At 37.2% G+C, this 122,261-nt stretch overlaps 2 protein-coding genes and 1 non-coding gene across 3 annotated transcripts; all 3 read right to left on the bottom strand.

The window, feature by feature from the left end:
- Positions 1 to 45,848: 45,848 nt before the first annotated feature.
- On the bottom strand, positions 45,849 to 45,954 carry LOC141440584 (U6 spliceosomal RNA). The gene has a single exon (XR_012452726.1). It is a non-coding gene; the product is annotated as a U6 spliceosomal RNA (small nuclear RNA).
- A 1,771-nt stretch (positions 45,955 to 47,725) lies between these two features.
- LOC141440360 (cell adhesion molecule Dscam2-like) lies at positions 47,726 to 109,906 on the bottom strand. The gene is made up of 32 exons (XM_074104868.1): positions 109,750 to 109,906; positions 99,892 to 99,967; positions 91,352 to 91,380; positions 91,198 to 91,283; positions 89,440 to 89,531; positions 85,697 to 85,848; positions 84,869 to 84,959; positions 84,073 to 84,478; positions 81,686 to 81,821; positions 80,725 to 80,844; positions 78,510 to 78,686; positions 77,480 to 77,624; positions 76,107 to 76,255; positions 74,743 to 74,908; positions 73,829 to 73,965; positions 73,038 to 73,190; positions 72,614 to 72,704; positions 72,221 to 72,303; positions 68,162 to 68,296; positions 67,382 to 67,534; positions 66,642 to 66,771; positions 65,695 to 65,879; positions 64,238 to 64,417; positions 63,034 to 63,231; positions 61,123 to 61,323; positions 60,568 to 60,728; positions 59,627 to 59,819; positions 57,972 to 58,086; positions 57,261 to 57,415; positions 56,285 to 56,398; positions 49,384 to 49,461; positions 47,726 to 48,946 (listed from the first exon to the last, which is right to left on the bottom strand). The coding sequence occupies exons 1-32, from the start codon at positions 109,793 to 109,795 to the stop codon at positions 48,918 to 48,920; spliced, it is 4,362 nt and encodes a 1,453-aa protein (XP_073960969.1). The 5' UTR covers positions 109,796 to 109,906; the 3' UTR covers positions 47,726 to 48,917.
- Positions 109,907 to 116,169: 6,263 nt separating this feature from the next.
- LOC141440427 (defense protein 3-like) lies at positions 116,170 to 118,841 on the bottom strand. The gene is made up of 3 exons (XM_074104951.1): positions 118,584 to 118,841; positions 117,562 to 117,750; positions 116,170 to 116,484 (listed from the first exon to the last, which is right to left on the bottom strand). Exons 1-3 carry the CDS (start codon positions 118,754 to 118,756, stop codon positions 116,283 to 116,285), a joined length of 564 nt encoding a protein of 187 aa, XP_073961052.1. The 5' UTR covers positions 118,757 to 118,841; the 3' UTR covers positions 116,170 to 116,282.
- Between the last annotated feature and the right edge of the window lie 3,420 nt (positions 118,842 to 122,261).

Raw genomic sequence — 122,261 nt, 5'->3', positions numbered from 1 at the left:
ATTCGATGCTTGTATTTCTACTTAAGGTAGGTCTGGTTAGGTTACGAGGACGAGCGAAGCGAGGAGGAGTGTTGTTAGGTAGAACTGCGACCGTCAGCGTCAGTGCCAAAACCGAAAATTATGTTAGGTCACCAAAAATGCATTTATTAGGTGATCGATAAAATCATGCCCATTTCAAAATATTTTGTATATAATGCTAACACACTTTGCTATTGTATGTACCTACGTTGTACGGTCACCTGCATATCTGCTATTGCAGAGCGTGCAAAAAAATCTGAACCGGCCCTAGAAATAGAGTCGTGTTAGATATTTACGCACTCTTTGTTGTGGCAGATATTGGTGCTGGTGACTGTACATTGAGACGTTGTATGGAATGATGTATCAGTATCAGGTTGTTTTTATTTAGGTAAGTACTTTATAAAAAGATAAGCCGACCGACGTTAAAAACGTCGACTGCAAGTGACGCGAAGTGTGAGTGATTGCCTTTGGGTTGCCGAAGGACTGTTTATGGCCCATGAGAGGAAAGGGAAATTAAATATTAAATTAAATAGTTTAAACCTGAGGCTTTGCCTGTGTGGAAAATTAAATAAAAAATACCGGCTTCCTGCTTCTAAGCAAACTATACGTAGTGTAGGGTTATTTTTAAACCCCGACGAAAAAAGAGGGGTGTTTGGCACCAATTTTTTAAGATGCAGCTTTTTAAGTGAAGGCGAGTTTCCTTGCGGTGCTTCTTAGCTGTGTTTGATTAAAAAAAGGTTTAGCCGTTTTTATTTCATATTGTAATTTGAAATAATAAGGGAATTTAGTGGTAGAAAGAATTTTGAACTATTTCAAGCTGGTAAGGCTACGAAGGAAATTTAGCACAGGTATTTTTTTAAGCAAAGTTGAAGACTTCGATGTAATTTTGAGGAATTCCGACGGGATTTTTTGCGAAATGCCAGAATTACAATTGTAATGCCATTTCTAATGGTTAACGCGAGCAAAACCGCGTGTTTTACTGAGCATTGCCAGTATTTCATAAATAAAATATAGTCGTGTCTAATGCAGTGCTTTTATTTATTGTACCCTGATGTATGTTAGGTATTAGCGTCACTCTCATACATAATAAACGTAACGAAACGCGCGCTGAAGAATTAATCCCATTAAAACATAAATGTGAAATGAGAGCCAAGTTCAATATCATGATATCATGATATATTATGCCTTGGTTGTTGACTTCAACGACAAAAGAAGTGAGATCTAAATGAATGCCAAGTTCAATGGGCAGTCGTGAAATTTATTTATAACAACTTAAAATGTAATTACGTCTTATAACTTAGGGTAATATATTAAAGTCTGGCTTGGCTAGTTCTCATATAAGAATTATTATTAAGTACCTACTAAAACAGTCATGGAAGAGCCCTATGTTCAATGGCTAGTTTCTACGAGCAAGCCAAATTTTCGGAAGAATAAAAAAAGAACGTACAGCTTTACAACTTGCGAAGGCTAGAATATAATTCTAATATGAATACTAGCCAAGTCAGACCTTAGGTTTCAATATATTATCCTAAGTTATAAGACGAAATTATATTTTAAGTTCTTATAAAATATTTAATGTTGTTATAAATAAATTTCAGGACTGCTCATTGAACTTGGCACCCATTTAGATCTCACTTATTTTGACGTTGAAGTCAACAACCAAGGCATATATAAAAATATTGAACTTGGCTCTAATTTCACATTTGTTTTGATGGGATATCACCGTCTATCCCACTAGTCCCATTGAGTTGTCCCATTCATTACTTTTCGTACAGAAATTATTAGTAGGTACTAAAAATAATAAAATGAATACCAAATATTCCACTCGTTGTACATATTCACGTGGAGACCTTAAAATCCACATAAAGACCGGCTTTCATCAAATTTGATTACTGATTCTTACGTTACAGGCACTATCGGTGTGTTCCTTCCTTAAAAGTTAAAATAAACAATTATTTGACAAATTATAATAAAATGATAAAAATTTACTAGTTTCTGATTTATTACTTTTTATTCACCCTACTACCAATCTGGATGCCAAATTTGAACTTTCTATGTCATCTAGAACTGGGTTAGAATTTTGATCTATAGGTGAGTCAGTGATAAAAATGACGATTTTTGGACGTTAATATCAAAAATAATGTAGGTATGAGGTGTGTTTATGAAAATTGAAGTTCATAATGTATCTCGCAAGCCTCAATATATAAGCCAAATTTGACATGTTTATGTGAAATTGTTTTCGAGTTATGAGGGAGTCAAAAGTGGCGCCAAATAGTTCGGGTAAAATTACACACGGTGCTGCTCGCCAGTTCTGTTAGCTTGAACTTGGCTTGACACGCTGCCGCGTGTCTAGATCCATTGAAGAAATTAAAGGACTAAGCTAACATGGATTTTATACGAACTTGGAAGGCTTCGCCTTAAGCTTAAGTAAGCGTTCAAAACGACGGAAGAGCGAGTTATTAAAAAAAAGTGTTATTTTTAACAACTGACGAAAAAAAACCAGACTGACTTAAAAAATAAACTAAATGAATTTCTTTGCTCACCCGCGATCTTATGATAGCTAAGTTTATGCAAAATATGCGTGTTCATGCAGTTCCTCCACCTCCAAACTCTACGTCCACACTGTAAAAACATACACAAATCACATTAACCAATCTATCACCACCACCACACTAAACTGACGCGTTTCGAACTCAACTCAACCAGAGCAACACAATCGTACACAATGCTACCAGATGTTAGACTTATAAACCACAACAACTGTTCTAATTTGTCATTTTAACGAAAAATATAGGTGGGTACTTAGGGAACCCACCTATATTTTTTCTCAAACAAAACAAAACTACCCACAAAATATTAATAAATTTTAATCGTCATATAACTACCTTGAATTTTTGTTTATTTACTGTAAGGCGTGTTTTAAGGTGTGTATGAACCTCCGCAAAGTAACGCCTAATTCAGTAAATGAATTAAAAAAAATATCTAGTGCTCTAGAACTCTTTTAAATATTTTAAAGTAAAGTGGCTGTTGTGGTGTGTGTTTAAGAGCTTAAGTGCCGACAAACTGCTCTGTAGTTTGGCACAACAAATGTAAATTAAAAATGTAACTCTTAGGAAATATAAACTATTACATCTAGGTATCTATCTATCTTTGTGTCTTCTGAAAACCAGCACTGGACTACTTGTTCAGCACATGCTGAAACTACCGGTGACACTCACTTGTATTAAAAAAAATCCGGATAACACACGTCTGAAATCGAGTTCAGCTCGACATGTTTCGGGCTAATTCGTAGCCCTTCTTCCCGGAGCAACGAGACTCGGCGGCTGCTGCAACGCGCACTGCGCGCCACCGCTCTCTGTCTCGTTGAGAATCTCAACTTGAGATGCGATACTCCGGGAAGAAGGGTTACGTATTAGCCCGAAACATGTCAAGCTAAATTCAATTTAAGACGTTAGTTATCCGATTCTGTTAAATAAGTAAATGCAGGTGGTGAGTTACTGGATATTGTTCTATTTATATTTGTGGCAATAAAGCATATTCTTATTCTTACACCGTATTTTTAACCCCCACAAAAAGAGGGGCGTTACAAGTTTGACCGCTATGTGTTTCTGTCTGTCTGTGGCACCGTAGCTCTTAAACGGGTGAAGCGATTTGAATGCAGTTTTTTTAATTGAAAGCAAGTTTTCTAGCGAAAGTTCTTAGACATGTTTTATCAAAATCGGTTTAGCCACCTTTGAGATATCAAACTTTGAAGTTACAAAGGGGTTTTCCAACTTTTTGTTCGTTAGGTTATCCTAGAAACAAACGCAAGTTTGCGTCTCCCCTTATCCCAGCCGTTGCCTTTGGGTTCCGTAGGAATGTTAATCAGGAATTTGTGTAATTAAATTTTGACTCTGTTACGAGCGTGTTTTGGAACGGCCCACATAGTTGCGCCGATAAATAGAAGTTCGCTGAAATATTGCTAGTGGGGTTATGTTTTTGAGACATCCTTGTATTAAATTTAGTATACGCTATGTGGAACAACAGAACATAGTGGGGCTTGTACAATCAGCCAAATATGTGGTCTACAACCCTAAAGTTGATATACGTTATGTCAATCCAATTTATGGAAAGTGTAAACTGTAAACAAACCGATTTCATTAAAATTCTTGTATTTATAAAACACAAATTTATCTATAATTCGTCTAGACGTCTAATCACTTTTTCACCAAAATTCACTTGATTTCAATATTTAATTTTCATTTGAAAAATCTTTGTCTAAAACTGGCGTTATTTCTTGAATTAAACTCGTGTATAATCTGTAGTAGCATAGACTAGCGTAGGGAAGTTTCCTGTGAAATCATCATAATCATGTCAGCAGAAAGACGTCCAATGCTGGATATGAACATAATAGCCGTAGGCTGGCATAGGTGTTCACTGTGAAATGCTCTCATAAAACTACGTGGATATATTGGTCTACAAAATAATGTAGGCTATTCAAATCGTAGCCAAGTTGCAAGTTGGAGGCAGCCCTACAAGTAACTAAGGTGAACTGAGTCTCAGTCGGGTTGCCAACTTTATGTCATAGCTAATATTTCAGCGAGTTTACATTTTCTTTTCTTATAATGAGAGGGAGCAGGCAGCAGGCAAACGAACATGCAGGTTATTTGATGGGAAATGATCATCACTGCCCAAGAAACTACTGCTACTCTACGAACTACTCAAAGAAGAAGAAAGAGAACTAGGAACTGCTCAAGGAGAGTCATTGGTCTATTGCCGGCCTTTTAAGAAAGTATAAGCCCTTTTATTGAAAGCCCCGATGTAGTAGTTGACCGGAAACGCTACTGAAGGAAGTTGACTCATCAAAATGCGTGTTTTTTTGTTTTTGGTAGCAGAGCATTTGCCCAACAAACTCTGGGATAATTATTAAAATAGATAGATACTCCCGTACGATCATGCTTCTCCAAACGATCTCGAATGGAAAGGCGATCGTACAATTAAATAAATACACAAATCAAATTACCGCAGCGACAAGGTTTAATGATACACACATCTTGTGCAACTTTTTTCTTATGTCTTTCGCGTATTTTTCATCTTGATTATGTAATCATGTGCATATGTACAACACAAAATACGTGTCCTTGTGCTGTTGTTATTTCAAAGTATTCTTCCGACTTCCGACAACGAAGAAAAGCTTCTTCCGACTAAGTTGCTCTGTAGTCCCTGGACGTAACTTAATAATACAGCGAGCACACTGCGCACGCAAGGCTCGCCTTTTAGGCCTCTTGTTCCGTTGTAACTCTGTTTTGCATTGAAGCATATACATCTATATAAAATGAATTTACACTACATAATAAACAATCTAGAAATGTACTTTATTTTCATAGGACAATTTTTAAGGTAAGCAATGGACGGCTTTGTTCTCTACAGAAATAAAAAGAATTACATTAAAATTATTCCTATGTTGGATTATTTTGAAAAAAATGACTATGTTTGGAAAAATTAAAAGTTTTACGGCTTGTTTTATTTCTGAAAGGAACTTCAATATTTGTCAAACTTAGGGGCTGTTTTACCATCCATTGATTAGCGTTAATCGACGGTTAAATGTGATGCCGTCTCCGTCTATTCGAACAAAACAAATAGAGACGGCATCACACCTAACCGCCATTTAACACTAATCAATGGATGGTGAAACAGCCCCTTAATAAATAAAGTGTATTTAACTAGAATTTAAGAAGAGCGTAAATGAGTCAGTCAGCCATTCACAACTTATATTTTCAAAGATTTATAAGTACTGCGATATTATGCTGACCAAAAAAAAAAACAACTATTTTCATGTCTTCTGCTCGTCCTAAAAAATAAATGATGAATGATTTCTATCGATTGACTAGACTAGACAAGGGGCTGTTTCACCATCCATTGATTAGTGTTAATTGACGGTTAAATGTGATGCCGTCTCCGTCTATTCGAACAAAACAAATAAAGACGGCATCACATTTAACCGTCAGTTAACACTAATCAATGGATGGTGAAACAGCCCCTACATCATCCATTCTTATAAGTAATTCTTCAATAAGGCCTTTATTACAAACGCATACGGTCTACTCCCTGCATAAATCATTGTAAACCAAATATTAGAGCTAGCAGAACGTACTGGCCAGTGCGAATTCGAAATTTGACTCATAAATAACGATCGCCGGGAACAGATGTATTGAATCGTTTGAATTCGATGTCTTTTTCGCAATTCCAATTCCAAAAAGCCGACGACAAAATGCGTGCTGGCCACATTAGTATTTTTTATTGCCTATCACATTCGAAATTTGAAAAATATTACAAATTCGTTTGAGGTCAAATACAATGTGAGAGAGGAGGGCAGGAATTAGGCGAAGAACATTTTTGAATCAGCACAGTATGTTCATATCTATTAGTACGACATCAAACAAGCCAAAACAAGATAAAAACACATTAAAGAAGCAATAACTGTAATCATTTATACATGTAAGTAGCTAACATGCTAAACACTACATTATCATATTATTTTTAACATTTACTTAGAGATATTTGAACATCCATATTATAAATACAAGTACACTCCGTGAGCTCTTAAAAAAAACCTTCGGATTTTAGAAGCATTCTTCGGGTATTGCGATGACACGCGATCGTGACATGCGGTTCGTTCTGTTATCTACTTGCAAAACTTTTCAATGTTACCGTAAAAGAAAGAAAGAAAGAAAGAAAATACATTTAGTCACAACACAAGACACAACAATAGTATTAAGTACAAATAGACAACATGTAGGAAAGTATTGTCATTGCGGTTGTGATAGGACACTGGCTCAGCATAATGCTGAAGCGTTTATAATAAACACCCCAGCGCTGATTTTCAGCCAGCACCGTTGGTGACCTCGGACCGCTACAAAGATATACTACACAGTTATTACTTACATAAGACTACATAAATAGATAATTTGTAAACATGAAACATTATTTATTTTATGGCTTTTGAAAGACAAAGTAAAAAGGTAAAAAGTTATGTAAAGAATAACGATCAGTACAAAATAAACCTTACTGTAATACTATTACGCTTATTTATCTTTTTATAATTTTAATAAAAATATGACTTTTACAAACAAACCTTCAAAAATCCTCCGCAATCGAAAAAAAGTTCTATAAAGCAAACAATACAAAATTCCTAACTGTTCGGGTAACCAAATTCTATAAATAATTTCGCAAGGGTTTCTTTAACTCGTCACAAAACTCGATAAAAGTAATCTATTCATGCCATTGACATATTTACCCTTTTATGAGAGGCTATTGATACGATCGGTCCGTTTGCGACCCTTTTAATGGCACAAAATGGCTGCCAGGGTTATTTTTATTTCTGATTTTATCGCGAGCCGAAAACTTTGTGTTTGAGATGTCTCCAAGTGATATTGCTTCGCGAAAATGCGTAAAATTCTACTACAATGTATAGACAATCGTCACTACTTTGAAAAATCGTATTTAAGATCAATATGTCAACAAAATTGAACTTTTACATAATGTCCATAAAGTTCACTCAGAAAATTATCTATTTTGAGGTACGAGTTTTTTAGGTTTCCGTAGCCAAATTGGCAAAAACGGAACCCTTATAGTTTCGCCTAGTACTTCGCACCCTTCCAATAATGTATCTATTTTATCAGCTAATAGAATATTCTTATTCTTATGATTTGGAATCGTTCAGAAATTAGAGAGGTTTTGTAATACTAAACAATTCATATTGAAAAGAAGTTGACCAATGCCAGCATTTAAAGTCTGCCGATTAAATAGTGTAGTAAACTTTAGGAGCAAAATGTAAGGCAAAATTAATCCGGCATCCGGTCCTTAATTAACCCGGGTCCCGGGTCGGTCGCAATTCACCTGGGTCCTTCAAATCCTGGGTGGGTATTTTTTCCGCCCGTCAAAGTGACTGTGGGTCACACCGACGTCAAATTCGCTGCCTTTTTATTGGCCTAATCTGCTTAGGATTATGGATGCTTCATTTCAAAATTATACGAAGTAACGGCTAAAAATTATTTTTCTCAAAAAATTCCGTAAAAGTCTACATTATTCCTTACATATCAGAAGGCTAAGTGCATAGTTTATGATCAGCGAGAAGTTAAAAAGTTAAAAAATGTTAAAAAGATTGCAGGCGCATTGTCGAGTAGGTAATCGGAGAAAGAAATTACCTATTGGAATAAAATTAAATGTCATAAAATTTTGTTGAGAAAAGGTCTATTCTAATTTATTTATTTTTTCTTCTTCCTTTTCTCATACTCAGCCAGCAATTGCCTACTTCCAGGCCACGACAATAATCTACTATTAAATGTCAGTTCTTAAATTACAAAGTATATTTTTATATTTGTGTAACATAATTAAATTAAGTATTATTCAATTTCAAAGACTTATCCTAATGCCCTATTGTCTAAGACATTGGAAAACACAATCGTTTTCATCTCTTTCTACCTGAGATAGGACGAGGATATAAAGAGATATTGAAAACGATTTCGGGTGCCTGCGCGATGGACAATATGGCCTCTGACCTTGAGTTTAATATTTTCTTAGTACCAAAGCATGGTTCGCTGTACTATTTTACGACATATCAAATAAAATCAAAGAATCTGTTGAACGTCACTTTTTTTTATTTTATTCGACTATAGACTATAGAAGCCGTGGTGGCCTAGTGGTTTGACTTATCGCCTCTCAAGCAGAGGGTCGTGGGTTCAAACCCCGGCTCGCACCTCTGAGTTTTTCGAAATTCATGTGCGGAATTACATTTGAAATTTACATCGTGAGGAAACCTGCACAAACCTGCGAAGCAATTCAATGGTGTGTGTGAAGTTCCCAATCCGCACTGGACCCGCGTGGGAACTATGGCCCAAGCCCTCTTGTTCTGAGAGGAGGCCTGTGCCCAGCAGTGGGACGTATATAGGCTGGGATGATATAGATTTAACAATACTCTCTAACCCTGCTACTGCGTGCGGGGTGAAAAAGGCCGCGACATTGTAACGCGAGCCCAAGGTGAGGTGTATCCGATTTACTGGCCCACCCAATCGAGCGGGATAACTGTGCGCGGGAATAAAACATGAGACTGAGATGTTACATATTCTGCGATGAATAATTTCATCTTCCCACACAGGGTTTTATTGGCCGGATGACAGCAGGACAAAAGGGTACATGATTTGTAGCACGCGTGTATTGGATGCGGAATTGACTTGTGTCTTGCCGAACGTTGAGAAATGCGGATAAATGTAGCCATTTTTAACAGGTAATGTGAAAAAGTACCGAGTTATTGTCTCTTCTCGGGGCTGTAATTTGGCATCGCATTTATTTTTAGTGTGTTTTATATTTATAAAAAAAATACATTTATTTATTCAAAATTTCAGTTTGTACCTTAAGCTATAGCCAAACGTGCGCAAGCTTATAAACTTAGTTCTTACTGTATTAAGACTAACTTACAATAGCTCTACTTATACTTAATTATATTTACTTACCAATGTAATCAAGTTATTGAGATCTCAGGCATCTGGCCTTCTGCCACACTCGCTCAATCTGACATCAGTCGCCCTACACAGTGCTCGCAAACAGCATCTATAATATAATACAGAAATATATAAAATGTGATTTTTTCATATTCCAAAAACAAACGTAATTAGTTACATTTCATTTTATGAACTTGTGTATAAGTTTTGTAGGAAACTTGGTATGCGGGCCACATGCCCAGTATCATTTTCATCTCAAACGTACCCATTAAAGAGATACCGTTACGCCAAACCTACGGGCATAGGGGATCCCTTAACTCGTTCGACCCCAATGAATGCCTTTATTATCAGCCTTGGTATCAAAAAAATCAAAGATAAGGGTTTTTTTTTTATAAATTGGTGAATTTACGAAAATATAAGAATCTACTTCTTCGACGAATTATGGATTATATTTTATTATGAAAATATAGAAAAAACAGTGGCGTGGTGTGAAAATTTTGAGTAAGCAATTCGGAGCCAAAAAACACAACAGCGGCGATTGAAACGGACAAATAAAGGCGAAATTAGGCAACCCGTCGGGAATCAAGTTGCTACGGGGCCACGCCGCTGATAAAAGCAGATCATTTTTTGGCGAAGAGAAAAAAATATTCTGTTAAAAATTGGAGTTATAGTGATTTCCTAAAAAATATGTATTACTGGCGCTACAATTAAATCTTTCTCTGTATAATCCTGAATTTAGAACCTTTATAACTCTGTTATAGTAAAGGTAGCTCAAGGTTTTGTCATAAAATCCGATATTAGATAAAATATCAATTCAACAAGTGATCAGTCGAGAAAATATTTAAAGTATGCGAGTTATTTCAATGGATTGTTCGACGATTTATTTCTGGCACGGTCAAATTCAGTAAATTTAACGAAAGCTAAAGCGATTTTTTTTTATATAACCTTGAAATTTATATTTGTTGATAGGAATTTAGTTAATATGCTTAATTGCTGTGAGAAAATACATAAATATTTTTTAGCCAGTTACACTTAATTGCCAAATTTTGCTGATTTTATAGAATTTCGTTCAAATTAGTTAAACATAGTTATTGTAAAAATAATAGTTAAAACGAAAGTTCCTACACTAAAAAAAATCTTGAAAGTGTTGAAAATTTATTTGGATATGTTTTTCCTAATTCATGGACCAACATAATATTAATTAGGTACTGCTAAATCACAAATCAATTTAACATTTCTCAACTTCTGCTAGTATCTTTTACGAAATCTTAATAATGACCAATTTCTATTGGTACGGAATCCTTCGTATGTAAGCCTGACTCGCGCTTGGCCAGTTTCCTGCTGTACAGATTCTAAGCCGAACCGGAGCGAGGAAGATTTAGTGCCGGACCTAATGTACAGTCGGCTCTGGATTACTTTAACCACGGTTGAGGGAACAAAAACATGAAAATAAGGTAACGTAGTACTTCGTATTCTTACCATGAATCTGTACCTATTGAACTGGATGATGCAAGTATACGGATGTTAATTCATCGTCATCATCACCATCCCAGCCTATAAACGTGCTGGGCACAGGCCTCCTCTCAGAATGTGAGGGGTGTTACCTTAAATAAATGAAAACCAGAAAATAGTTTCCTCAGAATCGTGAGTAGAATCGATTACGCTATGTTTTAAATCAGGTTGTGTTTGTGTTTTTAAATCCCTTTTTTGATGTGCCCAGTCTAAAAGTCACGAATGCGATGTGCGCCAATTAAATGTTTTAGCGAGTTTGCATAATTTTTTAGATAATTTAATGCTGGACATTTTGCTGTGAGTTTGATTCTTCTAAAAACGTCGAATCGCAACCGACAAATACAAATTATGAGTTTAGGGTTAGAAACCAAGCAAAATTACGGCAAAAACTGAAAACACAGTAACTGTAAAAGATCCCTTTTAGGGATAAGTTCGCCTTTGCATTATTTTTGTGTTTTATGTACAATAAAGTGTTTACATCATATATAGGTACATACATAATTGTAGTAGGTACACAGAGAAGTTAATGTGAGACGAGCTATTTTTCGAACATGGAACGTCCATTTGCTCCTAGAGGAAGGACTAACATTAGACCGAAACATGTCGAGTTAAACTCGATTAAAGACGTTAGTTTCATGTTTAAAGAAACAACTGCGTTTGAAACACTAGAAAATGTTACAAGTTCAGTCGATTTGATGACTTGTCTTTCGTAGCAACTACATCTCCGTAGCACCCTGTACGCCGTAGCATTATTTCGTAGGAAAATATCACTCAATAGGATCTTAAGCACATTGTTTACCTCCCTAGTTATATGGCTATATACTATCTCACGATAAAAGCAATGTGATGGATGAGACATCAATAATTTCACAAAATTATCTGCACTACCATTTATAGGAATTTGAACTGTAACTTAATGTGATACAGTCGTAAGACGGCTTAAGTTTAAAGTGGTAAAATACGGGGTGATGCCAAAGCGATAATGGATTGTGTTACGGCGCAGGATTATACTTTTCATACTTTTTCATACTTTGTATGTAATTTTGCTATTAGTTTTAGTAGGCGTTATCTCTTAGACATCGCTTTTATAAGTCTACCGGCTTCATTGTTATTATTGCCACTTTAAGCTTTAAGACGCTTTTGTAAATCTATCGATTAAAGCTGTTATTAAAGTTAATTTGAGTTTTTAATCAAAGCTCCACTATGTATCAAATACATAAATTGGTGGACCATGAGGGGAGCAATTAAAATTCAATAAATTCGCGAAACTAGCAAAATCGTATCATCGTTCCGGCTTCGTCACAAGGCGCGTATGCAGTAAAGGCCTGAAGACTGGATCCCTGGAAAGATTAGGCGGAGTAAAACTCATCTGGACATCGTCGAGGCTCGGGGCATGGTATAGCTAATGTACCAACTCGCGCAGTGCAGTCTACAAGATAAGTGCTCATCCTTTGTTCTTTCCGTCCAAAGTCCATACCCATCCTCTCTTTGTCAAAATTGCAAACAATTTTCTTTGAAAGGTTAAAAAGACAATTTAAATGGAGTAGATATTGCTCCACTTGCGCAAATTGTTCAGATTAATCAGCTAAAATTAAGAATAGTAGTTAACTTTGGTGTAATACGAGTACATACCTACCTACATACTTAATTATAACATCTTCGAATATCTCAAATAATTGGTGGCCCATGTTTAATACTTACCGTAATTAAGTTACAAAATCTATTTCAACAATAAATTTCTTACGCTATTAATATTAGGTAGGTACATCGTATTTACTTACGTACGATTATTATATTGTATATTTTGTTGATATACATATTACCTACAGACATTAAACAGTAAATTTTCCATTGTAGTTCTGGTGTCCGATGATAGCGGATAATTCACTTCGCTGTAGTAACATATTCGGCTGACGATTTCCAGGTTCATACCTAACATCGCCCGGCCGGCGCAGGCGACCCGTTACGTAACAAGTTGTTTACGAGTTAGAGGCGGCGATCAGCTGTGAGTGCGATTGCGCAACCGCTTGCCCTGCGGCCATTGAGGAGCGTGAGAATACCAATTTTATATTTTGCTTTAATTCAAATCTGATTGTATTTTAAAAATGTCCAAATCTATAGATAAGCCTACAAATGATGCTTCGCAGGAGAAATTAAGTAATTTAATGACATCGAGAAGCTCAATTAAGGGGCAAATCACTAAATTTAAAAACTATTTGCATGCAATAAACGCGCTCAGTGAAATTTCAAATGTTGTTCTTGCGGAGTTAACTCTAAAATTAAGTAAGTTTGAAGGCTTATCATTAAAGTTTGATGAGTTGCAAAGTGATATTGAGATTCTGTGCCCTGAAAGATTATCGGCAGAGCTTGATGAGCGCGATGCAATTGAGCATACTATTGTTGTTAACATAGCGATGGCTAAAACTATAATCGACAAACATAATATATTCGAAGCCGAGCGACGCAATTCGGTCGTCGCCGAGACTCACTGCTCTCACGATCATCTGGATCCAGGGTTCAAGTTACCTCAGATTCAAATCTCCAAATTTGATGGTGCTTATTTCCGCTGGCTTGAGTTTCGCGACACCTTCGAAAGCTTAATTCACAATAATGACCGTATAAAACCTATAAATAAATTTCACTATCTTATCTCCTACTTGGAAGGGGATGCGGCCCGTATCATAGCCAATCTTGAGGTGTCTTCGGTTAACTACTCAAAGGCCTGGCAGCTTCTCGGGGACCGCTATGACAACAAACGTTTGTTAATCAATCACCATCTGAATTCTTTGTTCAACATACAAGCGCATACCCGAGAATCGGAGAGATCTTTACGATACTTGGTTGATCACGTGACTAAAAATTTACGTGCCTTAGCTAGCTTAGGCCAGCCGACCGATAAGTGGGACATTTTGATAATTTTCATGTTATCGTCTAAATTAGACAGTCGCACTCTTTTGAAGTGGGAAGAATTTCGGAACACGCTTGATGATGTACCGACTCTGGATCAATTTTATAAATATTTGATTGATCGCGCAGACGTTTTGGAGGCTATTAACCGCAATAAAAATGATAATAATGCTACGAAATTTCAATCGTCGACACCACGGCCAGCGCAACCGGCAACCTATAACAACAATAACAAACACGAGCGAACCAATTACACAAAATCATTCGCAAGTGTTAATCAAAAAGCAAATAAGAGTTCCAATTCGACTATTTCCAAAAATGGCAAGGCTTTGACATCGGTGTGCATTATATGTGGTGACAATCACAAGGTGTTTGATTGTCCCAAGTTTTTAAATAAAACTATCCAGGAAAGGTTAGCCGACGTAGCGAATTACAAACTGTGCGCTAATTGCCTTAGACAAGGTCACCCGGTGAGCGAGTGTCGCGGCGGCCCGTGCCGAGAGTGTAGGCAAAAACATAACAGTTTACTGCATGAGCCGGCGCAGTCTGTTGTAAATAATTCAGCTATGGTCAGTTCGAGCGCGTCTGCGGTTAACTTTTCTAAATTAGATTCAAATCACGTACTTCTATCCACAGCAATTATCGAAGTATCGAACCCCAATACAAAGCAAAGAGAAAGGGTCCGCGCGCTTTTAGACTGCGGCAGCGAATCCTCCTTCATTACAAGTTCCTTAAAGGAAAGACTATCATTAAAGTCAAACCCTATTGATTGTCTAAAGGTCATAGGGATAGGCAACAATTGCAATAATAATATAATCGAAAGTTGTACTACTCAATTAAATTCACTGAATGAAACATTCAAAGTTACCTTATCGTGCTTTGTACTGAAGGAGCTAACAAGTAGCATACCTAGATATCCGATTAATATCGAGGGTTTAAATATCCCTAAACATTTACCACTTGCTGATCCTCATTTTAATCAGCCAGCTTCAATAGAAATTTTAATTGGAGCAGATATCTTCTGGGACATCCTGGGCAGCGAACAATACTCACTGGGTCCCAAAAATCCTAAATTGCGATACACACGGCTAGGTTGGATAATATCTGGACAAATTAATTGTCTAAATAAAACGCGTAAAATTCATTGTAATCATGCTGTTGTGTCTAAGGTGCAAGAAAATAACATTGAAAACATTTTAACTAAATTTTGGGAGATCGAACAGATCCCCAATATTAAGCCCGCTTTAAGCCAAAGGGAGCAAGAATGTGAGAAGCATTTCTTGGCTCATACTGCTCGGTTGAGTACTGGTAGGTTTGAGGTCAAACTGCCTTTAATTGAATCACCTAAATGTCTCGGGGATTCATACAATATAGCACGAAAGCGTTTCTTGAACTTAGAACGAAAATTCAAGCGCAGCCCGGCCTTGAAATCCGATTATGCGAAGTTCATACACGAGTATGCCGATCTAGGGCATCTCAGTGAATCAGCCATTGTTAAACCAAGTCCAGGTTATTTTTTATGTCACCATGCTGTACTTAAAAACAGCGAATCCACCTCGCTCCGAGTGGTATTCGACGGCTCAGCTGCCTCTTCTTCCGGAATCTCTTTAAATGATATCCTGATGGTTGGCCCTAATGTGCAGGACTCCCTATTCTCAATTCTAGTAAGAGCTAGGCAATATAAATTCATCTTATCCGGCGATATCGAAAAGATGTATCGCCAGGTTCAAGTCAAAAATGAGGATCGTGATTTGCAACTCATAATCTGGAGAGAGGATGAGTCCAAGCCGCTTAGAACGTTACGGTTAAACACCCTCACTTACGGTACCGCGAGCGCGAGCTACTTGAGCACGCGCTGCCTCTCGCAGCTAGGGGAAGAGCACGATGATCTCCTCATTAAAACAATCATACAAAAGGATTTTTATGTGGATGATCTTATTACGGGTTCAAATGATGAAAACGAGCTTAGATACATACAAAAATCAGTCTCGGAGGCTTTGAGGGCAGGATGCTTTAATTTGCGTAAATATAAAAGTAATTTACCTACACTGTTCGAAAACTCATCAATAAATACACGCGAAAATCTGACTATCAGCGAGTCCTCGAGTACGCTCGGACTGGGGTGGAGTCCAGTTCATGATTCTCTTAATTTTCTGGTAAAAAATCCCCCCCTAATGATAAAATAACTAAAAGGTTTATCATGTCCAATTCTTTTAAAATTTTCGACCCGTTGGGTTTATTAAGTCCTTGTATAATACAGCCTAAAATGCTCCTACAGAAATTGTGGCAGGAAAAGCTTGACTGGGATGAGCCCGTCCCAAAGGTCATAAAGGAAGAATGGGAAAAGTTCACTCATAATTTACCATTTATTCAAGGGTTAAACATAAACAGGCCAGTGTTGTGCGATTCACCGAAATCGATAGAAATGCATGTTTTCAGTGATGCGTCCCAGGCCGCGTATGGTGCTTGCGTTTACATGAAGTCAGTAACACAGAACCATCATGTCACTGTGAGGCTATTGTGCGCTAAGTCTAAGGTGTCACCTTTGAAGCCCACGACGATGCCGCGCCTGGAGCTGTGTGCGGCGCTGCTGGCCGCCCGGCTGGGCCGCGCCGTCCTTGACTCGCTGCGGTACAAACCTGATCGCGTAGTTCACTGGTCCGACTCCACTATAGTACTGGCCTGGCTGAAAAATAACACTGCACAATTAAAATCATTTGTAGCAAATCGTGTAAACGAAATAATAGAGAATACAAAGCCATCATCATGGCGGTACGTACCCACTGCCGAAAATCCGGCTGACCTAGTTTCGCGCGGCGTCGACGCCGGTCGCCTAATGGCGTTGAGGCTGTGGTGGTCCGGACCTAAATTCTTGACTAAACATGAAAATGATTGGCCTATATTAAATCAAAATAATATTATCGACTTACCGGAAATAAAATCGAACACTATAACGATTGCTGAACAATTTATTAACTTTGAAAAATATTCTTCATTAAATAGGATTCAACGTGCATTTGCCTACGTAAATAGGTTTATATTTAATTGTAAAAATTCTAAAAATAAGCGCCTAGGTAACTTAACCGTGGAAGAGTTGACTGAATCGTTCAATAAGCTTTGCATAATTGCTCAGATCGAGTCATTTACTAATGAGTATGGCACTCTAATAAAAAATAAAGCACTGAGTCCCAAATGTAAAATATTGTCTCTTTCGCCGTTTGTTCATGAAAAATTGATCCGAGTCGGTGGCAGAATCGATGCGTCAAGTTACTCATACGAAAAGAAGCATCCCATTTTACTTCACGCGTCACACCGGCTAACCAAGCTCATATTTTTACATGAGCATTTAAAAAACATGCACGCGCCACCTCAGTTACTGCTATCTATAGTTAAGGAGCGAGTGTGGCCCGTCAGCGGGCGGCGGCTCGCGCGGCGCACGGTCGACACCTGCACGCGCTGTAGGCGGGTGAGCGGCAAAACTCTGTGCCCCATAATGGGCAATCTCCCAGCCCAGAGAATTAACCCAGATTTCCCATTTATCAGTGTAGGTTTGGACTTTGCTGGCCCATTTCACATTCTAAATCGTAAAGGTCGTGGCAGCAAATTAATAAAATGCTACCTTTGCTTATTTGTTTGTTTGCGATATAAATGCGTTCACCTTGAGGCCGTGAGTGATTTAACAAAAAACGCATTTATAATGACGCTTAGAAGGTTTATAGCGCGCAGAGGCAAGCCAGTGGAAGTCTTTTGTGATAACGGAAGAAATTTTGTCGCCGCTTCCAAAGAGTTGGGACAGTTTTTAAAGGCTAACCAGGAGACTCTGTCTGACTTTGCTACTCAGGAAACTATAAAGTTTGTATTCTCACCAAGTCGCGCGGCGCATTTCGGTGGAATATGGGAAAGTGGCATAAAATCGGCCAAGCATCATCTAAAACGTGTGATGGGCAATAGCCATGTAACATTTGAAGAGCTTTTGACTTTGTTTGCGCAAGTGGAGGCGATACTTAACAGTCGCCCATTGTGCCCTCTGTCATCATCCCCTGACGACCTCCTCTCCCTCTCCCCAGGGCACTTCTTAATCGGAAGACCTCTCACTGCGCTGCCCGCACCAGCATTTGCGAGCCACAATGAGAATACCCTGCAGAGGTACGCGCGCATAGAGAAGATGTGTCAACATTTTTGGCAAAGATGGCAGAAGGAATATATATCGGAACTACAACAAAGGACCAAATGGAGAACCAACAAGGCCAAGCTGAACGTCGGCGACTTGGTTCTCATCCACGAGGACAACGTGCCCCCTCTGTGTTGGCGACTCGGACGTGTGACGCGATTGTTCCCGGGACCCGATGGCGTGGCCAGGGTCGCAGACGTGACCACGACCAGAGGATGCGTACGACGACCACTAGTGCGCCTCAGCCCACTACCAACTGCTGAAGATCTTCAAGGTTGAAAGGATGTTCCTTTCAACGAGGCGGGAAGATGTTACGGCGCAGGATTATACTTTTCATACTTTTTCATACTTTGTATGTAATTTTGCTATTAGTTTTAGTAGGCGTTATCTCTTAGACATCGCTTTTATAAGTCTACCGGCTTCATTGTTATTATTGCCACTTTAAGCTTTAAGACGCTTTTGTAAATCTATCGATTAAAGCTGTTATTAAAGTTAATTTGAGTTTTTAATCAAAGCTCCACTATGTATCAAATACAGATGCGTCAAAGTGAAAGATTTCAGGAGATCTGCGAAGTTTGCGCGGTATTTGTAAGTGGAATGAACTTTGGATCAACCCCAAGGGCCTGATTGATGTGACAAAGGTTTAAACGTTCATTAATGACATAACATAAGATCGGGAATCGGCTAAGTAATGTTGGCGAGGACGAACCGGAAGACGAAGCGTTAGAAGGCCTCCCGCTCGTCATGAGAGTCGCGGGCAACCGGTGGATGCAAGGGGCGAGTTGTGCATTGTGGCGTTCTATGGTCTATGATCCGAACTAGAAAAGATCTTCACCGGTCTGATAATAGAATGAAATGTATTTTATAATAAATTTAGTATATTAGAAAGTATATTAGAAATGGATTTGCAAAAAAAATCCTGGACAGGCTATTTTTAGTTATTAAAAAAAAAAGATTAATAAGTGTTTGTCGCATCATCGAGATAATAAGAAAATGTTATTAGAATAATTGCATATCAAAAGAGTAAGCCTATAATGCCTGTAATGTGACATGCAATAAACAATTTTGAATTTTTGAATTTTGTAAGAGTAAAGAGTAGAGTAGAGTGTAAGAGTATTCTTCATATTTTTTTGTTTAATTGACAAAATAATTAACGTGTTCAGTATTTTCTGATAGACTAACTGACAGATTACTTAATTAGGATTTTAGGAACACTAGCTTGTAAAATCCTTAGGATAATCTGACCTAAGTTTTAGAACTAAATTTGTACTAAAATTTCAAGATTAACGTTCCCAATCATGCACAAGTTTCTGAACGAACACGGTACATACGAAAGCTAAATATATACACGTCGAATCCATGTAAAATGCTGTGAAGAGTAACTGGTATAAATACTAGTTATTAGATACGTTGTACTTGACGAAATAAAAAAAAATATACAAAAATGAGCAACATAATGCTTCTTGGATGCGTGCCAGCTGTTAAACAGAGCTCAAGTTGGTAATACTTTTTTTTTAGTTATCGTACCCGATGGCTAGGCCAGTTTTTCATTTCAAATCAACGTTTAAGATTTTGTATTGTATACTTATATAGACTTTCCTGTCCATTAACTCGTATATTATTATATGACTCATGAAAGCTTTTTTGAATACAATATTCACTTACCACATTTACCAGCCGGTGGACACCACTAATCTCAAAGAGAATGTCAACGACAACAGTGACACAGTACTCTAGTGTACAAACTGACTAATATTTTTCCCCGTTCCAAATATCACAAGTATTTTTCCCATTCTAAATACTCGTGCATGCCGTTGCATGCAATCGCATGAAACAAGCAAACCAACATCGCTGGGAGCCGGCAACTGCACGCAAACATTTCTGCTCTACAAACATTTGCTTGCATTTTAGAATGCGCCCGTCGAAAGTCACATGTTCCACATTTCTATCTGTATTAATCTAAGGTTGGGAACAGCCTGTATGTGTGACTTGTAGTAATTACTTGTGGAAGCTTGTCGTTCTAAAGTTGAGAATAAGAACAAGCTTTATGCAAAAATCAAAAATTGTTGTTGAAATTAAATGAAATTAAATATTTACTTTGCTTTCATCATTATCATTGTCCACTGTTGGACATAGGCCTCTTCAATTGATCTCCAGTTTCCTCGGTAGGCAGCGATCTGTATCCACCGTAGCTTTAATCACATCATCTGTCCATCTCGTTAAAAATTGCATAAATTCTCCGGGGTATAAAAAACTCTTCAAAGATTAAGTCGGGGGCCATAGTTAGTAATGAAACAAATACATAGTTAACTCAAGCCTATAGGTTGAGTTACTGTAATGTTAAGTTAATGTCAAACTTGTGTCATCCTCTACTTATACAACTCATAATATCAACAATTCGCACAAAGCGTTCTCGCTCTTATTTTATTATCTGGACGGCTGAGGAGTGGAATACCCTGCCTGCGTCTGTGTTCCCTGATCGCTACAATCTGGCCGTCTTCAAATCTAGGGTGAATGGGCATTTATTGGGCAAGCGTGCTCCATCTTAGTGCCAATCTTTGCTTACAATCAGACGTGTAAAAAAAAGGATACAAATATCTACAAGTGAAGTATTAACGCACCATTTAAAATCGCTGTGTCCTAAGAATCACCAATTTTCAACCATACATCTTAAGCTCCAAGTAAAAATTTCATTGTAAAATAAAAAAGGTACTGACCTAAAGCTCGCTTTCCAATTTGTCAGGTCCATGGGGAAAAGATTCCTATTTGCGAGTTGCGAAATAGCAACCGCGAAAACGAAATGGTTCAGTACGAACTGAAGGTATATAAAGAATATCAACTCTGCGGAAATATTCATAAGTTTTAAACTACGGTAGGCTTATGCCACAGAGTGTTAGTTCGCGGAGTCTCTTGAAGAGATTCGTGGAAAAACCAAAGTAAGCGGCAAAACCCTGCAAAACCCAAAGAATTTATTTGACAATTTAATATTTGTTTTACAAATCAAAGTTTGTTAATTCCTTCGATAGAACAAACATTTTTTAAGCTGCCTTCACATACTCGTATAATAAGGCTGCCTATTGCTTACCTTGTAATTTTTTCTCTGTGTATCTGTTTTCTGTATCGCTTACTATGTCTGGTGTACAATAAAGAGTCTTTGTATTGTATTGTAATACATGATTAGATAGAGAAAGATTTACTTGCATGTGATGTTGCATCCAAGTCGCGCTATACTTGCCGACCAGAGAAAAGCATTTTAGAAAGAAACAGATTCATAGATTTTTCAAAAAATCATCTTGAATCCAATTTTCAACCGAACTTATCTTTCTCTTCGCTAAACATTGTCTGTATATTTTATATATATTCTTAACAATATATAGGGGCTCTTGTTCTAAGAGGAGGCCTGTGCCCAGCATTGGGACGTTATAGGCTGGGATGATATAGGGTATGGTAAATTAAATAGTTGTCAAACACCATCGCAACATCTAGATATAACCTTATATATGGCTCATTGTTCGAATACAGCTTTGTGCATAAGATGATACGGAAATTCAGAGGAGAAACTTTTGCCCAACAGCGGGACAGCATGGCGCTATTAATAATTAAGTAATGATGCCAGTTTGAACTGCACTAAACACACTGCCTTCACAAAGGATCCAATTTTCCGATTTGCAGCCGTTCGGATCCGATCCGTGGCCGATTCGTTCGTCAGTTGATTTAAGCGAGCAAACACGCAGAGCAAACATCGTCGCGCAATCAGCGAGTGTTGCTAAATGTTTATTTATTTCTAGTTAATTGGATCAGCCGAGCTAGCTGGGAATCAATACGGGAAGTGCTTAGGTAATAGGGATATCGGGAAAGCTAGTCTAGGATTATACAAACCCTTTTTAGTGTGAGCCGATCTTTTGCTGAGTTTTTGGGTAGGTAAGGCGTAAGGTAAGCTAAGGATAATATGTGAAATGAAAAATAAATATGGTATAATATTCCAATTTCGTATACCTATACGGGGTTGAGTTACTCGTTACCCGTCGATATGCAACATTGATAGTTATATTTATTGAATTGTTATTTATTGAGTATCAAACTGATGTGGATGTTTAAAGTAGCCATGCATGAAGACATTATTTAAACAAGAATGAGACTAAGGCTGCGTTGCCACCAAAGATGTGCGTGGATGCGTTGTGAGAGATCTGTTTTTATGAACCAATCGAAACGCTCCATTTACCTATCCTCGCCTAGCGCAGTTCTAATGGAAACAGCTCAATAGAGCGAGGTTTTGGCATATACAAAACAATGGAAGAATGTGTGCGAGGAATGTGTTGCTAGGAATGTATTGCGAGGGATGTGTTGCGAGGAATGTATTGCGAGGATGTGTTGCGAGGGATGTGTTGCGAGGGATGTGTTACGAGGATGTGTTGCGAGGGATGTGTTACGAGGAGATGTTGCTAAGAATGTATTGCGAGGGATGTTTTACGAGGAATGTGTTGCGAGGAATATATTGCGAAGGATGTGTTACGAGGAATGTCTTCATCATCATCATCATGTCAGCCGAAAGACGTCCACTGCTGGACATAGGCCTCCCCCAAAGGAATGTCTTGCGAGGGATGTATTGCGAGGGATGTGTTGCGAGGAATGTGTTGCGAGGAATGTGTTGCGAGGAATGTGTTGCGAAGTGCTCATTCATTAGCAGCGGCCAGTGCGGCATGCACTCTGCTCCTGCCTCACCGCACCTCGCTCGCTTATCTACTCTACTACGCTGCACTACGCTACGCATCCTTGCAATGCTCAGCGCTACCTCGCACATCTCTGGTGGAAACAGTCACAACGTTCCATGTCCACGCTACACAATCTTGGCATCGCTAAAAGCTACCTTGCACACTTCTTATTCAACGATCATAAAACCGTTCTATTAGAAGGTCGTACAAGTTTTCGGTGCGTCTGTTCAAGTGTAGCTATGAGTAGAAGGGTTGTTAAAATTTGTTTTTTCAAAGTGTTTTCTGTTAGAAAAGTTTTTGAATACGAATGGGCGAACTTTGAGGGCTTCTGAAGTAAATTATGAGGTTTATGCATAGAAATGAAGCGTCGAGAGCATTCAGTTTTTTGCAGACTCTTTTAGAGTATATTCGGAGGCCTTTTTACTATTTTTTTAACGTTTTGGCTGGAATTGAATTTTTCGTTCAAAGGGACAGTTTATCAAATGAATAAGTATGTATATAAGAATAAGAATGGTTTATTAGCTGATAAAATAGAAACATTGACTTAATATACACATGTATGCCTACCAGCCAAAATGGCCGCCACTCAGCTATGTGTCGCGAAAAGATCTGAAGAAGATTTCGCGACGCTGATTTTAAGTGACGCCACTTTACGAATTCAGTACTCATTACAAAACGAGGATACATTGTGTTAACTCTTTATTATAGTACACAAATAGTAACGAACGCAGTTTAAAAACGTTGAGATAAATGTAACAAAAACGGATTTATTCCTTTTAGAAAAGAAAAAAAGGAGAAAAAAGAAGAAGAGTAAAAGTAAGTAAGTTTTAAGGTGTGTTTAATCAATTTTAATAATATACGAGTACAGCACACTAAAATACAATGACTTATTTTATTATTGAACCCTATTATTGAATATTAATATACTCTTAGTGCCTAACCGTACCTAAGTAATAAAAAAAACAGTGGTAAGAGAAAAAATCCCAACAAAATAGTCGGCGTGATCGCTTCCGAGCGATCTTTTCCAGACAACCTCATTTTTTTTATACAACTATTGAGTAAAATTTTACGTGATTACATTTTTTTACTGCGTGTCATTATGCAATTAAATTAAATTACTTTCTTTAATTTTCTTACCTCGTTTTAAGGTTATTTCCTTCTTAAATCAGCTGGAGACATGAAAAATCACTTACCTACTTAGCGCAAAGTATGTAGGTCAGAAGTTAATAGATTAATGGGATCCGGAAACCGACTAATTAGCGCCAACAATTTTCGAAGAACGCTACTAATGGTATTCGACTTTAAACCGTCTTCTCACTCACTTCACTTGAAGAAGGTTTCTGTAAAATAATTCCTTCTATAAAAAATACTGGCTGTTAAGGTAAAAATAAAGTCGTGGTGACTCAGCGCTTTGGTCTGTGGCTTCACAAAAAATAAAACCTGGGGTATTCCTGGGAGAGTTTTTCCGGAGCGGTACAACTTAGGGATCTTTAGAAAACGAGCTTATCAGTCTCTCGTAGGGCCGGCAACGCACCTGTGATACCCCTCGTGTTGACAGGTGTCCATGGGCGGCAGTGATTGCTTCCCATCAGGTAACCCGCATGCTCGTTTTCCCCCTCTTATATGTAAAAAGTATATATCGCAAAATGAGTAAATAATGTAAATTTATAGCATATATGTATATAATGATATGAGCGGTTTTGTTTGATCAACGCCTTAGATTGATGAGGAGAGTGGTCTGGTGACCGGTACTTAGGACCTACCGGATTATTTTTTAGCTTTTAGTAAATTATCAATTTTATTATACCTTAATGAAACCTTAAATACGTTAAACAGTTAATAAACATTTGTTCGTTTTTAAAGAATATAAAAGTATATCACGAATTGGAGTAGACACATTAACTTATATATTAAGAACAGTTCTATCCGACCACATTTTTAATTTTGATTCAATTTTTATGGAATAATCGAGAAAACCAACTCAGCAGGTATAAACGCTCTTAAGTTCGATGATGATTTTTAAATAACTAGGAGTAGGAGAGGATCGAGCCGTGAAGAAAACGTATTTTCTGGGACGACCCCGTGGACTTAGGCCGGTTGGTCGTCCCTTTTGAATCTTATGGTTGAAGGCTAACATTGGGTCATTGCATTGCTAGTAAATAAGTAAGGAATAGGAAACCACTAGTAACGCCTCGAATCTCTCCTAATTTATTAAGAAAAAGGTCAGTTGGAGGCGTTTGGGAGCGCCAGGTCCGGCTCAAATTAATTAACCGCTAAAAGTTTCCCTCCAGCAGTGCCAGTGTTGGATTGTTGCGCATACTACCTAATTGGGACAGGCAGACTTTATAGGGTTAGTAATTGATTTGATCAAGACGAACTAAAAGCATCGCAAAAACCGCTCCAAGTTAACCGCTTTGCTTAGTTTTTGGGCTAGCACGCGTCTAAAATTACGAAAACTTAGTTCAATCTCCTGTTAAGATATGCGGGGCCATTTACTTACGGGTTTTTCCATGAGTGCCTATTTACCAGGAAAACCGTAGAATTCAAAATTGGAATTTAAAATTCATGAAGTTTGATAGTGATAGCTCGAGGAATGCTTATTCAAGATGTTTTACAGTGATATGGAATGAAAACACAAACGTAAAAAATCATTAAGGAACTTTAAGGGATTGTTTAATCAAACTTGCCCAATTATCTGCTGAAAAATTCGAGATTCACTTCAAAAGTTTTTATTTAACTTCAGAATGACAGACTGACACAGAATGTCAGAGAAAAAGCCGTAGTGGTCTAGTGGTTTGACCTATCGCCTCTGAAGCAGAGGGTCGTGGGTTCAAACGCCAGCTCACGCCACTGAGTTTTTCGAAATTCATATTTGAAATTTACCACGAGCTTTACGGTGAAGGAAACATCGTGAGGAAACCTCTACAAACTTGAATTGAATGTCTACCGCTCTGATATTCGCAATCGCATTCACTATCTCTTTCTATCCTCGTCTTATACCGTGTAACAGAAAGAAGTGGTGAAAACGATTGTTTTTTTTATTCGACTGGATGGCAAACGAGCACCTGGGTCTCCTGATGGTAAGAGATCACCACCGCCCATAAACATCTGCAACACCATGGGTATTGCAGATGCGTTGCCAACCTAGAGGCCTAAGATGGAATACATCAAGTGCCAGTAATTTCACCGGCTGTCTTACTTTCCACGCCGAAACACAACAGTGCAAGCACTGCTGCTTCACGGCAGGATTAGCGAGCACGATGGTGGTAGCAATCCGGGTGGACCTTGCACAAGGTCCTACCACCTACAAAATTGTGATTGTGATTGTGATTCCAACTGCTTTAGACAATAAGGTCGCTGGTCCAATTGACCTGAAATTTGGCTCACGTATGTATAATAATATATTCAACAGTAAATAATAATAACCTAACCAACAAAAACTTGGAATACCCCTGATATTGTAACTTCAAAGTTTAATATCTCAAAAACGGCTATACCGCTTTTGATGAAACATGTCTAAGAACCGTCGCTAGAAAACCTGCTTTCAAATAAAAAACCGCATTCAAATTGGTTCACCCGTTTTAGAGCTACAATGCCACAGGCAGACACACAGAAATATAGACACTGGCGGCCAAACTTATAACACCCCTGTTTTTGCGTCGGGTGTTGAAAAAATAACCATTTACAGTTTGATAACACAATGCCGTAAGACAATTAAGTCGCGATATATTGAAGATCCTAAAAAATAAAAAAATAAAACTGAGTCTATTGTAATTATGTTCAATGTTGATTTAAAGAGAAAGTTTGAGAGAGTGTATCGTTAACGTTTACTTTTTACGTGTACTTTTTTTAACGCTTGCATTAAACTTCCGAAAAATATCTTTTTGTATTTTTTATTAAAATTCCAATATTTTTGTGACTTTTACGGTCATCCCGTAAAACCCATATCGAAAATACAAACTGAAATATAGATGCATAGAAAATCCAGAAAAGTAAGACCAGCGCTGGGAATCGAACCCAGGTCCTCGGCATTCCCAGAACTCGATTCCCAGCGCTGGTCTTATTTTTCTGATTTTTCTATGCATCTATATTTCAGTTTGTATTTTAAAAATACAGAATTTTCAAAGAACTATCCCCTTTTTTCGGGCCCCATCTCAACTTGGGAAAGATGTCACCCCGTTTTAATTTTAAAATTCGATAAATTCAGTGAACAGCCTCAGTGAGCAGAGATGAATATTTTTAAACCGAAGATAAGACGAAAGAATTTAACTTTTCAGGAGCTGAATAGAAACCCTATTTTTGTTTCCTTAGGTAGTGTATTTAAAATTAAAGCAACACCAAGGCTGAAACAATTTTTTTTTTAGAAAAAAAACTGTCATAAAAATCAGACTGCTTGTGGTACTTTTTAATAAATTATGCAGGGTCTTACTTAAATGAATCGATGATAAAATCACTTTTTTATCGTTACTATTAATAATAATAGTAAGATACAATGTTCCAATAACATTGCACATTTATATCTTATTGATATTATAAATGCTAAAGTTTGTGATTAGTATGCGGTTATGTGTGAGTGTGTGTATGGATGAGTGTAACAAGTGTGTGTTTCTTATTCCTTCACGGTCGGACGCATTTCATTGAAATTTAGTATATTGATAGCTGGAGATCTGAAATAACACATAAGCTACTTTTTATCCCGATATTCCTGCGGGATTAGAATAAAATCTCAAAAATTCAGCCTTGCAATGTTTGTGAATTTAGTAAAATCCCCGAATTTCAGGTCAACTGCCGAATCTGATGGTTTACTGCAGATAAAGTCTAGTTCGTAATAAGTTTTTGTTAAAAATTTCAGTTTTAATACAAGCCTTTTTGCTGACTGTACTTTTTGTTGACTGTACTTGCATTGTCAAATTTCGATACCAAAGTCGATGCCACTTTTTAGGACATCCGTCCTCCAGAGACTATCCTAGCTGAACCACCAAGATAACACTACCACATAAGCATGTCAAACTGTGTTGCCAAATTTCAAGTCAACCCGACCACTGGAAGTGGGTCAAATTCAACTTGCAAGATTTGACCCGCACATTCATACCGACATACATACAATGCAAGTTAAATAAAAGCTTGGAAAATAGCAATATATGTTTAACTCCGGCATTAAGTTATCAAATAGTTTCCTAAAAACTGTATAAAACTTGTCTTCATCTCTCTCACCAGCTCCCTGGCTGGACTTAGCAAATTATCTCCATTCAGGCGCGGGTCCACAATACGCTATTGTTGGCCGCTACAGCAATAATAGCGCGTGCGCTGAATGAAGCAACATTGGCTTCCTTGGACTCAAGAACAAAGGGGTAAAAACTGGCTTTCGGCGCCTCAGTTTTGTAGGCATAATGAAAGTTCAAGTCTAGAAATTGTTTTGTTATGGGTTTGCAGTTTATAGTTTTTTATAAGCGTGATGACTATGTGTTGCTATGGACTAGGGTTGTAGCGGAATTTCGCCTCCACCTTCGCTTCCGGCTTCGCCTCCGCCTCCGCATCCACCTCTACATGCGCTTTAGTATTTTTTTAACGGAGTCGTTAAAGCGTACCTACTCGTGACAGAGTGGTCGTGGTGATTGGAGTAGTGAACCTTTATTACTAAATTTTCTTGAGAAAATGGTCTAACCGCAAAGACTTTTTGAAAAGTGTAACTTGCCCCTTCTTCATTTCTATTAGTTACTAATGATTTAGTTACTAGTTTTAGTAGTGTTATTGTTCCGTATGATTTTATAGGCACATTTTTGTTGATATGGTAGAAGATTTTGTTACACTTTCAAGTCAATTTTGTTAACAAGCATTCGGCTAAACAAAAACAAATTTTTAAATATGGGCAAAGAACACAAAGTAAAAATGCCAATACGATGTAGCATTCGTGGATAATTCGAAGAATTTCATTTGTAACGAACAGCTAGTTGAAAAGTTTTAACGAGTACCAGCACAAAGAAATAAATTTACATAGCAATCTCAAGCTAAGTTTAGCCTTCATGCCTAGATAATAAAGAAGCTTTTTCCACTAAACAAACATGATTTAATAAGCAAAGCGTCCGATAATGATATACTTAAATAAGATGTTTTTAGATCGCTTGGGATTTTTGTCTTTTGTTAAGTTACTAGTCTATAGATATAGCGGATTTGCTCTCGTCAACAACTCAATCTAGTATAATATTGATATTGGACTCAAATTCTATCGTAACATACATCGCCACATTATAGCTTCGTTCGTAATTACTTATTTTTTCATTGCACTTGCTCGTCAATTATGTTATTCCATGCCTGTAGGTATACTAAAGGACAATGGCCTACATTGTTCCCGCGGGAGTAATGGATTAAGATACTTACGTATGTTTTATTGAATCCCATCCAGAATATTAAAAAAGGCATCTTATTCAGAGGCGGACATGCATGCATTATGTTTTCTTTTCTTTTTGTTTGGACAAACACTGCAAAAGTCAAATATGTAATTTTCTAATAATTTATTGAACCAGGCGTTACTTTGCGGAGGTCAATAAACTGAAACAAAGCAAATAGAGTTGTCATTAATTGTGGCGTTCTATGGGGAAGACCTTTGTTCAACAGTGGACGTCTTCTGGCTGATGATGGCAATAAAACATTTAAATTAATATAAGCTCTATTGCAAGTTTAAACAAAAGCAGTCCATTATTTTAAAACAAAAAATAGGTTTTTCTCAATCATGACATAAAAATATTTACATTGTGTTACAAAATATAATAGGCTGAGAAGTATCGCGCTGCAGGCGCTGGGGCTCGCCTGCCTGCGCGCGGTCACTCTAGCGGCCTGCAAAGAGATTTCATACAACTTTGCAACCCGCTGGCCGGCAATGCGACCGTCTTTTGTTTCAACGCGCGCTCTGCGACACGGCCTGCGCCCACCGCCAGCACCACTCGCCCCGCAGCCGCCGCGCCAGCAGCCAGCGCGACACCCGCGCACACAACAGGGCGACCAGACTAGCGTCCTGCCAACTTGATTACTTGTTTTTTTCATTTATTTCATGCCATGTTTGAGAAAAGCACTATACAAGCCTCGGCCGGAATGTGGGGTTGCCGGCCTCGCATCCCTATCTAGTCTATATCTGCTTGGTCGGCAACCCCCTACTTCCCGGCCTCTACAGTAATGTACTATTTTTAACTGCTGTACTTACTGTAATATTACAATTCTATATAACCGTTGACCCTTTACTGTCGTTGTTATACATAATGCATGAAGTGTTACTTCCTTATTCATAATGTTAATACGGATTTCTACATAGCAACACTGGTTTAAAAAATACATCACGAAACCTAATAATCCCCTAAAACGTCTGCTTTAGCTATCCGCGGCTTATTTTATAATTCATGGCAACATTTTAGACGGGTTTGCACGTCATGCGTGATCCCCTGGTTGAATTCATTAAACAGAGTGCGTTCATTTTGAAGCTGATTAATGCAAAAGTGGTTGTTAAATGAATTCCTACACAAGTGGGGTTGCAATGTGAAATATCGTAAGTATATCGCCAGTAATGGCTTATATATTTAGATATAGATAGGCCGTAGGGCCTTTATACGTCTCAGCGCTGAGCACAGGCCTCAAGTACGTATGGGAGGGTTTATCTTATCATACCGGGTGTGGCCTGTAATATGAGCAAATTATTAAAACATAGATCATACTCGTCAAACTAAACAACATTAATTCAGCGACATTTAAAAATAATTCGTTTTTTAATTTTTATTAAACTTTTAAGTTTATTCGAAGAAGCAATGTAACGCAAAATGCTTGATGTTTGTAGCGTGACAGGCGATGTCAGTTGTGTTCTAGGATGGCGTACATTGATAGCAGTATTTAATTTGTATGAAAGGAAGATTAAAAGGAGGAAGGAAAATTAAAAAACTCTATTATTTTTAAAAGTCGATGAACTAATGTTGTTCAGTTTGACGAGGACGATCTATGTTTTAATTTTTTGCTCGTATTACAGGCCACACCCGGTATTTTAATCCTAGGGGTATTTAGTTCCGTGGCCTATCCGAACGCTCCAATTATGTGTCGAAATTGTCTTTTGCTAGTTTAATTTGCTATTCAGAGTGCATGTGAAAGTGATTATTAACACGTTTACTGCGAAGGATGGCGAAAAAAACCCAAGCTTGATCTCAAGCCTGTGCACATTCTAGCCTGTGGAAATCCGAGAGACAACCCACTCGTCTACGGTGGCAAAGATTTTTGTGGAGCACGTGTGATCATTGTCAGTGAGAGAGGCGAAAATGTGGCTTCGACTTTGGAAGGAAATGACACACGATGATATTTATCGTCTTCATCATCATCGTCTTAGCCGCAAGAAGTCCTTTTGGACATAAGCTTCCCCCATAGACCTCCGAGTAGCATCGGTTGGAAGCAGCCTGCATCTACCATGAACCCTTGGCTTTAACCAGGTTATCCGTCGATCTCGTTGGTGGATGTCTTACGCTGCACTTGTCGATCCGCGGTCCGCCCCAACGGCCATAAGTTCTCCGTGTCAAAATTATCGGAATATGTTTTGGTGAGAATCGGTAAGGAGGTAGTTTTTTTTTCCAGAGTACCTGTAGCATAATATGTTTTTGTATGATTCTATCTCTGTTGTTTCTCCAATAAAGTAAATTTTTACTAAAATAAAATGGATTTTCCATTGCCACCTCAATGAGCTAATTTGCTTGGCTATGTTGGTGACCCTGATTCTTCTATGTATCTCCTCATTTCTGATTCGATCCCGTAGAGAAACCCCGAGCTTAGCTCTCTCCATAGCTGAACAACTCTGAGCCTATTTAAAAGGCCTATAAGACGATGATATTTATATTCCACTTATTATCCACTTATTATTTATTAGTTCGCCTTTGTACTATTTTTGTTTTGTTGTTTTCTTTTTGTATTATTTTGTGTTTTGTGGTTTTATGTACAATAAAGTATTTATATACATACATAATTAGCTAAATAGACACAGAGAAAAAAAGTTCAAAACGTATTATTTTAATGAAACTCAATTGTTGCTAGATAAAATGGAAAATTAATTTCAGAGTAAAGTTAAAATCAGATTCATTTGTTCCGACAAAGCGATGGAGCGAAATGAAAAATAAGTCGTCCTCTAGTTTAATTTCTCTGCTGATAGAGAATAGAGAAAAAAACGTTTAAAAATAATTTAATTGCTGTACCAGTGAAGTTTTTTAATAGAAAAAGTTGATTTGGTTTGCTACATTTCTGATAAAATCTTAGCGGTACTTAACTATTAAAACGTGTTTATATTTAAGTATAAGATAAGCTGAGTTATGCATGCGTTGCAGACACTTTGAGAGAAATAGTAAAAAGAAGAAAAAAAAGACATTTATGGTAATGGCTTCATCCAAACGTTTTTTACACGTTTTCGCCCGATTTTAGTATTAACATTTGACGGTGGCGCGGGCGCTTTTGCTGGCTAGTCTAACCTGGCTGTTTTTTACCAATACTTTATTCAATTCCGTTTTTCAATGTGCTAGAAACCAATATCGCGCCACTATAACGTTATTCATCGTATCAAGCACAGAAAAGCGCATCGCCAAAAGCCTCATGAAAACCTAATCGCTGTGTGTTCACACGAATCTCATACCGAGCGTGCAGGGCTGGCCAAGAGTGGCGACTAGCTATAGGAACGGTTTTACCTTATATGTTCCCCACATTATCATTTTATCGATTATTCAGTTCATCGAATGGTTAAATGAAGTATTTTTAAATCGCTGTTTATTAAATTGCGTGAAATATTATTTAATAATTTGTTTATTCTGCAAAACTTCATGTCATCCTTTTTTTTAATCTTGTGAGTATAAATGATGTTTCATAAAAAATTAAGACTTTCTAGGTGGTATAAAAAACCGTCACGCCGTGTTATAAAAAGTCGCATGGTGTGACGTCACGCGGAACTTTAACTGGCTATAATCTTCATAATTTTTACAAGCTTTTATTTAGTTTCACCTGTCCCGTTGTCTGTCTGTCTGTCTGAAATCAAATCTTGCAAGTTGAATTAGACCAACTTCCAGCAGTGGGATTGACTTGAAATTTGGTATACTTATGTAAATTGCGTGACAATACAATAATCTTGTAGTGACATCCTGGTAGTCCGGCCAGGAACGTCTCCGCAAGACGGAAATTTTCAACGGTTAATGGCATCGACTTGAAATTTGGTATGCAAATGTAGTTGGGGTGACAATACAAGTACGAGTACTGTTAGGCAGACTTGACACCCCACACTTCAGTCTACTCGTGACCACGGCCACTGCAATGTTGCCGAAACGTCGAGGTAAATATGAGTGAAAATCATAAAAGTTTAAAACGTTATAATACAAGTACAGTCAACAAAAAGTACAGTCAGAAAAAAAAATTGTATTAAAAATGCAATTTTTACCAAAAACTTATTTGTTTAATTGACAAAAGAAAAAACACGTGTCCCATCTCTATCATCATCTCAGCCGTAGGACGTCCACTGTTGGACTTAGGCCTCACCCATAGACCTCCAGTTGCTTCGTTTGGCAGCGGCCTGCATCCGCCGTGAACCCGTGACTTTAACCAGGTCATCCGTCCATCTCGCTGGTGGACGTCCTACGCTGCGCTTGCCGATCCGCAGTCTCCATTCGAGAACTTTTCGGCCCCAACGGCCATCTGTTCTCCATGCTATATGGCTGCCCATTCATATGCTATATATGTTGAAGTAACGTGTCCCTATCCTGCTAATCTAACTGACGGAATCCATACTAATATTATAAACGCGAAAATGTGTGTTTGTATGTTTGTCCGTCTTTTACGTCGAAACGGAGCGACGGATCGACGTGATTTTTGGCAAAGATATAGTTTATGGGCCAGAGAGTGACATAGGCTACTTTTTACCCCGGAAAAATGCACAGTTCCCGAGGGAACAGCGCGCGATAACCGAATTCCACGCAAGCGAAGAAAAGCTAGTATAATAATATATTTTATAAGACACCAGCATGTTTGTCACGCCAAAACTTCCAATGTATCTAGTTAAACATTAACCGTTTCACTACTCTGGCAACCCTAAGTCTACGGCAATTTTCACCACCATGCATTATTCAGTTTCATTACTCCCAGGCTACTTCAACAATAAATCGAACGAACCTTTATCCAAGTTATTTTTCTTTTGCCCCGCGTTACTTCTTTTACCCCTTTTTGTAGTTCATCCCGTTAGTTAACGAAATTTGAATATAATTTTTAACTGTAAACTTTGTAGTACCGCGATTGATTTATTTTCCGTTTAACAAAGTGAATTTTAACTCAGTGTTTTCATAAAAAATATGATTTATAATGAAAAAGCTTTTTCACATAAGTAATTTAAAAGTAGGTAGGTATGCCAAGCTTCAACTTAGTGGTAGTACCTAAATGGATCTTTTAACTTATAGAGAGAGAGTGAGAGAGAGTAAAAAGTAACATTTTTTTTTAACCTCATGTAATGACTTATAAATAAATGAATAAATAAATAAATAATTCACCCGAAGTGCATTATGCAAAACGAATGCAGCCAACCATATTTTGCTGTAATATGCCACAAAAAGATTTTAATTACGGTTGTCGGTTCTTCAACAGTGAACAGCCCATTGCCACTTCAACTTGTTAATTCTCTGAGCCAAGTCGATCACCGCGTCTCGGCAAACGTAGTGTAGGACGCCCTCCAGCCAGGTGGAGTGACGATCTGCAAAAGGCTGCTGGTAGAAGCTGGATGCGTCGAGCTGAGGAGAAGGCGTAATGACGCTGGCGGCCTGTGTCCAACAGTGAACTGCTATAGGCTGATGATACTGATGATGATGATTGAACATATTGTATTTACTTTCTTTTATCAATTAAACAAGAAATGATGAAGATGTACGTACGGTCAAGTGTAAAAATATGAACTTATTCAAAGTTTCAAGAATAAGTACCACAGACTTTGCAGGTGGTAGGACCTTGTGCAAGGTCCGCCCGGATTGCTACCACCATCTTGCTCGCGAATCCTGCCGTGAAGCAGCAGTGCTTGCACTGTTGTGTTTCGGCGTGGAGAGCAAGACAGCCGGTGAAATTACTGGCACTTGAGGTATCCCATCTTAGGCCTCTAGGTTGGGAACGCATCTGCAATCCCCCTGGTGTTGCAGGTGTCTATGGGCGGTGGTGATCTCTTACCATCAGGAGACCCACTTGCTCGTTTGCCATCCAGTTGAATAAAAAAAAAAAACTCTTATTCCGACGCAATAAGGGCGTAGTAACATATTTTTGAGTGGTTCGAATAGATACTTATTTCTGCACTTGACTGTACTGACTGTACATACATATAGCTAGTTAAAGTTTCGCGTGACGTTACGCCGTGTGACACTTTTTAGCACGACGAAAGACGTGTCCAATACTTTTTGATACTCTAACCCCCTGTTTCACTATCGATTGATAATATTTATCTGCCGCATAAATGTGATGCCGTCTCTGTTTGTTTTGTTCGAATAGACGGAGACGGCATCGCATTTATCCGTTAATTAAAATTGATCAATGGGTGGTGAAACAGCCCCTAAGTGACGGACGAATTTGAATTTTTAGGACACCAGCTCATTCCGCTTTCGTAATATGTATTTGCTCGATTATATTTTGTCATGGACGAAAATTAGTAGATTGTACAACAAGAGCATAAAACGAGCCATTTTACCCAAGACGTTCATATTGCCACCCGAGCCGGTAGGGCGCAGGGGGATAGACACGTCGAGGGGAAAATGGGTTTAACGCTCGAGTTTTACATTCTGCTTTTCACTCCAATTGCAAGGAGATAAAATAGCAACAGTGGAAACCATTGTTCATTTACTATGTATCTTTTATTTTTCATGCATTACTATATTATTATAAATTTTTATTTTTATTGATTTATTATGATTGTTTTTTTTATTATATAAATTAAAAATTATAAAAAAAATGTGTAAGTAGAAACTTTTTTGTTTGTGGCTGTTGACACCTGATTACCTTGGTCTTAGACGAAGATTTTGCTTTATGCACTAGAGTATAAAAAGTCAGTTTATGTCGCCTAGCATGAGAAGTGAAAAAAGATTTTGTCACTTTAAGACAAAAAGCCTTAGCATCGGATTGTCCTACCATTTCGGTTTTATTATTGTTCTCTTTCATTTCGTAGTAACTTAACTTGGACGTTTAATAAAAACCGGAGCTTTAAAATACACAATCTTTTAATAACCTTTGTAGAACACAACGCGTTTTAAGAAGACGTCTGCGAAAAAGGAAAATCCATCGTTCAATAGAAATGGCCAGTAGAGCCATTAAGGTAATCCTCTTAGTAAGACTACCAAGTTAAAATCTAACTTGGGATACCTTCTCGTTGTTCCCAATTCCTTGCTGCTTCTGTACCAGATAAGATGTAAGCATTTCTAGACTAGTCAGCTATGTACATCGAATAGTTTATCCTATTCGTTGGGTTGCGGGTTTTCTATGGTTTCTTATTAAGGTGAAGTAGATGGAGTTAATGCGAAAAGGTGGAAGCTACATTAAATAATTGGGCTATAATTTCGAGAATTAAAAACGTTTGCGAGCTTTGGTGCGTCGGCACTTTGCATTGGTCTTTACAACGGTTAAGTGAAACTGGGATGGAATCACTTTAAAATGTAATGTCAAGTTGAATTTCTGAATTTTAACAGGTTACAAACTAGCCGGTAGCTGTTTGTCTCTGTTGCTAAGTATCACTCACTATCAAATTTGAATTATTTTTATTACCGATTGTTGTTTTTTTTTTGTTTACCAAAAACAGACTAGCACGGACGCGTACAAAAAGATTTGTAAGTATGAAATATACTGTTCTCTACTTAATATTATAAATGCGAAAGTGTGTGTGATTGTGTGTATGTTTGTCCGTCTTTCACGTCGAAACGGAGCGACGGATCGACGTGATTTTTGGCATAGAGATAGTTTATGGGCCAGAGAGTGACATATGCTACTTTTTATCCCGGGAAAATGCACAGTTCCCGGGGGAACAGCGCGCGATAACCGAATTCCACGCGGGCGAAGCCGCGGGCAAAAGCTAGTATTAAATATACAGTACATTTGGATTGATTGCACTTACTTACAATTCGGTAATGAACCGTCACTGTATATGCCAAATGGGTTCTCAATTAGTAATCCCTGGGATGGCAGTATCGGCGTGGAGCTAATGTAATGTAGATCGATTCACAAGAGCTGGCACGAAGGGATTAAGCGAAAGTAATGCACTTAGATATTTTTGTAGGAATATGACATAGGCATGACATTTTCATATTTGTGTGAATATTCAAACAGGTAACACACGTATACTTTCGATCTACTCATTTAATCCATTCGTGTTAGCTCTTGTAAATCGATCTGTACTCTCATCAATAAGATCGCCCTAGACGCCTACAGCAGTATGCTGGTTGCCATGGCGGTAGTTTCAAAAGACCGCGAAACTGCGGTGAATAAAAACACCTATTCCTTGCTTAAGCAGTGAGAGTGAGAAGTGAGGTGGTGAGGTAATAAGTTTGTTCAGAATGGTTCAGCCGAAACGCTGTCTTGAAACTTTTTTGCATTTGGGGTGTATGTTTAAAGAAAGAAAGAAAGTAACATTTTCAATTATCATGCTTTATAGTTCGTTTTAACTGGATCTATAAAATGGCTTTGCTCTAGAAAGTCGTCTAAGACCGGTAAAAATGTCAACAGCCAAAAACAAAAATGTTTTTTTTTTTTTTTAATAATTTTTATGTTAACAATTTAATCAATTAAATTAAAAATATAATTTTAAATAATGTAATAAAAACATAAAAATTTAACAACTACTGCTCTACTGTTGCTATTTCATTTCCTCGCAATCTAAGTGAAAAGCAGAGTGGCTCGGGTGGCTTTATGAAAGTATTGGGTAAAATCCATTTTGTTTTATGCTCTTGTTGCACAATCTAATATTATTGTCCATGTAAAAGAACCATAAGTTAATAAATAAACAAGTACATTCATCCCCCCCTAAGAGTTTAAGCTAGCTAGGTATGGTGTTGTAAAATCAATGATGTTAAGTTTATTATCGCTTAAGTTTCAGCTCAGGCAAGTTTCTGGTCAGCTCCGATAGGAAACGTAATTTATCATCTGGTTTTAAACAAAATAATTTGCAGCAGCTGCGTTATTCCTTCAGCCATTTACGGCATGTAGCGTAAAGGAAGCTAATTCCAAGTCTCGGTGATAGCTTCATTTTTGCGTTTAGATTTCAAAAGAGGGGTGTTATAAATTGGAATCCAATGTCTCTAACGGCTCTCAAACGTATGGACAGATTTCAATGCGGTTTTTTTTTAAGTGAAAACGAGTCTCGTTGCGGTGGTTCTTAGCTATATTTTATTAAAATCATTTAAGCAGTTTGAAAAAGTTAGGTTATTTATTAAACTAGCATAACTTTATTGAATAAGGCTTTGCTTTGCGGAGGTCCATATTAATGAATTATTATAACTTACAGCGTGGAGGTGGAAGAGCTACACGAATATAAAATATACAGTGTGTCAAAGTAACGTATTTCTGTAACTTAGGCCGTCTTGCAGGAAAAAATAAATCTAGATTTAGTAGTTAAACCTGGCTTAAGATTGACAGTTCCATATATTTTGACACTACTAAACTGAGGTTAACACTAACTCGAGATTTATGTGTTTCTAGTAAGTAGCCATTAACCATAACAATAATTTAATAATTAAACTAAAATTCAGACTGTTAACTTTATAACAACATTATAATTGCCAGCAATGTACAGCAAAGTACTCGTAAATTAACAAGTAAGTGTAAATGACAGCTGACAGATATTTTGATTGATTATTACTTGTCAATTTACTTTGCTGTACATTGCTGGCAATTATAATTTAGTTAGAAAGTTAACAAAGTCTGAGTGTTAGTTTCTTAATTAAATTAATGTCATAGTTAAGTTACAGAAATACTTTACTTACCTCCCTTAAAAAAAGCCGGTAACACACTGTATGTTGCATAGACGAAGCAATCATAAGGCCGCGGGTGAGCAAAGTTATAGCATAAGTTTATTACTTATTACCAAGATGTCCTAGCTTTACCATAGCAGTGAGTGGATGGGCACCTTTTCGCTTTTTGTGCACGGCGACCGCTGCCACATAAATCTTGTCAGTGCTTGCGTTCTTCACCGCCTAACGAAGCTGGCTCTATGCTTGGAAGCAGGAAGTCTGAAAGCCTGGAGGACGCTTAATGTCTTCTATGATTCCGTAACAATATGAATAGAATCACTTTGTTGTCGTTCTACCGATCTGTCTAAAAATATTATACCTGGCTATTATGACCCATATTTTCATTCGTGGAAGTATAAAGTTAAAATTAATATGAAATGATATAGTAGATTGTTCAACAAGGGACTAAAACAAGCCATAATGACATGAGATGATTAACCAGAGCCACCCGAGCAGAGCGAGGGTGGCTATAGTTCGAGTGGCATTATGGTTATTTAATCTCGTGTTAAACACTCTCTACTTTTGACTTTGAATGCGAGGAAAAAAAACAATGTTTTGTTCAAAATTACAATATTACATTTTAAAAACGCACGCTCGACTAATGGACAGGCCATCTGTTCAAAATTCAAATAGCAAAAAAAATTTTTGCGCGGTTTTTTCTTTTCTTTTATTGTTTATGAAGTGACGCTTTAAAAGCTTGCATATTTAGCCAACAGTTTCAAAATTGAAAACTAATTGGACTATGCACATAATAAAATAAATTAATCCTTAAGATAATTGAATAGATTCATATTCGTAATCATATCATTAATTGTGGTTCACGAAATTAAATCGTGTTTTTTTATATTTTTACAGTTGTCATGTCATTTTGAGGTTATTTCCACGCCTAAAAATCCTCCATTGACAAACACCGTGTTGGCTGTTTAGGGGTCTCCAAGATAAATAAAAAAAAAAATACTTTAATCCCTAGAGAATAAAAAGGAGCTTTAGTCCCGATAGGCAGAGACTAAAGTAACATTTTAAGAGCATGAGAAGTGAAAAGGTTATATACGTTATGTATACACAATTATGTCAAATGATGAACGTTGGTTATTAATAAAGCAGTTTTAATAACGTACGGATTTTATTCGTTTGATCATATTAGTTATGTCTTGGTTGCATTTTGACTCTCTAATATATTATAGTTTCGACATTGTGTCTGATCATACTTAATTGATTATTTATAACTGCATTACTTTATTTCTTATGGTATTAGTTATCGTTATAATTGTTAAGTACGTTAATCTTTGTAGATAACTGTAACTCAATAAATAATAGAGCGCTTTGTTTTTACGGCAAGTCTCTGTTGTAAAACAAATACAAGTAAAAAATATTATAATCATCAGCCGAAAGGCGTCCACTGTTGAACAAACACCCACTTAGGGGTTAAACTTAAAACACCCCCTTTTATGCGTCTGGGTATAAAAACTAGGTTAAAAACTGTGCCAAGAACTTCCGTTTATTTCTAAGGCCGTGAATACACATGCCTGTAGCTCGTACGTTTTCATATAAGCTTGCACGCTTGTGTCATATTTGTATGAAGATTGCCGTACACGCGCCAGCTACTTGTACGAAAATGTGCGAGCTACAGGCACGTGTATTTCTAGCCTAAAAGCAAATGGTTAAATATAACCGCAGTAGCGCTAAATGGAATCTATCGGGAATGTGAAGAGCTCACCATGTAGCTGAGTGAAATTTTAATGTGATTAAAGGCAAACTTCACAGGATGTGTGTGGTGCAAATCATGACATATTTGCGGTTGGAATAAGAATAACCCTATTGCTAAAGACGATGTCGTAGGTTGACAAATCTTCGTTATGTTGATGATATTGTTCTCTCCCCTACATGTGAAAGAACTGGAGAAAGTGCTACGTGAACTTAACACGGCAAGTTTTGAGGTTCGACTTATAATGATCCGGTTGAAGTCTCTGTTGATGACAAATAGTCATCTAACGAATAGTAATGATAGATAGGTTTTGGCAAGATTTTGCGAATAATAAAGACAGGGGAAGAGAATTATGTAGGGCTTTGCTTGGCGGTGGAACACTTATTAGGCTAATAAAAAAACTTTAAAATGTATTTTGGTCATTATGGCCGACTATATTTGATGTAGTTATTTTCGATAAGTAGATAAAGATTGGGTGTTATTTTTACTTCTTACTGATTTTACCGTCTACAATTTTTTTTATCACTTCCCGTGAAAATTATGTACCTAATTTTATAACTAAAACCATCCTATGTCCTTCCCAAGATTTTAAAATATCTTGGTACCAAGTTTGATTTAAATCGGCTGATAATACTTTCTCATTTATACAATTATAGTAAAGATAAATCGATGCACAACACCATAAAATATCATCATCATCATCAGCCAGAAGACGTCCACTGCTGAACAAAGGCCTGCCCCTTAGAACGCCACAATGAACGACAACTCGCCACTTGCATCCACCGGTTACCCACAATTCTCATGATGTCATCAGTCCACCTAGTGGGAGGAATATAATTCTTTTAACATCATCATCTTTTGACTTAAGCCACCCCAAAAACAGGAATAGGTAAAATTGAAAACGAGTCGGATGGAAATTTTATTCAATGGGGAATAAATTGTTAGTTTTAACTGAAATTTACGGTCTGACCCAGGTTTATTTATTTATGAAGTTTAAGGGATGATTTAGGGTGGCGTGCGTGCGGGCAATCTCCTCTGAGTTATGACTCAACTAGCAGAAAATTATAGATTGAAAAAACTCCAGGGGATGAAATACACAGGGCAATCTAGATAGGGCTCCGTAGACGAAAGGGGAATAAGTTTTTTTCCGACTTTACTTTTTCTTACTTAACTTTTTTTTTAATTTATTTATTTAATTATATTAGACTAGCTTTTGCCCGCGGCTCCGCCCGCGTGGTATTCGGTTATCGTGCGCTGTTCCCTCGGGAACTGTGCATTTTTCCGGGATAAAAAGTAGCGTATGTCACTCTCGGGCCCATAAACTATCTCTATGCGAAAAAAGACGGACAAACACACAAACATACAAACACACTTTCGCATTTATAATATTAGTATGGATTTCCACATTCTTTTACATTTCTTAGCCACTATTAAAAACCTATAGCAGGTTTATGCAATACTTGCATCGTTATCCAAAATATGTAGCTATAATGTATACCACATTCCAAGTCGATCAGACCACATAAATATATATACAATATGTACCTATGTATCTACTAACTAAAAAGTCAGGTTAAATAAGTAAAAATAAAATATTGTATGAATCTTTGTTTATTTTCTCTTATGATTATAATGTACATTGTAATAAGTTGAAGTTAAAGCAAATCCATTGTAAATTAGTATTTCAGGAGCATATATAAACAGTATTAAAGTAGTGTAAAGGAATTAAAATTAAAGTAAAAGAGAGAAAAAAAAAACTTGAAATTTGCTTTAATTTCAAACGTTAGACAGTAAGGTATTTGGCTTAAAATACTATGTTTAAAACTAGGACATGTAAGGTTAGTGAAATATAAATATACAAGGTGTTTTTATATGTATATTTCAGAGGGCATGTAAGGTGATAATTAATAGGAACGTATGGGTGCGAAAGAGACAGAATGCGTGAGTTTATTTGATGTATGACAGAGAGGTATGCACGCACAGTGAGCTCGAGCGATGAATGAAAGGGAAGATTAATCTATTATAGGAGTAACGTAGTGTGTAGGAAAGAGACGAATGGTATTGTAATAAAGCATTATGGCGGAATCTGAGTTTCAATCCTTACAGATGGAACCTTTACAGTTTCAACAATTCTGCCTGTCTGTGTATCCTTGGCTTGGCTTAGTGACTTTTAGTAATACAAAGCTGTATTTTGGCAAGTATAGGTATGTAATAATCATACTTACATGACATTGCCGTAGAAAGTAAAAATAAATAAAATAGGGTACTTACCGTTTCTACACGAAAAGAGGTGATGTATTTTTTCGTCTACTTCATGGCGCTGGATTAGAGATTATTTTTAAAATATTGCAGGTTTCCGAAAATCATTTTTCACCATCCTCTCATTCTGAGAAGAGGCCTATGCCCAGCATCGATTCCGTTGATTAATTAGGTTAACGAGATTTGTACCTGCAATAAACCGTTATATTCGGATATTGGTCTGACCCCCTTGGCGCTGCTCCAAAATGAAACTATCGGAAATTTCGTTACCAAAACTCATGTTTATTACTACACAATACTACTGAAATTGTCAACGCTTATCGGTGAGTTTCCGGGATGAGGGCCTGGAGATCTGTAATACAGGTTCCTACCTAGTTCAGACTCTAGTCCCTCACAAAAGTTACAAGTATTTAACTAAAACTATACATTATATTGTTGTTATAACTATATTGCTTTTTTTCCGGACAGACTGTTGCTGTTGCCTCAGACGGCTTTTATAGCTTACCGGAGAGAGGGCGAGCTGATAGACGGGCCGCTCAGCAAGTGGTATAACTATTGCTGTAAGTACCTATGTACTTTTGTAAGGAGAAAATAAATGATTATTATTATTACCTACAATTTACAAGGCCGTCTATAGAGACGTGTATAGACACATAACATTTGATATAATTTCAAAGGACATAACAACATTTGATATAATTTGAAAAGATAGGAGCTTTACAGAATTTTTTTATAAAATAAACCCAACCTAACCTAACCCAAAGTATATCAAATTGAATTAATAACAATTTTATTTTTTATTTATTAATTCAAAATAAAGACAACAAATTGTCCAAGAGTTAGTAGTACAGTAAACATTAGAAATAAATTTGGTTTTTAAGATAAATTATATTATATCAAATGTAAATTATATCAATTGTTGCATTTTATATCAATTGTTGTTATATACTTCGTTACGCACCGGTCTCTATCGTCCTCTCTACGAAGGAGATTTTAAGACCAAAATTCATTCTCATCCCAGCCTTTATACATCTCACTGGTGGGCACAGGACTCCTCTCAGAATGAAAGGCTTGGGTCGTAGTTCCCATGCGGGACCGGCGTGAATTAAAAACTTCACACGCACCATAGAATTGCTTCGGACGTTGTACGGATTTGTTCAAGATGTTTTTCTACACCGTGGTAAATTTACAAAGGAGTTTCGATCATGCATTTCGAAAAATTTAGAGTTGCATGCCCGGATTTGAACCCACGATTCTAATATATTATTTTTATCTAATACTTGTGACTGAAATTATTCCTCAGGTTTTCAGTTATTTGATTGATATTGCATATGACTCCTTAGACATGGAAGTTGATCAATCAATCAGTTTATGTCTTTCAAAAATGTTGCTCTTTTATAAAAACCGTGATAAAAACTATCACTGACTCCTACACTAGGCAAGGCTTGTGGGGCTATTGCGTAAGTTTCTAGCGCTCGCGATCGCAATCAAATGTCAGTTTTTGTATGCGAAATCTGTCATTTGATTGCGATCACGAGCGTCAGAAACGTTAGGCAAGACGGCCTCTGTTCTGTAGGTAAACAATTTGTATGTGGGTTACCAAATTAAATGTGAGATTAAATGTGAATCATATTGCGATCATTCCCTAATTGAAAGAAACAAGAATAGATACTTGGAACATTTTATTATTTTCTCACGTACATACAAGTCAGTAACAAAAAAACTATTTCCATTCAGAACTACATTTTCAGAGTTACAGAAACAGATCTCTAAATTGACATTTCGAAAACCACATGGAACTCTGTCGTAATGTAAAATGATCCAATTTTTATACGAAGGTCATGCTAAATTCAATGGCAGTTGATTTGACAGAGGTGCAAGTGGAAGCCGATTGTCGATTTGAGTGTGTTTTTAGTACAAGTCGTTTATTTTTTCCATTTTAATACAGGCCTTATTTTTTTCTGACGAGAACACGGTAAAAAGCAGAAATATAAAGTTGGACTGGAGGCTGAATGCAGATCCTAGCTCCTCTGATGCATACTTACCAAGTAACTATCCCGAGCAATTTTAATACACGAATAAATTTGAGCTCGTATTTTTTTTCAGAAGTTGAAAAATATACCTGGAAAAAATGAAAAATAAAAAAATCTCGTTTATTTACTTTTTTTTCATCTCAAGTCTGAGACCCATTTGGGACTCAAATCGACAACTAGCTTAATACGCATTTGACACGAACGTTTTGGCGTTTAATCTTATTCTACATAGTTGAAACATCAGTCTTTCAATAAAGATAATTTAAGTAAATATAAACATTCTATGTTCATATTATTGAGATCAACACTATTAACTAACTAGCATTAATATTTTATTACATTACATAATGTCAACTGAGATAAAATGAACTCAAAACGTATGTTAAATAGATATTGAAACATATTTTATGTAAACATATTATTCTAAAACTTCAATTTCAAGTACCTATTCTACGAATTTTAACGTTTTGCGCAGATAGTAATACAGTTACAATAAATAAATAATAAAATCGTTTATTTCAGATCTCAAAGAATGCGTAGTTTTGTTAGTATACATTGACATCCTATAAACTATGTTAGTGATGAATTTAAATAATGATAATAATTTAATCTATTAAATATAATAATTAATATCAAAATTAATATCAAATACAGTTATTGTTGCAATATTTTCCGAGATACAAGAATAGATTTTTAAATACAAATAAAAAAAAAACTATTTCAATTGCAATTTAATTGTCACTGAGATGCTTTGGTTACTATGTACATTCTTTCTTTCTAAGTACTTTAGCTCTGTTAGTAAGAGATTAAGGGGCTGCTTCACCATCCATTGATTAATGTTAACTGGCGGTTAGGTGTAATGCCGTCACTATTTGTTTTGTTCGAATAGGCGGAGACGGCATCAGATTCAACCGTCGGTTAACGCGTATCAATGGATGGTGAAACAGCCCCTAAATGAAATTGCTGATAGTGTCAACATTTAAAAAACACATTGTCCAATACATTTGATTGGGAACGGTTTATTTTATCGTATTGTTTTCTCAATTCAATTCACCTTACTGTCTTGTCATCCTTGCGCGGGGCCATGCTAATCTTCTCTGTATCGTTCCAATTTTAGTATATGTAGGTACTGCCGAAGCAAGTACACTGTAGTCTAGTCTAGTTTAGTTGTCTTAAATAGTTTTTAAAATAAAATCACAAAGTAAAACTTCATTCTTATATTCACATCAGTATTAAGCTTGTTAAGTTGAGGAGTCGTGGCTGACTGAGTGGTAGAAACCAATCTTTTTCAGTCATTTGAATTCGTCTCTTTTCTATAGCACTTCATGCACTTTTCAAACATTGTCCAAAAGTATCAAAAATAAATATTACAGAATTTGTGCCAGAATTGTGTTAGTCTACACTAAGTTGTTAAGTTGTATCCTTTAACTCTTATTTAAGTGACATTTTGATAGGGATCTTATAGTGCCAGCAATGACGTGGAATGAACTTATTATTAGGCATCTTGGAGAGTGAGGGAAGCGTATTTAGTTAATTCGGATACAATAATGAGTGTTAGTGTGTTTTAACTTTGCCAGATTTGTCATCATTGACGTCATATAATAGTATTTTATGCAACTGTGTCGTAATAGGGGTCCTTAAAGCACGAGTGATAATAGGGTCACATGAGTGTTTTAAGGCCTAATTACGTAAAGTTGCATACCATATTTTATCTATATCCATATATTAAATCTTTTATCATGTGTTCAAGAACCATTGAAATGACCTGCATTAACGAGAACTAGGTAGGTATGTCTGCCCCACGAGCTGCGCCTGCTGCGCGCGCGACGATGTGTCGCTGAACGTGGTCGCGACGCGCTTGTGCTGTAATGATGTATGAAATCTCATTACGATACAGATTTCTGTATCGTAATGACCATTACGATACAGCCGTGTTCATAATAGAATCCAATGTCGTAATGCTGGTCATTACCTATGGTTTTTGAACGCATAATTGTGGACTTACTATATGGGTGTAGATAAAAAAATTAAAGCAACTCAATGGGAATCGAGTTGTTACCTAGCCTTTACCACTGATAGTCACATACAAGACTGTGAGGTGAATTTATTTAGTCATTGTTGAGTTTTGAAGATACAAGTTAAGCCCGGTGTCGCGAATAATCGCGATTAAGAATTATTGGTGAGTTCCTTAAACGATTTCTGAACGCAACTTTAATAACTGGTAACACTAAGGTGTGACGCAGGGGTCTTAAGATAGAATTGGACGGGTGAGGATTGAATGTGAGACACGAACGGTTGTAATGAAAGGAAAAATGGTTTATAATTATTAGAATCAAGTGTTGGTTTGTACGAGGCAGATGGTTAAGTATCCCCTAACTTGGTATGTATTGGTTTGTGTGAAGCAGATGGTTAAGTTCCCCCCTAACTTGGTGAGTGTTTGTAAAGTGTAACAACTGAGTAACGAGTAGAAATACTCGTACTAATATTGAGATATAGATGAAAAGAACATTGCATTTCTATGGAGGTAAGGGGGTTCTTTGGGGAAGGCGGAGGAACCATGGGGCCCTCGGGCCCCGGTCTGTGTCTTGCTCATGGCAACAGGTGTACCCGTCTAATGAGAGGATCCTACCACCATGTGGCTCTCGGGTGCATTTGTGGTGCTAGTAGCGTTACACAGATATCTTAAAGTTAAAGTAATATGCTTGAGCATAATTGTACATCACTATATCTCTTTATTATCATCCATGAGACTTTGTCGGACATGAGAATTGACATAATTGCGAATCCAGGCTGACCATAGAGATATAAAGTTCATATTCGTGCCGACACCCGGTTCACATTTATCTGTCATGTTATGTCAATGCTCTTTGTCTCTCACTATGCTTGTGATGCGACCAACACAAGCCGTCTCCCTCTCAACACACTGCATCAGATAAACGTGAATGCAACCATATAAAATGTATGAAACTGAAACCGTTCTGATACGTCACGACACAACACGACAGATAATTGTGAACCGGGCTTTATTATGTGTTGATAAATTTGTTATTCAGTTAGACTCAAGGCTTGGATACCGGTTTAATTTCCAAACCGTTATCATGTTCTTGGCGCAAAACCTTTTCATTTTGGTTTCGTTCGCGAAACCGTTATTTTTAAACCGGTTTTTAAGGGAACATTTCCATAAAGTCCTTGTCAGATTAACCGGTTTAGAACAATAAAAACCGGTTTATTTAGGTTATAGTCAAGTTCTTAAAAACGTTGGCGATCTTATGAAAGTTCGGAGTTAAACCGGTATTTACCGCTATTTTATAAACCGGTTCCGAGCCTTGGTTAGACATATCTTTTACCTTATTGTTAAATTGAATAACCGAAATGTCATCTGTCTTTTATGGGTCAAAGGCCTCATTGTCAAAAGCATTTAAGTGACATTGGTTTCCACCGCCTCTTTCTGTCATACGGTAAAGGATGAGAGCAGAAAGAGACGGTATATGGTCGCGAGTGCCCACACGTCAGACAATACGGCCTCTGAGGTCTATCAGTCCAGGTGCGATAAGCAATAAGGCCTTAGGTCTCTTGAAGCCTGAGGACATTGACAGCTTTAATTCACGATGACATTAGACATTAGCTACGGGAGTAAATATCGGGACTTCATTAAAGTTAATCACAGCTTACATCCCGTAGTGAAATCTGACGACAGTGAGGGTAGTTTCATGAGTGAAAAATCAGTTAAATTGTCAGGAAAAATTGGACATATGTATTTTTTTTTGTCAATCAAACAAAAAATCACAAAAATTAAGCGCGTCAAAGGGGAGCCGTGACGTCACACCGTGCATAAAAATTTATCTTCTGGCATATAACTGGCTATTATCTTCATAATGTTTTGTTTAATTGACCAAAGAAAAAAATACGTGTCCAATATTTTACGGGTAATTTAACTGACGAACTAATTACAATTCTTAGGGGGCTGTTTCACCACCCACTGAATAATTTTATTTGACGGATAAATTTAATCAATAGATGGTGAAATAAGGGGTTAGGCAATAAGTCCATTGTATTATTAAGCTAAGGACCTTGCATTCTATTCCATAACAATTCAGTGCTTTTGTTGTTATCTATGATGAGGCGTCCGGCAGTGTCCTGAAATAAGTTAAAAATTAATACATTAATTAATTAAAAAAACACAAAAAAAAATAGTTCTGAAAATTATGGCAAAGTCAAACAAAAGGTTAAATAGGTATGTTTTTTGCTGAAATTACAAATGTAAAATTAGCATCTGGGTAAATTCTGCAGCTTTCGGCTAAGATAGGTACCTATATCGCCCATTATCATTCATCTGTGCACCAGTCGAATTACTCTTCCCCATACTAGCCACACGGTAATTAGACTGAGTGCACAGGTGAATGAGAATCCCTGTTTCTGTCCCAGATCGGTGTACTCGATCTAATTACCTTGTCACTTTTCAGGAAAAAAAGGGCCACGGTAATGAGCTTGGTGTATAAGGATAAATGCGATCTGTTTACTAAGTAGGCACGCCTCAATCTCTTTGCACTCATAATAATAAAAAATGGGCTTACTTCTTGGAACTGCTGTCATGGTGGCTTTGGAGGTACTATCACTGTCATCAGACTCTGATCTGGTCTGGAAACTGGTTTCTGCGGATGAAAATTATCGTGTCACATTTTCTTTTCACTTTTTATTTAGGTATTAAGTAAATAAAAAAAAGGAAAAATTTCGCAAACTGTTACGAACAAAATATTATACATTGGTTTATTATTTAAAAATAAAACAAATAGTTTTAAGTAATAAATTACCTCATAAGATAATAGATAAAAAATATTTAGTTAAAATTACTAGTACTAAAATGTCAGAATTTGTATTTTGTTGTAAATAAAAATGAAATAAATTACTTATTATTAAGTAGCATTTAGGTACCTATATGGTCCAAAATATTAATATTGTGTAGGTACACATTATTCTTAATGTGCGGGGTCGATTTGACCGATATTTCTTACTGCGAAAACCTATTTATTTTTATCTTTTTAATACGTACTATTTATATTGTCAACTTACATGCAGCATACCATAGCACGAATCTTTCTCAATTACAATGGTACCCAACCCCCGCCAGCAAAAAGGTTAATTGTTCTAACAAAACGATCAATCAATTAATAGACCCCCGGGATCCCCGCGACGGATTAATTAAACCGAAGCTCTAGTTTAGACGAAAAACTTAGTTAAATGGAAGAAGTCATTAATTTTATCTTTTAATTAATCAAGATTAATAGGCTGTATTAAATTTAAGGGGCTCAAGCCGATTAATGTTAATGTAAAACACGATGGAAATGTTTTATGAGGTAATAATGAAAAGTGTAATATTTTGGTAATAAATTAAGTTTTAGCTAAGATGAAACGGTAAATGTTATTTTTTAAATAATTAAGCAATGCTCACACTCAATTATGCTCACAACACAATGTTATGAAAATAAGGGTTCTCTGTCTTTTCGCCGAATTATTATTTCCATGTTTCTTACGTTAAAGTGTTTAATTTCCCAACTCATGATCTTCTTTTGAACCATATTTTTCGGAACTTTCATAAAATAAACCCAAGCTTACCTACTGTGTTCTATAAAACTATATTACAAGATAATACCTATACTGAGAAAAAAAAGTGGTTTCGGAGTAAATTGATAATTGGGAAATAAAACAGTTAGCAAATTTAAGATTTGGGAAAAATAATTCTACTAAAAGGCCGACCAAAAATACTGAAAATAAGTAATAGAAAAAAAATAGAAAACTTTGTTGTCTAAAAGTCAATTTAACTTTTATGTGAAATGATAATAATATTATTGAAAAGTAACAATACAACACTCAACGTTTTTAGCAATTTTACTTAAATATATTGTGATTAGAATCTATTTAAACTCATTTTATCAAACTTTACGCAACATTTGCGTAAGAGGGGACAGAAGAGGAGAGTGGCGTGGGTTACAATGTGAGCGTGGCAAACATCGTAAGAAAAAACGATCGAGATTTTTTTGACTTACTTATACAACGTTGCATATAATACATTTTTTACGACTTAGGTAGTTAGTGTTAAACTTTATTAAAAACTATGGCAAACACATATAAGAAGTTAACAACAATAAATGAATGGGAAATAACAACAACGAAAAGAGCTCAAATTTTAATTACCATCTTCAATTTGTAAATGAAAACTTTGAAATAAAAAGTTGATTTAATTAACATAAAGTCCGGTCCAGAGCTCTGCCAAGTCCCAGAGGAAACAGGCGGAGATAAATCTTGTCGAATGTCCCGATGTTTCTTTTAAGAATACTTATTCTGGGTACGACAGGTTTATAATATTAATTTATTCAAAAAACCAAGGTAGCCTAGGTAGACTACGGCAAGCAGAGTATCGTGGGTTCAAATACACGGTTCGCACCTCTAACTTTTTCAGAATTCTTAAGTAGGTATTTCATCCAAAAGAATGAAGTGTATCAACTTTACAGAGAAGGAAAATATCGCGAGGGAAAGCACTTCATTAACTTGAGCTTAATAGATTTTTTGTGAACCTTACGCTTCCACATTATGATGACGGAGTAAAAAATAAACTAAAAGAATGGTTACTAACCAAATGTTTCTACAACCTAAAGTTTCTGTGAAAATTACAAATAGTTTATTAAATTTTAAATTACGTTTAAGTTAATTAAGTTTACTTTTTACTTACTTAAAATTTACTAATATTGCACGTCCAAAATGGATAAACTGTTTGGCGCTATTTAAACTATAACATCTTATAATTGTACACAGTTGTTGACAATAAATTACTCTCATTCTGAATTATTCTTATTCAAGAGTTTAAGGCAACAATAGCACGATTGTACAGTTATAGGCATCAACCTTCTTAATTAAGGTTCCTTGTCATCATCATCATATCAGCCGTAGGACGTCCACTGTTGGACAACCACGGTTGCTTCGGTTGGAAGCGACCTGCATCCACCATGAACAGGCTTTAACCAGGTCATGCGTCCATCTCGTTGGTGGTTGGTGGTTGGTAGTAAGCTCGTTGAAGTGGCAATGGGCAGGCCATAATAGCACGGAGAACAGATGGCCGTTGGGGTTGAAAAGTTCTTGAATGGAGATCGCGGATCGGCAAGCGCAGTATAGGAGGTTCCTGTTACACTATGATAATGATAAAGTTCTGCAGCATTTCTGCTAGAATACTGTTTTAGCTGACTCAGGGCTGTACGGCCAGAGTGAGCAATGCACATCGCAACTGGAATGGAATCGACTGTGACTTCGAATTCGAAAGTTTTTGTTGTGATTTTGTTTTCGAAGCCATGTTAGATAACCATGTACATACTACTGTTATATAAATGGGCAATCATGTACAGTCAAGGAAACTGAATCATGTACTACAGTGGAACCTTTTCATGGTCAATTTCACTATGATTCCTTTGGCAGATGTATGAGGATGTCCACGTGACATTGACATTAGTAACAATAGTTCCACTCTGATACGTGATTAAGTTTACTCGAAACAAGGAATACTTTATCATTCGAGCGACATAGCACTTGAAACATATTATAATTTGGAATAATGTAAAATTGTTTATTGCATGTCATATTGCAAGTTCAGATAGAATTAACAATAAGTATAGTAACATTTTACGCCCTGCGGCATCCAGTGGCGTGGAGTGAATATTTTTGGTTAGACAACCCGCGGAGAATGAAGACATATCTAACTCATGTAAAGCATGAGTTAGATATGTCTTTGGATACGACACCTTGGCAGTTAGTGACAAGTAAATTTAGGCAACCCAGCGGGAATCGAGTTGTTACGACACCACACAAATTATAGACACAGCTTTTTTAGAAAAAAAAAATTGTGATACGGGCAAAATTGAACAATGGCATAGTCATAGTAAAAAAGTAGGCAATATTGTTAGGTATTGTTACCACGACGAGTGCCCGCATAACAATTATCAACTTTAACATTAAGCCGCTACTGCAATTACGCAAATCGTACCGTCGTCAAAAAGGATCCAACTAAATTACCCCGTCATAAAACTCGCCCAGAACTTCATCATTGTCAACATGTTTGGGACAACAACGCCCAACTTTCACTCATCAGCCCAAAATATTATAATAATCTACTTAACCAACTCAAAATTTAATTACGGGCCCTGAAGTATAAAATTCAATTAAGACATCTTCGTTTCGAATGCCGGTTTTCGGTCCGCTATAAATTGAGACTGTCTCATATTTCAGCGCGACATGGCAATACTAGTGAATGCTGAGGCGGTGTTTTGTGATGTAAATGAAAATGGAAGAGACTCAGACGTGGATATTTATTATGCGTAGACGACAGTCGCATTGAATGAACATTGTCATTAGATAACCCAGATAGCGAGACAAACATTAGCTAAGCTCAACTCAAAATAAGTATGTTTTCTACATTTATTTTTTCTTTATATTCTATATTATACGTTTTTCTGTGTACGGCTCAAAATTAGTAGAAATAAGAAATAAGTCAGAAATATTTATTTCAAAACTAACATAACGAATAGGTAAAAGTAGGGATTCATAAATATCTAAATATAATGTTATGAAAAAGAAATCCGCTCAGCATTCTGGGCCACAGAAGGTAACCCGACGCTGATATTATCCAGACCATAGTTGGTATGTAATATGATAAAAAAAAACAAAAAGAACTAAAACTAAAACAAATTGTATAAACCAGACCCCTTACGCAAAGTTTCGAACATGCTGGCAGCGTTCCCTGTTTGAATTGCTAAGTTAATTTTTTGTCCAAGGAAGCTGCCGAAACATTTACGTGCACTTGCAGGCTTTTTAATCTAGGTTAAAGTGGTCTTAAGTCCTGTCAGATCCATACAAGAACTGTCAGTTTAAGCCTTAAATCGAGGTTTAGAAAAGCCTACAAGACATCCTTAAAGTTTAATTTGTCCCCTAGCCACTTCCATTTCCCGAATATCCGCACTGAGCTAGAGTGACAACGTTGCGTTCGGGACTCCATTGTCAGACTCGCTGGCTCGACCAATCCGGAAACGAACAGCAACTGCGGCAGATGGCTTCTGCCTATCACATTGATTTGCGTGCGCTGCGTCATACATACTGATGCGACGGTTCCGCATGGATTATGATTTGTTGCACGGATGAAATTGAGTTTGGATCATTGTCTATTTGTCAGTGAATTATAGGGGTGTCATTTTAGTGCTGTTGTAGCTTTATAAGCGTGAGAACGGAATGTATCAAAGTATGATGAGAAAGATGACGTACCTACTTTGAGTGAGAAGATGAACGTTCAACAACTCCCCAACAAAATTGGTGAAATTAATGCCTATATATGTCCCACTGCTGGGAACAAGCCTCCTCTAAGATTGAGAGGGCTTGGGTCGTTGTTCCCACGCAAGCCCAGTAGGTACCATCAGCCAAATATGTAGTCTACCACCCTAAAGTTGATAATCGTTTGCATGCCATAAAACAATAATGCCAATGGACGTGTATTACGGGTATTACTGTATTACGTGTATTATTCATTCGATAGGAATTTGTGTAAAAATTGATAGACCACTTATTAGGCTGATGGTATGTATTGCGAACTTCTCCATCACCATTAAATTGCTTCGCAGTTTGTGCAGGTTCCTCTCTTAATGTTTTCCAATTTGGAATGTAACTTCGTACATGAATTTCGAAAAATCGAACATGCGGTTCCGGATTTGAACCCACGCCCTATCCTTTGCTTAAGAAGTGGTATGTCACCACTAGGCCTTTACGTCTTACCCCGTCCGTCCGTCCTTAAATCTATCCATAGTACTGTAGGAACTAGGCTGTATACCGCTGGCAGGTGGTAAAACTGACCACCTGGCAGGTTAGATTGACTTGTTTTGTATAAGGATAGGATTTTTTATACAGTACCTACTCTGTGCAAAATTTTAAGTACCAATGCCTTCTAGTTTGGGTTGTGCTTTGTTAATAATATAGAATTGTGTATTCAAATGATCGTAATTATATTCACACACCTAAATGCAAAATGTAAATGCGGTTAAGTAATAAATAGGCCCTCCGTCGTTTATGAATTTTGCTTGCTCAGTGAACGCCGTAATAAAGTAGATTTTGCGTCACGTTAATAGATGGGGCTTGGGATATTAGAACGTCGTATTTGAGTTAAAAATTAATGCATAGATTTACTGATTGACTGATTTTTGAGAAGTTACTGGAAGAATTATAGCATGAATTTGAAAAAATTGGCATTTTAATATTGTCCGCGATTTAATTATGGTTCGATACCTATATCTTTTGGTACATTGATAAGATCCTGCACACATTTTTCTTAGTGTGATAGTTAATAATTATGTTAAACAGATACGACATGAGAATTGCGATAATTATGCTGCATTTCACTTATTTTTTTATATTAGTTTTGAAAACCTGTGGTCTGTAAGATATTTGTAACTATGTATTTGTATGATTGTTTGTCAGGTCTGCTTCACAGGCATGACTTTTACGAACTGGAAGATGCAGCGTTGGCTTGTCTGTCAGTGGATGGATCGACATCACGAGAATTTCAAGCCAACAGTGGATGCGGGATGGTAAGTTCTCGTTAAGTGTAGCGTTCTAATAGGGAAGTTTTTATTTAAAAGTGGAGGGAAACAATAATGTACAACTCGTAATGTACGCGCAATAATGTACGACATGATAATCCGAAGCATTATTGCTTCCGATTATCATGCTCGCGCATTATCAGGGCGTACAAAATATTGCGCGCGCTATAATGTACATAGTGATAATGTACGACGTGATAATTTGAATTCAATCGATTCGAATGAATAGACATTTTTCACCGCGGATCGAGCGAGCGCAGCGAGCGAGATCGATATAGTCGGAGCAGAAACGACCCGGCCGGGTTAGGTTAGGTTAGGCCGGTTTCGTTAGGTCAATGGAAATCGTAAGGCATGATAATCGGATGACATTTTCGGATTTCACGTCGTACATTAATTGCGCGTAATCCCTGCTAGTTCGGATAATGCGTGATAATTCGTGCATAAGCACGGATTATCAGGCCGTGCATTATTTAAGCGTGCATAATGCTTCGGATTGTCACGTCGTACATTAATTGCGCGTACATTATTGGTTCCCTGCTAGTTCGGTACGGGGTGATAATGCGCGACATGATAATTCGTGCACATAAGCACGGATTATCAGGCCGTGCATTATTTAAGCGTGCATTAAAAAGTCGTACATTAACTACATCCAAAGTGGAGTCTTCTTCCTTTTCTTTAGATAAAACTCACTCGTCGTGATTGACCCCAATGAATGAATTTGAAAACTGAAAATGAGGCCAAAACTGTATCTCACTGGTTCAGTTACATCCAACATCCGAAAATACAGACGATGGGAGCGAATTTCATTCCTTAGCAATTCTCACTATGAAAGATGAAGTACTATACTCACCGGTGTCGAAACGCGGCCGGCTGGGCAGTCGGTTCGGCAAGTCTTGGTTCTCCACGTGGTCGAAGGTTCGGAAGCCCAATGCAAACTCCGCGTACGGGCTAATCTCGAACATCTCTGTACGGAAACAATAACAATGAAGTCAGAGATTACAGTAGACTGTGATGTTGCTCATTAAAGGTAGGTAAACAAAGTCTACATCACGTAACACACATACATATATATTTAGGCTAAGTTCAGTTGAACGCGCGGTGACGAGCGGCTGGCTCGGCGCGCGGTTTGAGATTGTAACAAATCAATGCTGTTGTTCACTCGTACATGATGGTCACGCGCGTTCATCTGAACTTAGCCTTAATGTGATTCAATTTGATGTGTGTTAATGTGATCAATTTTATGTGAAGATAATACGTTGTATTTTGTAAATGTAAGGTAAACGTACGAGTCCTCGTTACTATCCCAATAGTTGGCACCTTTAATCTTATTTCATGAGCAATAGAGATGACGGCAAGGTGTCGTCTATTAGGTATTAGCGTGTCGAGTACTTGCACGTTTACTTTAGGTATTTTTTGCTTTTATTTTTGTCTGTCATACAATATATAGGGTGGAACCTAACGATGATCCTTTACTTAAATAGGTGATAGGATTGCTTCAACTGAACAACTTTCTCCAAGGAATAAAGGTCGAAAAACGATTTTTTTTTCGCCTTTCCATAGTAAGTCGGTCAGCTAACCAATACATTTTGTATGGGAGTCTGAATTTTTTTTTCGTTTTTCGACCTATAATCCTTGGGGAAAGTTGTTCAGTTCAAGCAACACTATCACCTGTTTAAGTAAAAGATCATCGTTAGGTTCCATACTGTACCTATAATACTTTGTGTAAATTTTTCGTGTTTGTGCTTTTTACTGGTGTTATGCTTTGCTTTTAGTGAGTCTAATGAATACATTGCATATCGAAAGTCACTGAGTCCGTGAGTACTTACCATTCTTACTAGTCTTCCTATTGTGCACAGGCGAGGTGTAAATACGCGGCGTCTGCGCATACCGCTCCTTGTGCTCCGAATGTGACGTCACGCTCTCGTTGCGGGATTTTACGTCTTCGGCGATGGAGTGGCGGTATTGGGAGGAGAAACTTTGCCTGTATGGAATGTGCAATATTGTAACTGATTGCCTATTCCATCTCTGATAAGTTATAATGTTTTGAACTTTCGGGATTTTCACTGTTAACTTTTACAATATTTAAATTGGGACTAAATCTACTCGTGACCACGGCCACTGCAATGTGGAAGAAACGTCGAGGTAATTATTGCTCGTTACGTTAAGCATGGTAAGTCCTGGGCGTTGTAATATTATTTGTTAGGTTTATGGTATTTTATATATACTCACGTACTCTAGATATGAGTAATGCGACTTGTAAACTGCCTAAAAGTATGACAATGTACCTTTCTTAAGCTAGTGAAGCTAGCTACGGTTGCGGCCAAATAACGAACCTCATATTACAACACTCAGGACTTATTATGCTCAGCGGAACGAGTAATAATTATCTCGACGTTTCGGTCAAATTGCAGTGGTCGTGGTCTACTCGTGTTCAATTAATTATTTATCGTTTCGTTATGCGTGATAAGTCCCGGGTGTTGTAATAGTTATGAGGGAAAATCACAATAGTTTAAGACCAAATAAACTACGGCACTCACCGTCTTCTAAAAAGTATGCAGATAAAGGCCAAAATGCAGACGACGAGGAGAATGGAGCTGCAGATGATTACCAGCATATTCAGGTCGAACAATTCTGATGGAGGTCCAATTTCCTCTGCAACAAATCCATTTTTTTCACTATCATTTATTTATTTATTTCTCAATAATTACTCCATTACAGTTAAAACGCCAATGCGCTGTAAAATACAAATTAATCAAAAATAAAAAAAAGATGCAAAAATGTCAAAAATAAAAATTATTTTGTTATCAACATTAAAATAATATTATTGTTAATAGCACTAATACCGGTACACACGATATAATACCTTGCAACTAACTGAATCCGATAGGGTTGGTCCTGCTATGGTTTCCTTAAATCTTTAATACAAATATATTTTTCTCAGGATTTAAAACTATCTCCATTCCATATATCATCACGATAAGTTCAGTAGGTACTTTAAGCATGCAAGCATAACAAACAAACAATCGAACATTATTATATCTTATACATACGAGTAAAATTACGTAACAACTCCAGAACATTTCGACCGGTTCCTACTAACAAAGTCAGATATGAAAAATTTACATTTCTTAACAACGGTCATTTGAACATTGCTTCACTTCTAATAAGAATTTTGGCGACTTTTTTCACTCAAGCTTGTGTGTTGAATTTGCAAATTTATTGTGAGTGAATTTTGCAAATTTATTGTAAGTGACGTTTTTATTGCAAGTGAATTTTGATTCGCTACATTAACTTCTAATGTCTCGACTTCTGTATCTACAAATCAAAGTCTTGAAACAATTTAAGTAGATACATCGGCTGCTATTAACTCCGGATACGAACTTCCAAGCTTGCTTTAAGCACTTTGAAACTAAGTAAAGTCCTCAATCCTAAAAGATTAAATGTCAAACGTTACGACTTAAATGATATCGATGAAAAGGCTGCGCTTGTCAGATTTCTAATTAAAGTTTAAAGGGAAATTATTGGTATATTCTACTTTGGAAGATTGAATAGCTCTGTATAATTATGTTTAAGTTCAAAGGTTCGGTGGTTAATTTGGATTTACTCAGAATTCGGTAGTTGAGGACCGTTTACTGACAAACTTTGTTGAAGTCAATTACCTATCTAAAATTTCGTTGAACATATGATGAATACTGGGATAAGTTACTCCCAATAATAATATGAATTTTAACATCTTTATATTCTTACACAGTGGCTTTGTGATTAAAAGATAGGATAGACATAGATGCATCGTTAGGTCTTGAGATGTTAAACTTTATTTGGTAGATTTCTACCGAAGTGGGTTAACTGTTCTAACAGATTTTACCTGTACCGCACCCACAGGCATGCGCCCGCGAAGTGCACCCCCGTCATCTAGTATTAGGCCCTTATGACAAAATGAATAGGGGAAGAATAGGTAGTATCTGGCAGTAAAATTTAATTAAAAAGCTCTTTGCTTGCATCTAAGACAATTTCCAGGACACACTCTCAGTAAATATACGGTAAATTAACTGCAAATGCTCTACCACTACCTGTTGCCAACTTGACAGATCTTCGTTACATAAAAAAGTAGGTTCTTCCTGTTTATTGATAAGGATATCTACAAAGCCACTCAATGATGCTAATAAAACTTTGCGTATTTTATATAGCTTACCTCCTTCAATGGTCTTCGTAGGGTAAGTATAAATGGTTGCTGCAACGCCAGCATCGTTAGTCGCAGTCACTCTCAGCTGGTACCAGTGTGCGGGAGTGAGAGATCCGACCGCGTATGACGTGGGCATGGCACGAAGCGGAGGCGCTTGGTACAAGCCTTCGTAGAAGCTCCAGCCAAGGTTCAGATCTATGGGCTGGGGAAAACAGTATTTTTCACCTAACACTAAAACAGCTATTTAAAAAAAATGGCTTCTTTAAATCAGTCCTTACCAAATAATATACCAGAAAAAGTACCTAATTAAGAAATAACATAGTAACGGCATGTTATAGCAACGAAGAATTAATTAGTAAGCAAACTTATGATATGGATGATGAAATGTGACATGATTGCACAATAAATTATTTAAAAAAATAGTTGTCAATACTTTCCAATACTAGTTCAAAACAATTGTTAAATATCATGTTAATGTAATGTAAACTCTTTATTATAAAAAATAAGTAAACAAACACGATTGACAAACAATGAGATATATGTACAAAGGGGAACTTATCCCTTTAAGGGATCTCTACTAGTGAAACCTTTGAGTGGATGAGAGGAGCATTCAGTCAGGGACAGACAAAAAGTGAGTAAGTGAGTGAGTGATATTATTATGTAATTTAAGATTTCAATAACATAAATATAGATTAACCCTATCAATAAAATTTTAATCCTTTATTTTCTGACACATTTGTTTAAAATAGAAACGATAATTTAGATACGTTCCCAATTGTACGATTGTCACAATGTCGATGTGGATGACATTGCTTTAAGAAGTTACTGCTCTATTTTTGACCTTGTGCCACAGCCACACATTAGCGTCAGCAAAAGCTACTTGATGTCATCATAGCCACCATCTTCCCAGTCCCTATGTGTATGTAGATGACATTGCTTCAAGTACTTACTGCTCTATTCTCCGCTCTGTGCCACATATTAGCACCAAGCGACCGGTATTCAACGTCCCACTTGGTGATGTCACAGCCACCGTCGTCCCAGCCGCTTAGCTGGATGTAGATGTGAGTGGCGTTGCTCCAGAGCCAGTCAGTGGAGGGGGGTGGAACTGGTGCTGGGAGAAAGGCGGTTATAATTAATCATCATCAGCTGGAGACGTCCATTGCTGAACGAAGGTCTCCCCCTTAGAACGCCACAATGAACGACAACAGAATATGATTGATAAATTAGTATGGCATATTGAATCTGGTAAGTAGACTAGGGGCTCGGCTGGAAGTTAAAAACGATGTTAATCTATTTTTAGATAAGTGCATCGTTTTTCCGTACTCATCACATGCATTGACACGTTGTAGGGTACGAGGAAGAGTTTTTTGTTCATTTAGTTTTGACAGTGACCTTCTATGAATTATTGAAATAATAGATATACACACTTGCGTGTATACAGTACCTGTGAATAAATAAACTACATAATATGATTTATTTATCTATAAAGTTTTTTGTATCCTTACCTCCACCTAAAGTATTAACATCAGTTTGTGCTGGTATAGAAGTTCCAACACTGTCAGTAGCAGTAACCCTCACAGAGTATTTGGTGCCACACTTCAGGCCAACCAGCGTGTGTTGCTGAACTCCTGGTAGGCGGGTCTCACGAGCCACTGGCCAGGCCTCCTGCCAGGGCCCATCACCTTCTTTCCAGGTTAAGTTGTAGGCTGTGGATGGAAAGTGGATGAAAGTTATGCCATACTGGTGGTTGCAGTGTGGAGTTCACTTGATGTGATAAACAATGTGTATGAGTCTAAGAGATCGGTGTCTTGTAATGAGCTTAACGACATCATATTACGCGGACGTCAATCTCAAACAAAGGTTTTAATGTTAAAATTGTTGTCAACTAAACAAATAGCTGATAACTATTACAACACTCGGGACTTATCACGCTTGACGAAATGAGTAATAATTATCTCGACGTTGCGGCCACTGCAATGCGGTCGAGGTAATTATTACACGTTTCGTTATTCGTGATAAGTCCCGGCCGTTATAATAGTTATGATATTTTATGAGCTAATGGGTTTAAGTGTTTCTTAAAGATGTAATCACAAGATCTTGATGTGTTTTTTTTTTATTCAACTGGATGGCAAACGAGCAAGTGGGTCTCCTGATGATAAGAGATCACCACCGCCCATAGACACTTGCAACACCAGGGGGATTGCAGATGCGTTGCCAACCTAGAGGCCTAAGATGGGATACCTCAAGTGCCAGTAATTTCACCGGCTGTCTTACTCTCCACGCCGAAACACAACAGTGCAAGCACTGCTGTTTAACGGCAGGATTAGCGAGCAAGTTAAAAAAAATATTATATTTAGTACCAAATTAGCGAATTGAAACATATTACATTTTAAGACAGCTACCTAGAGCTATTTTTACGTGAACGATTTATAAATGTTTAGGTACTTAGGTACAGTCGAACAAGAAAATAACGAAATGAAACTGTGCTGTTGAAATTTTATGGCGTCTCTTGTGAGCAACTTTTTATTTTCCAAATAAGTTAAATGAAAATGATGTTTTCTGATGCTTCCATTGAGAAACAAAATAATGAGAAAAACTTCACAATGAAAATTGTTGACACGAGTTAAAAAGATTTTATTACCGATTTTGCGACAGGTGAAGTTGAATAAAAGCTTATAAAAACAAGCTTTTGGACGAAGTTAGGAGGAGTACCTGTCTTTATTGTGACGCTTAAAAGTTTTCTTTTACGACGAGACGCTTACGAACTTCCTGATACTAATTTTCATAAAATGTTAAACTCAGCTTTAAGTATTTTTGTTATAATAGGATTGCTTTAAATGATAGCTAAAATAAAACATTACAAACAAATAAGAAATAAAAAAAACATCAGAGAAACCACACATTGTTTTAGTTTGTTCTAAAATACCGAAATATATGCCAATTTTGCTTCTAGGGGAATCTTTGCCCAAAAGGCAACTTTGTAATAAAATCTATTAAGGTGCTGAAATTTTGGGAAATGGACACACTATTATTCTTTTAAGGGGAAAATAAATATGGAATGTAGTTATATGAAATGAATGAAATTTCTTTCTAACTTAACTCGGTAGCTTGTCGCAACTTGTCAAATGCAGTGCATGTTTTTGCGATTAAATTCTTGTGCTTACTAAAATGTAAGTAACACTTAACAAGATAACCAAAAGTAAGTTTGAACTATTTTCCTATAATAAAACATGAATTTTAGAATATTAGATCCAATATTTGATAATAGAAAGCCTAATAAATTGAAAGTTGTGACTGTGGGCAATGTTGTCCCGTAATGTTTGGATCTGTGCACTTCAACATTGCCCACCATGTTGGGTTTTTAACTAACTTCGTTTGCAAATACACTGTCTGCTTGTAGCTGCGAGAGCACTTACTTATCCCATAAGACAGCGAATCGTTGCTATACGCTCTCACTTCATCCCACTGCACTACAAGGGAGTCCTTGTACGGAGTGGCCCTCAAGCTTGGAGGGTCTGGCAGAGGCAGAACCTTTACGTGGTAGACCACAGAATCAGAGCCGTAAAGGTTCTTGGCTAAGCAGGTGTAGTTTCCACTTAGTGCTTGGTCAATACCTGTGAAAAACAAGGTAATACAACATTGTGCCGGATATCAATTATGCTATAGTCATATCGTTGAAAAAGTTCACGATCATTTGCTATGGGAAATAAACTTCTACACTATTCTGAATTCCTAATTTCTTTGAAAATGTATCTTATTGATCGGTGCAGATATAGTTTTAATGACTATTGTGTGTTGTGTCAATAATTATAGATAATTATTTTTTTATGCTATGTCATTATAGTCCTACTTGCAACATCGTATTGATAAAATTGTTGTGTTGTGACTTACTTACTTTATATTTTATGCCAAATAAACTGAAAGGAAAAGGGACTGAAAGAAAGAATAATGTTTTATTGTATTCTTAGGTAAGACTACTGAATTGTACCTATTCTCAGTAGTCTTTTTAAGTATCTACAATTTCTTTTTATTTATTTCAACAAGTTTCATTCTCAAACTCAATCATCTAACTCTTGGTCCATGTTTCCATCATTTATTTACGTCAACGCTAATCTTGAGGATGACAGATTTTATAGGAATTTTTAATCAAACTATCCCGTTTCATAAAAGCCACCCGGTCTTACTGAACCCAAAACTTTTCCCTTTAATTGAATTATAATTTTTCCCCTTTTCGCTTATGTACGTTTAGTATAATAATCGTCATTTATTTATTTTATTACATTTCACAGCATAACATTTAAACCAAAGCACTGTGAAATTCAGATACAAGTTACACAAAGAATACACATAGAAACAAAATAACAGGTAGATTACCTACTTTAGTTAGTATTTCACAGAAGAAGACCGTACATCCATCTTCTCGCAGAACTTCAAACATTCATCACACACTTCTAACCATCTACTTGCAAACAAATCACAGCTAGGGGTAAATTCGAGAAGCGAGTTTATCTGGTGCAAAGCTCGAACCAGAGGAGATTTTCTGCGAGATACTGTTCGCGCTGCCAGCGCCGCTAATAAATGGCGACAGCGTGCCATGTCTTGAGTGCAACGTCTACTTACTCTTTATCAGCAAACTATCGTCCCTGTTCCTCGTGAACCGCGGATGGTGCGTGATGATATTCTGATTGTGATACCACACAGTCCTCGGAGGTGGGGCTCCAACACTACGGCACTCCAAGAGGAGGGAGTTGCGTACGGCTACTGACACTTCACCTCCCAGTGACGCCACACCTGCTACAACTGTTGGGAAAAGGTTATCATCATTATCACCATCATCATCATCATTATTATCATCATCATCATCAACAATGGGAAAAGGTGTTGTTTTAAATGCAAATCGGACCCTCACACGAAGTGTTCCTTATATTGACTCTGCTACTGATTGACGGTGAAAAATGAAAAAATCGTAATAATCATATCATCTGACTATGTACGTCTCTAATGGAAAAAGACTCTTCTCAAACTGGGGGGCCTGCAGAGTTTCACATACGTCATTGAATTGTTTCGTAGGTAAATGCACTTGGAATGTCTTAGTTGTATGAAGCTTAAAACAGTTGTTTATATTGCGAATTTTTTTAGACTGTAGCTCCAACGGATTTGCTCTAAAACCTGTGTGACAGGCAACCAACGCATAAATGAGTGACGGTAATATAGGAACGGAACGAAACTAAAAATCGAATCTGAAGTTCCTTGACAGATATCTTTGTTACAACATTTAGTAGCTTATAAAGGTAGTGACTTTAGTCTGCGTGTCTACTGTGTTACCTTTAAGTTAAGGCTCGTATCATCTAATTGGCAAAGTAACAATTAAAACTTGCAAGTCGTCACTTTTGGTAATTGACACGAACTTCACCAATTAGTGTTTCGTTTCCTAAGTCCCAGAAATTCCCAGAAAGTTAACAAGTCTTCAGCCGTAATGATTAAACTTCAGAATTGGCGCAAGTAGTTAACAAGTGTCATATGTTGTTTTGAAATTCAGGTGTTCCAAATTAATATTAAGTAGTACTCTTACGTGAACAGCGAGTCTTTGCGTTCCTAGGTTTCCAATGTATTCTAATAATATTCTCTAAGGAATGATACTGGAAACATGATAGGATCAAACCAAGTCAATAAATATATACAATAAACATTTGATTTTTATGTTGGAGTGCCACTAACCCACATTTACACGACGAATGAACTATGAGTAAGTTCTGTAAAAAAAAAAAATTTGTTGACTGTACTTTTTGATGACTATACTTCGATTGTCTTCCAAACTACATTTTCGTACCGAATTTGAAGTCGATACCATTAACCGTTAAGGTCTTCCATCACTACCAGATTAACTTACTATCACCGGATTTGCCAAATTTCAAGTCCACTCAGACCACTGAAACTGGGCCAAAATGGACTTGTAAGATTTGACCCAGTAAACAGGGCAAGTTAAATAAATGCTTAAAACAAATGAAAGAATCTCACTAATTAGAGCAATAAGGCACTAGCCCAGTAGTTCTCACTAAACTCTTTCTTCTTCTTACCTCTTTGTGAAGGAGTGTTAGTAACTCTTCTACTCTCAGGCCCTTCGCCGACGGCTGTGCTAGCTGTCACCCAGACGTCGTACTGTCGTCCTTCGGTCAGACCTTTCAGTTCCATCGTCTGAGTTTTCTCATAAGCGTCCGTGGTAGGCTGGGAGTCTATCCGGTAGGACTGAGGTCCGTCGTTGCTGAAAAAAGAAATCCAAGTTAGACATTATCCCCAGAAGAGAACCCCAATATATCGTGACACATAGCTGTGTGGCAGCCATTTTGGCTGGTTGTTCGGTTCATCGCTGCGCGCGCATAATTGTACAGCAACAGCTCCTTACAACAGCAATTGAATCAGCTTAAAAATAACCAACGTTGTTCTTTAACATAATTAGTTCTTATTGCGACTAAACTTCAATATATTAAATTTAATACAATCTTGCTTTTATTTCAGCAAACTGGTCGACATTTCTAGACAGGCATCTGAGACGTCTGGCAAACGATTTGGTAGGCTTCTTCTCTAAATTTCAACGATTAAAAAGCAGTCCTGCGTGTGTAGGCACCGGTATTTAAGAGTTAAAAAATTACAGTAGGGATTTCGTAAAACGGTAGTCTATAACGATATTTTTCCCATATATTAATGATCACTTCAAATTTTATTTGTAAAAATATAACAACAGAAAGTTATTACTCAGTTCTTTTCTCGTATGGTAGGTGCTCTAAAATTGGTGATCATTTAAAAAATAATCTTATAATTATTAAACATTATCGCCGTCTTCAATATAAAACTTATAAAGAAACATATTAACTAAAAAACTGGGGGTGTAAATGGAAAAAAACACCATTGATAGTTGAGCATATTAGATCTCCTTATCTGTCATAAAATTTTACCACCTGAATTCCGATGTCTGACATGATAGTGATAGTGACAATTGATGAACACGATCAAACAACATTATTACCTGGCCGTTGGCTTGCAATATATCGTATAATGAAGTAATCTTCCATTCGGTTGGTTTGGCTTCTTCCAACTGACCAATAGAGTGTTAGAAGATTGTGATAACAACTTGATTTCAGCGGGAGCGTCCGGCACTAAAGAAACACACATTTAGTAATGTATTTATTAAAAGCTTTTAAAAATAGATGTTTCTAACTATCACCAGGTAAGCTCTTATTCTGTAGAGACTGCTCTACTGTGATGGTAATCATGTAAGATAACAGACTGTGTCAAGATGAGCATCATATTTAATTAAAATTTGAAAAAGATTAACTGTATCCAGTACAATGAACTTTAAATTTAAAGTTTTGTAACAAAAAAATAAAAATTTGAGCAGTGAGTAGGTACAGTAAATTTTCGCTTACAAGTTTATGAACTCGACTGTACCAATTTAAAATTACTTATTTTAGCTTGACACCTCCACTCGTTCCTGAGAATAACAACCTTGAATGATAAACAAACAGACACACAGACAGATGGTCGGAAAGACAAAAAATTTATCATATAAAAGGTCCGCTATTACATTTTGATGTACAGAAACCCGAACTAAGAAAACTTACAAAGTAGCAAGCAACTATAAAAGTAACATTATCCCTATTGCCTGCAGAACTTGTTAAATATTGTCTTCCCGCAACTTTCCTCTAGATTATTCCTCGCTCGATACATTGACAATAGCGAAGTTTCATAAAACAATTTGGAACTTACCGTCCTGCAGAGTTGCGCACACAATAGGAAAGGAGAAGGGTCCGAGACCGTAGTTAGAGAACCCGGCAACTTTTATTGTGTAGTTGGTGAACTTGAAAAGGCTTTGCAGTCGGAGTTCCGTCACTAGGGAAGTCGCGTTGTGCCACTGCCAACCTGATGATTTACATAATGTTCGGATGTTACATAGAACATGCGAAGTTTATTCAAATTTCGTGGACATTTTGGAATATCAATGAATGAACAATTACATTGCTCACCCTCGACCTTACGATAGTTACGTTTATGCAATAAATGTGTTAATGCAGCTGCTCCTCCACCTCTCTACACTGTAAGAATACGCACGAAATCACACAAACCCAACTATGACCACTACATTACTTTGACGCGTTTCCAACTCAACCTCAGTGCCTGATTCAATGAATTATTTATTTAACTTGTTTAAAGATTCCTGTAGCTACTGTACGTTGTGTGAACGATTTCACTCAGGTTAATTTCTTGAACTAATTTAAATTATTCCCTAAAAGGATGCTTGTTAATGCTTCATAGACTGTTTCATTGAATTGTTAATTTCATTGTTTGATGTTCATGTGAAGAGAAAACGAGTTTGTAAAATATGGGCGGCGTAGGACAGATCCTTTTGCCATTCTTTGGGAGAGGCATACGTCCAGCACTGGACATGTTTCAGCTGTCGATGATCATGATGAGAACAATATTCATGATGATATTGATGATGCTGATGGTGAAAATGATAATGACGATAAATGTTTCATTGTGCCTTACCTTGTGCTGCATATAGCACGGTGTAGCCGATCAGTGCTCCGGCTTGTTTGTGGGGTGGTATTGGTTGCCAGCTGACTCGTAGCGCTGATGATGTGACCCCACTGCATTCTACCGACGTTGGGCCTTCTTCAGGTGCTGTTTAGGGTGAAAAATGGATATGGATAAAAATAACCCTTTGTTAGTGTTTTGAAGCTATCGTGTTGGATGTTACTCCACTCAATGTCGATATTAGTGAAATGTAATAAATAGCATATAACGCATAGACTTGGCAATGTAAACTTCGTTCTGGCAGTTCTGATAATCAGTCCAGCAAGCTGTAATGTAAATGAAAATGGAATAACGATAAGTCCACAAATACGTGATCAACATTGAAAACCCTTACAAAGATAAGGGCAAAATAACAGAAGAGGAACTTGTACCATTCCTCATTAATATCCGCGTTGAGGTAAATGACAGTGATGATCATTTTTAGGGTTTGAATTTGGGTCAAATTTTGAGTTAATTATAATCAATACTTTTAAGACTTTACTTTCTGAGAGGAGGCCTGTGCCCTGCAGTGGGACATATATAGGCTGAGATGATGATGAATACTTTTAAGAATAAATCCATGGTGTTACATTTAATTTGATTTTGCGCAAGAAACGAATGTTTGGGCGCTCGTGTTGGGCGCTCGTGTGTGCCACATTTGTGACAGTTTTTTTTTATCTGTGAAATGTATAATTATTACTAATATCGCTGCTATTTGCCGCCATTTCATGCTACCAAGATTTACTGGACCTACTTTAATCACATCACTCAAAATTACCATTCAAAAGTGGTGAAAACTTGATTTAGATTTCGTGGGAATTAAAAAATAGCCTTATTTTATTTCCAAGATCCCGCCAGGTATCTCATCATTTCACTGTGAAAGACATTTGATTCTGTAAAAATCTATCATCTATTTTTATCATGACTGCTGTTTCTAGATAAAGTTAAGTGTATTGGCTTCAAACGTCCAACTTAGTCTAAATTTAATGAAAAATACTAAAGTTAACGTCAGCAAAGAAAGGGATTAAGCGGTATTGTGTTAACTTAGTGGTTAGGTTACAAGATTCAACCGCAGTTGCCGAAGTATCAGTGGAAATCAGCCCTGTACTGTAGTAACTTAATATATTTAAGAATGTTGTAGTCTAGCTGTAAAATCATAGAACTTTTGTCTGAGGATAAGAATCAGTTTTACTTTAATATTTGCGGTATCAACCAAAGGTATTCTATTCATAAATATTTTTGTAAAAGTCTGATTTTAATATTTCAAGAAAACGCAATGATTTATTTCCAAACAAAAAGAGTATGTATTTAATCAAAAACAAAAAACCGGCCAAGAGCGTGTCGGACACGCCCAAAATAGGGTTCCGTAGCCATTACGGAAAAATTAAGTTTTCAAAGGATTTTATTTTATACGGAATCTTCCAAGTTTAGGTATATTTTATACCTTCGGCTGCTATTTACTCTTAAACTACTAATAATTCTCAAGCAAACTTAGCCATTATAGTTTTCCTTGAAAGTTTGATATACTTACTACCATCCTGAATTTTTCCAAATTTTCCACCCATCCACTTTAAAGTTAAATATTTCGCAAAAAATCGATGAATCGAAAAATCGTCTTAGCAAACCCCTAATGGTTTTAAAATACCTATCCAACGATACCCCACACTATAGGGTTGGATGAGAAAAAAAAAACACCCACTTTACGTCTATGGGAGGTATTCTAAAAAAATATTCAGTTTTTTATTGTACCATTTTGTTGGCACAGTTTACATATTATATATCCGTGCAAAATTACAGCTTTCTAGCATTGATAGTCCCTGAGCAAAGCCGTGGACGGACGGACGGGACAGACAGACAGACAGATAAATGACAATGTCGTCATTTTAGGCGTTAAATCAAAACTTCAGAAGTAGCGAATACCAAAATATTTCAGAAAATTTTAAACCCAATAAGCATCATAAAGAGGAGAACGTTTTTTTTGTTAGAGTAAATATTTTTCAACGCAAAGACGATGAAAATGGTCCACAAACATTTGCTCAGCGACCGAAACACTTCGAAAGAATAAACCGACCCCAAACCCTTATAATTACGTTTCCGAACAAATTAACATAGAGATTGAGAACTTCGGAAGAAATAATAAAACAAAAGTCATTTCATTACACGCGTACAAAGTTTTGAAACTAGAACGTTAACTTAAATGATTTAAATGTCTGAAGCAACGGCCTGAAGCCATGTTTACTTTTTGTTCACAACAATACCCTATATTTATCGTACTTGAGAACTCTGGAACTTTCTAACAAATTTGTGATGGTGATTGTAAGATAAATAAAGGAAGTTTTAAATTATTTTTTCAGTAATTTTCCATTTTTCATTAGTTGTACTTGTGACGATTCAGGTGATACAAAACCGTTTACTGAAGCAACGAAGATTGGAAATTTTCATAGTAAATTAAAATATAATTATATTAAATGTTGTTATGGATATTAAATGTTACTTGTAATAGTTTTGATATTGCAATACGCAATCAAACCAAAAATGTATTTTGAAGTGAATATCATAGAATTATTATTACTTAGTAACCTTTTAATTATTTTAAAGTTTCTGCTGAAATAGTTACCTAAGTATTAATATTAATAAAATATGCGCAACACAATGCGCACGCAAAAATGCACAAAACGTACACGTAATTAATATTTATTCAAATTTTGTAAGACGTACAAAATGATCACTCAAAAAATTAATTCCACTCGAATCAACTCAAAAAACCGGCAAGGTGAGAAGCAATTATAAAAGCAATAAGAAACTTTCGAGCGGTAATTTTAATGACGACAATAAAGCTTTACGAGGGGAGTTCGCAAAGTGGGCTCTTTGTTAATTCGACCATTACAATTGTTACGTATAACAATTGTTAGGTGTAACGATTGTAACAAAGTAACAAAGTTCTTTGGGAGCGATCAAATCGCGGAGATTATGTAAGGGTTCGCGTCCTATTCGCATTAAATTACCGCAATCGGGATATTGGTGACCTTTATGAGCACAGTAATGCTTGACTGGGGTTAGATTTGATATCAGAGCCGTTTGCAATATCATATAAACATATTCTACTGGGTTTTACACCGGCTTGGTGCGCGTAAACCATTAAGTCTGACAGGTGAATAAAAATTTCGGAATATTACTTAATTCTCGAAGGATCCTAAAATTGTGTTATGCTCTTCATGTAGTTACACTATATTTTGGAATTTTACACGCAATTAAACAGATATCCTGATATTTATATAGCAAATTTCATACAAATCCGTTCAGCCCTTTTAGGGCAACAGAATAACAAATAAACACGTAATGTGTGTGAACACAAACGTAGGCATTTACATTATTAGTAGGATCCTACGAATAAATAATATAGGATCGCATATAACGACTAAGTAGAATATGAAACAAAAGAAGGCATATTCGTAGTTATTCAACCGCTTTCAATCAAACGTAACTACGAGACATTGAGTATATAAATGAAAAAGTAAACGAAAAATTTGAAAAATACTAAGCAACACATGAAATGGTTTCTGATTCGCTTATAAGTAATGAAACCTTTGAAATATTAAGAAAAGGAGAAACAAATCCCATTAAGTGACTCAGCGAATCAGACAGTCAATTCAATCATTTGCGTCTGCGGTTTCAGGTCAAAGGTTCGACGCGATTGGTGGCTTTATTTAATAACTATGATTAGGTCTAGTTTTATTTTCAACATCAAATACCTAACATTAGACAGTATATAAATTAAAATTTTAATTTACGGATTTACAACTTATTTGAGTTGAGTTACAGGGCGACTTAAATATGTTTGGCGGCCAACACAAACAATTCAATTCGCGTTTACACTACAAATAGATGTTTTTATCGAATAAACATCAACATTCACCACATTGGACAATATCGATTTTGTATCAATTTTAAGCTTTCAAAGTAGTTAGTCAGAATTTGGTAACGGTCAGAAATCAGTATTTTTCCAATTAATTATTTGCCCATATTACTCACCTCCCTCTCTAGTATCTTGAAACAAAGGAATTGAAAATGGTCCAGTCCCCGCGCCATTAAAAGCAGCCACTGATACTGCATACCTAAAAATATCAAGTTTTAGACACAGAGTTATATTAACAAGAATGTACCGAGAATAAAATAGCAATAGAAATGTCATCGTGTCTTCTGCCTTCTACAATAGATGGCTGTACTTCGTTGGCTGTGAACGGGCACAAGTTCTTTGGAATCTCATAGGTTTTAGTACATTACGATACTCACGAATGAAACATTATCCTTTTTGAACCAATACTTTTTGCCTTCGCGACACTTCTATTCCTTTTATTATTTATTAATTTTGTGTTGATTACAAATTGTGTCAGATATTAAAGTTTTTTCTTACTCCTCACTTACCTTACTCCTTTAAGAAGACCACTAATTATAGTTTCTTGCTTGGAGTAAAGCGATGCTGTTTTGATGATCTTGTCACTGGGCTCTTGACTTTCTGTAGAAAATTTCAAAATAGTTTCATTGAGACTCAAAATTGCACAAAAACTTTTATTTAACTACAATATTACTAGCTACTTTTAATGCAATGGACAGGAGAATCAGTGCATTGACCCTTAACTTTTCGACACGACTTCCCACCATAGCCAGTAGAGATTTTTCTTTAGAGAGTTTGCAGAGAGAACATTTTGCTCTTACTGTTTTCTGTGATAAGCGTTAACAAGTTAGTCCTTTCGAGGAAAATACGAAATAATATACGAAAATTCTTGATTTACGAGAGAAGCTATTATGAGTCTCATGAAAGGACCAATATCAAGTAGGTGACAGTTACCTTTGATTCCACTGATCTGCGGCACGGCTCTGAGTCTATATCCAAGGATGAGACCATTATGCGCATCAGCTGGTGGAGGCAACCATCGCACTCGGATTTCCCCGGGAGCGTCAGTCTGTTCCAACTGTACCGCCAGTGGTGGTGATCTTGGCGCTGAAAAAAAAATACACATACAGGATGTTTACAATGATAATGATATATTTTAATTAAGGTTACAAGTCATATTAAATATATTGACCTGGATAACTCACGTCTTAAATCGAGTTTAGCCCTACATGTTTCGGGCTAATCCGTAGCCCTTCGTCTTCGGAGCAACGCGACTCGGCGGCTGCTGCAACACGCCGCCGCTCTGCTCGCGCGACTACCCGACGAAACTGACACCGGCACACAACTACCCGCGTTTTCATCATTATTTTCATTACAACTGTCAAATGTAGGGTAGCACACAACACTGACAACAGTGCGCGTGTCCGAAGATGAAGGGCTACGGATTAGCCCGAAACACGTAAGTTATTCGGGTCAATATATTTAATATGAATGAGTCTCACGGTAGTTTCATGTTCGAGGTTCCAAGTCACTGTCCGCCAGTGCCCGTGCAGCGCTGGCTTGTAGTCTTAAAAAACTGTTAAAACGATGCCAATAACAAATCAGCGCTAGCTCCGTCTAAAGCTAGCTTTACCATTATTATCATTGTTAGCATCCACTGTTAAATAAAGTTTTTCGTAACTTTTGTAAGTACTTCAGTAGTTGACGGTCACCACAAAAAGTTGGGAGCTGTAAATTTCAGTTACCTTCCTCAGTAGTAGTAAACCGAACTGGTGGTGAGAAGACACTCAAATCGGCTTGGTTGCCACCAGCCACTCTGGCCGTATAACCAGTTGACGGCTGTAGATCTTCTATTTCTACTGTGTGTCGGATTTCATCTAATCTGGGGGCAGATATATTATCATCCATCACATAGCGTACTTTTCTCCTCTTTCTTTTTCATTTCATTTATGGTTTTCATTGAAGTATAGTTTTTATGTCGAAATCATTTTGACATGTTCTATGATGTAAAAATAAAAGCAATTAATTGTTAGAGTGGACAAATGTAGTTTTGTAAATCCCGATGCAGTTGGAGTATTGAGATAAAAAGCAGCTAATATGCTACTCAAAATGATACAGCTGTGTGTATAACATCTCATTACTTCATCCAAAATTAATTACCATAATTACTAACTATATTTGTTTTTAGCGAGCAAACTGTTTTCGGCTCAATTTTTGCCGTTCGTTTGTTTATATGTATAATTTATTAATAACTGGTGGCAGCTTCATTGGTTTATGTGAATCGTAACTATGCTTAGGTTTAAGAATAATGTAGGTACCGTTTGTATCCAAATAAACATTAAATCCCCCTAAATTTACCCAGCTGTTTTAGAACGAAAAATGCGCACAATCGAATGTCTATACAAAATATCGCAATTAGAACATTAATAGGTTATTAGTGTAGTGTAATTTTCATATGTTTTATGTATGTCGGCGGGCGGCCGATCGTTAAAATCCGCCAGATCACGAAATTCCAAGGCACATCATGAAATGGCACCATTTCATGAATTGGCTAAGGGATATTGTCCGGCTTTATCCGGACGCCTGGCAACCCTACACATGGGGGAGGCCTATCTGCAATAGTGGACGTCCTACGGCTGATATGATGATGATGAGTTACCTAGAAACATTCAGCTGTCTAGCCGTACTCCACGTCAATCTTTGACTATTGGTTATCTGCACAGTGTAGTATTGTGCCAGCGACCGTGCCATATCTCGCCACGACAACTTAACAGAGCGGCTTTTTATCGAGTCTATCGATAAATCCGTCGGCGGTGAAGGCGGTTCTGAAAGAGATTTAAACTCAGTTAATGGATAAAGTTAACATCTTGATTACGACAATCGGAAGAATTGGGTAATTGAATACTTGAAGTTAACCAACTGAATTCCTGACCCATTGAGAAACTTTTACACAAAAAATGATAATTGAAAAAATCCAATTGAAAAGGGAAAATAAGTCTAATACGAGTAGTCTAGAACTCTGTTAATTAAGTTAAAATTTAATAATCGGGACCCAAGAATGGGAAATTTATGCTGGTAACCATTTTGGATGGGTTTCGACTTTTGAATTTTACGAGTAGTTATCTTCTTAACAGAGTTCACATATTTTTTAAAGTCAGTACTATAAAAAAAACTCGTACCTCAAAATAGATAATTTTTCTGAGTGAACTTTAAGAACATTGATTCAAGGTTCAAATTTTGTTGACATATTGATTTTAGATTATTATTTTCAAATTAGTGACGACATTCTACTTGTCTATTCTTTTTAGTTTTCAAGGTTTTTTGTGTTTTTTTTCTCTGTGTTTTTTTTTAGGTTATAAATAAAATAAATGTCTTTATTTCTTTCGAATATAAGAAAAAAAATCATAAAATATTGGCATTAAACCAAAAGAAGATAGATGAAGATTTTGAGAGTAGCAAACGTGAATTAAAATGAGTTGGTTCGTTTTTTGGAATTCTGGTTTACAGTAGTTGTCATCCATTTTTGTTTTTAAATGTGAATTTCTAATTCACTGTCGTTACTTTTAACATTCAGTAATAATACGCAGAATGTGTAATTTCGTTCTCGTCTCATTCATCATTCAAAAATTCAATAAACATGTCGATTGCACAGTTGAGTTCTCAAATATCTTACGCAGTCAAACAATATTCAAGAATCATATTTAGAAAAATAATTAATGGTAGGTTCCTACTGTAAACTACTTTTACACAAAGTCGATTATTCCAAATTTAAGGTAGACTTTACAACTATGTAACAACGTTCGATTTTAAGAATCCAGAAGAAAGTGAGTTTTAGTTTAATGTGGACCAAGTCATAAAGAATACGCCTGTGCTTTATGGTAGGGTCCAACTGTTAACTACTGTAATATGGAACAAATCACAAAGAATACGCCTGTGCTATGAACTGCACTTCGTTGTTTTAATACCATTAGTGTCTTCTTGCAGAGATACCTTAGCCAACGAAATATAAAAATATATGCTTACCTAAAATGTTAAGATATACGCTATAGATATCAGCTCCGAAAGGGTTACCCGCCCTGCACTGGTACAAGGCCCCGTCACTAGTCTCCGTTTGCAACAGTTCCAGTACGCTCGTCATGCCTTCATCAGTTTTAGCTTCTGATATTTTCACTCTAAAATTATTCTTTGTTAAAAATTACATTTTTAATACAATATTTTTGACTATATTTTTTGTTCACCGCACTTGTATTGCCATCCAAACTACATTTGCATACCAAATTTCAAGTCGATGCCATTAACCGTTGAGGAGTTCCCTCCTGCGAGACAATCCTGGCTTAACCACCAGGATGTCACTACCAGATTTACATAAGACTGATGATGGATGTTATTCAAGTCACCGACCACTTACAATTAAATTTAACTTGCAAGATTTGACCGCCACGTGCGCGCGCACATACATACATACATTGCAAGTTAAATAAAAGCTTGTGATTAAAACAAGTATCTTGTAGTATACCTTGAGTGATACAATTAAACAATACCTACCTTAACAAGTTCGTATGTGACATTCGGTAGAACTTTGTTGCAGTCAGCATTTGCCACATTTATAAAAAAAAACTAGATAAAGGCAGCACAGGCTCACTGCAGCATGGTTCTACCTAGTGTCACGTGCAAAGTTGTTAAGGTATAATTAACATTAAAAAACGAATCTTTAAAATTCGCATAAAACGTTTTCGCTCGGCCTTCATTATCTGGTCAGCTAAGGAGTGGAATGCTCTGCCAGCTTCTGCGTTCCCTGGTCGCTACAATCTGGCCGTCTTCAAATCTAGGGTATGGGCATCGGGCAAGCGCGCTCCATCTTTGTCCACATCTTAGCTTACTAGCAGGCGTGACTGTGGTCAAACACTTTTAATAAAAAAAAAAATCTTTTCACTTCTCATGCTCGTAAAGTTCGTTTTTATGCTGTATCTAGGCGACATAAAATGACTTTTTATGCTCTAGTGCATAAAATAAAATCTTTGTCTAATACAGCTCAAGACCAAAACAAAAAAGATTCTATATATTTTTTAATTTTTTTTATTTATTTATATAAATCTAAAAATCAATCAAATCAGTCAAAATAAATCAGTAAAATTAAAATAATGGAATTATTATAATAATGCATAAAAAATAAAAGGTAGGTACATAGAAAGTGAATCATTGTTTCCACTGTTGCTATTTCATTTCCTCGCCATCGAAGTGAAAAGCAGAGTGTAAAACTCTGGCATTAAACCCATTTTCCCCTCGACGTGTCTATCCACCCTTGCCGTACCGGCTCGGGTGGATATATGAACGCCTCGGGTAAAATGGCTCATTTTATGCTCTAGTTGTACAATCTACTATTAAATCTTTATTACCTTTGAGTTAAGGGGTTAATCGGCTTTTCATTCCTGGTCCACATGATCCTTATAGGATCGTCACCCTTTGCTAGGCATTCTATAGTGACGTGCTGACCAAGTTTCGCAGTCATATTTCTAACTACAATATCAAACGTGACTGGCTCTGTAACAAAAAAAAGTCACAGATACACCCCAATATTATCCATAAAAATAAAAAAAATAAAAACATATCACGCTGTTGTGTATTTGCATGAAGAAAAATTAATAAATATGCCTTGCATACATCGTGTATGATGTAAGAAAAGTTTACTGAGATTTTCATATGATTCTTCACTTGTACTATAGGTAGTCATTCACGACCTAATGGATTATTGTGCCTACTTAAATTATTGCTTTGTAATAAATGTTATATTGACATGTTGAATAAATTGCTAGGACATTTAATAATAATAATAATATTTTAGAAATCTAATACCCAATACTAATATTTGCATGCTAGAACTGGCTAAGTGTGTGCTAATTAACACTTAGATTAAGACCATTGTAATCCACACTTAAAGCGAATAAATGAATAATTAAGAATATATGTAGGTAAGTATGTCATTGAATTTTAACCCTAAGGGCCCTCGCCCGCGGCGACTTTTTGTAGCGATGCTGTCTCGCGTTTTACTTGTAAAAGCTAATAAGGCGGACACATGTCGCCGGTACGGTGCCGTCTACGGTGTCACGGCGCGCTTGGTATACGGCGCCGCGCCGTGACACCGTAGACGGCACCGTGGCGACATGTGTCCAGGCCCTTACGCGCTGCGCAGCATCGCGAGTGTATCGATGCAACAGCCCGACGGTTTCGGACGACATCGTGGAGAGAACGGAGGGAGGGTGTGAAGGGAGGGAGGTTGAACCGCGACAGAAGCGCGTTTGCATCGCGACTGAATCGTGGTTATGTGGGCGAGGACACACAGCTAGCGACCTCATCCGACTGTACCTATGAAACGCGCGACAGCATCGCTACGAAAAGTGGCCGTGGGCAGATATTAAATGTACTTACTATTAACAGATATCCATAAAGTCTTGCTAAGCGCTTCGCCCACACCGTTTTCAACGTGGCACGTGTAGACTCCTGCATCAGACAGCGCCACGGTATCGAATATAAGAGACCCGTTGGACAAGCTAAGGACACCGCCTCCTGCTATTTCCAAAACAGGTCGCCACGCTTCGGAGACCACTGCAAAACAAAATTAAAAATATTCATAGATAAAAGATTTTCAACTAACTATTTACTTACAACTATCCTTAACTTAAACTTAACGAGAAAATAGTTATTTGTGTCACAAGGGAGCAACATGGTGTATTTACGGCGAGGGCGTAAATTGAATCCAGAATGTAGCGAAGGATTCTACAATAGAATCCTGAGCGTAGCGAGGGATTCTAAAGTAGAATCTTGAGCGTAATGAGGGATTCAAGTGTTAACGCCCAAGATGAAAATAATTTTGCTCCCGAGTGGCTCATACAACTTTACACACCGAGCATTAAGAAACTTGAAAAAAATATTCTAAATATTATTATCGAACAAAATAGAAAATGGCGTGGCTTTACAATTATTATTTTCAAAAAATAATATTTGCAATAAAACACTTAGAAAAGCCTTAAACAGAAAAGTTGCACTTTGCTCCCTCTCGCCAGGGAGGAAAAGTTACTTTTCTGAAGGAGAGGTGTGAAAGTATATTATGAGCAGCTCCCTTAGGCAGGGTACAGATACTTGCTACTCGTAACACTTTGTAAGGAAATCGCCAGCTGTTCGGTCCCTTATGACGTTTAGTAACTTACTTGTTTTTTTTTTGTGAGGGATGTACAGTCAAGGGCAAAATATCGACACGGCCAAAGTTGCAAAAATATGTATACACGGCCTTAATGTTAAGTGCATAAAGTCGTGTATACATATTTTTGTAACTTTGGCCGATATCTTTGCCCTTGACTGTACCTACAGGGGCAAAATGTCTAAACGGACTAAGTTCTAGTTTATTTTATTTATTTATTTATTTATTGTGAAACAAACAGTCACACAAAGGCAAGGTTACAAATATTTATATGCAACTATTACAGACCTATAGTTTCCAAAAAGTACTAACTACTAGTACTAGTAGTTATTAATAACCTAACCAACAAAAAGTTGGAAAACCCCCGTCTTTGTCACTTCAAAGTTCAATATCTCAAAACGGCTGAACCGATTTTGATAAAACATGTCTAAGAACCATCGCTAGAAAACCTGCTTCCAAATAAAAAAATCCGCATTCAAATCGGTCCACCCGTTTAAGAGCTACGGTGCCACAGACATACACACAGACAGCCAGACAGACAGACAGATACACATAGCGGTCAAACTTTTTGCGTCGGGGGTTAAAAAATAAGGAATAAAAAAAGTATTATCCACGTTCGATCGCAATCAAGAACTAAAAATCGCGTCCGTTCGGTATTCAGTTCAGTGGGTTCGTTTGATGGTGGATATATTCAAAAGGTATTCCTATTTACTTTTACAGATTGTGCCCGGCAAAGCGTATTTGGAACCAGCTTTAAACAAACAGAAGTAGCAATGTGTTCTGATAATTCTGATGTTTGCGTGATTAGGTACGGTGGCAAAACCACACGCAGTGTTTGTAGGGTTCCGTTCATCAATAACTCTCCTTGAGTAGTTGGTACTCATGGGCAGTGACGATCATTTCCCATCAGATGACCCACTTGTACGTTTGCCTCCCTCCCACAATTAAAAACAGTTAAAATTTAATACTACATTTTACCCGTGGTTTCGCATGCGTAAACCATTAGATTCAGCAGTTGAATTGAAATTCCGGGATTTTAGTCAATTCCTACGGGACCTTAAACTATAGGGTAATAAATAATGTGAATTATTTGTCCCTTTTAAACCAACTTCAAAAAAAGGAGGAGGTACTATGTTCCAAATGTAGCCCAAATAAGTGTAGCCCATGAGTTTAACTGTATTTTATTAAAGTTAAATAAAGATTAAAAATTTTATAAATAATTTCGTGCAAAATTTCACGTCATGACTCTAAGCTCAGCGATTGAGATTGCGAGGTTTGGTCGCGATCCCGCGGGAATATCGGAATAAAAAACAGCATAATGTGTTTACTTCAGATGTCCAGCTATCTAAATACCAAACTTCATCAAAATCCTCCTAGCCGTTGGACCCACATAAAAATACAAACACGACAAGTTAAATATAAGCAAGGTTACAAAAAATCTCTTACCATCTTTTTTCAACCAATGCGTTTGGGGCTGTGGGTACCCATTAGCACTACAGGATATGTGCCCACTTCTCCCCAACAACAGGGACGTATTCTGCGGTTCCTCACTCCACTTCGGTGCCACTGAATTAAGATTAAAATTAATTAAGAACTTCACTCAAATGAAATTATAATTAACAAAAGTTCGCGCGTATTCCAGGAATATTTAAACGGTTCGAATTAAATTAAGATAATAAGGGTTCATTTAAATTAATTGATGTTATCCTAATTACTTTTCGCGGCTTAGAGCTACCCCGAGTTATGTTGAAGGTAGTCATTAAATACTCTCGCTGTTACAGCTGATCTTAAAGATTCCATCATTCTTATATTAGTTACCGGTTCATTATTTTTCATTATGTCTTTGCGAGTGGTTTTTATGTCTATCGTTTACTTTAAGCCTAAGATACCAAATTTCATCAACTGTAACTGACTGAATATCAAATAAAGTACAACCTAAACCACCAGAGCGAAAGACTTGAAATACAAATTCAAATTCAAATCATTTATTCAGTAAATAGGCCGCAATGGGCACTTTTACAAGTCATTTCTTTAAAACTGTCAGCGCTTTCATTCATCAAGACTATCATTGCCAAGAAGAATGCGCCGCAAGAAACTTGCCAGAAAGTCATTTTTTCAAAATAAAATAATTACAAATAAAATACTTTAAAACTACTATACTTTAAAAGAATAATAATAATACAGGGATGTATGGAGTCCCTTAGTTACAAAACTAAAACTAAACATATACGAGTAACTATATCTACGTTCAGTGGAAGTGTAGAAGGCTTCCACCATCATAAATAAATAAAAAAAATTAAGCTGACATATTTCTTGAGGGTTAGGGTACACTTAAAAGGGATTTTTCGAATTTCCTACGTAATAGACTAATAGGCAACGGACCTAAATTGATTGTTGTGAAAATTACCTTTTATATAAAGGTTTACAGTCCGATTTACTTTCGCAACGTGGTTTGCTGCGACACAGGTGTAAGTACCGCAGTGGTCCAACGAAACATTCTTTATTATAAGTACACTGAACACTTCGAGGTTTCTCTCCAGTATCTGAAATTAAAACAAATTTAAATGATCGATTCAGGTGCTGTGGAGATAAAACTTCGTCTTCGGCCTACGGCATTATGCATGGCCACATTGCAAACAAAGAAATATCGATCGATAAATAAACCCTTTGATTATGCGCTAGTTTATCGACAATGGGGCGAAGTGTCTGCGGCTTCGCCCGAAGTGCCGAAGTATTCGCGAATATTCGGCTACGCACATTGTGATAAAGCGAATGTTCGCGTTATCGCGATGTGTGTGGCCCTAGCATAAGGGTTGTTGGTGCGGTATGACACAAACCTTATTACGTGGTGGCGTATTACCTGCCCCTGATATGGTATGAAACACTGGGTAATCCAGTGCTACATGCGGTCGGCAAAACTTGGTGATCCCCCACATGCTCATCTCATCAAAAGACTTAACACAACATGTCATATGTGATCAGTTCCTAACACGCCAGTACCCCAGACTCTCCCAACCATATTTCAAATTCAGTCAATTTCAACCAATCTTTAATTACTCAGTGGAGCCTTTGTTAGCGATTTTGAATATTACGCTGAATGAACTGAAATGTGGGGGAATTAATAATCCGATTAAGGTTTGGCTTTGTACAGACTCCGGTTGTACACGTTTAAGTCTGAAAAGGATACAATTCGAAAGTGAACCTTGTGTTAAACCATCTTCAAGTTTTTACTAATTTATAGTTTGGATGATTAAAAATTTGGGCGACTGAGCTAGATCGATTGTTCATCATCGAAAACCACCTTACGTAGAAAATTTCATTGCTGAGCTGGTTCCGAGATCCCGAAAAAAATAAATTATAATATTCAAGAACTGTCCATTTAAAGGTCTAGGTAAGATAAACTAAATATTTATATTATTAATACAATACAACAATATCTGCGCCGGATGCCGTTTTTTTTTCGCCAAATATCACTTCCCAAACGAATCTTTAGCATATTTACATTTCGCATTATATTCATTTGGTCAAATTATCATTTGGCATAATTTTACATTGTCAAGTTTAATTACGACAAACGTTTACTAAGCAAATGTATTCTTTTGGCTAATATTATATTCCAAAAAAATGTTTGTTCAAAATTACACTTCGCACACGAACGAACCACAAAAACCAACTGCTACCATAAAAGTAGGTTAGGTTAGAACTGCGTCCCCCACAGAAACGAACTGCTACTAGAAAAGTAAGTTATTATGTGATGCAATATTTTGGGAAGAGTACTTTATGCCAAACGATACATTTGACTAAATAATTCTTAGTAATATGAAACATGACTAAGTAATTATTTTTGAAACAATAATTTTGCCAAAAAAAAATTACTAACTGTAAAATTGCGATAAGTTGTTTTAGGAAATGAATTTTTCGCCAAATGATAATTTGAGTAAAATATTTTGGAATAAGTTTTCCAAATGTTTTCACTTTTTTATGTATTATACTTTGACTTTTAAGCTTTGCTTTAAGCTTGCTGATTACATTTTAAATTTAATGACGTTACCTTACAATGTAAGAAAGAAAGGGACGGATACGGTTCGCGCTAGGAGAGGTGACATTGTCCGCATCATTGGAACTTCCACAACACAACTGGAATCTACTTACCTATGTTTGATACCTGTTAAAATCTCGATACAATTAAACAAATCAGCACGTATTTTATTTTATTAAAAAAAAATCAGTTAACTGCTGTATTCTGAGTAGAGAAGTCTAATTAACACTTAAATATAGTTACTATGTAAACTGTATCGATGATTGTTTTTTTTTGCAGTTACCTAATTTTTTAAACAGATGATCGTTGCTATCAAGAACGAAGAAGTTTTTAGAAAAAATGTGATCGTTACTTAGTTGGTCCCAGAACTTGAAGGCAAACTTATATTTTATTTCCCGATCTTTTTATAACTGCGACTGAATTTTGGCAAAGCAGTCCAATTCTTAAAAGGAAGTGTTGGTCATGTGAAATACGGAAAAAGATTAATAGCTGTAGATTTGGAAGTTATGAATGATATATTTTGCTGACATAAATGATTTAAGCATTGCAGTACATCTTTGTTTAAATCGAAGATACAACGGTAGCCGATTTTGCCAAGTGATTTGTAATTCTATTTAGAAATTCTCGACATTGTGCAACAAAGTATTAATATTTGTTATTTTGACGATTTACAAAGAATATTTAGATAAGGGTGAGAAGTGTTTCAACTGCCATAAATAAAACTGCAGTTAGATTTCAGCAACATTCGTCCTTACCTTTAAATGATTAGGAATCTTCTTCCCGTCTTTCAGCCAAGAATAATAAACGGGTGAATCTCCGCTTTTCAGATTACAATGAATCTGCACTATCTGGCCTTCTTGCAGATCAGGAGCCAGCAGAATATCTTCCAATTGAGGAGCCTCTACCACTTGCAGCTCAAATGATCTCTTAGCCATTTCTCCTGACGGACTTCTCACAACGCAAGCATAATGCGCCCCGTTATCGCTTTTACTAACTTTGGCGATATTTAAAACACCGTCGTTTGTTACTGTTGCGTCCCTTTTGTTTCTTAATTTGGGTTTTCGACCGAATATTTCTATACTGGGCACGGATCTGCGGTAACGACTCGATTGCAATGGATCTGGTTTGATTTCCTTGCTTTTATATTCCCATGTGATTTCTCTAAAAATAATTGAATTGTAGTGAAATAAAACGGAAATCTCACGTCTTTAATCGAGTTTAGTTTGACATGTTTCGGACTTATTTCAGTATGAGTTTCATGGTCATATTCAATAATAGAATTAAGTACTTTATATTATTACGACTCAAACTTTTGGTGGATTTGTACTCATATTATTATGGTATTATCTTATGATAACACTAATGAGTGATCCATGAGACATTGTCATTGCATCGAGATATAATTAAGAAGTTGATTGACCTATTTATAAAGATTTAAGAGATTTCCCTAAAGATATTCTTCTCCTTTGTAGTCCTGTCCGTCAAGTATGGAATTTTAATTTGTTAATATTAAAAAGACATCATTTTCTACGCAAAATTGTAGAGATTTACCTGACGGGGTATCCGTAGTACGGACATCTGAGAGTTACGCTTTGCCCGCTCTGGACTTTTAGTGGAGGCAACGTCCTAATATAGGGCGGACCTGAAACAAATATTTTGGTTAATACGTTAGGTGTGAAATCTGGTTTTTACAGCCTGGGCCTTTCTCTTAGACTACGGATTGGACGCCAGCAGGTGGCGGTACGGCAGCGGAGTGTTGAACATGTTCTCTGTTAATTGCGCGGCTGAGACACTCGCCGCACAATGGTTGCCAGGGAGCACACGCAATGAATAGTGAAGATGGCCACCGCGCTAATGCCGGCGCATATAGAACGCGGTCTTAGTGCGGATGCTGTAACTCGAGATCTACTAAAGATACGAAAGAGATCGTCACGTCTGTGCTTGATTTTGAATTTGATATCGTTGAATGATTATAAAGTGTACGAGGCTTTTTCGACCTAGTTCATACCTACCTACTGAATGGCGTCTAATAAATTTAGCCAGAAAATAGGCCTCAATCTTTTACCCCCTTATTCATAAAACTTAACAAGCCTATGTTAACTAACAAATGCTTTGTCCCTTTCTAACAAATACAAATGTCGAAGTGACAGATAAGGACAAACGAATTTTAGCGGCATTTTAACTAAAATAGGTTTGATTGTCGTTTATGAATAAGGGGGTAAGTCTCTGAAAAAGTTGCGAGAAAGGGACGCAGAAAACATGGCGCAAAAGGACAACCACTGGTTAAAACTTGTCCTTTTGAACATATCAATAGTGAAATGTTTAGTCTCTAGTTCTCGTTTGGCACGTGACCTTGGGGCCATTATGTACTAAACTCACCATAAACATTAACCCTGTCTTGATGTGACATTTGAGCATCCCCATGGAGCGCGATGCAGGAGAATAACCCCCCATCGTCCACGCGTACGTGTGATATGTTCATTTGTGATACCACCCCCCCATCGGGGGTTAGAGACTGACTTATATCATACCTGCGAAAAGGAAAGGAATATGGTGAAAAAGCTTAAATACTATGGGATCTCAGACTCTGCAATAGGATGGTTCCGCTCATACCTTTCAAACAGGACTCAATATGTGGGAATAGACAATACTGAGGGAGAACACGCTAAGTCACGGATAAGGACCGTTCATCAAGGCACACCACAGGGGTCTATTTTGAGTCCTATCTTGTTTATTTTGTTCACAGCTGACCTCTTGAGCTGTGTCAAGCACTGTAAAGTTCATTTATATGCAGATGACACACAGGTATATTATTCTTTTGGACCCGATGACTTGGTAGCTGCGGAACGCCTGGTCAAAGATTATCTGAGCGCCATATGCATCTAAGACACAGTATATGATACTGGGCACAAAAGATCAGTGTAAGAAACTTAAGGAAATGGATCCAGCGATAGAACTGGATCAGGAATCTATTGAAAGAGTTGATGTAGCCAGAAAACTTAGGTCTTGTGATGGATAGCGAGTTGCGTTATGTCGAACACGTAAACTTAAAAATAAGAAGTGCCTTCTACAGACTGAGAGTCCTCTACTCTTTGAGACAGTATTTGTCCGAAGAGGTGCGTAAGTTACTAGTTGAGGCCTTGGTTCTCTCTCAGTTCAACTACTGTGATACGGTGTAGGGGCCTCGACTTTTTGCAAAGTCGGCGCGAGCTATTCAGCGCGTTCAAAATGCGTGCATGAGATTTTGCTTTGGGGTGCCCAGGCGCGCGCACGTTACGCCTTACTTGAACGAGAGACAGATACTGAATATGTCGGCCCGACGGGATTTGCACCTGACGACTCAGGTGCATAAAATAATATATACACAACGACCGCAATACTTGTATGACAAGTTTACGTGGCCTAGGGCGGGACGCGACCGGGGTGTCCGGAGCATGCACGCCAACAAAGTTATCATCCCTAAACATAGGTCCGTGGGGTTTAGAGGAAGTTTTCGTTTCCGTGCCTCTAAGATATGGAATGATCTTCCTCCCCCGCTGCGAACCAACATGTCTTTCCCAGTTTTCAAGGAAAAAATTAGGAGGATGCTAATTTCAGTGCAAATTGGAACCTAGATGGAAATGGATGCTACCCCAAAAAATCCACAAGAACCCGCTAGGAATGTAAATGCCATCTCTTAGAACAGAATTGCCAGATCTCCCATTTTCTTTTTTTTATACCACCCTTACGTGTTTTTTTTAAATGGTTTTTTTTTTAATATAAATACTTTTGTGTGTTTACCCTTTCGTACTGTGTTAAACGTGCCGCGAGGCGGGCGCAGGCTGAAAATCAGCGCCGCATGTGAATGCTGAGCTTGAGCCTATTGCCACATATTTGTAACGTGTCTGTTTTTTTTTTATTTTTGTATTTTGTAATGTTCAGTGTATTTTTTTTTTATGTGGCAATAAATGTCTTTTTACTTTTTATTTTTTTTATTTAATAGCTGATGACCTCGACTTCCAATAAATTTATCCAATTAAGAAAAAATACATAAATTACTTTAAAGTAATTTAATTTTTATTCGAATGAAATAAATTGAATTTAATTTAATTAATTAAATTAAATTCAATTTATTTCATTCGAATAAAAATCCATATAAGTAACAATGTCCTAAGAGCTAGTGTTAGTATGGTACGTTCAAAGAAAATATAAGTTGGTTATAGGTGGGTGTATCTATCTCCGCAGGAGTGGAGAGTCCCACCGGGCCGGAAACACGCGTAGCAAATATCCATAAACACTGCCGAAAATTTAGTTTCACATCTGTATCTCATCTAATATTGTTATTAGGTACGTTATTGTACTTTGCATAAATACAAGCTTTTATTTAACTTGCAAAGTTTGTATATAAACTCCAATTCAATAGAAATCTGACAATCCTGTAGACACTTCCAGCCTACTAATATAAACACCGGGTTGCCTAAGGCTTTGTGATGTGACTATTATTCTTTTTTGATTCCTTTTAGATGATAATTGCAACAACAGGGACATATATAACAAGTGTGCCCACGATAGGGTGTCTTAAATATGTAGAAAATTGTCAGATTCTATTGAATTGTACTTTAACTTGTCTTTATATATTGCAAATAAAAAAATATTTATCTTGTATTGATCGAATTGATTTGAAATTCAACGCGGATTATACAGCCAGCCAGCAAGAAAGCTTGCATTTAAAACTATATGTTTTCAACTAAAACTTTTTTTTAATTAACCCTCAGAATATTTTTGATTACTCATAAATCTCATTTAAAAATATTACTTATTAATATTTTTACTGTTGTAAATCTTTACTAAATTTAATTATTGAACTTGGCAACTTCGGTTGAATAAATCTACGCCAGCGCCGACGAGTTTAGTGGTTCCAATTGGAACTAAATCTCTTAATTTTCTAGCAAGATTGCCAGTCTGTAACACAAGACTTAATTGCCACTAAAAAGCAAACTCAAAAGAAATAAAGCACAGTAAAAATTTTAAATCCAGGGGGCAACTACGAAGTTCGAAAGTCGAAGTTTGCATCGTACCGTCCCTCTCACTCTCGTATTAAATAATATTAGCGTCAGCGGAAAGGCATGATACGAAGTTCAAATTTTTCGTAGTATAGGGCCAGCAGGGCTACTACGAAACTCGAAACTCGAAGTTCGTATCGTACCTACCGTCCCTCTCGCTCTCGTATTAAATAGTATAGTGTCAGAGGGACCGTACGACACGAACTTCGAGTTTCGAGTTTCGTAGTAGCCCTGCAGTTGCCGAGGTGCACTTTGTAGAATGATGTTCGTAGTTGATTTGATTAAAAGTTTTTATAAGGTTACAAGAGTGTTATTTTGCTTTTGTTGAAGGTTTAATATTTACCTAATAAAAGTAATCTTAAGCATCATTATGAAAATTAAAATACAATCTCGTCAACCAGCTTGCAAAATATGCTGATATATTAATTTTTACCCAACTGCCCGAATGAGGGTTATGTTTTATTATTACATATTTTGAAAATCACTACGAAATTTGTACGTACTCGTAGTACGTGGGTGGTATTTAGAAAGAATCTTTATGAAAGTAATTTTTTTGACCTGTGGTTTTGACTGACTAATACAGAAAGTTGTAGAATATGAAAATACCTTTCCAATGATACATTGTCATGGCTTGTCGTTATTGGTCCCCAGGCCAGAGTCCATACAAACCTGCGCATCCTCTTTTTATGTCGATCCGACAGTAAGTCAACATAGACACAAACAAAAAAACATGTCATTGCATGTTAAATAACTGATTGTAAGAAATATTTTCAAAACAACAATTAATCAAATAAAAAATAACATGAAACTACCGTGAGACTCACTCATATTAAATGATATTGTAACGGATAACTCACGTCTTAAACCGAGTTTAGCTCGACATGTTTCGGGCTATTTCGTAGCCAAAGTCGCACGAGCAGAGCGGTGGCGCGTAGTGTGCGTGTTGCGGCAGCCGCCGAGTCGCGTGCTCCTGAGAAGAAGGGCTACGAAATAGCTCGAAACATGTCGAGCTAAACTCGGTTTAAGATGTGAGTTATCCGTTACAATATCATTTAATAAAAAATAATACTTCATTCTCACCTTGAATCAATATTAGATGTAATCATTTTTCCATCTCTTTCCCATATAAATTTAGCTGGATGCTGTGCATTTATGGTACATTGTAGATGTACCTGGAAATAAAAGACTGCTTAAATTTTATTATCATAATCGCAAGCTTGTTCAATCAGTAGCAGAAGTGGATTAGGTATACATTTCAATTCTGTCTTTATTGTTTTCATAAAAAGCTAACTCTGAGTATTATCTTTTATTAATTCGCTAAGACAGTAATGAAATCACGGTAAAGTACCGAGATTGAAATACCGAGCTTTGACAAAAAATCTCCTAGGAATTTCCAAAAAATATACCGGGTGTGGCCTGTAATACGAGCAAATAATTAAAAAACATAGATCGTACTCGTAAAACTGAACAACATCAGTTGAAAGCGACTTTGAAAAATAATGGAGTCTTTAGATTATCCTTTTTTCATACAAATTAAATACTGCTATCAATGTACGCCATCCTGGAACACAACTGACGTTGCCTTTCACACTACAAACATCAAGCATTTCGCTTTACATTGCTTCTTCGAATAAACTTAAAAGTGTAATAAAAATTAAAAACTAATTATTTTTAAAAGTCGCTGAACTAATGTTGTTCAGTTTGACGAGTATGATATTACAGTAGGCTTGAGTCGGTCCTGAACTAAGAACTAAAAAGAATGAATTCCCATCGCGGACCGAAAATAACTAGTTCCTCGTAAACGATCTTATTCGGTCTCGTCTCGGTCCGCGCTCCTTTGGCTCCGGAGCTAAAACGGAGCGGGAGCTGGGAGTGAGCGAGTGAACGAGGAAAGGAAACGAATAGGTAAAGAGCGGAGCGACGGCATGGCGCGGTGCTCGTCGATGTGAACGAGACAAATAGTATTATTTCAAAGCGTATCCTGCTCATGTGCGAGAGAGACGCATTTATTTTACATTGTACATTGTCCGCTTGTTTGATGATACCAAAGACCATAATAAGAAACCCGGTTAAACGAAACTACGACAGCAAATGAATGATTGTTTTTATCTGATTACAACGTTATATTTTTATTATACTCCGATTTTAACATTCCGATCTTTAGCTCCCAGTTCAGTTCATGACCGATTCGAGTCTAAACTCCCTTTCCTTTTCCCTGTTTCGGTCGGAGCCGCTCCTCGGAGCTAAAGGAACTAAAGGAACTAAAAGACCGAACTAGTTCATTTGACCGATTGATCGAGATCGGAGCGCTCCTTTAAAGACCGAGCGGGCGCAACTCAATATTACAGGCCACACCCGGTATTGTTAGCTTAATGTTACACAATAATCACCTGTGCTAAATTTCATGTCTCTCTACCCAGCGGTTGAAATCAGTAATCTATGCGTTATTACAGAAGATCAGATATCTCCATACCTAATCCAAATCCATTCAGCTTTAAAGTGTAAAGGAGTAAGAAGCACAAGCATGCACATACTCACTAACTTTCGTATGCCAATCCCATCCCACTTCCCACTAATATTATAAATGTAAAAGTTTGTAAGTCAGTTTGTTTGTTTGTTAGCTTGTTTGTTACTTCACCACGTCTAAACCGCTGAATCGATTTAGATAAAATTCGGTATACAGATAGTTTGAGTCTCGGGAAAGGACATAGGATAGTTTTTATCTCGGAAAATTCGATAGTTCCCGCGGGATAGCGATAACCGAATCCTATGCGGACGGAGTCGCGGGTAACGGCTAGTATATTTATAATATTAAGTAGGTAATAAATTCTGACTTACATCAACTCCAGGCATGACTGTGGTTTCACTAAAATGTTGAGTCATAGTCATTGAGATGCTTCTTTTGGGTCTTATTACAGAAGAATCTGTGGAAAGGGATCATTAAAAACCAGGGTTGTAATGTCAAATGTAAGCACCTTATATGTAATCTTACCAATCGTTGGCCAAAAACTGGTTATTGATCTGTAACAAAAAAATACATCTGTTTCATTTTTTTTTTTATTCGACTGGATGGCAAACGAGCAAGTGGGTCTCCTGATGGTAAGAGATCATCACTGCCCATAGACACTCGCAACACCAGGGGGATTGCAGATGCGTTGCCAACCTGAAGGCCTAAGATGGGATGCCTCAAGTGCCAGTAATTTCACCGGCTGTCTTACTCTCCACGCCGAAACACAACAGTGCAAGCACTGCTGCTTCACGGCAAGATTAGCGAGCAAGATGGTGGTAGCAATCCGGGCGGACCTTGCACAAGGTCCTACCACCTGCAACACATTTCTAATAAGTACAAACTTTTTTGATGACTGAGCTTTTTATTAACTGTACTTGCACTGTTATTTAATCTTTTTCTGTGTACCAAATTTCAAGCCGATCCGACAGCTAGAAGTGGGTCAAAGTGAATATGCAAGATTTAACCCAAAAGAAACAGGATGAGTTAATTTAACTGTTAAACGAAAGCTTAAAAAATACAGGTTACCCACTTGTAGCAAAAGCAAGACTTGTTTAATATGATTCGAATTTCGATTCGGTTTTGAATGGATAACCAAAAGAAAGCATTACGTGTTGTTCTCAAACTGATAACCGAAAGTGAACTTTCATTCTTGTTTGCGAGTAAAGTTTTCCATTCGAGCACATTTTGCAAAGGCCTACGGTGTGGTCCAAAACAAGCCAGAAATACTTCGATTGCAAGTATAAAGGTGACCAATGTGTTCTATCTTTAATAGGTATTTATCTAGGAGCGATTTGGGAGATGTGAGCGTTACATAATTGAGAGATACATAATTATTGTATCAGTATTGCAAACAATACTAGATTGTTGCACCAAGCAGAAAGTTATTTATTACTGCACCGAGTGCCGATTTGGAGCCCGAGCATCAGCGAGGGCTTTAAAAGCACGAGGGCAATATAAATTACTTAATGCGAGGTGCATAATCTGCTTTTCTTTCAACTAATTTCGAAATTAATTTCTATTAATTAAACGACATTGTTTCTACAAGTTCAGCATGTAGAGTAGCATCAAAAAATAAACAGGAGCGTTTTAGGGCATTTCTATCTAATAAATAATAATAAATAAATATCACGAGACAATTCACACCAATTGACCTAGTCCCAAAGTAAGCTTAGCAAAGCTTGTGTTATGGGTACTAAGCAACGGATAAATGTAATTATATAGAGATACATACTTAAATACATAGTAAACACCCAAGACCCGAGAGCAAACATTCATATTTTTCATACAAATATCTGCCCCGACACGGGAATCGAACCCGGGACCTCAAGCTTCGTAGTCAGGTTCTCTAACCACTAGGCCATCAGGTCGTCTAAATCTACCGTTGTACCCTGAGTTTGTTTCCGATTTCAACAAAATTTGGAAGGTAGACTCAGTCCATGATTCCGAGCTGGAAAAACAGGGTCTCCAGATGTGTCCCCAAAATATTGTATGGATATTGTATTGTATGGATGTGTAAATATTTTTCGTAACAAACCGGACACATCCATACAATATTTTGGGGACACATCTGGAGACCCTCCGTTTGCGATGGCCCTCCGTGTCCGTTTTGTTACGAAAAATCATACAATATAATTTTAGAAATAGAAAATAAAATAGAAACGTTTATTCGCTAATTCGCAAAATACATATTATAAGTACTTACACAAAATAAAACAAGTATAAAATAAATATTAATGACAGTATTTGCGAAATCGCGAAACGGTCTCGGCTCAGCATAGTGTTGGCCGTAGAGGCCAACGCTGGTCTTCCGCTTGGGGATTTTGGGGACACATCTGGAGACCCTGTTTTTCCAGCTCGGAATCATGGACTGAGTCTACCTACCAAATTTTGTTGAAATCGAAGAGATAAACTCAGGGTACAACGGTAGATAGAAATGCCCTTTAACGAGCATTCTAGCGAGCATTCTAGCGAGCGTTCTAGTGAGCATTCAAGCAGAACGATAGTTGAGCTTTTTGCCGGATGCTCGGCCGGATGCCAACATCATTCCATTCAACATCAATGTGAATAATAAATCGAAAATGTTGCTTTACATTGGTACTTCGAATAAACTTTACAGGGTAAAACTTAAAAATAAAAAATAATGTCGTTCAGTTTGACGAGTACGATCTATGTTTAAATAATAACTAACTAACTGATAACTAACTAGGAGTCGAGGTGGTCGCCATGGCCGAAATCGGTCGGATCGTCATCATCATCATCATCTATGTTTAATTTTTTTGCTCCTGTTAATACCCGGAATATTTTTTTAAAGATGTGTTATTTCTCACGATAAACTTCATCATCATCATCCCAGCCTATATACGTCCCACTGCTGGGCACAGGCCTCCTCTCCGAACAAGAGGGCTTGGGCCGTAGTTCCCACGCGGGCCCAGTGCGGATTGGGAACTTCACGCGAACCATTGAATTGCTTTGCAGGTTTGTGCAGGTTTCCTCACGATGTTTTTCTTTCACCGCAAAGCTCGTGGTAAATTTCAAATGTTATTCCGCACATGAATTTCGAAAAACTCAGTGGTGCGAGCCGGGGTTTGAACCCATGACCATCTGCTTGAGAGGCACAATAAACTTAAGTATCTTATAATATTAAAGCAGAGGCGTTCAGTTTAAGATTTCTTTAGGACGCAACATCTCTCTCTCTTTCAGAAGTATCGTGATACGCTCCAAACTCTCATCATATTTAAATCAAACGACCCAAAATTATAATCAATTGGTATTAAATTTCATCCCAAATAACTTATCGGATATTCACTGACTCGAGCGAGCTTATTTCTAGTGAATGGACCCTTTGAAGTTACACCCGAGGACGAAGACAAACGGGTGAAGTATGGAAATAGTCATTAAAGGAAAGATCTGAGCGTCGGAACGGGTAGGTATTATAAAAGTGGAAAATCTTGAAGTTTCAGAGCTTGGAGTTTTTTTTCCAAAGATTTAAGCGTTAGTTGATTTCAGTGCGGGTTGGAAAATAGACTTATCAATAGTGGCTAGAGATATTTTTTTATTCTTAACAGCTTTGAACCTTTTAATATAGGAATAATATTACTGAGTCTATTTTTTATTTCAACTCCAAATTTGTTACTTTTACGGGTATCCCTTGAAACCATATCGAAAACTATCGATAATTTGATTGCTTAGTAGCGACATCTCTTGTCTGGGTGAGCGGTTAGTTCCGAAAGAGTGTGATGTCTGTCGACGAAACATAGATGTCGCTAGTGCTGCTGCTTAAGGAACTGGCCTCCTCTTAGAACAAGAGGGCTTTTGGGCCATAGTTCCCACGCGGGCCCAGTGCGGATTGGGATCTTCGCACGCACCATTGAATCGCTTCGCAGGTTTGTGCAAGCTTCCTCACGATGTTTTCCTTCACCGCAAAGCTCGTGGTAAATTTCAAATGTAATTCCGCACATGAATTTCGAAAAACTCAGAGGTTCGAGCCGGGGTTCCACCACGGCTTCACGGCTGCTTAAGTAACATAGTAGAAATAAGCAACCTGAGATATGTATGCATAGGAAAGATTCGTGTCTAGATTCCTGTCCAGCAGTGGTGTAGGGGTTATAGCACGCAGCACGGATTGTTGAGGACTTGGGTTTGATTCCCAGTGCTGGTCTCTTTTTCTGGTTTTTCTGTGCATCCATGTCTCAGTTTGTATTTTCGATGTGATTGAGTAACGAACATGCAAACCTCCAAGCATACAAACAATTTCACAAAGTTTCACGTTTATAATAGTAGTATTTATAAAAGTATTTTCATCACACTTGCTCGTAAACAGTGTCGTAACATGCAGGCTACCTTGGTTGCAACCCCCCAAATAAAACCCTCGACCTTAATGTGCTTGTCATGAAACCCGTGGTCGGTAAATGAGTCGGTGCCCGTACTGATGGTGCTGCGCGCGCTGCTGCTGCAGGACCACATGCACACGCACGCTGCGGCGCGTGCTGAGGGAGGGGGAGGGCGGCGCTGCCAAGAGCACAGCCTAAGGTATCGCCAATCTTTGAAAGAATTATATTTTTTATTTTACAAATATAAAATTTTACTCGCAAATGTGATGAAAAACGTTGTATGTCGCACGGGCGGTACTAGAATTACGAACATCGACTCATTAAAGCCCTCAGTCTTCGACTTCGGGCTTCTAATAGACTCTCGTTCGTAATTCCTTATTTACCGCCCTTAAGACACAATGTACTATTGTAGCAAAAGCTCTAAATTTAAGAAACTGGAATACTCGACAGTAATCCAACAATACGAGCTGAATAGCAATGAACAATTATGGAAGGAAACAGAGCCACCTTCATATGTTATTTACGCCGCCATATTTATGTTTAGAAAGCACACGTGACTTGTTTTATTGTTGAGATAAAACTTCGGTACGTCTGTCGTTATTTTCCCGTGTCCCCTACCACGGGGCTGTGGTGTAGGCAGGTGTGAGATATAAAGTTAACATTAAAAAAAAAGTTAATTTTGTAAATAGGCTGTTCAAGGCTTTTTTTTAACCCCCGACGCAAAAAGAGGGGAGTTATAAGTTTGACCGCTATGTATGTCTGTCTGTGGCACCGTAGCTCTTAAACGGGTGGACCGATTTGAATGCCGGTTTTTTGTCTGAAAGCAGGTTTTCTAGCAATGTTTCTTAGACATGTTATATAAAAATCGGTTTAGCCGTTTTTAGATTTAGGTTTTTAATTAAGGGATCCATACATCCCTGTTATTATAATTTGTTACATAACAACACATACATAGCTTTCACATTTAAGATAATATTGTAATTATATATTTTGTTCAAAAAATACTTTCTGTCAAGTTCCTCGCGGTAATTTTTTCTTGCAATGATGGTCTTTCTGAAAGCACTGGTAATATTTGTGAAATTTAAAGGAGCCCTTTGCAGTCTACTTGCAGAATCAACGTTTTAAACCGAGCGACTCTGCAGAGTAGATAATATTTACCCGAACCGAACCCTTTTAAGCTTGGTCATACAACCGCAAATATGCTTCATTGGTCCAGTAGATTTCTAACAAATTAGCTACCACGTTTGGATAGGCAACACAAAAGTAGTGTTTCTAATTTTACAATTCGCATGAGATACTTTATTTTAAAAGACGCTTTTGACGGCACCAATCATGGACATGTTAAGCACAGTAGTATCCAGTAATGGACAGCAAGGATTCAATGCCTTATAGCTCACCATTCATGAACTTTACCAGTTATGATCATCAGTTATAATTAGAAAAAGTAGCGTCCGTTTCTTAATATTGAGTTAGCGGAAAAAATATTCCATTTTTGGTTGCTGTCCATGACTGGTGCCCTCACCCTAATTATTTCCCCCAGAAACAATGGTAGGGGCAGATTTACAACTCCCCAGGCGCTTCGCACTTTACGCCCACTTATCATTGGGAGGCATGATTCCCGCTTTATTGACTCTCAGGACGTTAAGCATAAGCTAATGACTGCTGGGATATGAAGGGTATTGAAATATGGGGTAACTACCCCATCGAGGTTATTATGTTGTAGGGTAAAGGGGCGAATTTAATAGACGTGATGTCCGCCAATAATACTTTTAGTGCTGGTTTCACATTTTTGGCGGTTTCGCAGAAATGCGTTATCAAATACAAAATATTCAGAGCGGGTTTTTACCTGAAGCAACATTGTTCTTATAAAGAATGAAAAGATTTTTTATTTTTATTTTCGTAGTTTTCCTTCAGTGCTATTTTACCTAATTTAATTTTGAAAACCAAAGAAGTTAAAAAAAAAAGCGTACTATAAAACAATAATTAGTTCTTCTAGTATAGTCTGATGGAAAAAATAAATAATAGTTTTAAAAGGTTTATAGTACTTCCTTATTGTTAAATATTTAAAAATCAAGCACTTAAAAAAACTATATACTAACTTTGTGACAAATTTTGGTCTCTACCTATTAAATTGGACGTATTTTAGCAAAAACGTTCCAAAGCATTGTCATTTTATTCTTTAATTTCGCTTTTAATGTTACTGAAAGTAGTTCCAAAATCAAAAAAATTAATTGTTGAGGTTGGAACGGTTTTGCTAAAATATTTACGTCCAGTGCCCTTAGTGTAAGATTTCGGTTACAAAATACGTCTCGATCGCGTTCGCGTTAAAATCTTAATTTGTATGGAAACACGAACATCGCAAACGTTCCGCTAGAGGTCTGTTCGTGTTTGCATACAAATTGAGATTTTAACGCGAACGCGATCGAGACGTATTTTGTAACCGAAAACTTACACTAAGGGCACAGTTCAAAATATATAGTAATGTGACAGAGAGACCGACGGACGCACAGACAGACAGATACGACTTATTAATAGGATTTCGTTGAGTACTGTCTATATCACTTACTGTTTTTAAACTATCCAAGGCAATTTTATTTACTTACTAATAGAACTACTTACTAAGAATATCATCATCAAGCCTGAACACTTTAAACTGTCACTAAATTAGTTTCAATACGTTGACTAATTTGACCTAAAGCAAAGCGTCGCATACTTGACATACTATGCGAGCTTTACAAAGCAGTTCTGCAACAGCTAGTGCTCAATAGGTTGCATAAGCAGCTTTAAGGTGCTCTCACACTGATATTTGCCAGTTTAAAATGGTTGGTATAGATATGAATGCCCTCCTATTTACCTGTATATATTTGACTGACATTGCACACATATTTAAAGTCATGTAAACGTTTATAATTTTTGATCCTTCAAATGTTCACAATATTTATTTATATTTTTAAAATTTAATAATATTTAATATTTTTGGCGCTTCGGAAACTTTTTAAGTAGATATTTGTGTCCTTGATTGTACTTAGAAAAGTGTTACCTACTGTGCATTGATCGAATTCAAAGGTACGCGGTTAAATCTTTACAGGGGCGTTCAGTAAAACTAATTCCTGAATTTTTCTAACAAAATTTGAAGACATCGTGTAGGTAAGGTATACTTACAGCGATAAAATTTTATTTCAGCTATGTATTAGCCACGATAGATGATTACGTTTTGGTTTCACCAGTGTGGAAGCACCGTAAGGCTGTATGAGTGCAGGATATTTTACCTCTGTAGGAAGGGTCTCTTGAATCTCAAAGGAAGAGTTCACCTTAGTATGGTCCACTGCTTGAGAAGTTTTGAAAAGAAATTACCTATGTATAATTGAAAACAGCGACATCCTTACTAGGTAATATTATAAATACGGAGGTAAGTATATTTGTTCGTTACACTTTCACGCCTAAAGTACCCAACCGATCGTAATGAAATTATTTACGACTTCAAAAGCAGTCGGGTAAAAAAGGAGGTTATAAATTCGGTTGTATTTTTTTTAATGTTTGTTACCTCAGAACTCCGTCATTTATGAACAGATAGCACCAAAACAGGATCTGATGATTGGACCCTAAGGAAATCGAGGGAACTCTTCAAATATTGTAATTTCGATATATTTAGTAGTAACTCGTGCATTTGCTCTTGAAAATCATCATATTTTGGTGAAGTGGAACTGATGATGAAGACCACATTGACCAACGGAACGACTACAAAGTAACAAGTACTTCACGGGTTGAATTTTAATAACTTTAACACAGTTGCGAAGGGATTTAAGCTCATATATGGTAAAAAGAAACTGCTGATGAAGCACCAGGACTCTTCAATAATGAAGCAATTTTGCGTAAAAGGTGACGAGCAGTTGACATTAAACTATTGCATCTTAGATCATTTACACTAAAAAGAGTGAAAAAAAAATGTATAACAAAAAATTGAACCGGCTACAAAAAATTATGAAAATAATTTTCTACCAGCCTGAATTCGATGCCTCAGCACGAGCCAGCAGGAGTGGAACTATAATCGTCTGCCTCACCTAAATAATTGGGTATCAATCACTCCTGCTGGCTCGTGCTGAGGCACCGACTTCAGACTAGTAGAAATTTATTTTCATGTTTTTTTCTAGTCGATTAAATTTTTTGTTATGTTTTGTATTAAGTAATGTATTGAATCAGGCGTTACTTTGCGGAGGTATATATATTAATGAATCCATACTAATATTATAAATGCGAAAGTGTGTGTGTGTGTTTGTATGTTTGTCCGTCTTTCACGTCGAAACGGAGCGACGGATCGACGTGATTTTTGACATAGAGATAGTTTATGGGCTAGAGAGTGACATAGGCTACTTTTTATCCCGAGGGAACAGCGTGCTATAACCGAATTCTACGCGGACGAAGCCGCGGGAAAAAGCTAATTATAAATAAATACTTTGCTCACTTGCGACCTAACGTTAGCTACGTCTATGCAACAAATGTATGCTCACACTGAAAGAACACACACACACGTCACACAAAGCTAACTATTACCACCACACAATACGCAGACGCGTTTCGAACTCAGCCAGTGGTTGTTGCTCTGATGATGGACTCTGCTTGAGTTCGAAACGCGAGCGCAGTATGGTGGTGGTGATAATTGGGTTGGTATGATTAAATACTACTTCTACTTACCGAATCTTCAATTGGTTTGTGACTGATTCTTGGAAATCCCTCATAAACAGGTATTTATTTGTCGAAGAAGTAACACCTGGAACAAAAACATACTTGTTTAAAAACAAACATATAAATATCACAGAACACTTGACACCAATTGGGATAGTCCGTAAGCTTTTTTTGCAGTAAGTACACACATACATTTGCGTTTGCTTGGGAGTGATGTGGTGCGATTGAGGGAGGGGGGGGGGTATGGGTCCCTAGCCCTTTATACCTCATAAACCTCATATTGCCGAGATGCAGATTCGAATTCCGTCTGGCGCAAACGAAAACTTTTTCTTTACAAAATAATCATGATTTCTCAAGACAAACTTTCTTCTAATACTCGTAACAAGATAGTAAAAACAAAATAGTGTAAGCAAAACAGCTATTTGATTAGACAAAAATAATTCAAGTGTACGCAAATAAGATATCTCAACAGCAGGGCTACTACGAAACTCGAAGTTCGTATCGTACCGTCCCTCTCGCTCTCGTATTAAACAGTATAAGTGTCAGAGGGACTGCACGACACGAACTTCGAGTTTCGAGTTTCGTAGTAGCTCTGCAGGGACGGATTCGAGACATCGTTATTTTTACGCCTTGTTACACTTCGTTGCGGAATTGTTCGACGACTGTAGTTTAGATAAAACAGTATCGGAACAAAATATAAAGTAAAACTATCATGGTATTCATGTTTTTTAACGAGATCCTGACGAATTCTCTACAGAGGTTATTTTTGAACTGGTTGTATATTTTTTGAAGTTTATTGTTATAGCCTACTTGAACTTCTGAATATAAAACGCTGGATATAAAATTTTTAAACATTTTTTTGTCAAGTGTTTATCCATCACACTTCAAAATATATAAGTACCTACAGTCTCATATAACACACAGAGAGATCTTAAATCCTTAGTATTTGGGTACTGTTGGAATTTTTTTAGGAAGCGACCCAAAAAATTAAGGCTTTTCCATACAACGTCAATCAAATCACATTTAACCAGCAACTTCGTAATCATAACCCTTAACTCAGTGCCTAAGCTACGTAAACTTTCCCTCCATCCCAAGATCCTTAAGTGAACGAGTTTACCAACTCAACTTATGGAATCAAACATAATAATAAAACTTTGCTGACATGACATGTGACGTACTTGCCAAGTCGGTAATTGGCCAAGTTTTAATGACGTCACTGCGTGGCTCAATCTGTTCAACTCAACTCGTTATGGCCCAAGAGCGGGCCTGCGCTTTATGGGTACTGTTAGTGGTTGAGCAAGATAGTTAAGGCTTTAATTGCTTGTCTTTAGGTATCAAATTCAGTTGGTTTCTCCACAAGATACCCTTTAAGCACCTTATGTCAAATGAACGGTTTGTGTCAATGAATCTGGCCAATACTTATGAGGGATTCGTTTAATGAACGAACACGCACAACTATACAGATCCAATGAATAATGTTTTTCCGTCGTATTTTGTCGGGTGAGTTCGTATTTATCTTGTTTTCTCAATTAGATTCATTAAATTTCAGTAAGTTAGGCTGCGGCACAAGGCGGCCACGCCATACAAAATACGCGGTCTTGAATCTACATAGACACGACGATGTCTGTACACGAGTCAATGTGTGCGTAAGCTGCACAGGTCTGACTATTGCAAAACCGTATAGTAGTATAAGTGCTACCAATGACATTAAAAGGTACTCATATGTAGGTATGGCTTAGATATGTGCAAATTAATGTAATCGTTAATCTTACCTATTTCGAGGGTATTCTGGCAAAACAGAATAAGTGCAATTTTTTTTAAAGTTACATACATAGGCATACTCTGTTTTGTGCTTTATTTATCTAGCTAAACCGTATAAAAAATAAATATTGTGCACCTATCCGGTTCTGCCAGAATATCCTCGATTAATTTAAACCTACTTAAAATGTGTCTGTCTGCGTATTTTAAGCATTATTATTTTCAATTACAATAGATATACGTCTACAAACTTAAAAGAATCATTCGGTAGGTAGTTATTTCATGTATTAATTGCGTTGATTTCAGAAATCACTATTTATTTAGAAAAAGGAAGTAGGTAGGGTACCGTTACGATTTCGCAAAATGATTGCTCCCGAACTTAGTGCCGTGCGGCCGACATACATCGCGTTGCGCACCCGACTGCTTTCCTGCGGTTTTCCTGCAATCTGCGCTTGAGGGGTGGGGTAACTCGAACCAGTGCGGGGCGGAGCGTGGCCATTCTGTACGTTAGTACTATTATATATCTGTGGCAGCGGCTCCACTGTGGCGGAGACGAGCGGAGCGGAGAGACGACGTCTAGGGATCGACCAATGATATTAGTTGTATCCACATCTCGTCTCCGACTCATTATCATCAGACGTGTAGGGATTGGTCTCAGTGGAGTCTCAGTGGAGCCGCAGCTAGGTGAGAAAGCAAGATAAATACGAACTTTTCCGACAAAATACGATGGAAAAACATTATTCACTAAGGGGCTGTTTCACCATCCATTGATTAGTGTTAACTGGCGGTTAGGTGTGATGCCGTCTCTATTTGTTTTGTTCGAATAGACGGAGACGGCATCACATTTAACCGTCGGTTAACACTAATCAATGGATAGTGAAACAGCCCCTAAATCTGTAATAAGGTTATGAGGCAATGGGCGGGCCGCATCGCTCGAAGAACAGATAGTAAATTAAAATTGGTTTTTGGAGTCTTTTTGTATTTTTATTTCGACTCCAAATTTGTTACTTTTACGGTCATCCCGTGAAATCCATATCGAAAATACAAACTGAAACATGTATGCACAGAAAAAAACCCATAAAAAGAGACCAACGCTGGGAATCGAACCCAGGTCCTCAGTACACCACCACTGGACAGGAGTCTAGACACTAATTTCTCCAATGCACCACATATTCAGTTTCCTTTTTTTTTTTCAAAGGTAAGATCGTAAATGTTTTGTGTAAGGTATTTCTGACGTGGGTGAAGGCGCGGGCTAAAGCTAGTAATCAAATAAACAATTTTCTAGTTGCGTTGGTGTAAAGCAGCTTATATATAAGTCCTCTTCCAACAGGAATCCTTAATGGCAACGCGCTTATGTCGATGGGCCTTAATTAAATTAAGATTCTCGAATCACCGAAGTTATTTTTAGGTTTTTAAGTAAAGTATTCCAAGAAAATCAATTCTATTGTGCAAAAGGGTAATTATTCGAGTGTTTATTACTTATAAGTACATATTTGATTTACGTGGGCACATTTTCGTTGACATGCTAAGATTCTGTTACGGTTTCCAGCCTAGGTTATCTAGACAGAGTGGAAGTAAAGACGTATGAAAAAAAAAGAAAGCAGTGTTGATTGCATGCGAAACTACAGTCTGATAAGACAATTTACTGGTCTTACTTAGTATTATAGTGAGTGAGTGGATTTTTAAGGTCTAATAAAACAGTTTAATTACGAGTATATGAGTAAATTTATATTTTACTGTAATTTAATCTGTTGTTTGGCTCAAAAGTTGCCATCACTTCACTGGCTAAGTAAGGTTTAAAATTAGATGTTACTGTATTTTAACGAGTGGATTACCAAAATTCGTAAACTCAGTGGTTTTTCGACACTTTTATCAACATAATTCACTGAGTGAAATCATAAATCGAGTATACACAGACCTGCGTCTTGTTTTGCTGATTATAGCTCACAAAAACATACAACATACGTCTAATTACTAATAAATAATCTTGACCGGTCTTATTCGTGCTGTGCAGTGTCATGTATGGTTGTAAAATAAAACAGACCCATCTCTTCCCGCCTTTTAGTAAGTATAGTTAGTTTTAGTTGGTTTTAGACAACTGACAGAAAAAAGATTCAAAACGGAACCACGAAAATAGTACTGTTGCTTTAAAACGTCTTTTGAAAAGATTAAAAAACTTTATCTAGGTTACATCTCACTCCAGGCCATTCACGGTTCCTCAAAGACACAACTTGTATAAGTCTTTGAACAGTGCGAGTTGCTGGCCCAGTACACAGCTGCTATGTGGTTAGTAGCTCGACTTGTTTGCTCTGATGGTAAACAATAAGTTTCTGTTCTAGTACTAAATCCGTGCTTTATTATTGTATTAGTTTATGTCCCGGCTTTGTCTTTGAAGAATAATTATAGGCTAGTTTCCTCCGCCGAGATGTATTAATACCTACTTTTGTAATTGTAAGTGCAACTTAATGATATAGATAGAGTCATTCACGATGACGCGTGCCGTGGTTCTTATTACAATGTCATTAATATAATGTCTCAAACTTTCGTGATTTTCACTCATAGTCAAAATACCACGCACAGGACTTATCACGCAAACACTTAGATAGCTTAGCTTAGTGATAAGTCCTGTGCGTGGTATTTAGACTATGAGTTTTGACAAAATCACGCGTCTTCGTGGATGGCACTAGGTTTACTCGAGGTTATTATGTATGTCTGCATTAATTTCAAACCTCCCACCTTTAGTAGTTACCTAGCTATAATAGTGGTTTATTTTGTGCTTTGTCTGTCTGTCAGTCAGTCACAATGGTAACTAGCTATTGCAAGCGACTCCGCCTACGTATAATTTGATTATTGCTAACGACGGGAGCAACGTAATTTTTCGGGGTATAAACTATCCTGTGACCTTGGGTCTCAAACTATCTTCAATGAAATATCATGTAAATCAGACAAAGTTACTTTCTCATCAATTTATTTTTTTACTAAGGATAAGAATTAGTAAGGAAGACTAAGGATGGATGGATGGATAAGGAAAATGAGCTCTATGACGTCCATGTACTTGCCAATGTGTAAAATATGGATGATTTTCATTACCAATCCAATGACGTACTTTTCGTGAGCTTGTAACTGGCCACTTACAGAAAAACAAAATTAAAAATTATTAAATTCTCTTTTGTTTTTTTCCTGCGATTTACTATTAGGCAAAGCGTAAACTGAAATCTGGTTTCTTTTGAAAATAACCGATATTTACTCGGTCATAACTTACTATTTAACTGAACTACTTGTGAAAATAAGGTCTTTAACAAATGTCCTTCCTTTCCTGCTTCATCCATCTTTTATACACTACCATCGTTCCGCTCTGCCACCTCAGAGCAGATTGCCGGCAATTACTGAAGCCCTGCTGGAAGCTACGATAATTTTTTTTACTCTATCCTTTTTTCCTACCTAAAATTAGCTAAGGCAAGCAATAGAAGAACTTATTACTTCGTTGCTTATGCCAACAATAAATTGAAAGTTTAGTTGCAATATTTGCTTCGAAAGAGTATCTACTCACGTATGTATTTTAGAAAACACACAATTAATAACCATTGATACATATAAAAAGGCGATTTTATCCCTATAAAGGATCTCTTGTTACCATTCCACTCTTTGCTCGTAGTTAACAACTTATAAACTTAGTCCAAGTCCGTATATTATAATATTCCCTGCTTGGAGGCTAGCCAACATTCTTCACCCTGGCAACATAACGAGCCGTAAACAGCCCCATTTAGCTATTTATCCAACCATATTTCTTTATGACGAGCTCTTTACGGAATCAACAAGTGAACAAGTGACAAAATGACCGGTCTCGAGGTTGTTTCAATTTGTCGGGCGCGACCCTAAGGGAATGTAGTCCCTTAGGGGGACGCAATTATCTACAAACGCATCCATACTCGTAAATCATTATGCGTAGGCTAATAAAAAGGCGGCTTTCGTTCATATCAAAGGAGTGCGTATTCTGTAATTGTATTACTGCGGTATATGAACGACTGACTAAATAACTGACAGGAAACGTACATTTTAAGCCTAGAGCTTGAGGCCCGAAATTTGGGTAACGTATTTGGTTTGGGTAACGTATATAAAGAAGTGATTTTTTTGAAATTCTTACGGGTGACCAAGATTATTCTTTAGGATTCCGATGTTTTTTACAGTTCCGCAATCCTACAAGGAACTCTTCCTTTTTTGGCATGTTCATCCGTCCGCGGCTTAGCTTAGAAGCTGATTATGCCAGAAAGATTTAATTTTGTATGAGTTATTTGTTAAGGGGAGGTACACTATTTTTTCAAAAAAAATAATAGGGTACACCTTCTCTACACGTAAAGTATTTTTGTTAGAGTTGTGTCTTGGGGTTATTGGATGAAGCCGGGAACACACGCCAGGTTATAACCGATGGTTATGCCTGTACAGTTCATTTGTGCAGACATAACCAAAAAAAATCAATTTGCATATTATTAATTTTGCTTGCGCGTGCAAAGGAGTCATGTCATACACAAGTTCAGTAATGCTTGCACAAATGAGAAGTGCAGGCATAACCATTGGTTATAATCTAGCGTTTGTGGCCATGGCCAGCTGTACCAGCGCCATGATGGTTTAAATCAAGAGTTTGTGCAGGTTTGTCGTTACGTGTGTAACTCAGGCGAGCCTGTTGTTATTGCGTGCACACGCAAAACCTACATGTGTGGCCGGCTTAACGGTATCAACTACTTTTCTATAATAGCTAATTTTGCTACATACTTACGATAGCTAATTAGCAAGCAAATTAAAAAGAAAACATTGCTTTTTAGGGTTCCGTACCTCGAAACGAAAAAACGGAACCCTTATAGGATCACTTTGTTGTCCGGCCGTCCGTCTATCAAGACACTTTTTCTCAGGAACGCGTGGACGTGTCAAGCTGAAATTGATATAGAATACTCATATCTGCAGTCCCTTGATGCCTAGAAAAAATCAAATTTTTAAGTAAGTCGATTTATAGAGTACCTACCTACTTCGCGTACTGCATGTGCTTTTCGCCTTCTTAATGTAGGTGCCTATTTTTTAAGTCTCTCACTGAATACAATTATCCAAAATGGTAAATATTATGCCGCCCGATCGTAGGTATGCGTTTTGAATATTTTACATAACACCGCTCATTTTGCGTCGGGGGTTAAAAATAGCATCATTGAATATGAACGTAAAGTTATTGTGATAAACGCTTGTTTTGTTGAATTTAAACTTAACGCATTTCAACGGTTATGCGATTTGATGTTAGCTTAACGTTTATTATGATTTACGTCACAATATTTACCCGGAACTTTGTTTTGTAAACAGTTTTTGTACGAATTGAATTCATATTCAATCTATTCATAAATGACCCCAGGTCACTGTCTTGCTCTTACAGATTGCTAATGATTTTGTTAAAAAAGACATACTGTCACAATAGTCCTCACAAAGTAACTACCATAACTAACACAATCGATATTAAACAGAAAATTACAAGAAATAAAAAGCAACAAAGGTATACCACACATAAAATCAGAAAAAATAAATAAAAAGAAAAACTAGGCAACAACCGCCTTATTCTCATTTCCATCCAAAATAAAAACAATTTTCTTTTCACTATCATTTAAAAAAAACTTTAATTGAAAGCAAAATAAAACATGAAAATCCATTAAAGAAACATCTGCCTGCTGCCCGAGTGGCTTCGAAATAAAATTTAATTAAAAATGGAATCGCATAAATTTTGCAAAACAATCGGCAATCGGATCGGAAGTCCAATTTATATTTGGATCTAGATTACGGATCCGCCTTTTTTAAAATTGAAAATTAAAATTGGGATGTATTATCGGCAAGTGCGGTGGCCTAGTGGTTTGACCTATCGCCTCTCAAGCAGAGGGTCGTGGGTTCAAACCCCGGCTCGCACCTCTGAGTTTTTCGAAATTCATGTGCGGAATTACATTTGAAGTTTACCACGAGCTTTGCGGTGAAGGAAAACATCGTGAGGAAACCTGCACAAACCTGCGAAGCAATTCAATGGTGCGTGTGAAGTTCCCAATCCGCACTGGGCCCGCGTGAGAACTATGGCCCAAGCCCTCTTGTTCTGAGAGGAGGCCTGTGCCCAGCAGTGGGACATGTATAGGCTGAGATGATGAGATGATGAGATGATCGGCAAGTGAATGGTTTTTGTATAGAATAGAATTATTAGTGTTATTGAGTTATCGAAATTTTTCTGGCGACCAAATTCTTGCATTCAAAAATATAAATGAATTAAACATAACCTAACTAACAAAAAGTTGGAAAACCCCCGACTTTTTCACTGCACAGTCCAATATCTCAAAAATCGCTGAACCGATTTTGATGAAAAAATTTCCAAGTGCGAGTTGGACTCGCGCACTGAGGGTTCCGTACAAACCTGTAGGTAGTAACTAAAATTATTAAAAATATTTTTATTATATGACGTAACTAAAAATTTACGGTTTTCGCAATTTTTCCTTTATCTGTGCTATAAGACGTTGCTTCGTACCAAATATCCAGATTCTGAGTTCACGGGAAGTACCCTGTAGGTTTTGATTCCCTTGCGAGTTTCGAAAATTTGTGGAAATTTGCGGCATAAACGGCTGTATCTTTTGATTGCGTTGGCTTAGAAGTTTGATTTTTTCACAGTTCTAAAGGAAAGTAAACCTGAGTATTTGCTATAAATTTCAGCTTGATACCTTTACGCGTTCCTGAGAAAAAGGGTCATGACCGACGGACGGACGGACGGACAACAAAGTGATCCTATAAGGGTTCCGTTTTTTCCTTTCGATGTACGGAACCCTAAAAATTCATGTGCGAAATTACATTTGAAATTAACCCCGAGCTTTACGGTGAAGGAAAACATCGTGAGGAAACCTGCACAAACCTGCGAAGCAATTCAATGGTATGTGTGAAGTTCCCAATCCGCACTGGGCCCGCGTGGGAACTACGGCCCAAGCCCTCTCATTCCGAGAGGAGGCCTGTGCCCAGCAGTGGGACGTATATAGGCTGGGATGATGATGAACCCTAAAAACTGCATTCAAATCGGTCTACCCGTTTAAGAGCTACGGTGCCACCAACAGACAGACAGACAGACACACATAGCGGTCAAACTTATAACACCCCTCTTTTTGCGTCGGGAGTTAAAAATAAAGTAATAAAGGTACACACAAATCATCGCTGTGGTAGACTTAATTACTGCTAAAGTCGAAGTCACATTTCTGTGAGAAAATTAAAGTACGATACTTTATTTACGACCTTTATGATTTCATTTTAAATACAGGATACTACTAGTAACATACTAGCCAATCTACACTAATGTTAAATTTAAGGACGGATAACCCTGCCTCTTTGCCTGTCACTTTGGTACATCTCAGCTTATTATTTCAGCAATTACCTCAGATCATTAATAGTAGATTATTGTCGTGGCCTGGAAGTAGGCAATTGCTGGCTGAGTATGAGTATTAAACGGACGAGCTTGCGAGTCCGTTTAACTAATACGAAGCCAGTAATTGCTATTCCGGCCGAGATTAATATAAAGCTTTTCTCAAAAAATGGTGAATAATTCTGAAATTAGAATAAACTTTTTCCCAAAATATATTATAAAAAATAATTTTATTCCTATATTTTTCTTATGCTTTTCCGCCTTTTTTCATTTAAAATAAACTGCAGGTGTATTTTTCCACCGAAAACACCACAAGCTATTTCAGACCCAATAGAAAAAGTCCGGAGTTCCAACAAAATATCTGATACCGGCCATTAGACTTGGCTGTATACGACTTGTGCCAACATTTCCATGGCCTTTTCAACTTTAAAAAAAAATGTGACTGATTGCAGGCGCGCTAATTCATTATTGTCGAGCTAGCGCGCCTGCAATCTTTTTAACTTTTTAATTTTTCGCTGACCATAAACTATGCACTTCACCTTCTAATATGTAAAGAATAATGTCAACTTTTACGGACATTTTTGAGAAAAATCTATTAAACGAAGAAGTATGAGACGTAACAACATAACGAGTTAAATCAAAACGATGAATAATCAGAGTGTTTAAACTACAAAAAGTTTTTAAAGATCGTTACTCACCAGAGAATAAAAACAACGAAAACATCATCCACAGATACATATCCATTTTGTTTAAATCCACTCACATTTAGCATCAAATGTCACGTTACTATAAAACTTTTCTCTATACGTCACGAGAGTTCCCGCGTTTTTTGAAGGAGGACGCGTGCATCCCTTCCTAAAGTTGAGAGCGAACTGAGGGTGGCGTGGCGGTGGCGGTGACTTCTACCATGAATTTTATTATTTTTTTAAATGTTTGAAAATGGAATCTCGTATAACAGCCAAATTGAATTTAGAAGCATTTAGTAAAAAAATAAGTTTACCGTTTACATTCTTGGATACGTGCACGGTTTCCTAATACAGCTAAGTATACAATACAATTCAATACACAATTGCTTTTAGAGGGAGTTTTTTTTTATACTGTGCTATTTAACTAAGAAGAGCGTTTTAAACAATTATAATCATTAAGGGGCTGTTTCACCATCCATTGATTAGTGTTAACCGACGGTTAAATGTGATGCCGTCTCAGTCTATTCGAACAAAACAAATAGAGACGGCATCACACCTAACCGCCAGTTAACACTAATCAATGGATGGTGAAACAGCTCCTAAATGTCCCAATTTATGTTTGGATTACATGTTAAACTAGAAGTTACTAAGGTTCAGGATTAAAGGTTTTTTACAAGCGTATTTGCCTGCGAAGTTGACGATTAGGGTGATGAGGTTTTTTTAGTTGGCAATTTATTGAAGGACTTATAGTCTGGCAAAAAAGAGTAGAAATTAAAAAGTGGCAACACTGTAGTGTCATCCCTTTCAAACCCTGGAGCAAAAAAAGGGAGGACACTACAGTGCTGCCACTTTTTAATTTCTACTCTTTTTTCTATTCTAATGTGACATTCAACTCTTTTAAAAAACTATAACATTATTTCAAAGTTCAATATCTCAAAAACAGCCGAACTGATATTAATCTATCTAATCGTTTGAAGAAACGAGCAATTTCGTTTCAAAAATCAAAATCTCGGAAACGACTCCAACGATTTCAATGAAATTTGGTATGTAGAGGTTTTCGGGGATGACAAATCGATCTAGCTTGGTCTTATCTCTGAAAAAAACGCTTATTATCGACTTTTAGTCCGAGCAAAGCTCGGCCGCCCAGGTACTAAAACATAGCTAAGAACCACAAAGAACAACATAAATAATGAGCCTACACCTGATTCTGTCTGTTTGAGGGCTAGGATGCCACAGACAGACAGATATTCGCGTCAATTTTATAACTCCCCATTTTTGCATCGGGGGTTAAAAAAACGTTCTAACTTCCGCATTCATAATGTCAGTCGTACTGTTCCGTGGTAAGAGATCCGGGTTACAGCTGTGCTCGAGGTGGAGGGATCATCTTTATTTCCCGCTTGAGACGCTTCTCCGGTACTTCCTGCTCGAGTGCCGCTTTGATGATTAAAAAATGTGTTGCGAATTCAACGTACAATTTGTATCCACTCGGAAAGTTGCATTCCTTGAGTATTGATGATGTTAACGGCCATTTTAAATATTAAAGATGTAGTGAATAATAATTACACTACTCGTCGTTTATAGTCAAAATACCACCAACGGGACGATGTAGTCTACTCGTGACCACGGCCACTGCAATGTTGCCGAAACGTCGGGGTAAATATTATCCGTGTACGTGTGTTAGCGTGATAAGTCCCGTTGGTGGTATTTTGACTATGAGTGAAAATCAACGAAAGTTTAAAACGTTATACTTGTCGTTTCATCCTATTAACGCCCACTGCTGGGCACGGGCTTCCCCTCAAGATGAGAAGGTTTGGAACGTAGTTCCCACGCGGGCCCAGTGTGGATTAACTCATCATTATCATCATCAGCCCTTAGAACGCCACAATGAACGACAACTCGCCACTTGAATCCACCGGTATCCCGCAACTCTCACGATGTCGTCAGTCCACCTGGAGGGAGGAGAACGCTTCGTCTTCCGGTTCGTGGCCGCCACTCGAGGACGTTTCTACCACAACGGTTATCTGTTCTTCGGGCGATGTGGCCCGCCCATTGCCACTTAAACTTGCATATGTTTCCAACTATGTCGGTGACTTTAGTTCTTCGACGAATTTCCGTATTCCGGATTACCTAACTAACAGCTTTCAGTAAGATTTGACGATTTACTTTCTTTTGGGTTATACAGCGTTTTTTATCAATGAAATATGTAGTTTGGACATTATACCACACGACCTAATTGCTTTTTTTATGTTCTGCAATATGGATTAGGACGTCTGTCATTTGCTTCTTGCTCAATGTGAGTCGCTGGACATTTTGCTACATAGACGATTCAGTACTGATTCCAACAGTGGACGTGCTAATGCTACAGTCAATTATGACGGTGATGACGTAGTACGAGAACCAGCCAGGGCTACTACGAAACTCGAAACTCAAAGTTCGTATCGTGCGGTCCCTCTGACACTTATTTATACTATTTAATACGAAAGCGAGAGGGACAGTACGATACGAACTTCGAGTTTCGAGTTTCGTAGTAGCCCTGCTGCACTTGATTCTACACACACATCACACACACAAACATCACGCCTGTATTCCCAAAATGGGGTACGCAGAGCACACGAACCGTTACCGCTTCTTCTTCTTCTTCTTCTCTTTTAAAATATGGCTTTTCTGTCCAAATAAATAGTCAATTTCGCCAGTGTCAAAGTAAACTCTCTTTGAGAGGGACGTTGTACGGTGGTTCTAGTTTTTGCAACTTGATAGTAAAATTCCAGAAACCACGTGGAGACAACTTGCGCATTAAAACATGTCAGACACGAGAGCAATATAGAATTTTGTGATCACTGTTCACTGTTAAGGTTAATCGCCGCATAAAACACTATCAAAATTATACTTCAACTAGCCAAAGAAACAGAAATAGCAAAATTAGATATTGTCTGCCATGTTCGAATGCTACAAATCGAATCACGTTACCGCTTCGGAGCCACTTTTAGCAATTTTAGGTTTTAAGTTTGACAAAAGCGGTACAATGGTGACAAGTTGCTAGCCTGTCGCCTACGGTATTCCTGTATACCTTAACCTGTACCCTCAGTCGCCTCTTAGGACATCCACGAAAGAAATGGACAGATGTAATTCTCACCCGACACCACACGGGTACCGACACACACACATATACGGTTTTGTATGTTGATGGGAGCGATGCTGCGGGCCAAATTAGTTGAACATAAAACTAGACATGTATATAGAAACGTTGTATGTGATATTTAGCTACCTCATATAGCTTTTGTTGCGAGCAGAATGTTTGGTAATGCTCAATAATGCTGCACAAATTGCCTTCCATTTGAATCTGTTTGCTCACCCAATTCAATTACCTTTAATGAACAGGGAATTAAAACAGGATGATTTCATTTTGTGGATGCACTGATGAATATATTAAAATTGACGCTTTATTTATTGACGATCGAATAGCTGGGTGGTTAGAGAACCTGCCTATAAGGCTTGAAGATCCGAGTTCGCGGTCGAGGCAGATGTTTGTATTTGTAATACGAATGTTTTGTTCTTGTATTGGACGTTTCAAATGTGTATTTAAATATAATATTAAATAGGTACTTGTCAGATATCTCTCGATTTCGGTACTCAAGATTTTCAAGAACAAGTCACGATCTTTTCGTAAGATTTTTTTAATTTTTCTCCTCAAGAACAAGTCACGATCTTTTCGTAAGATTTTTTTAATTTTTCTCCTTACAAGTTATACATAAGTAAATAGGTGTAAAAAAATCTACTTCAAACTTTTTAATCATACCCCTAGTGCCTGTCGTAAGTGACGAAACCGTCAAACGTAAAAGTAGCAGACTGTCATGTGGCTGCTGTCATTAGAGCGCAGTACTTAGCCGAGGAAATGACAGTCGCAGGTGCTCCCGCCGCCAGCTGCTAATAGCTTTTAGACAGCAAGCCTTTGCGTAGTGTTGTCACTTATTTTGTCGATAATAAATATTATTTTATACCCATCTTGCCCGTGACTCTGTCTGCGTAGAATTCGTTTAGACAGCAAGCCTTTGCGTAGTGTTGTCACTTATTTTGTCGATAATAAATATTATTTTATACCCAACTTGCCCGTGACTCTGTCTGCGTAGAATTCGTTTATCGCTAACTTAACTAATTTCCGGGGTAAAAACTATCATATGTCCTTCCCCGGGACTCAAACTATGTGTATGCCGAATTTCGGTTCAGCGGTTTAGACGCAATGAACTAACAAATAAACAAACGAACAAACAAGCAGACTTACACTCTTTCGCATTTATAATATAAATGGGATTGGGGGGATGATAATTCAAGTTTATTAAAACCTAAATTTCCAAAGTGTATAGGTAAATAAGTAACCCAGGAGTCAGCAGTGGTGTAGGGGTTATAGCACGCAGCACGGAATGCTGAGGACCTGGGTTCGATTCCCAGTGCTGGTCTCTTTTTCTGGTTTTTCTGTGCAACCATGTCTCAGTTTGTATTTTCGACCAGGAGTCAATTCAAATTTAAATTGTGTCAATGGCTTAATAATAAATAATTTTATAAAATTAAAGAATGTTTCAAATAATAATCATCATAATCACACGCTTACATTGACCTAAAACTTAATAACAATTATTCAATTTAGTTTAGTAATTCATACTGTAAAATTAATTGCGTGTTTCTATTAAATTTGTTTTTTCCTATCAACTTAAGCTTACCGATGTTCAATTATTTTTCATTTATCTTTAATATGTTTTTAGCGATAACTTACCATCTCTATCACATCCCTATACGATTACAAAGATGATGTACAGTAATGGGCTGTACCATCTGCAACACACGAGAATTAGCTCACACGAGTTTGCTATCGGTACAGAGGAATTACGACTTGATTAAATTTAATGTTATCTAAGTAACAGCCTGGGCAGAATTAAGTTGGTGCCTGCTTAGGCTTAGTATGTCGACGCATAAATTAATTGTTTCATGGAGTTTTTAACGAAATAATTTGATTGCTCTGCTTAAGAGGCCATAGGCCACCACCTACTCTCGTCTGAAAAGTTCCCTCTATCCTAGAACTAAAACTACTTTTTATCCCGGAAAAGTGCGGGATGCCCACGGGACGCATGAACCTAAAGGCAGCAGATAGTTGCACAAAATAATAACTCGCTGAAAAACCAAAGCCAGTAAATTCCAATATTTTTTCCGTTCATAACTCCGATACTCTCAGGGACTACCCAGGAACCGAATCCCAGAGCGTTTATTGCTCTTCATGTTTTATTCATCTACCCTTTATGGCGGATAGGGATAATAAGTTAGATAATTACATTTTTTTTGGATACGTAAAACTAGTAAATTTTTATACATTGTCGATTTTTAATGCCTTGCCTTACCTTGCAATGTGTCTTGCCCGCCTTAGCTAACGCAGAAATTATTAACAAGGACGCTCTTGAAGGCAAAAATGCACCAAATAAAAGTCGCACAAAGAGCCATGGAGCAAGCTATGCTGGGCATCACAATTCTTGACCACATCCCAATTCTGAAATTCGTAAACGGACTGATAAGATGATATGATATGAAGATAAGTTCCCAATTCGCTGGTTTCTCGTTTGGTTGGATTCTTGGTTCGTCGGAATTATTCAGTTACTTAAGTAAAAAAAAAAACTATGGAAATCTTGTGCCTGTAGTCATATAATGAAATACAAGGTAGTAGATTTATATTATAAAAAAATATGTATTCAATAAATATAACAGTGATAATTAGCATAACCTGTTTAGGATATTTATTCTATAACAGTTGTTTTAAGTTCGATGTAGTCAAAAGCATATAGACTATGGTTCTTTCTTGTTCATATTTTGACATGTCGATTTGGCTGCATATAAATATTTCCAACGAATCGAGAAGTCGACGAAACAAGAATCCAGCGAAACAAGGATCCAGCTAAACAAAAATCTAGTGATCAGGATTTAATTTATTTATAAATAGTCGAGATGATCATTATGATGCAATTACTTTGATAATCCTTTTGATTAGTACACAGAAGCAAAACACAAAAAATTAATTTGATCCACATTCAAATCCACCAAGAAATTCACAATATTTCTGTATTTACGTAAATCTTTGATCAAAAATTATTATTATTGAATACATATTTTTTTGTAAAAGTCAACTTTACGTATAAATAATCTCATACGCCGATTGCTTTTGTGTAATAAGTCGAGTTATTTGCAATTTGGATACGGATTCCAGAAGAAAAACGCCACATGAGATTACATGCTTTTGAGAGATTGAGTATGGGAGTTGGACCAAGTACTGCCTTGACTAAACACACAGTGCATTATTATACCGTTTAGGCTGAATACTAAACTATATATTATTAGACTGTATAGGTACTAAATCGCCCAGGAGTCATGAAAAAAAAACCGTTTTGCTGAAAATAAACATTTATTTGTTACGTTAAAAGCATAGCATTAGAGTAGGTATATAGGTACTACGAAAGACCGTCATATAGTTAATTCAGTAGTAAAGAATAATTTTCCGATGCCTTGTCTTAAAAATCTTTTCGCACGTTAAAGAGCATGCCCTTCTGCCAGTTCCCTCTATGGTTTGGGAAGTCAGTCCTGGAAGCTCCAAGGTTCAGGTTTACCGCTGACGATGGAGTCTGGTGGAGATTCAGCCCGGCACCGACCTTGTAGTCTGTCTGCTTGAACATTGGAGTGTGGGATACTGAGGCAGTGGCACCCAATGTGTTCCTAAGGGGAAATGGGCAGAGTAAGAGTATTGTTGGGGTACTAAAGTCACCGACATAGTTTGAAGGTTATGCAAGTTAAAGTGGCAATGGGCAGGTCACACCGCTCGAAGAACAGATAACTGTTGGGGGAGAAAAGTCCTCGAGAAGCGACCAAAGAGCAATCTTTCATTACATAGAAAAATTGCTCGTTCAAAGTACCAGGATACCTACATAATTTATTATTTGGCAGGTTTCTTGAAGAATTTTCTGACGATTTGGACATCTTGTTTGAAAGGCACTACGTCAATCTATTAGGCTACCATAGCCTATATATAAAAAATATATATATTTAAATCTTTACTCGGTTTGGATAGGTATTTAACTAAATGTAAACAAAACAACGTCAATTGGTGTCTTAAATATTGAAATTCCCCCATTAAACTATCTAAACATTTACATTTCTGTATTGAAATACACTAGTCTAGTTTGCATTACAATGATAGATAAGTAAAATGTAAAAAAAACCTTGAATGTACCAAATCTGGCAGCTGAAGTTTGTTTACTTTTAGTTAAATACTTATCAAAAACAAGCATAAATAATTTGTTTAACTGATGTTAACACTATCTTAAAATAGCCAAGCTGCATTACAAATCGCCTAATAAGTACAACAATAAGTAATTACACAAAAAAATAAAAAATAAAATAATAAGTCTTGTCCCACACCACAAGGCTAGCTGCATTATAGCGCTGGGTTGTGATGCCAATGCCAATACGTTCGGCCCTTAGGGATCATCCCGAAAAATTACATAGTTCCCGCGGGATAGCTATAAACGAATTCTTCGCTGGCGGAGTCGCGGGAAAAAGCTAGTTGCAATTTTTTTTTTATTTTAAGCCGGCCACACACGCTAGGTTATAACCCATGGTTATGCCTGCACAGTTCATATGTGCAGGCATAACTGAACGTATGTTATGACAGGACTCCTTACCTGCGCAAGCAAAATTCGATATATGCAAATTGATAAGTATTTTTTTGGTTATGCCTACACAAATGAACTGCGCCGGCTTTACTTGACTGAAAAGTTTGTGAGCGTAACGTACTTGTAACTATAGTCCACTCCACCACCGTGCGTGACAAAGTTAGATCCATTTTTCGGCATGGTACTGGTAGCAAAGGTATTGACGCCAACTTTGTGGTTCTCTGTCTTCATGAGGTTCATAGAAGCTGAAGCAGTCGCTTGGTTACCACCATGCGTGTGCACTGCGCTCAGGCTGCCACCAAATCCAGATCTGGGAATAAAATAAGTAAAAATGTCATCATCGTCATCAGCCTATAGCAGTCCACTGCTGGACATAGGCCTCCCCCAATGAGCGCCATTGCGCCCTGTCCTCGGCTCTACCAAGACCGCAGCCTGAGGTATCGGCAATATTTGGAAGAATTATATTTTTTCTTTTAGAAATATAAAATTTTACTCGCAAATGTGTTGAAAAACATACTAACTAATAGACTCGTTCGTAATTCCTTATTTACCGCCCTTAAGACACAATGTACTATTTTAATAATATAATCGACTTATTATGCCACTATTGGAAAACCCACTGGGGGTTAGTGTAGTAGGCGAGTTACAGCGATTCAATACATAAGTATTGTCATGTGTTTTATAATATAATAAAGAGTTTTACAATACAAAACAATATACATAATTACAGTTTGAGTCTCGGGAAAGTACATAGGAAGGTTTTTATTCCGGAAAATTGCATAGTTCCCGCGGGATAGTGAAAAACGAATTCTAGGCGGACGGAGACGCGGGCAACCGCTATTGATACATATATAATAGCGACGCGCCCCGGCTTTGCACGGTTATAGTTTTTGGAAAACGGAGCTGGAAAAGGCGAGACCAATGCCTTTGATTAAAGCTCATTTTTGAAAATTGTATCCGAGCGAAGCCGGGGTGGGTAGCTGGTTATGATTCAGATAAGGAATAAATGCATCTTCTGTACCAAAAGCTCGTTTTTAACTATCCGGACAGCTAACGATGGGAATTCCCTGCCTAAACGTTACAAGCTTAAAATCTGATCTTGAAATAATCTCATTCTAAGTTGTCAATCGAAGTGCCACTTACTTCTCAGCTGCCACGTTACCGCCGAAACTTTTGTAAGCCCCGCCGTCGGTCAAAGAATTCACAAATGCACCGCCCGAAATCGAATTACCCGGTTCCCCGTGGGCTACACTCAAATTGTAATTCTTGCTTCCTTCTCTATCATGGTTTTGAGACATACCACTTTGCACAGACATTTTATAATAAACAAAAGAAACACGCTACGTTTGAAAAAAAAAGCAGAACGTTCGGAATACTTGAATAAACAAATGAAGTGTACGGTTTGATAAAAGCGTAGGAATGAATCGACTGTTTGTTGGGCGGTCTTTATATAGCGAATGGTAATTGGTCGGTAGTTCCCCTGGGTTGAATTGCAGTTAGTGCGTTCTTTAGTAAAACGAGAACTACTCTTTTTTTAAATTACTTATGTTTACCCGTGGCTTTGCCCGTGTAAGTCATTAAATCCATCAGATTCAAATTCTAGAATTTTACTAAATTTTCTTGAGGATTGCTAAAAATTACAAGGGTTGCATTATAGACATCAGTGTCAAATTTTGATGACTATATCAAGCAGACGATCGAAGAGCGGATCCCGATCCGGATAAAAAGTGGCTTATTGTCATTCCAGATGCTGAGTTGTCGAAGGGAGCACTCCTCTGTTTTTTTCGAAGTAGATTGTCGCCAGTGGGGTTACACTTAAAACGTCACCTTAGAATTTTACGAGAAAGGAAAAAGTTTTGTCATGCAAGCAAGTCTATATAATGTATTACTATAATCTTCTTATTTACTAAAGATGTATATATACTTCGATGTCACATAAAATATAAACACACATATATAATTATAAAAAAAAACTATTCCTCTATTTTTATATAAAACTACTCCAAAATGATGCACGCATATACGAGTCTATCGCTATCCTTTTAATTTTAAAGAACAAATAGCATGCGCACTCTCTTTCTTTAAATGGACGGACTACAAATTCTTCTATCGCATGGAATGGTTGGTTGGGACCTCTCAGTCGCACATATTCACTTGCAACAATATTTCACTTTTTACTCGACTGCCCGAAGGAGGGTTGTTTTTCGAGCGTATGTATGTATGTATGTATGTGGGTATGTATGTCCATTTCTTTGGTTCTCGCTGCAGCCTAAACGGAGCAAGTTACTAGTATCGATTTACCTGTTTATACCTGCCTACTCGAGAGTTGTGACGGGAAAAAAATAGGCAACCTAACGTTTGCATATTCTGTGGATTTCATACTTTCGATTGGTATGGAATTTGTCTATTAACCAAACCGTTATTGGACTGAAATGTTTTAGACAACCCATATGTATCATATTAAATTTAATATAAAATACGTTTCATCCATTAACCAGTTCGGTGAAGGTCGTTCTTAAACGGATTTTCTACTATAGTGTGTGTGAAGTTCCCAATCCGCACTAGGACCGCGTGAGAACCTAACATATACCTACTAATATTAATAATGCCCTCATTAATCACTTGACACATAACACAAATATCGCCGGAAAACGCGAATAGGTCCATCTATAATAATATTTGTTTTGCTTTGTAGGGACTCCCCGTACCGTTCTAAATATAATCGAAGAACTGTTGCATGAGGCATGCCATGACTAATACAATTGACTTCATTCGTTTGTTTGGGAGTAGTATCATTCGCTATCGGTGGTATCACTTCCCGTGGTTAGGCTGTATGTATGTAATTAAATGTAAATGTAAAAATATCTATACTTACTCCATAAAAATGATTTTACTTTATCATAATTTATTTATTTCTTTTAGGGAAAAAACAGCATAAAATAATAAATAGTATAAAAAACATAAAGATACTACATTAGCTAGAACAGTTTCCATTAACTTCGATAAGTGACATCATGCTGCAAAGGCAACACAATTTAACACAAATAAAAACCGACCAAGAGCGTGTCGGACACACCCAAGATAGGGTTCCGTAGCCATTACGAAAAAAAGTCAAGTATTATTATGTGCGTTATAACGCAATTAAAACACTTACTACAGTCTTAAAATCTATTACCAGAAAAAGAGCGTATCTTCACGGCACTTACGTCCTTTTGTTGAGAAGCGCAGTTTTTCGGCAAGAACTCAAAAACGGTATATCCGATCATGTGGAAACCAATTTTCGTTGAAAGTTTTATTAAACGTTACCTTTCCACATTTTTTGCATATTTTTTGGACAAACGGTTTACAAGATAGAGGGGGGGAAACAATTTTTGCTACTTTAGTAGCGATTATTTCCGGAAATCTTCACTTAATCAAAAACGTTTTTGAGAAACCTTACTATCTTTTCAAAAGAGCTGTCGAACTATGTGCCACACGTTGGTGCCAGTTAAAAAATTTTTTTTTCAATTTCTGTTACATGTATGGAGTGCTCCCCCTATAAATATTTTTTTTAAAATTTAACTACAATACTAAATAGCGGCTTTGACAAGACATCTCTAATCCAAATTTCATTGATATACATCTTGTAGTTTTCGAGTAAAATGCATGTGACATACGGATGGACTTGCAGACAGACAGACGTACTTGCCGAAACTATAAGGGTTCCGTTTCATTTTTGCTCCGGAACCCTAAAAACTAATTATTTAAACAAATTAACACCTTTATAATATCAAAACACATGAATACAACATTTAATACGCGTGTAATTCAAAATGAATGAATACAGAGATTTTTCAACCGCAGTTCTATTGCTAACATTACACGTATAATTAAAAGGTGAACTTGGCCGAACCCGTGAGAGAAAAAGCTTGCCGAGCCACAAGTACGCGTATAGTTCAAGAAACTAGTTCAGGGTGGAACCTCTTCACACTCAATTTCGGTACGATTTCTTCGGCACATGTATGGGGTGTATTGTTGTTAGAAGACTAGTCTTAAAGACTTTCGAACCTTTTAGACTCGCAAACCGTGAAAGTTCAAGCTTAGAAGACTAGAGCGTTGAAAGTTTGAGCTTAAAAACGGTTCAGAACCTTAACGACTCAAGCTTTTTATGAGCTCTCAAGAGTAACAGCCTTATTCATAAAAAAACCTTAATTGAGGTTTGATCGGTCTGTTACTTAGCAGACTGATTAAGCTTGTTAGACGGTTGTCAAGAAGTATGATTCATAAACGCATTGCTAGCAGTCATGCTAGTTGTTGAGCTGCTGATAGAGGGATTTAGACGCGTTATGTTGGCAATCTTGACAAATCAAAGACATAAAATGGCCTCATCGATAATTAATTAAAAAAATGACAGCAGTGACGCCAAATTAGCAGGAAAAAAAGGCGAGATGTTTTTTTTCCCGCCATTTCCGATCCGCATGTTTATGTTCAAGTGCAAAAAGCCGTAATTATGTTAATCATTCCTAATTTTATTTTCTATATTATTGTTAGTTAAAGTAGTAAAGTAGCAGTAATTTAGAGGATTTTTAATACAAGTTCCTGAAAATATTTTTTCCTGTTTTTTTTAATCTTTGCTTAACTTCACCTTTCACTAAAAATATCTTCGGTATGGAGTTTTTGCTCTTGGCAAAGTCAGCTGTTCAAACTTGTGGCGGCCATTGTGATTAGCAGGAGATAAAGGAGGGTCTACGGTCCTCTAACTTTAGCAGAGCCCTTGATCGACTGATTAGCGCTAACAGGACGTTTATGAATCACGTTTTGTGCATCGGCCTCAAGAGCCTT

This window comes from Choristoneura fumiferana, chromosome 22, assembly GCF_025370935.1.
Source record: "Choristoneura fumiferana chromosome 22, NRCan_CFum_1, whole genome shotgun sequence".
NCBI classification, from domain to species: domain Eukaryota; kingdom Metazoa; phylum Arthropoda; class Insecta; order Lepidoptera; family Tortricidae; genus Choristoneura; species Choristoneura fumiferana.
Note: the sequence above shows the minus strand (reverse complement) of the source record. Positions and strands in the feature narration are given on the sequence as shown.

Excerpts from the sequence above, each read along its gene's own strand:
- LOC141440427 (XM_074104951.1), bottom strand. The coding sequence starts at position 118,756 with ATGTCTGTGCAAAGTGGTATGTCTCAAAACCATGATAGAGAAGGAAGC. Across the intron at positions 117,751-118,583 it reads GGTAACGTGGCAGCTGAGAA|ATCTGGATTTGGTGGCAGCC; the intron begins GTAAGTGGCACT and ends TTTTATTCCCAG. Across the intron at positions 116,485-117,561 it reads GGAGTGGACTATAGTTACAA|GAACACATTGGGTGCCACTG; the intron begins GTACGTTACGCT and ends ATTTCCCCTTAG.
- LOC141440360 (XM_074104868.1), bottom strand. The coding sequence starts at position 109,795 with ATGGATATGTATCTGTGGATGATGTTTTCGTTGTTTTTATTCTCTG. Across the intron at positions 84,479-84,868 it reads TACTACGGATACCCCGTCAG|AGAAATCACATGGGAATATA; the intron begins GTAAATCTCTAC and ends AATTATTTTTAG. Across the intron at positions 73,191-73,828 it reads GTTTACTACTACTGAGGAAG|CGCCAAGATCACCACCACTG; the intron begins GTAACTGAAATT and ends TTTTTTTTTCAG.